General features: G+C 32.6%; 5 protein-coding genes across 6 annotated transcripts; 3 read left to right on the forward strand and 2 right to left on the reverse strand.

Annotated features, from left to right (window-relative positions):
• Positions 1-1,504: 1,504 nt before the first annotated feature.
• On the forward strand, positions 1,505-9,377 carry LOC148276827 (proton-coupled zinc antiporter SLC30A2-like). The gene is made up of 2 exons (XM_088233691.1): positions 1,505-1,613; positions 5,019-9,377. The coding sequence occupies exons 1-2, from the start codon at positions 1,562-1,564 to the stop codon at positions 5,162-5,164; spliced, it is 198 nt and encodes a 65-aa protein (XP_088089817.1). The 5' UTR covers positions 1,505-1,561; the 3' UTR covers positions 5,165-9,377.
• Positions 9,378-17,851: 8,474 nt separating this feature from the next.
• Positions 17,852-42,070, forward strand: LOC148276828 (myrosinase 1-like). The gene is made up of 8 exons (XM_088233684.1): positions 17,852-17,938; positions 19,790-19,899; positions 27,376-27,683; positions 28,620-28,887; positions 34,216-34,310; positions 36,127-36,435; positions 38,047-38,285; positions 40,969-42,070. The coding sequence occupies exons 1-8, from the start codon at positions 17,883-17,885 to the stop codon at positions 41,144-41,146; spliced, it is 1,563 nt and encodes a 520-aa protein (XP_088089810.1). The 5' UTR covers positions 17,852-17,882; the 3' UTR covers positions 41,147-42,070.
• A 2,760-nt stretch (positions 42,071-44,830) lies between these two features.
• On the forward strand, positions 44,831-65,626 carry LOC148276829 (myrosinase 1-like). 2 transcript variants are annotated; one of them, XM_088233685.1, is made up of 8 exons: positions 44,831-44,975; positions 50,473-50,585; positions 53,332-53,639; positions 57,871-58,138; positions 58,496-58,590; positions 61,377-61,679; positions 63,106-63,344; positions 65,341-65,626. In XM_088233685.1, exons 1-8 carry the CDS (start codon positions 44,923-44,925, stop codon positions 65,519-65,521), a joined length of 1,560 nt encoding a protein of 519 aa, XP_088089811.1. In that variant the 5' UTR covers positions 44,831-44,922; the 3' UTR covers positions 65,522-65,626. The 2 variants fall into 2 exon arrangements, with proteins under 2 accessions (XP_088089811.1, XP_088089812.1); XM_088233686.1 differs by lacking the exon at positions 44,831-44,975 and adding an exon at positions 45,608-46,692.
• Positions 65,627-71,554: 5,928 nt separating this feature from the next.
• LOC148276830 (myrosinase 1-like) lies at positions 71,555-89,790 on the reverse strand. Its single transcript, XM_088233695.1, has 7 exons — positions 89,634-89,790; positions 87,686-87,789; positions 86,743-87,321; positions 85,884-85,978; positions 84,173-84,481; positions 74,348-74,586; positions 71,555-72,824 (listed from the first exon to the last, which is right to left on the reverse strand). The coding sequence occupies exons 1-7, from the start codon at positions 89,675-89,677 to the stop codon at positions 72,608-72,610; spliced, it is 1,587 nt and encodes a 528-aa protein (XP_088089821.1). The 5' UTR covers positions 89,678-89,790; the 3' UTR covers positions 71,555-72,607.
• Positions 89,791-97,295: 7,505 nt separating this feature from the next.
• On the reverse strand, positions 97,296-109,017 carry LOC148276831 (myrosinase 1-like). The gene is made up of 6 exons (XM_088233694.1): positions 108,937-109,017; positions 107,213-107,316; positions 101,514-102,104; positions 99,885-100,138; positions 99,031-99,269; positions 97,296-97,682 (listed from the first exon to the last, which is right to left on the reverse strand). The coding sequence occupies exons 1-6, from the start codon at positions 108,981-108,983 to the stop codon at positions 97,379-97,381; spliced, it is 1,539 nt and encodes a 512-aa protein (XP_088089820.1). The 5' UTR covers positions 108,984-109,017; the 3' UTR covers positions 97,296-97,378.
• Between the last annotated feature and the right edge of the window lie 35,162 nt (positions 109,018-144,179).

The raw sequence follows: 144,179 nt of genomic DNA on the forward strand, positions 1-144,179 counted from the left end.
CCAACAGATGGAAGAGTTGAAGAAATTAGGATGTTCAAACATAGTCGAGAATGGTGAATGTTACACAGTGGTAAAGTGGCCACCTAAACAGCCAATGACAGGTCATTAGCTCTATAAATGCCTAGACTTCCATATCCTCTTCTCTAAAATGTTCTCTATCGCTGTTGTTATCAACTACGGTCCAATCGGAAGTGAAATATGTATTCAAAAAAAGAAGAAAGCCGTGATATGTCCTTATAAAGTCGATCCTATGAGAAAAAAAATGACAGCAAATGTGTTGTTGTTCTATGTTTAACTCTTTTGTGGCTATGATGTAACACGAGTCCACATAGAAAACCACATATTTATTGAAATGGTGAAGTTGTTTTTCTGGTAACTTCAAATGAACATTTTCACCTCAGATTTGTAAAATAAAATTTGTATAAATATGCTGGATTTTAATACAAAAAATATTTGTCCTTACTATGCAAATAATAATTATTATACGAGTGAAAGTGATGCCAATACCAAAACAAATCTGTTTTAATGTATAAGAAAGTAAGAAAAAGCGCAGAATAAAAGACAGAGATGATGTTCTGTGGCCGGTGTTATTGTGAAAGAGAAAAAAACAAAAGAAGAAATTAAGAAAAATCACTCGGTTATTGGCAGTAAGCGGAAGTGCACGCTAGTTATATGACCGACGTATTTATTATTTTGATATAGGAGGCATAAATTACACTATAGTTTTCATAAATTATGGAAAAGGAACTATTAAACAGTATGTCTCTGTGATTTTTTTTTCAAATGTCTGATCTTCAAAATATTCTGTCTTTTACTTGAGGTAACATGATGTTACATCACCGTTTATAAAATAATTTTGTAGCACAGCCTTTTAAGAGTTCAGGCAAACAATTATTTTTATTTATTTATTTACACCTTTTATCAAAATACAATTTTACGTTCACTATGCCCAGCTAACAAGGGTACATACCCCGTTCCAAGCTAGGCAATTACATTCTAATAAATGATAATAGTTATCAAATTAATAGAGAACACAGACAAATAAAATATAAACTTATTTGCATACACATTTTGATACATATTCATACACACATACACATATATGCACATATATACACACACACATATTACACCCCATGCGCATACACATACATACATTCATAAAAACATAGAAAATTTATTTATGCGAAACTTATTAACTTAACTTAACTTAACTTATTATGTATATTTTTTCATTATTCCTTATTTTTATATTTTATTTTCGACATCCAGTAAGAATCTCCAATCCGTGGCATACATTAACTTTTCTGACTCCCTACGACCAATGTCATGAAAGAGCGATTTTAATAAATTTTAGTCAGTGAAAATAATTTTATCACACTTTTACTTATTGTGATTATAATACCGTCTTTGTTACTATTTTACTGGTATTCAAAGCATATATGTATATCTTTTACAGTTCTGTCGCCGTTGTTTCATATTATTTTTCCAACGTACCTTTCAGGAAGTGTGCAACACGTTCCTCAGCCTACCGGGGGTGGTCCGCGTGCATAACTTGAGAATGTGGGCACTCTCCCTCGACAAGACTGCTCTAGCGGCTCATTTGGCCATCAGTAAGTTACTATTTAAGTATCAATGATGTGTATAAACTTAAACTTAATATATATGTATAAAATATAATGTAAATATGTATGTGCGAATATATATGTATATATGTGTGTGAATGTATGGTTATGAATGTATTACAAGGGCCCCGACTCAACACGGATTTTCTAGGGAGTCAGAGTAAGTTCACAGACATGGGTCGTTCCTGATTGTGTCGCTATAAACTGTGTCTCTGTCCTTAACAAATGTATGTATAATGTAATAAATAAATAAATAAATAAAAAATAAAATTTTCAATATTTTGAGGGTGTCCAAATGTTTCAAGACTGATACAGGGTTTCAGTTGATGAACCAATATCTCAACGGAGACGTAGAAAATAACTTTTTGGTAGATGTCTCAACCTTTACATTAGGCAGAATGATGAATGCTACGCAGTGCCATGACAGGTTATAAGTAGGGCTTCCAGTCTCGACACAAATTTGAGTCTCGAGACTAAGATGAGACTCGGGGACCGAGTCTCGAAATTTCGAGACTTTTCGAGACATCGAGACTGTTCGATACTAACGGTAATTCATATATAAAAATAGTGCATATAGTAAATAATCACATAGCATATTTTTGATGAAACTTTTTATTTTAATGAATACAAACATACCAAACAGCTATCTCTATATCACCAAACATAGATCACAATAAACTACCTAAAATAACATTACAGTCAAATTAAAAATGGCAGTTTTGATCTGGCAAGTGTGCTTTTTGCTTTGGATTCTCATTGTTGCCTTCGCTACCACTGAGATTGTGAAATTCTACCTTAATTTTTATTATTACATAATATAATTTTATATTTTCATCGTTATGTTTTAATTAGTACGTAAATTACGTGCTAGCAACGCATTCTCTACCCACTAAAGACTGTTTAAAATCTCGATATTGAAAATGTCTCGAGACTCTGGAATTTTGAAGATTCTCAAGTCTCGAATGAAAGCCCAAGTCATAAGCCCTGTAAATGACTAAATTTCCACATTTCCCAATAATAATTCCTTCATTCGGTTGAGATATTTATCAAAACTGGTCACTGGTTCAAATACGAAGGACCAAATTGTAATTAAAGGTGTTGCTTCTCTGTAGAGATTTATTATTGAAAGATTAAAGTTAAATCAGGAGGGCTCTGGTACTGCAGGGACCCACAAAATGGGAACCATTGAACACGACTATTGTTTTGGGAGCTTGGCAAGCAAGGCAGTATTAGTTCAACATTTATTTAATGAAAATAAAATACGATAAAAAGTTTGTTTATCACTAGGTGGTACATAATATATCTGAGTTTTCCACCGACAGATTACTCTGGGTGATTACACAAACATTACCAAAACGTACCTATTTTTATTTTTAAAACCGTGTACACGTACAGAATTATTAAAAAAAATATCCTTACAACATTTAGAAAAGAAAACTCGCAAAAATATATGTATAATAAGGAAAGTATATTTTAATTTTTACTATCAAAAGGCATTGGGAGCCGCACTCAACCCAACGAAGTGGCTCTTAGAAGTCTAGGCATCTACAGGGCTTATGACCTGTCAATGGCTGGTTTAAGTGGCCACTTTACACACTGTGTAACATTCACCATTCTGCCTATATTTGAACATCTATATTCCTTCAATTCTTTCATCTGTTGATGTTTGTGAAGTTAAAGAGCTGAAACCTTTATTTATGCGGGTGAGATTACCTGTAAGATGCCTAGACTTCTATATTACCTTTTCTTAAATGTTCTTCATCTCTGTTGTAATATGTTAATATAAACAGCTCCCCAGGGATTGAATCCAGTCCTTGTCTAAAAAATTTGGACAAACTCAAAACATTGTGGCTCTTAGAGTCGCTTGTGTGTTAAACACCTTACCTAGTGAGGCAGGTAATTGGAAAATAAAATATTTTGAGTAACTAGAATGTAACAAATAAAAAATAAATAATAGGCTTTTATTTCAATCTTTCTTATTGTCGCCGTTCAGGCAAAAGTCACTTACCCAAAAAAACACCATTTTGAGAAATCGCAATTGGAAAGTGTGAAGGACTAAGAAATATTGGATGTTTGTGTTTTTGAAGTTTTATGTATACAACACAATTTCTTCAAGTCTTTTTTATAAATTCTATTGGTAACTTTTTCTTTCAGATATATTGTCATATATCTGGAAGTTGGCTAAAATTTGGTTTAGTGACTTTTGCTTGTTAATAATTTGAACAATGCAACCTTAAAGAGTTAGTGACAGGAAGGAAATATTACAAATAATTATTAAATGTTGTGGTTAAAAATATGTCTTACATAAAAAAAATATTTTTAAATGTTTATTGTTTTATTATGTAAATACTGAAACAAAAACAAAATTTAAAAAAAAAATTCATACTTAAAAAATGATAAAAATCTGCCTAAACTGTCAATAAATTCTATCTGCCTTTAGTAATTTATGATCGTTGAGATTTTATTGAAAGTAACACCACTCTTTTTTACAAATAATTTCAATTTACGTAACTTTTCCCTTTTAAAGAACATAATTTTACGCTTTAAATGGCATATCATTATTATTATATTATTCATTACATATGATTCATCGAATCTCTTATAACGTCAATGAAATTATAAATATAAAATATAAATCAATAATTGGTAAATTAAAGCTATCAAACCAATAATTTTGAATCAAGATCACAATTTCCACAAAAAAACTAAAATCAATAATCACGAATGTAATGCTAAGCTGTCTTGTCCTGGAAATAATCTTCAACTCTATAGTAGCTCTTTCCAAATAGCCTGCGCTTGACAAAATTTTTAAACCTTATTGTAAAATCGTATGCTGTTTGAGGCAAAAAAATTTAAAACTTTTTGCAGTCTAGTATATCTTTATTTCTAGTGTTGAACCTATGGAAATCACTGTTTCTCCTAAAATCAACAATATTTTTATGTACATACATCAAGTTTTCATAAATATATTGACATGTGACTGTCAATATATTGTTTTTTTAAAACTTATCTTTAAGCAATTTTCGGGGACTCGTATTGTAAATTGCTCGAACAACTCTCTTATGCAGCTTAAAAACTAAATCAATATCTACACCACTTCCCCCACAGCAGTAAACCTTAAGACATAATGCTGTAGAAGTAACTGAAATATACCAATCTAGCTGTTTCTACATTAGCAACTCAAAAGCAATCTTTGGTTAGTGACTTTTGCCTGTATGGCAACGATAGTGTTTATTTTTAAGCCTTGCTAAAGAAACAGTCAAGTTCCGAAGCCGGCCGGCATATTAAAATTGTTTTAGTGATTTTACACCAAATACCTAATAAGTATGTAGTTCAATCATTTAAAGATGTTTCCTCTTACTAAAATGCAGATATTTATTTTTTTCATATTAGGAAGCGGTACTGAGCCGCAATTAGTTCTACAAGATGCTACAAGACTGGTGCATGAGAAGTACAACTTCTTCGAGATGACGCTGCAAATTGAAGAGTTCAAAGAGGATATGGAGGAATGTAATCAGTGTCAAATGCCCGATACATAAATCCACAGCTTTAACATGCAGCGGTTTGTCTTCGGGCAGTGCATAATGTTTTCAAAATAATAACTTAATCGATAACCCAAATATTTTTAGCATTAAAATGTATTGATAATATTTATTGTTTTATTAGAGTCAAAATTTATTTTACATACAGAATGGCAAAATGAATCAGAGGTTTAATAGTAATGCTGTCTATGGTGGAACTTGAAACAATATCCCAATCTTTTTCAGCTTGATTCTCAATTGTATTTAATATTTTCCAATCTTGTAAATCATATTTTTTAAATATACAATTGCCAAAAAGTATGCCGCTGCAATTAGTTCAATAAACATATTAAATTCACAAAATCCTCTGGGTGTCTTTCAGTGAGTTTTTCTAATATAAACATGATCAGTTTTATTGAAAAAACCAGTTGAAATCAGTTTCAATATTATTGTTTACATATGTTGTAAAGGAAAAATCTTACTTATATTTTGTTTGTGTTTTAATTTCCTACTATTGCTGTAAAAAGTAAACCAATTCAAATGAATGCTATTTATCTTACAACAGCAGTGTTTTACCAGTATTCAGTGCCCTGTCACTTACTGAAAAGGGACGCGAATGTACACGTCTGTAAATGAATGCGAGCATATTATTCTCCCCTTCCTTGTAAGCAAGTGTTTGGTTCTTTGCGCCAACTGAACCTATGCTAGGTCCGGCTCTGATAGTGTTTTGATATATTGTATATATATATACTATGCATAAATGTCTTTACTGGCATTGATTTAAAACAGGGTATTTTACCGCTAACATGTGATCTTGTTATACAATTTTAACCACTCGAAGAAACTTTTTATTAATTATTTTAATTTAAATGAATTTTTGAAAAAGACTGGCAACTAATTGAAGAATTAACTCTTCTTTTTGGAATTTAACAAGTTTACTATATAAGGCAAGACCATCAAATTAAGCTCGCTTGCAAATACATTTTTGAATGATATATTAAAATGTATAAAATAACATTACGATTGACTATTTTAATTATTTTGAACAAAGATCATACATACATATTAACATTATTTAATACTTTTCCTTTCCTGCAAAATAATTATGTTTTATAATACATAATATTCTCTCCAAAGAACATACAAACTGTTACCTCAATTTGCTCAAATAATTTTGGTATTTATATATAAAATGTTTCTTAATTTACATGTTAGTGTTTTAGTTGTAGTGATAAAAAAGCTTTTAGATTTTATTTAAATTTGCACAGATAATATTTAAATGCACAAATACAGAACACATTCATTCAATACAATAAGCATTGATTATAATTCGTCCAAAATAAGACTGCCTTTTGTGATTTCTTGGCAGCTCAGATTTTAAATTAGAAGTGTAAGGTAATTCAACAAACGCCTATCTTGGTCTTAATTCGAATACGACGTAATCATTTTGCTGTACAATATAGCACACACCTATCAGAATTTAAACAAAGAAATTGTTAAAGATGAAGACTTATATATAGAAGACGGTCAGTACTACACTACCCTCATAATCAAAATGGCAGTTATTTTCAAAAGTCATATTTTGAGGTATGAGACTTAAATATTTATCAACTTTATGCGAATAAAAAAAAACTGTAAATAATCCTAAGTAAAAACAGAGTATGTCAATTGTTTCTATGCGTAAAACCTGTATGTGTCATATCTACACTGTGTTTTTGCTTACGAATCTCTAGATACTGTGTTATTGCTTAAAAAAAACATCATATCAGTTATCATACTGAAATGTTTTTGTTACTGCTTTTTGCTTTATATTAAATGGTTCGTAATTTCTTATAGAACATTACATCATATCGAGGCTTTACTGACAGAATGCATTTAGTCATTAAAACAAGTTCCGAGATAATCGCATTTAAAGCTTTTTTATTCTTTCATTGCATTATTTCTCCCACAATTTTCTTCTATTTTAATTTTTTTTAAAGCTTTGAAAGAGTAATCTTTGTTATAGGCATAGCATAAAATCTGAAATAAACATCTTGCACTTACATTAAAAAATATTTTAAATACACGAAGACTGTTGACTTGATGCATTCTGTCAGTATAGCCTCAATATTTAATTCATTTTGTGATTTTTGTCAAAAACCCGCCTTTATGCTTATGAGAGCAGTACAGTAGTTTGGATAAAACAGTTAAAAATCATGCATAAATGACAAACAAAATATTTGGTAAAAAAAACACTAATGTTTTGTACAAAATCACGGATTTATAAAGTTTTTATTGTCTCCTGTAAAGTTATCATTAATTTAATGACTTATATTGTATTCAAATTAAGGCGACGATATGTTGGAATAGTGCCTTTATATTCATTGTTTTATTATACATATTATAATAATGTGAATATTTATTAAGTTTTCATTATTTGGTATAGGTGTTTTCTCATATTTATTTCATTTCATAAACATATAAAAATTATAACATTAGTACTTAATGGTAATGTAAATAATAAACTGAATATTTGTTTTTTTGTAAATAAAAATCTTCCAAACCTAATTCATAATTCAAATAGTCACATGAAATATAAATACATAATTGAAATTATACATAATTTATACATACATTATTAATAATTTATATAAATTATTTTGCAAACATATGATTATAACCTAAAAACGAATTGAAGCATTTCTTTTAAAGCAAGTACATAGTATCTACCTGCCTACTCAATATTTTATAATTTTTACATTATACTATTTTATTATACTTTTCTAACGAAACACGGCAATACTTATTTAAACTTTTGAACATGGTATTGATGAGTAGATACAGATTTTGTCATTATGTATTTTTATTTATTACACAAGATGTTTGATAAGATTAAAGAAATGAAATTAAATGTCGTAATTTCCTTTTTGCTCAAATGTACCACCTAGTATTGTTAGAAATTATTTTGATTAGTTAATAACAGTATTAAAATTATTAGTGGTCTATAAAAATAAATCTTACATGCACATTTTTTTGTTTGTTTAATCAGTGACTGTTTAGATAATATTTAATGAAGAGATTTTATAAACTCTCAATACTAAAAGACAATACACATAGCATTTGCTTAAAATATTGATTTATGAAATTATGTACATATATAGTTTCTTGTAATTTGTGGTGTTGATACTTATACATTTATTTAGTTGCTCAAATGTCTGTGAATATCATTTTTTGAATGTATAGTATCATAGTGAACAAATCATAAAAAGAAAATAAAGACAAGTTTATCAGTAACGCTTTTTAATTTTACTCGCTGCCAATACCAGCTCCGAAAATTCAACCAGTAATAATAAGTTAAAACTGCCCCTGAGCTGTAGTGGCTAAAAAACTTGCCTCACGTATAAGGGTATCTGGGTTTGATTCCCGATAATATCATAATAATTCACCATCATAACTATTGTCATATCCCTTTGTCCACATCCAAGACAGGACCGTCACTGTGATTGAAGTAAAGTTAACATCGAATTAAGTGGTGTTAATTGGCATGATTATGGAATCAATCTTTTGGTGACTCGTATGAAAGATGCCAGAGTTAAGTAATTTTTCATAATGATAATAATCTAAATTGATATTACTTACTTTATAAAATAATAAAAAGTACCACAGTGGAAATAAAACTTGTAATGGAATTTATTGCAAGTAAACACAATTTTTGCCATCATTCGTGTTTGCAATATGGTCATGAGGAAAAATGACCTAAGCCCTCCATAAACTCTATATAGTTTGCCAAACTCAGAGTCAAAGTAGTAGAGTAAATTAAATTAAAAATAGAGTTGAATTTAATTGAATTTGCCGCTTATGAAATTGAAAATTTTAAAGAATAGCTCATTTATTGTCAAAAACCCATTGATAATGAGCGAAACTGACAGGAAGACCCACGGTCTTTGAAACGGTTTTCAGGTATGCGAAGGGAGTGCTTTCACTGTCTACGCCCACGAAAAGGGTAGTTTTATATTGCTGAAAAGCGGTAGATTATAACTATAACATGTGTATTATATGACTGGATGCGGTTATTAGTGGCAGATTATATATAATTATGATGATGGTTTAGTGCGGTAGCTATAAGATTTTGACAGAAAATAAATGTGCCTAAATAATAATAATTTTTCTGAATTTGCCAACCACCCGATAGAAAATAATCATAATTTTAATAAAGACACTGCATTAAAAGAACTTCATGTTGAAAATAAAATATTAAAATTAGACAACTTGGAAATCTTAGAAGTTAAAAAAGCGATTCATAATAAGAAAAAATAATTAATTACCAAATAAACAATATTTCTTTTTGTCCACTCCCGTCTAGTTTCAAAAATATGCATCTTAAATTACCACCCGTTTAGGAAAAAAAATACTAGATTTATTAGCTCCCCGTATAGTATTTAGTAAACAAGGATAAAAAAATATAGGAAATAATTCATTAGTTACGTAAACTTTGACGAAGAAGCTTGTTTGCTTTAAAACCGATCGGAAAAAAAAATTGGATAAAAACACAGTTGTTTTATTTACTTTATTATAATGAAAAACCATAAAGTTAGTGCTTAAAATATAAAATTTATAAGTAATTTGTGTTTGTTTGACTAGAAAATCAAAATAGCCACTTAGGGTACAGTAGATCAAATATCGTAGTACACAGTGAATCATGATCCACTGTATGCTTAAGCCATTAGAAGTATTTCTTATGCTATCCATATGTTTGCTAAGGTCAGAAGTACAATGTCATGTTTATGTCATGTTTATATACCGTGTAGCCGTGTACTAGAATGAGCCACTGTTGATTTATTGGTGATCCACTATACCCGACCGAAAGTATACAGTTGATCATTTCCTATTTTTTGATTAAAATTGTTTTTTTAAATTTTAATAGTATAATTATACATTTTTACAATTTAAAAAAAAATTCACTTGTTTTATTTTTACTAAAACTAAAATCCCACCAAGCCACTTTCTGTAGCTTGTTGGTGAAGATTATATTTATACCAACTTAATAATATTATTTACATTTATAAAAACAATGAATAACAGATAAAAATTAACAGCCGGAAAGATCAGAATAAACATGTTTATACAAATAAAAATATATAAATTTATATTTTAAATACAAGAAAATATATGAAAAATTAAAATATTTACACCTAAGCTACTATTCATATGTAATGTATGTAAACTCTTGATCGAGTAACCACTCTCTTATTTTGCTCTTGTTACAATGCGAGTTAAATTTAAGTTCTTTTGGTAATAAATTAAAAATTCTAGGTACTAAATATTTGAGAGTTCTATTTCCATACTTATTACATACTTTTGGTACTACCAAGCCATCATTAGACGTGTTCTTCTGTTAACCGCGGTTAGGTAAACTCTTGATATTGTTAGTCAATCTAAAAAATGCAATCCAGTCCAAAAATACGATAATTAAGCCAGAGATAATGTAGAACTATTACTAGTAATTAAGCTACAGTAATACCAAATTTTCGCTTTCGTTTTCAAACTATTACAAAATCACTATCCTCCAAATAAATGTGATTTACTATCGGCATCCTGACTGCATTTTTTTCAAATTAGAATTGCGGCGCCTACTGTCGTCTGGTGTCGGCTGAACCGGGGAATCCCACGCCGGCACCAACCGGCGTAATTTTAAATCGGCGTAAATCGAACCGGCGCAAAACGACGTTTACTTTGTACAAAAAAAAACCTTTTTATCAATCAAACAATGTGTTTAAAAAATCCATCTTCAAAAGGTACATTGTTTGAATTTTATCTCCTTAATTTAAAAAAAATGTTAGTTTCCGGCACAACGACGACGATATCTTTAATCTATGATGGGGATGAAGCTTCCCCCCTCTCTTCCCCTATCGACCATATTAAGTAAAAATAAATTATCATATCAATGTTCAATAAAATAATTAATTGTTAAATTGCTTTTATTTTGATACCGATAATTTACTCAATAGCTAACACCACTGTGGAAAATTTATATTGAGTGTTTTTTTTTCACAATTTTCGTTTATATATATTCTTATTTTCTGTATACATTTATAATCTACGGGATGTCGATTAATTTTTTTTATTTTTAATTTTAACCTAATGTTCCATCTTTATTTATTTATTTAAAAAAAAACAACAGTTGTTGTATAAGAATCTTATATCATTATTGTTTATCGATAATTGCGTATATATTTTTTCTGCAATTTAATTTGTTCTGTGCATTAAAATTACACTGTTTTCATTATTATTACTATAAATATTAAATAAAAAACAAACTTGCCTAAATACAATATATGTAAAAACTGTTGTTTTTTTTCCCAAATAAAAATAAATAAATAAACAAAACAATAAGTAATTGCCTGGATAATATTAAAGTGTGTAAAAAACAGGTGGTGGTTGGTTGCAGCCCCAACCCTAATTGGAAATTGATAGAAAACACGAGGTTGATGTTTTGTGCGTATTTATTGGGTGTTTTATACAAAGAATAAACTAATCAATTACATATGTTCGATTTTGTTCGATGACTTTTTGCCATTTTTCGTCCAACGTTATAATTTCGCGCTCATAGAACTCATAGTCCATATATTCCCCATTCAACCCTGACTTGACGCGCCCACCTGATTACCATTTATTCCATGGTTTGCATAACTTGCACCAATAATGATGATCTGAAATCGCACTAGGTTCAGTTTTTCGCTGATGACGACTCGAGTTCTATGTATGAGCGCGAAATTATGAAGTTTCAAGAAAATGTCATTAGGTCATTGAACAAAATGGAAAATATTTAATTACGAGTAATTAGCTTATTCTTTGTACAAAATAACACAGTTTTATTTCACACGATAAAAATGAAATTACTTTCTTGCCAACCTAATAATATTATAATCAACATTATTTTAACATACTTATTTCCATTTTTTTATAGACAAGGCTGGATTTTACTCCTCAGAGTACATAGGCAGAATGGTGAATGTTTTACTATGCGTTAAGTGGCCACACAAACCAGTCAATCACATGTCATAAGCCCTGTAAATGCCCATAATAACTTCCATATTTAAAATGTTTTCCATCTCTGTTGCAATAAATATCAATCTTGATAACTCCGTTTGGAGTAAAATCCAGCCTTGTTTACAAACTTTTTTACGTAAATATTGACAAAACAAATATTTATTGAAATGACATAACGGCATTGAAAACGATAACATTACGGAAACGGAGAAAAAAATATATAATCATGGACACTAAGTAGATCGGGTGCAATATATTAAATTTACATATTGAACTCTTAAAAGACTATGCTAAAAAATCCGAAAAAAATAGGAAACGCGCCTTACTTTTACAAACGTATTCCCAAATTTTCTCCCTGGATTATGGCACTATAGACTGTATGATTTAGTAAAAAAAAAAGGTAAAAATAATTATTTAACTTTTCATTGGTAAATAATTGTTCATGAGTGATTAACGAAGCTTAAAACAATTAATATTAAAATTTAAATATTATTTTTTATAAAAGTCAAACTATGCCTAGCGGCAAACATTTAAATACAAACACAAGGGAAAAAAATGTTGCCCAAAAAAAATCTTTGGTATTTTTTAAATATTTGAGCTAAAATAATTAGGTGAAAATGCTCGATGTATGCAAACGTAGGTACTTTTACCTAGGTTTCACTAATAATTATTACTCTCGGTCTCCAGGCGGATGAAGAATACAGTTCTGTTTGTGAAATAAAACCAGAACCCTGGACGAGTGCTTTTGGTTCGATGGCCGCTCTTGAAATAAATCTTAGACAAAGAAATCGAGTGGAGATAAGTCCACCTCGCTGTATAGTGCTTGACGTGTTCGCTTACCATTCTTGAGGTCCTGGGTTTGATTCCTGGCAGGGTGGACGTGAAATACTGATTTGGAAGACGTTTTAAACTGCTATATTTCATTGTTTCTGGACTGGCAGCTGAAGCGTAAGACTGATCACGTGATCACCTGTCCTTTATGTAACATCTCATTTTTCCCTTTCACCATCACTACACCAATAACGGTACACTAATCGCGGCGTTTCTTGATCATTTTAGACAAACACGCTGACCATTACACCCCGAAGCCGATAAAACAGATCATGTAACAGATGATCAAAATGTGCTGCAATTGGAGTACCAATTCAGTGCCCCATGGGTGCGGAAGGAGATGATGATTATTATGAAATCATTGTTACTTTATCGTCAACACGTAGGTATTATCATTCATAAGCATTTAGGGTGGCACGATCGGGTTGACGAAGTTAGTCGTAAACTTTATAGCAGTTTGCACTCACTTAAAAGGTTACAGAATATCTTGGCAATTGATGTTAAGCAAACATTAGTCCGGAGCTTACTTCTTCCACTTCTTGACCATGCGGATGTATGTTATCCAGATGCTAACTCTGAATTACTTGATAAGTTAGAACGATTGCAGAATGTTTGTATACGATTTGATGTTCGCTAATTCGATCACATAACCGAATATCGCACGCAACTACACTGGCTCAGTATCAGGCATAGAAGAAACATTCACATTCTAACACTTCTTCGCAATATTTAAAATAATCCCACTTCGCCTGTTTATCTGAGAGAGCTCTTCCAACCTCTATCACAACACGGACTATCTCTTCGTTCTAGTGACGAGAGAACCCCTTTAATACTCTTTCATCGCTTCAATTTTCTTGCCTCCTCTTTCACAGTAGTAGCTGCTCGATTGTGGAATAATCTACCTACTAATGTTAGAGACGCCCCTTCTTTATTTACATTTAAGTCAATATTGAAATGTCACTATCTAAATATTTGAATTGTTCCATATCCTTCTTCTTTCCTTCCCATCCCCTTTCCTCTCTTCATAGTATAGTGTTAATTTTTCATGTATTTTTATTTTCAGAATCTGTGTTTTAAATTTTTGCCTAAAATTGTAAAACTCAATACATCCATGTACTTGTAATTTTCTCAAACTAAACGGTTTGGGTAGGTAGGAAGAAATATCCTTAAGGCAATATGCCCGCTCTTGTATGTATATGTATATAAACTGTATATGTATATAAAGTGTTAAAATAAAATAAATAAACACGGGCTGAGTGACAAAAAAATCACTTATGCAGCCGTTTTTCGCATTATAGAAAACGAACAAGCAATTATTTGATCTTGATTATTTTTTTCGATGTAACTGGTCTTTTAAAATGCAAAATATAGTTTACAAATTTATTTTATGGCTCCGATCTTATTTTTTCCATCCGTGTCCAGACGGTAAAAAAGTTACCGTATGCATATTGCGAAACTGTATGATTGTATATTATATACCAGTGGCAAAGGGCGACTTTTTTATAGGTAAGCCATACATTTTTAAAGAATTTTTGCCTGCATGTTCATACATGCATATAAGTAATAAAGTATATCCACTGTTTCTTTTTCTAAGGTTTTGTGTAAATACATCTCTCCGCTTCACCTACTGACAACAGATGACGGGATACCTACTTATTTTTAATTTAAATAATTATTACCAATAATCCACCAAATAAACAAAAACAACAATTAATAACTTCGCCGTTTTAGTCGGCCTCGTGGTGTATTGGTCAGCGCGTTGTTTGCCTACCATGCAAGAAGTCTCAGATTCGATTCCCGACATGGTTGCTATGAAATACCTGTTTAAAAGAGTGTTTTTACACTAGAATATTTCACAAGTTGGTAAATAAATATTTAATATTAGTCAGCCTCGTGGTTTAATGGTCTCCGCGTTTGCCTACCAAGCAAGAGGTCTCAGATTCGATTCCTGACATGGTTGATATGAAATACCTATTTAAAAGAGTGTTTTTACACTATAATATTTCACAGTCCCTAGATTGGCACCTGAAGCGTGAGACTGATCATCTTACCTTCATGTAACAGAAGTGATCAAGATACGCTGCAATTGGTGTACTAATGCAGTGCCCTATGCATCATTAGGTGCGGAAAGGGAATAATGATGTTGAATATATTCGCGAAATATGTAGGTATATTGTCCATTATTTAAATGTATGTATTGTATCAAAATAAAAAAAATACACCTAAAAGTTAAAAAAATAAAATATTAAAAATAATAATTATAATAAAATAATTATTGATTGAGAAAACCGTATATTTTTTTGTAGTATATATTTCATACTGAAAATATTTACTAATTAAAAATAAAATAAACCCAATATTTTAAGACTTCACTTCCCATTATGTACATCAAAATTGTTTTTTCTTTTGGGTAATGGGAAACATTCATATATATATTTTCTGAAAAAAAAGATGACATTTCTTCACATATACGCAATAATATTGCAACAAAAATGTTGCACCGTCGCGTGACTGCCACCGTCCGCTTCATTTTCTTCTAAAAATGAATAGTGCCAAAAATTGACGCATGCACCGAGCGGAGCGCCAATAACATTTATTAACGGGCGGATGAAAGAACTGGTGGCATATTTCAACTGTATACCATAAAAAAAAATGGTCCTTAGGAAATAATGTTCGAAATGATATTTTCTAAATAGAGAAGCTTCAAATAATATCTGTAATCTGCGAGCTTACTCAAGGAGGAAAAAACGTAGTATGTGAGTACAGTGTGTATCTTTTTCTAAGCAAAATATATTTCATCACAGAGGTTCTTATACCCTGTGTTCTTTGTGTAGATATATTGTAGAACAACTCTGTCCTTTGTCAGTATACACTATACCAGGGGGCGTGCGGTGAGGTTTTCGATTAAGGAAAGAATTACTTGGTATAAGATTCAAAGGGAAAATAAGTACTTACTACCAACATAGTAATTCGAGTTAAGTGCTTTGAAATAAAATAAAAATCAATTTTATGACATAATTTCATTACAAAGGAGTCATATTTCATAATTTATACTTTACTAGCGGACCCGACAGACGTTGTCCTGCCTGAACGTTGGCAAAAGACCTTTCATTAATAAGTAGGTACCTACTTTAGGTAGGTACTTTTTTGTAATTAAATTCCAAAACTAAAAATTTACAATATTAAAAAAATATATAATTTATGTAGGTACTTGTTTATGGTTCAATTCCAAACCATTAAATAAATATTTTTTTCCAAATATGGCATTCTTTTTGCAAACGTCTAACTCCGGTCATCTCACGAACAAAGGATTGTACTTATATAAGAATACGATTTTTAAAAATGTATTGAATTTAATTTAATTTTAATGTTACCAAAAATCCAATTAAAAGAAATAAATGGGGAGAAATTATGAGGAATTCAAGGGAAGAATCTGATTGAGATCCACAAAAAACAAATTCTGTTTGTAAACATTCAAAACCAAACTTTGTTATACACAAAAACAACAACAACATCTTTCCATTTTTTTGTAAATGCATTCTCCTCGAATGCAACTCTGGTAGATCGATGAATAAAACATTTATGCTCCTTACTTCTTTTTTACACATTAGATTGAAAATGTTAATATCTACGAACACGCATAGCGCAAAGATCTATATTTCTTTGAAAACCGCACGTAAATCGGTTGAGCCGTTTAGGAGGAGTACGGTGACATCACACGTACAGAGGAATTATATATATAAAGATAATACCACCGTGTTAACCAATTTAAGTGCTTAATTTGTTTTAAAACACTCACAATACATGAACAATAAACATGGATTGGCTTTAATTCAATATTTTGAGTTTTTCTAAATGTTTGTAGATGAACTCAAAATATTGTAATAAAAACAAACGGGTCTAAGAAAAAGTTAAAAAATTTGTAAATTGGTTTTAGGCGTCGCCTTGTATGTAAAATAATTCGATTATATAAATCTCTTCACAACAATAAAGGTTTCAGCTTTTTATCTTCACTAAAATCAACAGATGGAATAATTGATGAAATATGGATGTTCAAACACAAACAAAAAATGGTGAATGTTACACAGTGTGTCAAGTGGCCACTTAAACCAGTCAATGACCGGTCCTGACTGTAAATGCCTAGACTTCTATATTTCCTTCTCTTAAATGATCTCCATCCCTGTTATAATTTGTTTATGGATTGGTTGTTAGAACTGCTTCCACAAAGCTTCTGATATTTACAAATTACAACAGAGGCGGAGAACATTTCAGAGAAGGAAATATGGAGATCGTTGGCTGGTTTTAGTGGCCACTTCAGATGGAAGACTTGAAAAAATATGGATGTTCAAACACAGACAAATAATGGTGAATGTTACACAGTATGTCAAGTGGCCACTTAAATCAGCCAATGACAGGTCATTAGCCCTGTAAATGCCTAGACTTCCATATTTCTTTCACTAAAATGTTTTCCATCTCTGTTGTAATTTGTAATTTGTTAATCTTAATGGACAAACTCAAAATATTGCTTGTAAGATATAATTGTTGTAGTTACTAAAAATATTATTTTAATGACAGTTGATTTTATCATGTAAAAAAAATTAGGTATGGATTGTTTAGAAATCATTGTTTTAGGAAAGAATTTTCATCCAATCTATGGACGGACCGCGCGTGCACTGTACCTATGCAGTTTGGCAATACGCTTACCGGACGAATGATAATAGCTCCAGTTTGCTCATGATATTACGAATTCTACGGAGAGGATCGGCCCTGATGTTGGAATTATCATAACATAACCAATAATAATTACTTACCTTGTATAACAATGCGATGCGCTGGTATTTTCCCGCCATTGCGCATCGGTCAGTTTGTGACCATCATGGCTGCCGGCCACACGTTGTTCATTGGATTGCTTCTGACATTCGCAGCACTAAGGTTACCTACTTATTTACATTTTTAAAAATAATAATAACAAGAGATAGTGAAAACAAAACATGTTCAATAAATAACACGCCAGTTTTAACAGTTATCACTCTCGCATTTCTCACAAGAGTGGTTTAATTTTGAGCATTTAAAAAATATATGGTGAAAATCACCCAAGGGGTAGAACTCAGTCCTTGTCCACAAACATTTGGACTACAACAACACAACAACAACAAACCATCACGTCGTTTCTCTGTAAGGGTAGGCAGAGAGAATAGAGCACCACACCACTCCATCTTTATTTTATTTTATTTTATTTGGGGAACCAACAGTTCTACATATGTATTTATAGTCAACAAACAGATAAAGTGTTTACACTCAGAACTAAAAACAGATTTCCATAAAGTATACAAAGTTTGTAAAGAAAATATATTACATCTTTATATATATAATGCTTCTGTACGTGTGATGTCACTGAACTCCTAAACAGCATAACCGATTTACGTACGGTTTTCAGCGAAATGTAGATCTTTGTTCTGCGGGTCTTTGTAAATATTAAAATCTTCAATCGTATCTTTAATAAAAAAGTTCCTTTATCTGCACCGAGCGGTGCACGGGGCACTCCTTTGGTACTCAAATAGCAGAAAATGTTCAAAAGGGCTATAAAAATGGATAGTGGAGCTAGGTAGAAGTAAAATAGATTGTCTCATTCGCCCAAACCAATATTGAATCAACTGCTCCACAAATGTATAGTTTATGTTCTTTTGCTGTATGTTTTATAATATAAATAATAAAAGTATACATAAATTAAATATAAACATAAATACGTAGTGTTTAAAACTGTCTGAACATTTTGTTGATTATCTCTGTATATTAATTTTTCTTTGTAGATTCTCACATGAAAAAAAAGAGTATATTGTTAAGTGTCCTCGGCACGGTAACCCCAATGAGGTTACATTATTTTTATTATTCATCATTGTTTATAGTGGAAAAAAATGAATAAACAAATGAATTATTTTTCGTCAACCTATGTGAGAATCGAACCCGATGCATTTCGTTTTTTTTGTTATATCGACTAATTATTGTAATTTTATTTCATTTTATCTTTTACAGCGTTACACGTTTCCTTCAACGCTGTTTACTTATTTTATTTATTTAAACATTTTATATATTATACATGTACAGTTTACGAGTGTATGCGGCATATTGTCTTAAGACAATTTCATCCTACCTACCCAAACCGTGTAATTTGAGAAAATCAGTGGTACTCAGATATGAACATATTGTAGGTATATTATAATGTTTTAATTATAAAACAAAACATTGATTTATACATATTTTAGAAATTGACTAAATATAGAAAAAGGGGATACGGTAAACAGGGAAGGAAAGAAAGAGGAAAAGGGAAAGATCAAAATCTTCAGGAAGTGTCATTTAAATCGTGATTTGAATGTGAATAAAGATGGGGGCGTCTCCGACATTAAAAAGTAGATCATTCTACAATCGAGCAGCTGTTACTGTGAAAAAATAGATCTGTGCATGGGTATTGAAAGGGTTCTCTCGTTACTAGACCGAAGAAATATATATAGTTGTTGTAATTTAGTTTTATCAATGTGTGAACTATTTGCGTGGACTTTAGCTTGTGTAAATACTTATATATAACTAGATATTCATTCATTCATAAGAGATAATAATTGATCACAGAACATAACCGGCGTTTACTTAAACCAGTCAATGACAGGTCATAATACTGTTAATGCCTAGACTTCCATATTTCCTTCTCCAAAATGCTCTGTATCTCTGTTGTTATTTGTTGATGTTTGAATTGATTTGAATTAATTAACGTTATAATTATTATTTAAGCGGAAGAACACGTGACGTTGATGGAGCTCGTGTAAGGAACTTTCCAAAAGAATTTTTCTTTGGTGTCTCAACATCATCATATCAAGTGGAAGGGGGTTGGAACGCCACAGGTAAAAAACGAATTTATTTTTGAACAATATTTTGATCAAAAAAAGAGTATTTTAACCAAAAATTGTCCATGTCCAGCATTGAGGTATGTAATTAGAGTAACCATTAGCGTTCAAAATAACATATGTTTCCTCAACCTGCGACCAATTGGCATATTATGTTTGATAAAACGGACTTTAGTCTGTTGCGAGCATTCCCCGGCTACTTTTCTCCTCGCAATTACTAAAATGCCTATATGTACGCTAAGATACTGCACAAATCGATCTAAAAAAGATAGAAAAGGCAATGGTATAACCTTTCCCCCGTAAGCAATTTCTTTTATCTAAATCAATACTTGTTTAAAATAGCTATTTTAATGTTAAAAAAACGATTTATTAATATTTTACCAGTCGTAAGCTATCTCCTGTCTCTATTAGTCTTGCGTATAGTGAAACGATAAACAAATGTGACGCGCATGCAGAAGGGAGCGACATACTAAATAGAACTTACAGTAGGCCGATGTAAACGGACTGTGCTTTTTACTGTACTACTTGTTTTTCTTGTCAAAGTCGGCATGATATGACGTGACAATACTTGCTCTCTCCGCTGGTAATTCCTTTCCTTTGGGGGCGACTTTTTAGCTCAGATTTGTATGGAGTGTTATTTCTATATATTATATCTCAATGGTGTCCAGGCGGATAGAGAATACAGTTATCTGTGTGAAATAGAACCAGAATCCTGGATAACTGCTTTAGAATCTATGGAAACTCAGATAAAAGTCCCTAAAAGGAAATCGAGAGCAGATAAATCCGCCTTTAGTGTATTGGTTGGCGCGCTCGCTACTATGCTTGAGGTCCCGGGTTTGATTTCTGGGAAGGTCGACATTAAATATTGATTAAATGTCGTTCGTGGACGATAATTATTAAATACGATAACAATACTTATTTTTTCTTCTATGCCGTTTTTAAAAACATTTGAAATGAATGTACCTGCTCGATTTCAATTACATTTAAGATCTGCTGGTAATTTCGAAGTTAATTGATTATTAGATCGGCGTTACTAGTTCGAAAAACAGTAAATGGCCAGTAACGTCTATTTTATTTAGTTGAGTAGGATAAATTGGCATATTAACACTAAAAAAGAAAGACGTTTACTAAATTACTAAATAAAAAGATCGGTACTAGCTAGAAAAATCTTTTTATATTTGAATACTCGTGTTCTAAGGCTTCTTTATAACTCATTGGTGCGAAGCAGACTTGAGTGTGGATCTCTGATCTGGGCGCCCCACGAATTGAAGTACTCTGTTATGCTGGAGATGGTTCAGAAGAAATTTCTGAGGTATCTTTACTTAAGGGAGTGCGGATATTATCCGTGGTTGTACCCGTCTGATTTCATACTGGTAATGCTTGGCTACAATAGTTTGGAAAAAAGAAGAAATGCATACTTGCTTATGTATTTTTTCCGATTGATCCGTGGTATTACGATCAACATACGAGAGTATTTTTCTTTATGTTCCTAATGACTACCTTAGACATAGACAGCTTAAGCTGTTTTATCTTCCTGCTTGCAGAACCAACCTGCCGATGGTAATGCCAGTAGGAAGAGCAATGTCTTTACTCAACCATATCTCTTCGGATATTGACATCTTTCATATTAGTGAAAAAAAGTTCAGAGAGGATTGCATTCTTACTCTATAATTGCTGGGTATTTTTTATTTTACCATTTTTGTATATTTAAATTTTAGTGTTCATTTTTTCGTTTAATGTATGCATTGAATTTTTTTGTTATGTACATAAACGTTTTTAAAATAAATAAATTGAAATTGAAATTTAAGTACAACATATTTTGTTGAATTTTTTTTACTAAAAACAAGATGAAAATGTAAATTTTTAATTATATAACGTAAAAATTATTTAAATAAATATATGTATTCCGGTATAAAAAACATAATACATACTGTCACATAATAATATATTTGATTTTTGTATTATTTTTCACACAGCGAATTTTTCAATCTCCGAGTTACAAAATATTTATTATCTCCGTTTTTTGTTTTAAGTAGAAACGTCCACCTTCTTATGACGTTAGTATTATTGAAATTCGGTCAAAATTCAAGAACATCTTGAGTTTTTGGTACTTACAGAAAACTTATTAAGCATTATTTTTATAAGCGTGATTTTATGCCATACTGATTTCAATTAGATATTTACGTGTGTATCTGCTATTATGCCTACGAAAAGAAAGTAGATGATTATTTTTTGATAATATTACTGATAATATTCACCGCACGCGCCTGCCTAATATGTGAAATAATTCGATCCGATGAATATATTCACAACAATAAAGGTTTCAGCTCTGTAACTCCACTAAAATCAACAGATGGAAGAATTGAAGAAATACGGATGTGCTCAAATAGGCAAAATATGGAATGTTTGACAGTGTAAAGTGGCCACTTAAACCAGCCAATGACAAGTTATAAACCCTGTAAATGCCTGGACTTCCATAATTCCTTGTCTTCCCTCTATGCGGCGATAAATTTCAATTTGAACAGAAGAGCCCATGTACATAAATTAAATTACTCTTAATTTCCCATTGTTTGCTTTCGTTATTTCCGATTCTATTACAAATTTTAAATTGAAATTGTCCACGAAATAGATTGCCTAATGATGCGTGGATAATTTTACATTAATCAACAGTTTTTGTGACATTTATTGTCCTTTAAAAGGCACAAAAGTCGACGGCGATGTCACAAGTCACCACGCACCTGACCTTACCTACACATTTTGTACCGTCCGATCACTTTTTCTATCAAATCAAATGATTCAATTATCATGCACAGAACATCTCGATCATATTGTGTATTGTGTTCAAAAACATTTTAGTTTGTAAGTGAAAATTCGATTTTGTTCAGATATAATGCAAAGTTGGTTTTACGAAATGATATTACATTTAAAATAAGTATGCATTGGGTACAGAATATTGTACATAATATGTCTGTATAAAGAACTATAAATTGATATCGTAATGAGTTACAAGGACGTTTTGTGTAACATCTTATTAATAATGTGAATGTGTCGTTTTCGAAATGATAATAAACTTTATCGCAAAAACACCACATTACAAGTCAACTAATTACCAATCAAGAGTTGAATAGTTAGTTCATTCAACTCCACATGTTTGAAATAAATAAGCATTGTTTCAGAAATAATTCGATTTAAATATGCTAAATATTTAGGTTACTGATAATTTGATAAACAAAGACAATAACGAACCATTAACAATCATCTATATTGTCAAATGTAAAATGACGAACTTTGGGGTAATCAAATGTCTAAATCACGAGTAAAAGTAGACGAGTAGGTTCTCTATTTAATCTTCATAAAATATTCATATATAGCTCCAAGAGTGTTTAACGTCTTGGATGAGCATATTAAGTTCTCCAAAACAACGTCTATATTTACCTTGTATAACCGCTGTATAAGATTGCTTCGGTAATAAATATACAATATTGATGCTGTCTTCATTATTATCCATATACGTATGTATTTTATCATTGAATAAACTTAACAGTGATGCATAATTATTTGTAAATATGTATTTTAACTTTATTATTATGTTTATTAAATTACATATTCTACCATATATGTAGTTGTGCTACTATTATTTCTTTATTGTATTATTTTGTATTTACTTTTACTATCAATTAATTGCCGAATTGAATTATAAAATTACTATAAATTATTAATAACATGGGCTATGTATAGCGTGTGAGCTCGCCAATATATGACAGTAAAAATTTTATTGTCTTTGAATTTCCTAGAGTTTTAACCATCGAAAAAAAAAAGAAGATTGCAAATAAAATCAACAGACAATGGAAATTTGATGTGTATTATTTTAATAGATTGTTTATAACAGAAAAATACATAGAGAAATATGCATTTTTTTTTTGTAATAAAAACAGTCTAGTAAATTCGAATAAATAAAAATACGCTTTATATTAACAATATTATATTAAAATGCAAAAATAACATTGAATACTTGAAAAATAAATATTACTGAGTGTTACAAACATAATTAAAAAAACGGATAGCGATTAAAAGTAAAAACTATCTTTAGTTTAATTATTATAGCGATAAATACATAAACATTATAAAACAGGAGTTATACAAATACAAAAATAATATTGTAACCAGGCGGCTACCTACACGGTTAAATTTCGAAACACCACGCAATTTTTTATCTCGGCTACGCTATGTAAAATGAAAAAAAATATTTAAATTAATAATTTCATCACGTCATGAAGTCGCCCCTGGGTAGCGCCTGCTAACGTCAATCAACAAAAACATCCTCGTTTTAATTACAATATTTCGGCTACGCCATAAATCTCTTTTTTTAAATAATTTCTCACGCCACAAAGTCGCCCCTGGGTAGCGCCTGCTAACGTCAATCAACAAAAACATCCTCGTTTTTATAACAGTATTTCGGCTACGCCATGAATTTCTTATAAAAAATGGCAAAACGTCACAAAGCCACTCTCTGAGTGTCGCTACTGACATCATTTACAAAAACATAATTGTTTGTGCTTTTTTCAGGTACGCAACATTTTTTTTAAATACACCTACCTAACCGATAAAATATTATTAGTAATTAAACCAAGGTGTGCTTTAAATGGCCAAATAATATTATTTATTATTAGAATATTATTGACATGTAGTTCAAGCATTGCTGCATTCACGTTGCTTTACTTCTGAGAGCTCAACTGCTATGTTTTTCTATGGTTATGTTAATGTCATCTGTCATGTATTGGCGAGCTCACAGGCTATACTTACGCCAATAACATATTGCCATATATCATCATATAACTTTTCTGCAATCCATTTTTCGACATGTATAAATTTTTATTATTTAAATTTTTATTGTTTAATTTTTTCTATTATTATTTGTATATTATTTTGATTATTTTGTATATTGTTTAATATGATAATAAATGTTTTTGATTTATATATGGAAGAGTCCCGACTCACCACGGAATTTTCTAACAAGTCGGGACATACAAATATAATTGTGCTCTATGATAAAATTGTGTATTTTGTGCATTAAATAAATAAAATAAATAAATAAAGTTTTTAAAAAATTAAGCAGTTGGGAACAAAGTTGACAATTAACATACATCGTGAAGTATTGGGAGCGTAGCCAATGCAATTATTCTTCATACAAAAGTATTCCCGTATTTTTACCTTGGATTATGACACTAGAGCTGTGATTTTTTTTCGCACTGCAGACATTTAATATTTACGTGTCTCTACAGTCTTGATCTTTCGATAAATTGTTTATTATGGGAAGTAAGACCACCCAAAAATCCTTGAAAGTTCCCAGTTTTTCTGCCTTCTTTGGGCGTTTCTCCCACTCCTTGATTATGCAGATGTCTGTTACCCAAATGCTAATTCTGAACTGTTTGATAAGTTGGAACGATTGCAGAATGTTTGTAAATTGTACATCTTTAATCTTCGCAAATTCGGCCACATCCCCGAACACCACACGCAACTACACTGGCTCAGTATCAAACATAGTAACATTTACATTTTATCACTTCTTCACAATATTTTGAATAATTCCACTTCGCCTGTTAATCTGAGAGAGCTCTTCCAACCGCTATTACAACATGGACTACCTCTTCGCTCTAGTAACGAGAGAACACTTTTAATACCCCTTCACCGCTCTAACTTTCTTGCCTCCTCTTTTCCAGTAGTAGCTGCTCAATTGTGGAATAATCTACTAACTAATGTTAGAGACGTCCTTCTTTGTTTACATTTAAATCAAGATTAAAATGTTACTATCTGAATGTTTGAGTTGTTCCTTTCTCCTTCTTCTTTCCTTCCTATCACCTCTCCACCCCTCTCTTCATCGTATAGTGTAATTTTTTTTTATAGTTAATTTTTGTTTTAATTTTTTGTATAGAATTATAAGATTCTGCGAAATTATCTAGAATATGTCCATGCCCTTGTAATTTTCTCAAAATGAACGGTTTGTGTAGGTAGGTTGAAATTGTTTTAAGGCAATATGCCCGCCCTTATGTGTATATAAATTGTATATGTAAATAAAGTGTTAAATAAATGAATAAAATAAAATGTAATTGCTTAGCTTGGGAGGGGGTATGTAGTACCTTTGTTAGCCGGGATAAGTACAAATCTTGAACAACTTACGTCAGTCTGTTTTTAAATTCAATTCATTTGTTTAAAAACTAAAATTTACAATACAAACTTAAATTCAAGACGTACATATTATAAAAAATACAAAAGAGAGGTTTTTTACAAAGTAGTAGGAGAACGCTGCTCCGGAAAACCCTTTCGGATACATGGAACAGATCAACGTCCAGAGCGATGTTGGTCAGCATAGCGGTAGACCTTCCAATTGGCATAACCGTCGGCAGGCTGGTCCTGAATATTCAAATACGAAACAATATACGCTGACGCTGTTTTAGAAAATTATCAGAAACGTATAAACCAATGCTCATTTTAATCTCAGTATTACCAACTATACCACGCAACAATTGATAAAAATGTGTAGTCAAATACACAATCCATCTAGTCTCTAAACTGTTGTAGCCAAACATACCCTGGAGTAACTCCTGTTTGGTTGGTTGGAAGATATTGCTTGAAAAAATAAGCTTAATGTACAGTAGAGTGGGCCAATGATGTACGAATTTTTTTATTTTTTTAGACATCAAAGTCAAGAGGGTCTAAAAAGTTGCATTTTGGATCACATTGAACGTAAAAATTATTTAATAAAATATTCCATACTACTTTTGACCCTCAACCGAGGTTTAAAGTTTATAACTGTCTGAATATTTTGTTAATTATCTATATTATAAAATATTTTTTTTTATAGTAAAGATATAACTTAATCACATTACAAATTCGAACACGTTCTAAAACTACCAAAACGCGAAAAGTTTACACGCCGCCGAACTGATAACGTTGAGCGCCTGGCTAATATTGACGAAAAAAATGGCTCATTAAAACAATGCTACCCATTATTACAAAACAAAGTGCAACACACACCCTTAGATGCTTATTTAATAAAGTTTAATGCACATTATAAAATCTAATTTGACCGAATTTCTTTCTTAAATACGAAATGACAGCCGGTTTAGAGCAAAGAATGACTTTTTCGAAAACTTCAAGCTCTGGGCTGGTATTCCAAACGCTCTCGTGGCTTTATTATTGCGTTTATTTACATACAAAATACACAAGAAAAATTGTATTCTCGTGCAACGAGAGTGGTTCAGAATAGCACCCCTGGTTGAGGGCTAAAAGTAGCATCAAAATTTTTAAAATATTTTTTACATTTCGAGTAATCCAAAAGACAACTTTTTAGACAATTTTTTAGACAACTTTTTGAACAACTTTTTAAACCTTTTCATTTCGAAATTCGGAAAATTAAATTATCGGCCCACCCTAATTTACAATATGAAAAACAACTTACCTTTTTTATTACAGATAAGGGAGAAAATATCTGGGATAATCTTGTCCACACTCAGCCATGGTTGATCAAGGATGGCAGTAGTGGAGACGTATCCAGCGACTCGTACCATCACCATGAGAGAGATGTTGAGATGTTGCATGAACTGGGGGTGGACTTTTATCGCTTCTCTCTATCCTGGTCTAGGCTCTTCCCCTCGGGGTTCACTGCGGAGTACTCCAAAGATGGTCTGGACTATTACAACAACCTTATCAACTCCATGCTGGAGAAGAATATTGTTCCAATGATTGTTCTTCATCACTGGGATCTTCCGCAACCATTGCAGGTAGGACAATATATTGATTGAAATCAAAAAAACCCCTGCGCTAACTGGATAGAATTTTCGTCGTGCAGAAGACATTCTCCAGATACCAGAAAACAGTTTTAAAGACCGTGGGTTTTCCAATCAAAAACAATGATTTTTTGACAATAAATGAGTTACTCTTTTAAAATTTTCAAATTCATATACCAAGATTTTAATTGAATTTAGCTCTACTACTTTCACTGTTTCATTTATTGTATGTTTGACAAATTAAATGGAGGGTCTTTGTCGGATATTGTTGTTCATCTTCATGACTAAATTAGAAACATGAATGGTACCAAAAACTGTATTTACTTCTAACACAATAGCCCATGCCCACTATAGTAATTTTATAAATTTAATAACACCAAATAGAACTATTATTTTATTTTTTTTAACTCCGACACCCTTTATATAAGTCACCAAAATATGAATCATGCATGGTATTAACTGCATCAATTTAATCAAGTAACAGTGAAAGGATTGTTAGTATGTATGTAGGTACTCTCTCTTTAATCCGTGCCTCATGTCTGAGGATGGCGATTACGCCTGACTCCAGGCATGACTCGTCTGTGGACAGTCTCCCTCCACCTGGAACGGTCTTGTGCTCTTCTATAGGCATTCGTCAGTGATGATTCTGATAATTCAGTGACTATGCCGTTCCATCTTGTCGGTTGACGTCCACGCGACCTTGTCCCTTCGACACTTCCCAGGAGAATAGTTTTCTCCAAACTATCAGAGTTCCCTCTGGAAAAATGTCCAAAGAACTGCAGGATTCTTTTCTCGCACATGGATGTTAGTCTACGCAGTCTAGGTAGGTACTACGTTTGACAATTTATACACCAAGGGTTAGTAACTCTGCTTCCCTTTGATGGGAAAGGAATCAATATTTTTCACCGTGCTGATTTCATTACCTTTTAGGCTTTGGGGGGTTGGCCCAACGTTCTCCTCGCTGATTTCTTTGAGCACTATGCTCGAAGGGTATTTGAGATGTTCGGCGATCGTGTGAAGCTGTGGGCCACTTTCAATGAACCAAACATTATGTGCGTTGAAGGATACGGCAATGGACTGCTGGCTCCGATGCTCAACACCTCGGGAATAGCGGACTACATGTGTGGCCATACCGTACTCTTGGCCCATTCTAAAGTGTATCGGATGTATGATAGGGAGTTTCGGAAGAAGCAAAAAGGTAGGGTTAAAAATTTATTTACTTTTATGAGTTTTTTTTTTGGAAAGAATAACCCGCTAAGTCTTTATTTTAGAGGCTTGTCAGCAGGTGGGAAAGGGGAGATATGGAAGGAGGTAGTGAAAAATACACCACAACACCCAGGCCCATTGAGATTTTTTTTACTCAAACCCGCTACGCCAGTTTCACAGTCAGCCGTCTAACCAACTGCGCCATTTTTATTTATTTACTTATTATTACATACTTTTTTAATTAATTAGAAGAATTTTCAATCAATGTACATTAAAACTATACAGTCAATATTTTTTTGAAGCAAAACTGCGAATGAAATACTTAATAATTAACAAAAACGTTTTGTTGATATAAACGAGAATGATGTTTTCACATTAACCTGAAAATTAATAACATATAAAAAAACAAACCATCCTGTTATTTTGAGAAGGCAGAGAAGGTAGAATGCCACACGAGTCCGTCTTAGAATACATACATCGTTTCATTTATTATACATTCATACACCTTAAGCACGCGCGCCAATTTAGACTTTTGACATGTCCGCCTTCAAGTGTTTGTTTCATTTGCCATGTATTTCTCGGTCTTCTTCGTTTTATGCATCCATCAACATTCGCATCGTAAATATTTTAGCCGTTTATTCTATAGTTTCTGTTTTTATGTAGTTTGCTATAAATGGATTATTCTTTAGTTTGAGAGTTTAATGGAATATTCAAAGCACGGAAATCATATAAACGTTATAAAGCTAACCTAACCTTATTCTAACTTTAAATAAAGGTATGATATAACTCAATAATGAGAATCATTACTAGCCTTCGCATCTGTACCCAGAGGTCTCGTAACATGTTTGTAAATATTACGCAATTTGTTTAGGTTGTGAATGATAAGAGCCCTTCTAAAGTTTTTTGCATGTGTGTGTATTTCAAAATTATAAATTCCACACAAACTAAACATGCGTCAAATAATATGCCAACTGTTTAAAGATATTGATTGATTTGGTGTTTATTTTGTAGAACTCCATATTTAAACTTATAATTAGAAATCAAACAGTAATGTCAATAAATACTTACTTTGTTATATTTTCCCCGAAATTCAAATATAAATACCTAAATTCCCCATTACCTATTAAACACTTAGCCTCACCCTTAACCATCGGTTTTTCCCTCAATTATGATTAATGTACATGCTATAGTTCATAAGATTATTTTTATTTTCTACTTAAGTACCTTGAATTATATAACTATATAAGGACATTCAATCCAAATAATCTTCACATTCGTTTGAAAATGCCCTAATAAGGCGAAACAATTGTCACGAAGTTTTTATTTTTATATGTTTATATTTGTAAAAATAAAATAAAGTGTTCAGTAGACTCAAATCAGTGTTTGATTTCTAATTATAAGTTTGTTTAAAGATATGTGGCTAAAATTCGCGTTACTCGAAACATCTATACTTAAAACATTTCCTGGTTGTCATCATCGAGGCCAATATTTGGCCAAATGGCTTGATCTGATTATTTATTAATAATGATATACTATAATTAAATTACTGATATATTATGCATCCAGTCACGGCCATATATTGAAGATCTATTCAGGGCCGTATATCAAAGCCAAAATACATTTACAGAGCTAATATAGAAAACTTCAATTATTCGAATCAATTGGGACCGGACCCCTATCGGATTATCGAAAATTCGGGTAATTAGATATTTTCCTAAAAAAGGGTATGTTTTTTTTTTTTAAAAAAGGAAATATTTTTTTTCTTATGATTTACCCAAATATTTAATTTTGTGGGCCATTTTCAAAGAGTTGTAAATAACTCACTATTAGAAAATGGAACCAAGTTGGGGTAGAGTGGGATTCGAACCACGGACCTTTGGTCCGTGAGTCCGAAATACTAGCCACAGGACCACAACCCAATGATTAATTACTATATGTATGTTGAAAATGAAGATGAATGATTGAAAATAAAAAATAAGCTTACAATTAATTTAATGAAAAGGCAATACTTTTACGCGTTAAGCGTAGTTGCAAGCGCTGTAGATTGGTACAGTATATACGTACAGTACGGCAAATGAAAGTCATCGCTTGCTGAATACAAACAAACCATCCATCACGCCGTTTCTCCATAGGGGTAGGCAGAGAGGATAGAACGCCATATCACTCGGTCTTTGCATACAGACCTCGCTTCCTCTACATTCATACATCTTCTCATGCACGCACGCCGATTATTCCTACTTTTGACATGTCCATCTTCAAGTATTTGATGGAATTGATCGTGCCATGTCTTTCTCGGCCTTCTTCGTTTTCTGCATCCATAAACATTTGCATCGCAGATACTTTTAGCCGTTCTTTCGTTGTCCATTCGCTGTACATGTCCAAACCAACGCAGCACCCCTTTCTTGATTCTGTCAATAATGCATGTCTCAGCCTTACACAGCTCACGGATCTCGATATGTGTGCACCTATCATACATCGTTTTACCACAAATTCACCTGAAGGATCGCATTTCGACAGCATTGAACCTACTTTCATCATCATTTTTCCAATTCCGTAAATCGCTTCCATACATAAGAGTTGGCACTAGAACTCCATTGTGAACTGCTAGTTTAGCCATATTCATATCTCGGTCAAAATAAGCTTTTTGACTGTCATCATCCGTTTTCGGCCAAATCGTTATTTTGCGAATGCCAGTACGTTTCTCTCTTAATTTTTTTTTTCTGAAATTCTGCAAGCAATTGGGATAATCAGCGATTTAGATAGTCCGAATTTGGATAATTGTAGATCAACTGTAATCTGTCACTGACTAGTGAATGCAAAACTACGGTAGGTTTAGTTTAGTTTTCTCATCATCATTCTATTTCCGCACCTAATGGTGCATAGGGCTCTGCATTGGTACACGAATAGCAGCGTTTCTTGATCCTCTTTATTACATGTATGTAAGATGATCAGTCTTACTTACTTTATTCTAGTGTATAAACACCCTTTTGAATAAATATTTAATATTAACTATGTCGGGAATCGAACCTGAGACCTCTTGCATGGTAGGCAAATGCGCTGACCATTACACCACGAGGCCGACAATTTTAGTTTAGTGTGGTATATTTTTTACGCACGATTCATCAAATAAATTTATACGTCAGTAAATTACAACTAGATAATACGATTTAACAACTAGTAAATTAACTCGTGGTGTAATGGTCAGCGCGTTAGCCTGCCATGCAAGCGGTCTCGGGTTCGATTTCCGACATGGTTGATATAAAATAAATATTTAAAAAGGGTGTTTTCATACTAGAATATTTCATAGTTCCTGGACTGGTAACTGAAGCGTAAGACTGATCACCTGACCTTCTTGTAACAAAAATGATAAAGAAACGCTGCGATTGGTGTAACAATGCAGTGCCCTATGCACCATTAGGTGCGGAAAGGGAATGATGATGATGAAATTAACTTAACAAACGTATAAATTCAAACCAACGAACTAAATTCAATAAACACGAATTTAATGCCAAGCTGTCTTGTCCTGTAAATATTCTTCGACTTTGTAAATGCTCTTTCGTAACAACCTGTGCTTGACAAAATCTTTCATTTTTTTTGTTTGCAAAGCCTGAATTTGAAGAGGAACCTTGTTGTAGAATCGTTTGTAGTTTAAGGCAAAAGAATTATTCTTTTTTTGCAGTCTAGTAGCGGGCACAACTAGCACATTATACAGCCATCGCTTTCCTATGGAATAATTGGATGGGGGGAGCTTTTAACAACCATATCTAACAGTTAAAAACTGTTGAAAAACTTATCTTAAAAATGATGCTTCACAAAAATCGCATTTTTCCCCTTTCCAATTGTTCCAAGAAGCTAAACCTTTAAAATAAGACAAATATATTGTTTTCAATATTTAGAATAGATATTTAAGAATCAAAATGTATTTACAAGTAATTTAAATAGATTAAGTCTAAGAAGGAATCGTGTGCTAGAAATAACACATTGTAAAACGAGGCTAGCACAGAGACATGCATATTCTATAGGCCCAAAATTTTTTTATTATTTTTTTACTGATAATATTTCATTTATTTAAATTTAATTATTCATATTTTACTTTTACAAACTATGAACAATAAAAAAATAATGTGACCTCACTGGGGTTACCCGTGCCGAAGACACTTAACAATATACTTTTTTGAAATGTTTTTACCTTTGAGAATAAACAAAGAAGACTAACTTAATAAACAGAGATAATCAACAAAATATTCAGACTGTTTTAAAAATTAGGTATATATGTTCATCTATATTATTTATATTACAAAACGCATAATGAAAATAACAAAAACATAACATAAGCTATACTCTTGTGGAGCAGTAGATTCAATATTGGTTCAATATTAATCCCAAACATTCAAAAATTTCCTTCTTTCAAAAAACACGCACTATCCTGGATTCAAACTAAAGATACTAACTCTTTTTCTATGATATATTTTGTTGCCCTTTAATAATAAGTTTATTTCCTTTTTCAATTACTATAAAATAGAAAAGTACCTTCTTATCTTATATTTGTTTTTTTTTTCACTTTCTTATATTACACCAAGATATTAAACCGGTCTATTTATTATGGGAGCAAAACATTCATAAACATTTCTTGTATACCCACGAACAGGCCATGCCTTTGTGGGATTTAAAAAAAACTGTGGATAAAAAATTAAAAAACTATTATAATAATAAACTAAAATTAAAAAAAATATATCTTTATTTCTCGTGTTAAAACTATGGAAATATTTGTCCCTTTTAAAATCTTCAATATTTTACAGTAGGAACCTGAATATGAATTTTTCAAATATTAGAGAAAGAAGCCTGAAAATCTTTAAAGGGTAATCAATAAAAGCAGGTTTGTAAATGTAACACAGTGTACAAAATATGATGAAGTTACTGAAAATATCGTTAAGGCTTAGTTTTTATTCTATAGCCCTACGGGAAATTGGATACAAAAAATGCTTTCTTACGCGTGGTAAAAATTGGAGCATTAAATTATTTATTATTAATATTTCTTGAAAATGAACAAAAAAAAAACAAACTACTTTGAACGATGTCATTAGTTTAACAAATCAACCAACGATAAGAGAATTAACTAACGGGCCAATCGGAAGAACCAACCGAGAAGAAGCGGAAGTCAACTCGAAACAAAACTTTATAAAATCATAGCGCTGATAATACGATACATAAAAAAAGGCTTAGTTTAATAGTCTAATAACGAATAAAATAATTTTATAATCCACCGAACTTCGTCATTATATTTATTCTGTTGGCCAAAAATAATTGTGAATTTTTTCAGGTATGATTGGAATAATCCTTCACGCTTACTGGTCTGAACCTGTTTCTCAATCCTATGAAGATGTTTCAGCTGCTGAACAGTCGTTTGCATTTAATGTAAGTTTTAAAAATGAGAGATATTTAATAGTTTGGTAATTTGCATGTTCTATTTGGTTACATGCTTTGAAACGTAATACTTAATTATGTGGTTTCAATTCTTCGATGTTTCGGCGGTCGTTGGCCTTTGGTCATCTTATAAAGTGCATACTTTGTGTTTTCTTATCTCGTAGTGACAAAGTGGCATTTTACGAAATGTTTTTATTAGTTTTTGTTAGTTTTAAGCCTTTAGTGGTTGCATATTAGTCACAGTTGTATAGAAAGTAGTATTAGTTAGATTTTTTGGGAACCAGCAGTGGTAATTTGTCACGATTTTGATAAAATGTTTTGAGTAAAGTAGGCAGTACGTGTATTTATTTATTTATTAAGGAAATCAAACAGTCTTTATATAAATACAAGGTACAAAAGAACAATTAAAAAAGTAAGACCAACTACAGATTTCACACTAATTTATTATGAATGCAGGAGGAAAGGGGAAAAATAATTGAATGCTAAAAAAGTAAAAACATGAATATTAAATTAAAAGTAGATAAAAGGGAGAAGACATTGTATAGCTCCAACTCTACTTTCCTCCCTCTCTCTCTGCTTCCATGGACATTTATATTTCTTTGTAAAAATTTACAACCAACAATAATCAATTATATGCAGGTAGTAGATGTACATATGAATAAGTATAAATTAAGAGTTGAAATAAAAAATGAAAATCAAAAGTAAAAGTCAACATAAAAAATAAAAATTTGAAATAAAATTAAAGTTAAAAGTGTAAATTAAAAGTTGAAATTAAAAGTTAAAATTGAAAGTTAAATTAAAAGTCAATGTATACTGGTAAGTATACCGCAAACTAATAAATTATGTTACTCTTTCAATCAGTAGCTGCTGAACGGGGGGAGGGGGGGTAATTTTTTTACTAAATTGGTACATGTGTATTCATAATAATTTTCACACATTTTTTTTTTGTAAAAATACATATGAATATATCTATGTCAAAATAAATTTTTCCAATATGATACACAAATTTTCAAAATAATTATCATAGTGAGTGCACTTTACCTTGGCGCATAAAGTTTCTTAAAAAGGTCTTAATTCGCTTTAGCTTCGAAAAACATATTTCACTCTCAAATGTCGTCATCGTAATTTCACAAATGAAAATAGGCTGAAACTTTTATTGATACGAAGAGATTCATCTGATCAAGGAATTGAAGAAATATGGATGCTCAAACATAGGTAGACTGGTGAATGTTACACAGTGTGTAAAGTGGCCACTTAAACCAGCCAATGACAGGTCATAAGCCTTGTAAATGACTAGACTTCCATATTACCTTCTCTAAAATGTTCTCCATCTCTGTTGTTATTTGTTACACATTATTTTTATTTGTGCTTCATTAAATTAGGTAATAACATCTTAAGAATTTATATAAAAAACTTTTTATAATAGTACATTTTATATCGAAAATTATCAAGAACATTATTAAAAACAAAACAAAAAATATATTTAAAATATTTCAAGGCTTCCATTTCTTTTTATTTCTTCAAGTAACTCATTGTACAGTTTCAACCCTTGTACGAGCATTGTACAGCGAATTTTGAGACCCTGTTTTTCTCCTCATTAGTAAGCTTATGTTTTTTTTTATCTTTGGCTTCTTATGTATGGCATTGTTAATTAAATTTTATTTTATTTTTCATTTGATTTAACACCACAATTATTTTTTTAATAAAAAAATATGTTTTAATTGTTGCTTAACTGCGAGAAAGTCATTTTATTTACGCTGTCTTTCTACATATTGATTTACGTATATATATTTTTTTATGTATCTAGTTCGGGTGGATGACACACCCCATTCTCTCCACCCAGGGCGACTACCCTGCCGTGATGCGAAAGAGGATCGCGTCCCGCAGCTCGCGGCAGAAGTTCTCCAGGAGCCGGCTGCCGGTCTTCGCCCCCCGAGAGGCGCGCGAGCTGGCGGGCAGCGCCGACTTCCTGGGACTCGCGCATTCAGCCAGCCGCCTGGTGCGCGCCCCCCTATCGGCCTTTGTAGTCCCGGAGACACCCTCGTTCTCCGACGACAGAGGAGTGATGGAGTACTTGTATAATAGAAAGAAGTGGCCCTCGACAAAGTGGCTACGGGTAAGTGGAACAATTTTCATTATATTGTTTTACAACAGAGATGGATTTTTTTTTGATAAGTGAGAATAGAAATATTATTCATCCACCTGGGCCTCGATTACGATGAGAAGATAAAGACGTCATACCTTCACCTTGCTGGTATAGTTGAAGATAAATTCTGTCCAGCGATTGCAAGATGCACTACCGACCCCCCTCCCCTTCTAGTTTTGGGTAGGTACATCGATATGAAACAAGGGGAAGCGTATGTCACGGTACACATGTCTACGCACTTAAATGTCATAGCTTCAGTATGCCGTCATTGTTGAAGATAAAATTTTCCCGACCGACGACAAAAATACACTACCGATCCCCCCACTATCAAGTTTTGATGTAAGTACATTGGTTTGTATAGACGAGTCTAGCACCCCTCGATACGTTTATCTACGCATTAAAAGTGACAAAAAATTTGTTCCACCGATCAATTTTTCCTTTAATTACGATTTACTTAAATTTTTTATCGTTTTGAGGTTGGCACCTTTTTTTAAAGCCTATTAAAAATATGAAAGAGAGGTAAGTACATTTTGAAGTCATATTAAATTCTGACAAAACTGTTAGTTTAGGAAACGAGTGGCTAGATGTAAAAAAATATGTCGCTAAATTCTGCCCTATTAACATATAAGAGTATCTAGGCGTAAGAATGTTGCCGCTATGAAAAAACAATTAGTTATTTTATTTTTTTTGTCTTTTTTACTATCTTACGGTATGTACGTATCGAAATGTTAAAAGAACCGGCTTTGTAATCGCCCGGTAGATAAAGACATACGATCGTTAAGCATACTGTAAATGTAATTGTCAAAAGTTATATGAAAATCATGTTCAAGCGAGCATTTCTTACTCGAATTGTGACTTATTGGAGTTTATAATCGCTTTGAAGTGAGCACTTTTTATCACAGAAGCTTATTTAAAATATAAATGCGAACTTTTTTTAATGTTAATGACTTAAGAAACGCCGACTAAATTGTTGCGGTCATTCATTGGTTTGTTCAGATCATATGATGTCGATATGACAAGTAGGTAGAACATACTGAGGAAGATACAGATAGTAAAGAAGTTAAGTATACCGTCTCGATATATACAGATGAAGATAGCGTTCGTAATTGAGGCCCTGGACACAGATGAAGAAGGATCAAAAATACAGTTCTGTGTGTGAAATAAAACCAGAAACCTGGACGAGTATTTTTGAGATCTCAGGTAAAAATTTTGATTAAGGAAATTGATTGGAGATAAGGCTGCCTTTTTGTGTAGGGTCAGCGCGTTTGCCTACTAATCTTGAGGTCCTGGGTTCGATGCCTGGCAGGGAGGACATAAAACATTGATTTTAAAGGTTGTTTAAACTACAATATTTCATTGTTTTTGGACTGGCACCTGAAACGTAGAACTAATTAATCATTTTTGTCTTTTTCTTTCAATAAAAGTAATGCTGTGCCTTTTTTTATATTCATAAGTAGTTATTTTTAGTGTGACAACTTCGATACAAATTTGAAGGAGCAATTCTAATATTGTCTTGGTAAAAAAAATAACCAGTCTTCCTCATTATTATGACTGATAACGAGTTATTTTTTCCTTTTCTAGACGATATCGTCGGGATTTCGGAAGGTCCTGAACTGGATACGCAAAGAGTACAGAGATCCTGAGGTGATTGTCATGGGACCTGGATTCCCTACTGCAGGTGGCCTCAGGGACAAGGACAGGATGTCCCATATGAACCTGTTCCTGAATGCCATAGTGGACGCCATAGAAGATGGTTGTAATGTGAAGGCTTTCTCCACGTGGACTTTGATGGATGGTTTCACGTGGACAACCGGTTACACGTAAGAAAAATTACGTACAATAGATAAAAACTACGTTTATTTATGTAGGACTAATTTTAAATGTTTAAATTTATTTCAACAGAGAGGGAAAGCATTTTTGAGAAGGGAAATAAATTTAAATAAATTTAAATATGAATAACTCCCTAGGGCAAAAATCCAGCCAGTCTGCAAGCATTTGGACATAATCAAACATTGTTATAATTTTAAATAGATCAACAAATCCAAAGGGCTAGGGGAAATTAAAATTGGCCAGACTAGATTAACTTTTAATTGATTTAACCATTATACCCAATAACAAATGCTCACTGGTACAAGCATTACTAATACCCATTCTAGATAAAGCTGATTTTTCCATTACTGCGAGCTGTGAGCAACTCGATAAACTTGAATGACTTTAGAATACATGAATTAGGTATATTTTTAGCCTTAGGAAATATGACCATATTTCTGATTAACCTAGGCCAGTGGTCGGCAAACTCATTAATCAAAAAAACCAAATATCTGCGGTAAAAGAATGAAGATTTGTTTTTGCGAGCCAAATTTATTTTCGCATAAAAAGGTTTCTTCAAAGCCAACGGGCCTTATTATGTGGTAGAAGATTTGTGTATTCTCTTTCTATTTTAACTAAAGTTGACCAATTGTGTTGTCAATTTTGATATCCAATTCCAAAATATTTAATTTCTTCTGGAGATGTCTTCGCACAAAGCTCTTCTTGGAGAATGATGCAACGATAAACAAGTATCTTGTGATGATATAAACAAAACCTTTTATTTTTCCGGTCACACTTATTGTCCCATCTGTTGAAATCGAAACAATTTTATTGAGTGTAAGATGATGTTTCTCTGTCCGTTTAATGAAAGCATTTGCAATATCCTCGCCACTTTTTTGACTTTTCAGTGACAATAATTCTAAAAGGTTGTGTGAGCCGTACTCAAGTGGCTCAAGAGCTAAATGCGGCTCGCGAGCCGCGGTTTGCCAACCACTGACCTAGGCAACTGAAATGGCTCCAAATTAGACAGCGGAGACTATCACTCCCTTTCACTTTTATTATACCTCCGTAAAAATGTCAACGCTTCTTAGTTCATGGTTTCCCTTTTCGTTCTAATTCTCAAAGCAGCCTCTTAATACCCATACACAATTACTCTTTCTTCTCTAACTCATGAAGTGTCCATGCAGCTCGACTATGGAATGATCTCCCACCCACTATCAAAGATGTTTCTACAGTATCTAAGTTGAAATCACGTCTGAAGAAACATCTCCTTTTCCTTCCTTAATATATCCTTCGTTCCTTTTTATTACTTTTTTTCGTTTAGTAATAGTATGGATATCAGATTATTTATACACAAATTCAGTTATTTCTATTTTTTTATATCTTAAGCTTCTTATATTATTTTCTATTCAATACGTTTTGTAACTTAAATGACGAATTTGCCATTTGGCAATAAGCTTAAACACAATTGGCATTATGAACAAAAAGTTCATATAAAGTATAAACATATTTTTTTAAATTGCATAATTATTTATTTAGTAGCAGGCAAACGTACTAACGAGTACATCACGAAGCTGACTAATCTCCACCCGATTTCTATTAGTAGAATTTTTACCTGAGATTAGCAGCTATAAAATTTTGCCTTAAGCTCATTTCATCCTATTGTGAAATTGCACACGGCACTATATAATTTAAATAAAAATAAAGCAAATATAATTTCGATTTTTTTTTTCGTAATTTCTAAAATCACTTTTTGAAAAAAAGGAAGTTTCGTATTTTTTGTTGTTGTTATGATGTTACTTGTTTATTCCTTTAATATTTTATTTCCGACAAAGGCGATTTTATTTACATTTTTTAACATTAATTATGTTAACAAATTACAATAGGGACATAGAACATTTTAGAGCAGGAAATATGGAAGTCTAGGCATTTACAGGGCTTATGATCTGTCGTTGGCTGGTTTAATTGGCCACTTTACACATTGTGTTCACCATTTTGCCTATGTTTAAACATCGATATTTCTCCAATTCTTCAATCTGTTGATTTTAGTGAAGTTTAAGAGCCCTTGAACCCGTATTGTTGCGGAGAGATTAATTTGATTGAATTATTTCACATACTAGGCAACGCCTGAAAACAATTTTCGAACTTCTTCTTAGACCAGTTGGTTTTATTTCAATATTTTGAGATTGTTCAAATGTTTGTAGACAAAAGTTTGTTAATGTTACACTGTGTGTAAAGTGGCTGTTTAAACCAGCCGACGATAGGTCATAAGCCCGGTCCATAAATCCAGTCTTTTGTCTACAAACTTTTGGACAATCTTAAAATGTAATTAATTTTATTGTTAATATTTTTGGGCCATCTGTGTTACTGAAAATTCAAAGAGAGTAATGTCTACCGAGTTGAAATTAAATTACCCATGTACTTTTGAATCCAGATTCATAAAATTGTAAATCTGATATTAAAAAAAAATATATTTTATTGTATTATTTATTTATTCATGAGGGGCAAACGAACATGTGGCCGACATCATCTTCACTTGATTTCTTTTAGCAGAATTTTATCCGAGTGGCTACTAAATAAATAAAAAAAATAATAATAAAAATCAGTACACCCTATTTTTTTCATGCCAGATTTTCACATAATATATGTATACTATTTTGCTATTGCGATTCTGAAATGTTTTTTGGTTTCCAGGAAAAAGTACGGACTGTATGAAGTAGATTTTTCCAGTCCAAATAGAACAAGGACGATTCGCGATTCTGGAAAAATGTATGCGGACATTATCCAAACTAGGTCCCTATTTTACGAGGAGATGCGCTGCTCTGACTGTGACGTGGAACTGACAGATGACTATAACGACGTAGAAACATAGATATAATTTATTAGTATTTATCCAAATAAGCGCCAGATACTGACACCTTCAATAGGGTGGCGAACGTGGAAAAGTGACTCATTAAAAAAAAAAAATTGACGAAGAATAATAAATAGCTTTGAAACTAAATGTAACGTTGGTACAAACGATTAAATAATATCTAAATTGATGTAATTAAATTGAAATAAAATTCTATAGTGGTAATAGATTTTTTAACTGAATTTAACTAAAGAAGTTTTTGCTAATATTCGTGTAATTACAATACGGTCATTTCAAGGGGAAGAATAACAATATCCGACACAGGTGAGACCCTTCACACAATTTCCCAAAACTCACAGTGAAGGGGGCAATGGAAGCAGAAAATTTATATTAAATTTTAATTGTGGTTTGCGAAACAGATATTTTAAAAAAGAAACAGGTTACAAAAAAAGTTGATTTGGTTTGAACGAAATCAAGAGGAACCCGGTTTTTAAGTATACGAAGAGAGTGTTTTCACTGGTTGAATAAAACTAATATCATGTTTATTTAATATATAATTTATAACATGTAGAAGTGACTTATTAAAAATTACATTAAAACCGTAGCCAGCATTGAAAATTGACGGCAAAAGTTTTTGCAAAAATATAATGAAGTAAAACATACACATGGATTTTTACACATGGCGTATTTCATTTTGTGTCACTTTTCAATAAATTCTGCAAAAAATAATCTGTGAGAGCCACCAGGGTACTAAAAAAACGCACTAAAAAAACGACCGCCATTTATTTTATCAACCCTTTTAGTCCTGAATTATTTCCTGTGATAAAAATTCTGTATTTATTACAATCGGCTTTGATTTATTGATAAAAAAATAATTTTGGAAAGATTCGCAATTAAAAAATGTGCGTTTATTAATACAAGCGCTTTTAAATCGAGCAATATGTTTTTCTTTGTTTTAATAAAAAAAATCCCGTCCAGATATTCCTATCTGAGTTCATTCATAAATGTCGTAAATACCTTGTGCTGGAAAAAAATGGTAATCGAGTTGTGGTAGAGTAGGATTTGAACCTCGGACCTTTGATCCGTGAGTCCACAATACTATTACGGGACCGCTGAAATCCGGTTCAAACAAAATTATTTTATGATTAATATAATAACAGAATTCATTTCCGAACATTGGACGAAATGTTCAGAAAACAAGATTTCGTAATTCTGCGATTTCCTAAACATAAGTTTTTAATCAAATGATATAATTTAGAGACTTTGTAATACTCATATTAAAAAAGTCTGTGATCTTTTATATTAAATGTGTAGTTGTTATTGATAGGTTTTAATTTTTTTTTAATAAATTATTTTATACCCATGTAAAAACTTTTTTTTTTCTTTTATTCAGGAAACACACAGTACAATACCAGAGTTTTATAGTTTACAAAATTAGACTTAACTCTAATGGACCAGTAAAGTTTCCACATATAGTAGGATCATTTATAAAGCGCCATTTTCATGAAAGTCACCTCAAGGGCGCTGTCCAATAAATAAGTATCCCTGCACGTCTTGCAGCTACTAAGCGCATGGACGAGTGGAATTCTAGCAACTTAAAATTATATCAATAAATATACAAAAAATAAACATTAAGAAGAGTAGATAATTTGTGTTATAAGTGTTCATGCAAAAAAGAAAATAATAAATTAATTAAAGAAAGTTATATCCGAAGGGTAGCTATTGTAGACTGTAGGTATCGTGGGAGGACATGTGGCCAATATTATATTATATGCCAAGGTTATCAATTGACTATTTTTATTTAATTTATAGTATTGACCTCGTGGTGTAATCATCAGCGCGTTTGTCTACCATGCTAGAGGTCTCGGGTTCGATCCCCGACATGGTTGATATGAAATATTTATTTACAAGGGTGATTTTACACTAGAATATATCATAGCCCCTGGACTGGTACCTGAAGCGTTAGACTGATCATCTTACCTTTTAGTAACGAAAATGATCAAGATACGCGGCGATTGATGTACCAATGTAGTGCCCTATGCACCATTAGGTGCAGAAAGGGAATGATGATAATTTTTATTTTTTCGAGTCTAGGCATCTACGGGGCTTATTAACTGTCATTGGCTGGTTTAATTGGCCACTTAACACACTATGTAACATTCACCATTCTACCCATATTTGAACATCTATATTCCTTCAATTCTTTCATCTGTTGATGTTTGTTGAAGAGCTGAAACCTTTATTTACGCGGGTGAGATTCCTCCGGCTAAACCAATTCACCTACTAGGCTACGCCTGAATTTTTTATATTTTTATATTTCAAATTTCTATACTTCTTCATGGACCAGGTGAATTTATCAACTAAACTTCTATATTAGCTTTTCTAAAATGTTCTTTATCTCTGTTGTAATATGTTAATATTAACTGCTACCCAAAGAGTTAAATCCAGTTTTTGTTTACAAAAATTTGGACAAACTCAAAATATTGTTGATAACTGAAAGTAGTTTAAAATTAAAATTAAATCAACTTTTTTTTAATGTTTAAAGTGTCTAGTCAGTATTTACATTAAGTGGAAATTGTATTAAAAATGAAAAAACTTACTTAAAGTAATTTAAATGTAAGAACCTAAAAAAAAAGAAAAACTTGCTCAAATGCAAAAAAAAACATTTTTAATAAGAAAAAATATGTAATATGTAGTTTCACGAATTTAATTTTAAAGAACATATGAAAAGCAACAGTAAAATAATTTAAAGACAATCAATTAAAGTTAACTAAAAAATATATTTAATTTTCAAACGCCTCAATTAAATAACTGCACATATAAGTGTAGCGAGAGATTTTTTTGAAAATATATGTAAAAAACGTAGTACTTTATATAATTGGTACACATATTATTTATATTTTGATGTGTTTCATTGCTTTACATTTGTTTTTTATTATATATTATTATTTATGTTTAAGTAACATGTATTCTTGGCACATATATATATACTTTATATTTGTAAAATAACGATTTTTAATTTCTTACATTTGATTAGCTAGGCATTTATAATTAAGAAGTTTTACTTTTTCTTTTTTATGTTATTGTTTTATTAGTACAGGACTACTTATGCTCTAAAGATAAAAAAATCTCCATTTTAGAACAGGCTGAGCCATGTAAGATGGAGACTTTCATAAACAGAGAATTCGCCATTTTCATTTTACATTAATTAGTTTTATACAGGTGTTCTTTAAACCATGTCACATCCGAAACCACGATGATCAGTATGGGCAAGAAGACATATTGGCATATTTAAACAAATATTTAGAACGAAGAAAATTTGTAAAAATAAAATATTAAAAAGAACAAATGGTTGCTTACTTCTTTAGGGGAGAAGCGAGGGGTGCGCGGCCGCGTGGTTAACGATGTGTCAGACTCCCCTCTCCCCCCAACCCTGTTTAGGTTCACTGTTATTAAGTATGTTTACTATTTTTTGCAAAAAAATTATTAAAAAAAAAAAAAAACATTTTGCATGAATTTTTATTCAACCAAATTTATCAATATGACATTGTGTTTCTACGCAACAATAGTTGATTAATATTTGTCCCATACTCTTTTACGAGATATAAATTATCGTAATTAGATTGAATACGAGTTCATTGTATCTCAGCTGACGGGCTGTCGTAACCGGCTCATACATTCTATATAGCGAATAAACGTTCTACAGAACATAATCTGAATGCTAACCTTATGATATTACATTGATATAAAATATATCGCAATATTTTGCGTCAGTGCGTGGAGCGGACTCGGCCAATATGAACATGGGAAACTTGCGGGCTATATATTTTGCAATTGTACTGATCGTAAGGTGAAATAAATCCCCCTTAAATGATATTAAATAACGTGAAATGTCATTCGTTTTGATGTGCGATTGTTAAATAATGTGTTGAAGAATAACTTTATTTTTAAATAATTTAATAACAATTATTCTGGAGTGTTTTATGGATAAGTGTAGTGTAGTGAGTGTTATCATAAATAAGAAATAATAAATCTGTGTGGGATGAAACGCATCTCTACAAAATATGCTTAGCGTTGTATGTAAAAACGTAAATCAAATAAATATGTGTTTAATTCTCAGAATAATTCGCCAGAGAAGCCATTTACTTCTTTTACATTGAACAAAAGCGTTCCAAATTTTTGGTTTAGTTGTTAGTTTAACAACAACATTGAAAAGACGGTTTCGGTTTGCGCTTATTTCGCAATCTGAGTATCTACAGTCCGTTGTAACGCTGTAAACTGTATTTAACTTCGTGGTTTATAATCATAGAATGGTTTTTGTCCGTATGGGGGACTCTATTGGCCAGTGGCGTATTACTCTAAGGTTAAATGCTAGTTAAAAAAAATGTTAAGCGGTATCTGGCAATTTTGATAAATATGTGTTTAAACACTGTTTTTCTATCACTCTCTCGTAAATCACCTCCCTGGTGTTGTGCAAAAAAGACAACTACTCGTCATACTGATTTTGCCTGGCTAAAACACAGGAAATGGACGTTTCGCTGTCCCGTTTTCCTTACCCCAAATCTGAACCGATTTGGTAGTTTTTTTTTAAAAAAGAGTATTGAAATGAAATTTTATGTGTTTGCACCTTTTTTGTTTTGAAACATTATTTACCATATTTGTATATCGTGCGTCCGAAGATGGCAGATGAAACTGGGCTCTTTCAAGGGTTTTTGGATGGTCCTAGATTCCATTATAAACAATTTTTCAAAAAAGCAAAACGAAAGTGACACACCAATGGTAAATATCTATAGTATTCAATAATATCATTGATAAAGTGCCATAATCCAGAGAGAAAATACTGAAATATGTTCGTATAAAGAAAACTCAGGCCGCCTTTCCTCTTAAGTAGACAGTTACCATTTTTTAATGAACTAAATACGTATTTTTTGGTAAACTAAAAATATTGTCTGTGCCCGAGGGGATGAAGACCAGAGGTCTAGTATGAGTATGAAAAAAAATTGGAACCCTGGACGAGTGTTTTTGACTCGATAACTGTTCTCAGGTAAAAATCCTGAATAAGGAAATCTAGCGAAAATAAGCCCGCCTCGTTGTGTAGTGGTTGGCGCGTTCGCCTTCCGTGCTTGAGGTCCTAGGCTCGATTTCCGTAGTATTGAAATATTTGTAGACAACTTTGGATTTCAACAGAAAGGGCAAATATTTTGGAGAAGGGAATGTGGACGCTTAGGCGTTTACGGGGTTTATGATCTGTCATCGGCGGGCTTAAGTGGTCACATGACACAGTGTAACATTCAGAGTTCTGCCTATGTTTGAACATCTACATTTCTTCGACTCTATCTGTTAACTTTTGTGAAGAGTTAATATGACGAGGGAGGAAGTACTAGAAGATGTAGGCTATTGTGATACAAGTACATACAGTTTTTGCTACCATTCGTGTTTGCAATATGGTCTTGAGGATGAATGACAATAATTTGCCAAACTCACAGTGAAAGGGGCAGTAAAAGTTAAATTCTAATAAAATCGGTATATATGAAATTGAAAATTTCCATGGTCTTAAACAGTTTCAGGTATGTAGAAAAATGTGTTTTTTATTTAAGAAAATTTCATAGTCCCATTTCATTTTTTTTTTTTTTTGTTTTTTTACAATAAACATAAGAGGTAAAAGAGAGTATTAAAAAAATAAAGCATAGTTACATAACAATGAAATACATATTAATAGTAAAAATAGTAAACAAAAAATCCCACAAAGGCATGGCTTGTTCGTGGGTATACAAGAAAATGTTAATGAATTTTTGCTCCCATAATAAATAATGGACAGTTATTATATTTTTGTGTAACATAAGAAAGAGAAAATAAAATATTCTGTAAAAGATAATTTGGTATTTTTTTTTATACTAATTAAAAAATATTTAAAAGAACATAAAAATATTCCTTATTTTTAAAGGGCAACAAAATATATCATAGAAAAAAAGAGTTCATATCTTTAGTTTGAATCCAGGATAGTAGGTGTTTTTTTAAAGAAGGAAAATTTTGAAAGTTTGGAATCAATGAAATATTATCAGTAAAAAAAGAATTTAAAAATTTTAGGTCTACAAAATATGCATGTCTCTATGCAAGCCTCGTTTTAAAATGTGGTATTTTGAACACACGATTCCTTCTTTGACTTACTTAACATTACTTAAATTAACATTTAAATTACTTAGATTTAACATCCAAAGCGTAAGACTGATCATCTTGCCTTCACTTAACAAAAATGAACAAGATACGCTGTGATTAGTGTACCAATGCAGTGCCCTATGCACCATTAGGTGCAGAAAGATAATTATGATGATGATGACGACAGAAATGTGCGTTCACTTGATTTTTGTAAAGTAAACTTGTCTACAGATAATTGGATACTTACTAGTAGGCGAAATAATTCAGTCAGACATATCTCTTCAACATCAATAAAGGTGTCAGCTCTTTTACAGTAAATGGAGATGTTCATTCATGGGGCAGAGTGATGAAAATTACACATTTTTAAATAAAAAAAAAAACTGCAATAGGTATGATCTTAGCATGATCTAGGCAGACATGGCAAGAATGTTATCTTAAGTCAGGAGTGATAACACCACTTGCTCCTTGAATGCTTGCCTCTGCTGTCGAACACATCGAAAGTATCGTTCAGTGAGGTTTGTCAACTGATCTGAGGATCCTTGGCAGAGGTGGAAAGCATCCGAAGTTGCTTCTAAAAGCAAAGACAACATTGGTACGCAAATTGCGGTCAGGTATATTGAGGTTAATCTGAGCGAGGATATCATTGGCATCTACACAGTTAAATATTATTTTGAGCAAGAATATTAAATATGTGTAAAGTGGTCACTTATATTTGCCAAAAACAAGTTATAAGCCACAGACTTCCATATTTCCCTTTCAATAATGTTTTCCCTCTCAGTTGCAATGAATTTTCATTCAAATTTAAATAAAATATTTAATAAACTAAAAGAGGGCGTAACTTAAAACATAAAAAAATAAGAATTTCATACTATCATTGTATGTAATCTTGGTAAAAATAACCTGATAATTTAATTATATGTTTATATTTTTTTTTGAAAATTTATTTATAAACCCTTACAGATTATTACATTCATTTTACAAAAATAATATGAACATTTTTTATTCATACTCTGTTGCTCAAAATAATATTTTTTAGTTTATTGTATAATTTCAGCCCCAGGTTTATTAGTCTCGATTGTCCTTGTCTTGTTTAATTAAAATTATCAGTATGTAAATAACATGCAGTAATTTTATAACAATTTTCAAGAACCTTGTTTACGACTGATAAATTCAGAGGTATTATTATTCATATAAATATAAAAATTGTTGCTGTTTATTTTATCAAGTTCTTACATTTCCCATTCCAGTGAAATGAACGAAAAAAAATATAAGGTTGAGTCCGTTTTATTTTAATTAAAAAATAAGCCCTAAAAGTAATCCGAGCGGAAAAGCTTTTACGTCATTCGAAATAATTTTCTGCCTTTCAAGTTATTGTGTTTGCTTTTACGGTTTTTCATTCAAGTCAAAAAGACGAAAGTGAGCATTTTCGATACCTCTTTTTGTTCGTGTTCAATCGCGGGAATAAACCCGACAAAGCTTCTCGCGATATTTGCGCAGTGTGCGGTGAAGATTTTATGAGTTATTGACTAATTTGCTGTAGAGTAATGATGGAATATACTTATACATTAATACATTACTTTTATTAATATGTTTTTTCATACAAAGTTTATTTAGCAGTCTTATAACTAGGTAAAGCTGTTTGGAAAACTGTACATTGGTGAAATTTAATTTTACATGTCACTTAAATCCTTTAAAAAAATTCCTTTTAAGTAATTTCGCTTGTATCCTTGTGAAGTAATGAATGATAATGCATTGCTGACTAATTTTCATGCTCTGGTTCAATTCATTTGGAAAAAAAACTGACACAACTTCGTTTCAGTTCGTTTTTATCCAACATACCAAAACACAAATTTGCAAAAATAGAGTTTTAAAGTATTTTCCCAAAATAGACATAAATAATGACCATAACTTAAGACAAAATTCGTTTAATAAAACCCCTTAAACATTTTTTAAAAATAATTTTCCCTGGAATTTTAAACATAAAACCTTTCTCAGAACTTAACTTACTTACACTGTAACATTATGTAAAAAGGCCCTTCAGCAAAAAAAATAAAAAATGATTATTGTGTCATTTTAAATTCTTTAACCTTCCTATTTTTGTCGCGAAAGGCTTAAAATCGGTCACTGGCTATTACAAATTAATTTGTGTATTAATAAAGTACTTTTGTGGATTTATTGCTAAAAGCAGTATCTTCCAGCCAACCAAAAAACAGATTGGTCAAAATAAGAATTGGCCAAAAATTTGTAACAAAAAACAAAATATGTATCAATGATACGTACATGAAAAAAACTGATTAATTTAAAAAAACATATATTTTTTAATGGGGAGATAAGACTTGCACATATTAACTTAAATAATAGTACATTAAGAAATGTGGAATCGGGTAATGAGTTTGGGAGGAGAGAGAAAGAGGAAGCAAGGAAATAAAAGGAATAAAAATACACAATAAAAAACAGATACACGAGGGTAAAGTCGATGGTAAACGAAATGAAATTATTAACATTTAAACAAAGAATATTTTACAATACAATGATATTTGTTCATAAAATTATAAACTCTAATAAAAAACAGAATTTTGGAAAAAAAATGATCGGAACCAGCATGAACACGATCACAATACTAGAGAAAAGAACAAAATTAGACTTCCATTTAGGAAAAAGGCAAAGTCACAAAATTCTATTCTATTTAAAGCAATTAAAAAGTATTACGAAATGGAAAAAAATATTTATGAAGAAAAAAACATCAAAATTTAAAATAATGGTCAAGACATATGTGATAAACAATTTATAAATTAAATATATTTGCAATGTTATTATTAGAACACACATAACAATATGTATGATATGTGTACCCTACTTTAAGATTTAATTAAAAATATAAAAATAATAAAATGAAGGGAGGTTAGAGTAAGGGTACTCTTCAGACATAGACCTGTCATATGTAATCCGTTGGAAGATTATTCCTTTTCGATAACAGTTATTTAGAATTATGGGGTTCATGATTAGTCAATGATACGCGTGGAAAAGATAAATATCTGTCTCAGGTTCATTGTTTTATAGAATTTTGACAGCGCCCTTTGTTGTCCAGTCTTCCATTTCGTGTGATATGCAGGAACAAAACTGTATTATTCATTCACCTGGACATAGAAAATGTATTATGTATATTTAATGTTATTATTTTTTTCTTTCAGCACTGTTGTTTCAACATCTAAGGAATTAGTCGAGACCAGAAAGTTCCCTAAGAACTTTTTATTTGGAGTTTCTACTGCGGCTTACCAAATAGAAGGCGCTTGGAATGTGTCAGGTCAGAAAACATGTCTATTTTATTTTATTTTCTTATTTAACTCTATGTATTAATTATTAAGAGAACTTTTATAGAATAACTCGAGGTTATTTTTATAAATCTGGAGTAACGTTTAATTAATATTAAATGTTTAAAACGGAGATTTTCGGTTCTGATGATATAACTATCAATGTATAAAAAAAACAAGGTTTCGCTAAAAATTTTCGGGATAAATAACGAGCCCACATAAAACCGATCGCAGCGATCCGATTGGCGTCACATCACTTTGAAGTCACACGTCATGCTCGCCAAGCGCGCTTCTGACCAAAATTGCGTACAAGAATGCTACGGTAACGAATAGTGCCGTTTATCTCATATGACGTGAAACGTCTGGTTTTAAAGTTTTTAGGTAATTCAAAAAGTGTGTATGTTAAACGATAATTGCAAAAAATTATGCGATGTCGCAAGGAAAAAAAAACATTCGTATTTCTTTCCATATTTAAAAATAACGATTTTACTTAAAAGTGAAAACACCCTATTGCTAAATGCAATATTTATTTCAACCAACAAGCAAATTCTTCGACCAAATAACTCCACTACTATGTATATTAGAGATAAAGAACAGAAAGAAAACATTCATCACAAAGAAAAAGAAGAAAAAAATACAAATAATTTGTTTTACATAAAAAAAAACAGTATTGCTTATAAATGCCTACTAACTTTAAAAAAAAATATAATCAGAAAATAGAGTTTGCTATTTCCTAAATAAAAATACTTTACTGTTGGTTAATCACAAATCTAAACGAATTTTGTTTGTTTAATTACTCTTATTTTAATACGACCTATTAAAACTTTATTTTTTAAAAACATAAATCTTTTCAAATATAAAGAAAACATTTTTATGATTACTAAATAACAGTTATTAAGTGTTTTTTTGTTATATCCTGAATAAGAAATCCTTTGGATTTTCTGTTGTTTTTTCCCATACAACATTTGATGTTGTACCATAGAGCGATTTAGGGGTAAAAAAAATCAATCAAGTCCAAAAACAAAGATAAGGCATTATCGTATTAGGAACACTTGAAAATTAATTGATTTTAGTAAACAAGTTTACTTTAAAGCCCCTCAATAAAAAATACAAGATGTTTAAAAGTATAAAAAAATCACTGATTCGTCTCCCCTGAAAAGTTGTGTTTTTGGAGATACTGTAGTTTACCTCTCGCATACAGATTAAGTTAGAGAAAGGATATTATTTTTCGACTAATTTAGTATTTTTTATTACTTAATTTTTAATATATTTCAACAGAAATGGAGAACATTTTAGAGACAGGAATATAGAAGTCTAGGTATCTACAGGGCTACATCTACATCTGTTTGAATTATTTTACTCACAGTATTTCACACGCGTTGCCTAGAAATAATTAAATCAGATGAATCTCAAACACACCAATAAAGTTTTCAGCTCTTCAACTTCACAAATATCAACAGATGGAAGAATTGAAGGGATATAGGATGTTTAAATATAGGCAGAATGATGAATGTTACACAGTGTGTAAAGTGGCCACTCAAACCAACCAATGACAGGTCATAAGCCCAGTAGATGCCTAGAATTATATTTTCCCTAATTTAAAATGTTCTCCATCTCTGTTGTAATATTTTAATATCAACAGCTCCCCAGGGAGTTAAATCCAGTCCTTGTATCCAAAAATTTGAACAAACTCAAAATATTACTGATTAGATTTTTAGTTGATTCAAGAATAAAAAGTGTTTTTCTGTCAAGACAATCTAAAGTTAATTTTTATATCTTACTTTTTCAGTGTATGTTAATATAATATATTAATACATACATGTATCCGGATTGACATTTATTTAGAAATGTCAAGAGTTTTTTACACTATATTCAGTTGAACAGACTTTCGAAGAAAAATAATCTTGTCGTGTTTGATTATCTATCTATTTATTCAAACATTTATAATAATATAACAAATTATACGGCCCATTACGTTAAATTTTTTTCATATTGCAATCCTTGTGATTTGATCCTCGTATGCTAAAAGTGTAAGAACGAATAGTCAAATAAATGTATAAATCGGCACTGTACACTATTAAAATAAAATGGATGTTTTAATAAAAAACCAGTGTTATTTTATTTTATTCAAATTACGGCATTTCTTTTACATATAAGTTTTTTAGTAAGTAAATTAGAAACTATAATAATTTTGAATTATACTAAACGATGAGAAAAAAATATTATTATCTTGAACCACTAAATATTAGTCTCTCTCACCCATGAAATACAAGAGAAGGGCCGCCCTGTAGGGACTAAATTTTACATAGAATGAATCACCGATATTGAAATATTTAATAAGTGTAAAAAACATTTCTTACTATAATTCAGTGTAGGAATTAAACTGAAAACTACAATATATTAATAAAAAAAACGGTTTAATAAAAAGTAGTCCACTCCTGTTAAGTTTTAAATGTCGTATCCATTTCCTTTTACATTTCGTATCTTTACAAGAACAACATCACAAAAATATTTGACGTTTCAGCTCCATTTGTTTCGCTCTAATATTTAGCTATCACTGTTAAAATAAAATAGAATTGAATTCATTACTTAATTGTACCACGGTAAAGAACTTTGTATAGCTTTGAAACCGGTCGGCAGAAAAAAAGTGATTAAAAAAGTTGTTTTTTACTTATTTTATTTCAGATATTAAAAGGTTTATGTACTTACATAATTAAAATTATATTTGGATATTTTCAGGTAAAGGAGAAAACATATGGGACCGCCTAGTTCACACAAACCCTGATGCCATCGTTGACAAAACTGATGCAGACGTTACCTGTGACTCCTACAACCAATATAGAAGAGATGTTGAGATGCTGCAAGAATTAGGAGTAGACTTCTACAGATTCTCCATATCTTGGTCCAGGCTTCTGCCCACTGGCTTTACCGATAACATCTCCAAAGATGGAGTAGAATATTACAATAATTTGATTAACACCCTCATTGCAAAAGATATCATGCCCATGGTGACTTTGTACCACTGGGATCTTCCTCAGTCATTGCAGGTGATAATTTTTTATGCACTTAGATAATTTTCCAACCTTGTTTTTTTTCAAGCTGTCAAAAATTTGGAAGTTCAGACATTTCATAATAACTGTCATTCTCCATTTCGCAACTAGTTGTGTATAGGACACTGGATTAGTGCACCGATCGCAGTTAATCTTGATAATTTGAATGCAATGACGAACAAGGGCAATAAATTGAAAGTACACAATATATTCATAAACACGATAAACATACAAGACTTCGAGCTAAACCATGCTACACTGTTTTAGTATCGAAGAGATCTACAAAAAGCCGGAAGATCTTTCCCAAAGAATTCCAAGTTATGTGACAAACTGACTAATCTATTATATCATTCTAGTTTGCCCAACACAAACAAAATTTGTATATTTACTTGGCTTAACGAAAGGCACTAACACATTATCATTAAACATTCGAACGCACTGTAATTGACTTCCAATTCACGTATGGCATTTTTGGATTCTGTATATGCTCGGTTTGGCTTGACGGATGTGATGAGGCCGATGTGGAATCCAAGCTTATTGGCTAATCCAACAAACTTCCAAGCGTTTTTCCATTTTATGAGTGAATGGGCGGAAAAGTACGTAAAAGCCTACCGTGAGAACTAAATCTGTTTTAGATAAATAAATACATAGTTGGGTACTAACATTGGTTGTCTGAATTGAACTCTTGTCCGTCTGTGTTGTTTTTGTCCTAAAGAACGGAAGTGGTATATTACAAATCTAAATAGAAAACTAACTCAAGAGAACCGCGCGCTGACCATGCTCTAGGATCTATTTCGTCTGCTCCAAGGTCTGAGAGCTTGTTAAGACGATTATGGTCTTTGCACGGGATTGTTCCTACTGTTAGTATTAGGACAATCAGGGTTTTTGCGAGGAATCAGTGTTATAACGATAGGTAATTTCGCATGAGTTCAATAGGGATCATGTTAGAATCTGTGTTAGGACTTTGCCAATAGAGTCTTGATAATTTGATTTACTTATGTGCTTTGGTATACGTATTGTTTTTTTTCTATTGTTTCAGTGCATGTTCTATAGGATTTTTTATGAATGTTTCATATATGCATTTGAGTTTTGTGTCGTTTGTATTACTACGTTCTTTTTCCTTTCCGAAACGGGATCTGGAGCATGCAGCCGCGGTCTCAATTTGGAACTAACACTGTATTCCTTCACTGTCATACTGGGAAATTATAAAAAGGTGATTGTACTTATCATGTGTATTTGAGAAAGGAATATTAAATTTTCGCTTAATTAAACTAATTTGTTTAAAAAAATGATTATGAATATGCAAAACTGAAGAAAAACACAAGTCTTTCAACAGTTTCGGGAAAGGGGTGGGTGCTCTAATTGTATATGTTAGTTTGGATATTACATTCCCATGCGTGTTGGTTCATAGTAGAGAGTAGAAAAAAAAACTAGCAGCATCTATTGTTAAAAGTTAAAAGGGATTAGTTTCGAAAGACCCGGCCGATCATAAGCTCTGTAAATGTCTAGATCTCCATTTTTTACACAGATTTATATCTGTAAAAATATATTATTTAATATTGACAACAACCCCGTTAGGAAAAAAAATGTACGCATATTTGTACACCGTATGGAATGATGATGATATTATTTTGGAAAAAAAATATTTGAAAAACAATATTTGAAAAAAAATATTCAAAGCGCATTGCGATAATTAAAAAAAAAGTATTATTGAACAATAAGTGTACTTAGTAGAAATCTGTTAAGATACTACTGTCGAAAGTGCCCATGAATACAAATTAATCAAGTTCAATGTCAATTTATTTATATTTAACATGTTATATGGACCGGCATAAAAAACATTAGTCTCAGTTCGACAGCCATAATGTATTACTTCCGGCTATTAAAGTAGTCTTGCTAACTGATATAGTGGTCTTGAAATAATAACAGTAATTAATAGATCAGAAACAAAAACTCTTAGGACATATTATTTATTTGATTATACGTATAAAAGCGACCGCTGCATTCGTTTAACCCTACAGTGGTCGCGCCTCAATATGTGACACGAGTGATACAATGTACAAAATGTTAACATTATTTAACGTCAAACGATGAATATTGGGAATATTAAATTTAAAATACATTTCGGATTTATAGTCTATTGATCGTTGACAATCTCACTATTCTATTGAACTATATATAGTTCATTCAGTATATTCACTCCATGGAGACATGAAGAACAAAGGAACGTAGCCTATAGTTGTATTATTTATTATAATGTGCAACTGTGTGACCAATATTCAATAGTAGATATATTTTTAATAATATGTTTTACATTAACATTTACATTTCTAGTAATATTATAAGTTTTGTATGCTTAGTTAGTATTTATGTTATGTATAATTTTTATGTGACAACATTTACAATAACAATATTTTGTGGAAGCCTCTAATTGGACTTTATGATATGTATTTATAGTATAATTGTATCTTATAAATTTATGAATGTCTGTTGGCTTTCGAATGAAATAAAATAAATAAATACAATAAATTAATAAAGACCACAGGGCGTGATAATACCCGGTCAGCCCAACAAGTCAGCTTAACAAGTCAGTCTAACAAATCAGCCCAACAAGTCAGCCCAACAAGTCAGATCAAACAGTCGGCCCAAGCAAGTCAACCCAGTCGTGCAGCAAATCAGTTTGAGCATGTAGTTCAAGTCTTCATCACCGTAACACTCGTGCGACATAATTCAATTCATTATTAATTCGCCATGTAATAAATACACGCATCAAATATATTTGTTAATCTCTAACTGGGGTTGTAACTCAACTTTCAACATCAACTTAAATACTGCAAGCACAAAAAAGGGTGAAAAAATGCTTACATAACAGGTCGCGCGGGTTACATAATATGTAAAATGTCCTGATGTGAAAAAAAAGCTCAAAAAATAATGGTCCTTTGATCAATAATCAAACAACCTTTCAATATAGCCCGTTATACGATGTTTCATTGTATTGGTCACCCTAAACTTATTGAACTCACATCCCTCCCTCCATCCCCTCCCCCTATTTTAAAAACTTTTTCTCATAATCTAAGCAGTGCATGTGCTTATTAAAATGCATGTCGTGATATAAAGTTGGATGTATATTTATAAAGCGCCATTTTTGTGAAAATCACCTCAAGGGCGCTGTTCAATAAACAAATATCCCAGCACGTTTTGTAGCTACAGAGCGCATGGACGGTTGGGATTCTAGTTCTTCGTTTTCAATTAAAAATTATAACAGATAGGAGTTAGATTACAGGACGTCTTGCAGCTACAGAGCGCATAGACAGCTAGAAATTTAGCCCCCATTTACACATTTTAAACATTGACAAATAAATTGAGTGTATTAATGATATTTAAAAAATAATAATAAGAATAATAAAAAAGAGTAAGATTACAACACGTCTTGAAGCTACTAAGCGCATAGACGATTGGAATTCTAGACCCCATTTACAAAATTTAGGTATTTTAAAGTTGATGTATAAAATCTAGATAACCAATCATCGTGCAGCTACAAAGCGCACGAACGAGTGGAATTCTAGCAAAGTTAAAATGATATCAATAAATTTACAAAAAATAGAGCACAGTAGTAAATTTGTCGAGTGTTCATGCCAAGAGTGAGCAATAAAAAACAAAATAAATAAAGCACTGTTTTAACTCCATGGTTAACAAAGGGAGATATATGCCCGAAGAGGAGCTTAGTGAGTTTTGCATGTTGGTTTAATTAGTGTCCTGATAAAGAGACGGGTACGTCTCGAAACCGGTAGACATAGGCAAATTGGTAAGTGGTTATTTACAAATATTTCACAACATTTGGTAGTCGGTTTGGCGATCATTATGTCTAAAACCGCTAAGTTTAAAACGCGTCGGTTTTTATTTATATATGTGTACATATAATATCTCATGTTTTTATGAACACACTTTTAATTATAATATGTAATGTAAATGGGAGAAATCCCGTGTATAAATAAATAGAATTTCAAGTCAAACCCAAACATTTAAATGGAGATAGTCTATTTTTTATTACAGTGGGTGACATATGCATCCCTCGCGACCACCTCAGGGTTAACACGCGCAGGCGGGTCAATCACTACCATATCGGCCATGACAACTTTTACTGGAACTTTGGATTAAAGAATGTCTCTGTACCCCGTACCTACAGGTCTACGCGTCCTTGTATATTTAAGTGACTGACCTTTTGCAGGACTTAGGAGGTTGGCCTAATCCTCTACTGGCCGATTATTACGAGGATTATGCGCGGGTTGTCTTCAGGACCTTCGGCGATAGGGTGAAGCTGTGGATAACGTTCAATGAACCAAAGGAATTCTGTTTGGAAGGATATGGCGAAAAAAGTAACGCTCCCTTGCTGAACTCTTCAGGGATTGGCGACTACATGTGCAGTCACACCGTTCTCTTGGCTCATGCCAGAGCGTATCGTCTCTATGATAAAGAGTTTAGAAAAAATCAAAACGGTAATTATGTTTTTGTTAAAATAATGATGAAATTCGAAGAAAATACAAACCTTAAACAATAAATCATAATTCAAAACATTAAGAAAGGTTCGCCAAGATGTGGAATGAATGAAAGCATAGTTAAAAATAAGTGTTTATGAAAATGAAGGACGAGGGCAGCGATTATGAACGGCTATCCTTATCGGTACATACTGAGACGGTATGAACTAATATCGATATTTATGTACAAATATTTTGCGTTAGCTTCTTTTTAAACCTTGAAAAAGTCATTTTCTGAAACCGGTCGGCACATTGAATTTAATTTGAGTACTCAAAGTAAAGACATAATTGTTATATTAAATAAAATTTCACTTTTAGGGCACGTTGGGATAACTCTTAATGCTTATTGGAACGAACCAGCGACCTTATCCACGGACGACATCCATGCTGCTGAAAGGGCAATCCAGTTCAACGTAAGTTATTTAATTTAATTTGGAATTACTCAATATATATTTAACGAGACTGTAAAACATCAAAGTACCAAATAGGTGTACAAGATTGCAGTCTACGTTTGTCGTTGCGTCTGGTAGACAGCATTATTTTGTAAATTCTCCAATTGTCAGACTACACCGGCCCAGGAACTAGCATGGAGAAATTGATATGTTTCGTTCTCCATTGTCAGTCATTTGATTTGAAATTCTTTCAGCAATAAAATCATTCTTAATTATTTGAATGCTGTAAAAAATCACTTTAACTTTTTGAATTTGACTTAAAATACTTACTAGCTATAATATTTTTTCTAAACATTTAATCGTGTACCTACCTACTTTTATGTAGTATTTTATCTTTATTTATTTATGCATACACATATATCGAGGCTTTACTGAAATAATGTATTCCCGAGATAATCGCATTTAAGGCTTTTTTATTCTTTCAACGCATTATTTCTCCCACAATTTTCTTTTATTTCAAGACTTTGAAATGGCAATCCTTATTTGTTTTACTTATTTATTTTATTTTTATTTTTGCACCACATCAGGCCAGGAGGTCCAATTACAGTGGTGAATTACATCACAGAACACCCAAGCTTGAGAAAAATCACATTTTAATTTTTGTGTACTCACCGGAAATCGAACCCGGAACCTTCCGCCTGTGAGTCAAGCGTCTTGACCACTACACCACGGAGGCCGCGTTATTCTAAGCATAACATGAAATTTAAAATCAACATCTTGCACCCATATTTAAAAATATTTGAAATATATAAAAACTGAATGCATTCTGTCAGTTTATCCCCTATATCTATAAAGCATAATGTAATTCGATATTAAAAGAAAACAAAAACTGTTTATTAGATGGGTACCATAAAACGCTTGAACTTTAATTTTGTACCTAGTATATACTTTTATATAAAAGCCCTTTGGGCGTGTATAATAATTGTAATAATCTCAGTTTTGGTAATTTGGTGTAAAATGGCGAACGATTTAATCTGAACCCTAAGACATTATAAAAGGCAGGCACGTGTTTTGTTTTACTTTTTGGATTATGCAATCAAGACTTGTTATAACATTTATTAGTACATTGTGAAGCTTGTTCTTGCGGCGAACTCCATCAAACAGCGTCCTATATTCTGTGGGACTGCCCACTCCTGGACACGGAGAGGGACATGGTGGTTTGTATTCTGAGCAATGTGCCGAGACCTGTTTGGTGTACCGAGCTAGTGGCAAATAGAAGCAACTTGAGGACATTTTCTACGTTTGTGGAGGGTTTAAATCAAAAGGGGCCCCCTGGCCTACTGCACCTGTAGATAACAGATATACGGGAGAAATGGATCCATGTTAGTCGAGGTGCAGAACTCATATCTGCGCCATTTTTGTCCCTATCTAAAGGATGGTGGGGGTAATTGATCCTTAACTAAATAGGAGTCGCCGGACGTGTCTGGGGCCTGAGGTTTTTGATTGCGGGTGCCCCTATCAGTGGATGTTTTTTGCCCCTCACAATAAGTGGTGGAGAACTCACACGAGAGGTAGTATCATACATGATCAATATAGTGCTGGCAATTGGTAAAATAAACCAAAGTGGGGAACAAAATGCCGAACATTTCTCTAGTGGAACGGAAGGCCTGTTGACTACTGCCAACGGGCCGGCTTCTTCTGAAGAGTTTTAAGTGGTTTCCTCTCCACATGAGCAAATGCTGAGAAGTTCCTGATTGGCCCACATTAGTATATCGCTCCTGATCCCAACAGTTTCGATAAATTTAAAGAAATTTAATTGCAGAAAAATCCACTTTTGAAATATAAACCTCGTACATTATAAGCAAGATAAATAATAAACTAACTCCCATATAAAAAAATATATAAAAAAATGAGTGGTGAAAAAAGCGTGTTTGCAACCAGTAGTCTTTGGGTATGTCTATTGCTTTTGGGTGCGCCGTCGGTGACTGGACTTGAGTGATTCATTATTTATATTATTATTATATTTGTATAATTTATATAGCGTCATTTTTGTGAAAATCACCTCCAGGGCGCTGTATAGTAATTTATATATATCCCAGCACGTCTTACAGCTACAGAGCACATGGACGGTTAGGATTCTAGTTATGTGTCTCCAAATGTGATATACATATTATTATTATAACAGATGGGAACTAGATTACAGTACGTCTTGCAGCTACAGAGTGCATGAACAGTAAGAAACCAAGGCCCCATTAACATTTTTTTTATTTGACAATGAAGTTTAGTATTTTAATGATATTTAAGAAAATAATTTTATTAAAATAGGAGTTAGATTATAAGTCTTGCAACTACTGAGCGCTGGAATGGAATGGAATGGATGGTTGGAATTCTAGAATCCTTTTACAAAATTGAGAAATTTGATAGTTCATAACATCAACCTATTAAAACTAGATTACCAATCAACTTGAAGCTACAAAAGCGCATGGGCTAATGGAATTTTAGCAACTTACAAACATTGAGTTGAATTATAAATTTGTCAAGTGTTCATGCTAAAAACGAATCAAATAAAGCATCGTTTCAACACTATGGTTAACAAAATAAAGATAAACATGTAAAAGATGGCCTGCCGCATATGTGGCTAACACGCTGCTTGCTAATTCCTGGATGATAGCAAATGCCCACGTGTAGTGACCAAGAGGAGAGATGATGCATATTGTTTCAATATTATAATATTACTCACTGTTATTATTGGGGCATTTGGCTGTTTGTAGTTCTAAAAAATACAAGAATAATTATTCGTCTTTCAGTTTGGCTGGTTCGCTCACCCAATATTCTCCCGCTCCGGAGACTATCCCTACATAATGCGCAAGCGTATCGAGGTCCGCAGCGCCCATCAGAAATTTCTTCGCAGCCGCCTTCCTGCCTTCACCAAGGCCGAGGTCGTGCTGATCTCCGGCAGTGCGGACTTCCTGGGGCTCAACCACTACTCCACCAGAATGTCTAGCCTGGTGGAGCAGAAAATACCGGAGACGCCGTCATTCAGGGACGACTGCGGAGTCCAGGAGTTCTTCGATAGTAGCTGGCCGGGCTCCGCTTCAAGCTGGCTAAAGGTTCATGGAACTTAAAATATAAATAAATGGATAAATCTGCTATTCAGTATGACGCTCAACGGAGCGAATAGAACTCGCGAAAGGACGCATAACTCCCTAGGGATGGAATCCAGCCAGACTGCAAGCATTTGGAGATACTCAAAACATTGTTAAAATATAATTAGTTTTCGACTGGCAGATTACGCCATTAAAAATTTAGACCAAACTTGGGTACATCGATTCTCATATAAAGACTAAGTATTGAACAATTTTTTTTTTTATTATTTAAAGATAATAGATGAATGCATTAATGCTGCATTTGGCTGGCGAAAGGTTTTTTTTAGATACAGGCGTAATTAAACTGACAACATAACTTCTTGTTGGTTCAAGGATTGTTGAATTCAATGACGTTCCATTGAAAAGGTTGAGTACGTGTAATTAAACTAATAACCGCTTCTAGCTAATAAATGGTTCATTAAAATTATCAATTCTGTTTAGGTATGCAAAAGGATAGTTAAATTTTACCGCAACAATACTATAAAATCTGCTTCGATTTAGTTTTAGGTTGTCAAACTATACTAATTATAGATTTTTTGACAACGTAATATTATATGCATAAATAAAGTCTGCCTCGTGGTGTAACAGTCAGCGTGTTTGCCTGCCGTGCAAGAGGTCTCAGGTTTGATTCCCGAGATGGTTGACATGAAATTTTAATTTAAAAAGGTGTTCTCAAAGAACTGGTACTTGAAGCGTAAGACTTATGCTCTTACCTTCATGTCACAACAATGATCAAGATACGCTTCAATTAGTGTACCAATGCACTGCCCTATACACTATTAGGTGCGGAAAGGGAATGATGATGATAAATAAATAAATAATTTATTTATCTTTCTAAAAGCAGAATCGTGTTTAAGTACATAACATGAATTCGCAATTTATAAAATTGCGTAAATTTATACAATTGTCTATTAATTAAAATAATTCAGTTTAACATTTTTTTACAAATAATTTAATATTAGAAGTGTTTTTCGATGATTGTCATTACACAAAAAAATCAAACATGCACCTCTAAGATTATGGGTTGGTTAGACCTGTCCTATTAGTAAATTATCGAAACATATATTATACAAGGAATTGAAAGATAAAATACACCGGAAATAAAATAACGTCACAAATGTCATTTTTTGGGCCGCAACACATGCATATTTAATATCAAAAGTAAAAAAAAGAAATCCTGCACAACATTTTATCTCGGTATCGCAAATGAAAGCAACCCTTGCTCTTTGTTGAAGTTCCAGTACTTAGCTAATATATACCGGGGGTCCTAAGATTTTTTCTCAGCGGGTCTGGAACACAACTATTATTTGTAATTCTTCTAACTTACATACATTAAAATATTCTCGAACAATGAATACTGTATTTATATTATTTTGTTTGTATATCCAAGGTGGTTCCATGGGGTTTCAGAAAGGTCCTCAACTGGATAAAAGAAGAGTACAGGAACATTACAGTTATCGTAACAGAGAATGGATTCTCCACCAAAGGAGGGCTGAAAGACACAGACAGAGTTTCTTATATGAGACAATACCTTAATGCTCTCTTGGACGCCATAGAAGACGGCTGTAATATTAAGGGCTATACAGCCTGGAGCCTCATGGACAACTTCGAGTGGCTTAGAGGATACTCGTAAGTATTAATTTTAACATATTTGATGTATATTTCAACAAAGATAGAGAATGCGGAAGTCTGGCAGAGGCGAAAGGTTTTCAAGGGCACATACGAGATTTGATCGAAAAAAATCCACGGAATATTTTAATTTCAAATTTGATTTTGTAATTGTAATACCCTAATTTTTTCCTAGATTGGTACACATGTTTATAATTAATCTGTACATTTTTAGCCGTTTAGGAACGGTAATTGGTTTTTGACTTATAAATTAGTAAGACGCGTTTCGGTGTGATCAGCGAATCTTCAAGATTATTCTAGAGCGAAAATGCCGGAGGCCCTCTAACGCCTGGCGGCTTTTTCACGACTTTTTGACCAAAAAAATGACCAGACTATTAGGATTCATTTTCTGGCGACTTAAAAAAAGGGCGCCGGAGTTAAGAAATAAAAAAACAATGATAATAATAATCTAATATGACGTTTCTAAATTTATAAAATTACTATAATGGACATAGGCTAAATGCTGATGCGACAAAAAACAGTTTTTGCTTCCATTCGTGTTTGAAATATGGTCATAAGTGTAAATGATAATATTCGTAAAAGACCCATCATATAATTTTTATTTATATCACTACAGAGATGGGTAGAATTTTTGTTTCAAGATTATGGATATTCGAGCGTTTACAGGGCTTATGACCTGTCATAGGTTGGGTTCAAGTGGCCACTTTTATGTAGATACTACAACATTCCCCATTCCGCTTATTAGCGAATATCCATATCGGTGACATTTTTGGTTTTTGTATATATGTCATGAAACAAGGAAAGCTTTCGCTAGCGCGTTTGGAGCGCCATCTATGTATTTGATATTGAGGTTAAGTATTAAAGCAAATTACTTTATTTATGTAGCTAAGACTCTATCCGAGTTAAATTAATTACTAGTAATCGCCTGCAGATGAATTTATTTTTACTTAATCATCATATAATTTGCCAAATTCTTTTCATAAAATGATTTCTTTTTTTTAAAAGCAACTCGTTATTAACAATGAAAAATCCTTTTTTGTATGAATAAAACCAACAGGAAGACCCACGGTCTTTAAAACGGTTTCGGGTATGCGAATGAAGTACTTTCACAGTCTTATTGTTGCTCCCAGCCACCGTACTCACCGGACTTAGCCCACTATGACTTTTTCCTATTCCCAAAGCTGAAGAGGACAATGAAAATACGACATTTCAAGACCATGGAGGAGATAAAGACCTAATCCCAGAACGAACTGAAGGTTATACCTAAAAGTGCATTCCAGAAATGTTTTGAGGATTATAAAAAATGTGGACATACGTATGTGTATAATGTATTATGGTGATTACTTTGAAGGGGACTGTTTGATGCTCGATACCTTCGACCTCGGGACTGTAAACAAGGCCTGCCCTCTCGCGATACGCGTGTTCGAAGAAAACAGGGAACGTTTGATTTTAGGTAAACTAATTAACGTTATGGTTTTCAGTGTCAATCCTGGAATTAATGAAAGGAGTAAGGACTTACGGTTTCCTCCCTTTGGCACTGGTCCAGAAAGACACCGATATCGTTTGAACTGGCCACTTTGCACGTTTTCTTATATGTTGGTGATTCGAAATCACTGTTACGCTCGCGGTACGGTTTTCGCTGTTGTTCGCGGTACGGTTTTTTTTTGTGTGTTGTCCCGCGTTGCTTTCTTGACTCGCCGTCAGGGAGAAGTAGGTACATTGGGATTCAAAACAAGGACCACCGGAATCAAAGGAAGGAATGGCTTGACACTTGAATAAAAGAAAATGAATCCGAAACAGGGACAATACTGACAAATTAAAATTCCCTGTATTTTTTTTATCAAACTCTGTCGGTACGTTTCGGTTCTACGCGGCTTATTCCAACCGACCATATTCAAGCTCATAAATACATTTTTATTTAATATTGTACTCTCAGCAGGACACTTTCTATTATTTATAATTATTACATAAAATGAATTTGGTGTTTATTTTTCAGAGAAAGATTTGGACTTTACGAAGTGGATTTTTCGAGTCCAGATAGAACTAGGAAGATACGCGATTCGGGAAAAATGTTTGCGGAAGTCATCAAGTCTAAATCTATTAGATCTGTCACCAAGTGCCCCAGTTGTGACGAAATAGTTCCACCCTTGTACAATATAAACGCTATCATAGTCTGAGGAAAAGAAAAAATGAATTCAAATTAATTTATTGTGAACAAAAAAACTATCTTTAATATACAGTACCATTAATTGATAATTAAAGGAGGTAAAAGTTTTAGAAAATATGTATTTATTTTTAATTAGTACTATATACCTACTACAAACTGATACAATGAACCATTTTATTTATATTTATTTATTCACACTCTTTATCAAAATACAATTCCATATTCACTTTGCCCAGCTAACAAGGGTACATACCCCGTTCCAAGCTAGGCAATTACATTTTTATATATTATAATAGTTAACAAATTAATATAGAGCACAGACAAACAAAATATAAACTTATTCGGATACACATTTTGATTCATATACATACAGACATACACATATATACACACATGTATATATAAATATACACATATATACACATGTACATACACACACACGTACATACACCCATGCGCATACACATACATACATTCATAAAAAACATAGACAATTTATTTATGCGAAACTTCATGGTTGTCATCTATAAATATATATTTTTTTAATTATTCCTTATTTTTTATATTTTATTTTTGACATCCAGTAAGGTTCTCCAATCCGTGGCATGCATCAAATTTTCTGACTCCCTACGACCAATGTCATGAAAGAGCGAGGTCAACACCTTCCGTAACTTGACAACACTCCCGTCTTTCCACGATTCTGGCAAAAGGTTATGGACCTTTTTGCCGACGTTATAGTGTTTTCTCGATGCCAGAACAGTGTTGACCCCTTCACTTAGTATCAGATCCCTATTAGAGTATCTTGTATTATGGTTGTGGTTGACGCTTGGGTAAATGTCTCTCTTTATGTGTGTAACCACTACCGTTCTCAATATATACTGTTGAATAATATTCAGTACTCTTAATAATATTTTACTCTTTTAGTTATCGATTCGATGAGGTTTTGGCAAGTAGATATCATTTGTTCACCCCGAAACCTGTATAATGGATGAAATGAGCTTTTCCACCGTAGTGCATTAAAAAAAGTTTTTTTTAAATAAATATTTGCGTTCTTATGATATACCCAAATATTTCGTTTTGAGGGCTATTATCAACGATTTATAAATAACTCGCTATTAGAAAATGAGAATCTAATTGGGTTAGAGTGGGATTCGAACCACGGATCTTTAATTCGTAAGTCCGAGACACTAGCCACGGTACCACATCCATTGACCGTCCTTTTCATGTAATCCATTTTTTTTATTTATAAATCGTAAAACACAAAGTATTTTACAAGCATAATACGTTAAATTACTTTCCCAGGAGTTACAAAAACTCAATTTGGGACATAAATGATATTAACATTAAAAAAATAACACATATTGAGAGCAACAAAGAAACAAAGCAAGTTTAGCACCTTTATAACTAAATATGGCACAACAATATATACGCCTAAAACCTTTTCTTACACAAGCAAAATAAATATATATAAAAAACGCTTTTAAGAATTAAAAAAGTAGTTGGTCTACTAAGGGAGATAAGGTCATTAATTCACTTTGGAGAGACTATTCGTTCATATTTCCCATAGATTTTCAATTGGATTTGTGCTGTTTTAGTACGATTGCTGGCCTAGTCATAGGTATATCTTCGAAGGCACCGTTGAAATATCAGAACTGATTAACTTTAATAAAAACAATTTAAAAAACGTGTAAAATACCTTAAACAATCTCAAAAACGTGTGCACGTAATCTGCAATACATGATGATATTCATTAAACAACAAAATGGTGTTTGCGCTGGCAAAAAAACATTGTCGCTGAAGTTGAAAATACAAAAAAAGGGTTGTTTCAATCAATATATCAGGTACTATAGAACTACATTATGAAATTATTGACATATGGCTATACTATTGACAACATTACTGCGAAGGTTTCGGAGTATTAAATGGCAGTATCTCATACATTTTCGACTTAACATATATTTAGTTCCGCAACAACAACAGCGGTCTTATTTACATTACAGAACAAAAAACAAACCAAAGACCTCTATTAATTTAAAATAAGTCACTAATAGGCAATAAAATATAAATGCATTCATATGACGAAAGTGGACTTTAATGTTTTTAACATATAAAATAGCTCATTGCGATAATTTATGCATTTTGAAAATAAGTCAATAATTTACCGACTAATCACAATAAACTATAAGCAGAGAGTAACTTCTGGCAACAATTATAAACTTGCCTTAAAGGAAACCATTTTGAAATTGAGCGATTTTCGAAACATCATAACTTTTGATCCAAATGAGATAATTACAATCTATAAAGAACTTTGAATGTAAAATAATGTTGTTAATTTACCTATTAAATGATGATGACTTTTGCATTGAAACTAAGTGACCTCTCGAATTTTATTTCAACTTCGAAAGTGGACTTTGGTATTTTATTAACGTATAAAATAGCTTATTGCGATGATTTCTGTTTTTTTTATTTCAAAACGGCAAAAAGTGGGCTCCCATGTTTTATCCTCTAAGGTACAAACATATTAATTATAATGCAGTCTAGGAAAAGTACCAACAAAATATTTGAGGGTTTTAGAAGCAAACTCCGAAATCTCCACCAAAAATGGAAAATTAGTTATTAATGCCAAAATAAACTATATATAAAAACCTACCTACCTAAATAATAGCGTAATTTAAAACCATCTCTAAATCTTGCAAAAATAGATTTCAATTATCCTACTTGACACCGCAAACTTAGAGTTCTTCATTGGGTTGGTGAAGCATAATTAGAAATCTTACAATTCTTTTTTCAAAGTTTTTCGCAAATATTTCAGTAATTTCTTCAATGGAGATTTCCAAGTTTGCTTCTTATACTCTCATTTATTGTATAATATATCATTTTAAACGAAAAAAGTGAAGAATGTTGTCTACCAGTTTATCTGGCTGTTTTTTGTAAAACATATTATTTTTAAAAAAAGACACAAAAATGAACAAACAGAAGAATTTATAAAATGCGTATGTTTAAAATAACATTTATTATAAAACATCTAACTTTCCAAAATCACGTATTACTCCCGCTATTTTTTCACAGTACGCCAATTTTGTTTAAGCACTGAATCAACCGAAGAAAAACAATACGTTTACCAAAGCACATGAGTACATCAAATATCAACACACTACTGGCAAAGTCCTAGCACAAATCCAAACATGATCTCCTTCGAACTCAGGCGAAATAACCTCTCGTTACTAATCCTTCACAAAAACCCTAATTGTCCTAATACCAACAGTAGGAACAATCCTATACAAAGACCCTAATCGTCCTAACAATCTCTCAGACCTTAGAGCAGACGAGACGGGTTCTAGAGCATGGTTGGCGCGCGGTTCTCTTGAGTTAGTCTACCATTTAGATTTGTAATTTACCACTTCCCTTCTATGAGACAAGAATAACACAGACAAACAAGAGTTCAGTTCAGACAACCTACAGCCTACAATCAGATTCGAATACAAATTTGGTAGTACAAAATTACATATTATCGCACACAACAAGTAGTATATAAGAGTCAGTGCACTGTATCTTTCAATTATCACTCAATTGCAGCGTATACCTACTTTCGGGCGTTGATAATACTACAAACTGAACGAGATAAAATAATATTTGATTATTGTTACCGTTGATTGTGTAATATTGATCAATGTAAAGTTGATGATATGATCTGTATATTGCAAAAATGTCTTATCTTATTCTCCACCATTTTTTGTGTGTTACCATTTTTTTCGTTTTTAATAATTATTTGTTTATTTGGAAAAAACAACACATTTACGTTTATTGCATACAGAAAATAAGAATAAAATAGAAACTAAAATTGTAAAAACAGTCAACATAAATTTTCCACAGTGATGTGAGTTATTGATTAAGTACATTATAGGTTTAAAAATAAAAGCATTTTAATAATTGAGAAATGGTAGGAATTTAGAAGTTGCAAATAATAAATTAAATTAAAATACATACATTAATAAATATAGTTATAAAAATAAAGTAAATAAAAATAAAAAAAAACAAAATAAAATACATTTAAAAAATAAAATAAAAACACAGAAAAAACACATTTACCATATTTATATACCGTACGTCCGAAGACCTATATAAAACTGGGTTGTTGGTCCTAGCTCCCAAAAGTAACAATTTATCAAAAAGAAGTTAGAATATCGAGACCCTAGCCACATATTTGTATCGGATTGCGGGGAATCAGACCCTGTCCAATCCCATTAAAACTTATGTCACCCTTTTTATCAGTATGTAGGACCTTTCCCTGTATCATTTGTACATTGATTAAGATACGGGGAAGAGGCCTACATACTCGTTTCATATGCAAGACTTATCCCGAGGGAATTATTAGACCTCATAAGTATGAGAGTAAAAACAATATGTGAAATTGTCCAGCCAATGGGAGAGCGTGCTACGACGTAAGCCGGGAAAGTCCGACCCCTTCTCGCTCTCCCTTGCGGCCTAGTATGCTGTCTCGTACCGTGCCCGACCGTGACACGGTACAAATTTGTTGATAAAACCTCGGCTTTTTTTTATGAATAAATGTTATGTATAAATCAAGACTGCATTTTTATTGAATCTACGCCCTCTCCGCTTTCGATGTCGCCGCCTGCCCCTTTGAAGAAGATCGCCGAAGACTCTGCCTGAAGAAAGTTATCTCACCCGAGATAGCCGGTCAAATAGCAGCTGCAGAATCACCCCTATCTACAGTTCAACTGTAATAAATTAAAAATGAGAATGTTTTGAATCAAATATATCAAGGGAGGAACAAATTTTGTTGTATTTTGTGCCGATACGGTTAATGAAGGAATTTTGAGCGAAATCATTGGATGGTTTAGGATTTCAAAAAAATCGGACTTGTCTGGTAAATCTGGTAGGGCAGATTAGATTGATGTTTTCCGAGAGACAAATACTTTCAGTTATATTATTCAAAATCTTGAATAGGAAACACATGTCAGAAACAGTTCAAGAAAGAAATAAATAAAACTAAAAGTTGTCTTATAAATATGTTTATCTATGTGAGGTGTAATCTATTGTGAATTATTGAGGTACACATATTATAAATAATTATTATACGAGATTATTAATAAAATCATAGCTTCTCATATGCAGTACCAGCTTATTTGTCATTGAATCGATTTTAAAAACGATAACTAAAAAACTATTTTTCTTGAAAAAAATACGAGGTACGAATACTTCCTATTCTTATTAGAAAAGGGTAATTTTTACTGTATTTTTATATCAATAGATGTCGCTACAACAATCAAATGGAATTAGATGAATTAATTTATAGTACCAAATAATGGGTTGTTAATATATATGTTAAACAAAAAAATCTTTTTATAATTTGCGTATTATTTGTAATGTAAATGCCATATTTAAACTATCATTTAAAAAAATAATAAACAAAATGTTTTGCAACTGGTACCTTTTTCACTAGACTTGGGGACCAGTATTAAATTAAAAAGAGGCAAGAGTGATAAGAGCGGAAGACTTTAAAACGTAATTTATGTTATATATAAAATTATGTTCAGCCCATGTTACTTACACTTTGTAAAAAGGTTCTTCAGCGGAAATAAGTAAATTGAATTAAAATCATAATTCTAGTATCTATTACACTTGGTTGTTTTACATAAATACATTTCATTTTATTGAAATATATCAGTCATATGTTGCAAAAGTGATAAAACCTTCATATTATTTCTACAATTTCTTTATGAGCTTCCACATATAATGTTTACTTACACACTTAAATGATTTTTTAAAATAAAGAGATATATGAATATAAAGAAAACATGACACTGGGAATTCAAATTTCGTTGACTATCTAACCCTTGTTTTTGACTAACTTTTGGTATCTGAATCCAAGATTGGCACAGTTTTTGTCTATCACGTTATTTTTTTAAGCTCAGGATACCCTCTTTTTGTCCCAAAAGTCATTCAAAATATGCATACAAAGGAAAATAATTTAAAAAAATACCAAACATACTGTACAAAGACTTTGTATGAAAGTTTAAAATATTTATTTATTTTATTTATTTAAATGTGCTATACAGCACTACTGCCAATTAATATATACAATGCGTATTTTATATTATTGGATAATTACAAAAACCGGTTTAAAAAAGCACACTAGATTATTAAGGTCCAATATTAAATAAAACAATAAGTCACTAATACACATTATAAAACATTGTTAAAGAGGAAGAGTCTAAAGCTGGTAATCCTAGCATAGAAAAGATCCACCTCTTTTGGTAGGTTGTTCAACAGACCAATCATAATCCTTACAGACGTCATCAACGGTAAATTTGTCCGGTATTCAGGAAGAACAAATGGTATGTGTTGCTTAGATCTTAAATAGTTGCTTGGCAAAAATAATTTTATGCGCTCCAAATGTTGGGGCTGTACACCCATTAGAAGTTTAAAGGCCATCAAAAGCGCGGCAATGCTCTTTCCACCCCCTAAACTCGTGATACCAAGCATATCTAAAAGGAACAATGCTGGGAACTGCAATGCGTAGTATCCATACTCTCTCTTGTACTGGTAACAAATAAACTTCTTCTGTGTTCAGGATGTTTAGTTACTTTAAGTCAATTGTGTTTTGTTTTTAAAAGGAATAACCCGCTAAGCCTCTATTTTAGAGACTTGTCAGCAGGTGGGAAAGAGGGGATATGGAAGGAGGTAATGAAAAACTCACCACAACACCCAGACTAATTGAGAAAAAAATCTATTATGCATTTTTTTCTTGCAACTGGCGGGAATCTAACCCGCGACGCCAGTTTCACAGTCAGTCTGACCAACTGCGTCACGACGCCTGTTCATGCAAGTGTGAAGTTCTTTTACCATACGGCAAATATCCATATGAATTTAAAAGTGTCACTTTAAGATAAGCTGTAGAGAAAAACGTAACGTGATAGAAAGAAAACTAATCATAGTTTTAAATTAGAATGCCTATTTCACTCTAAGACGGAACTCAACAGAAATGTGTTTAAAATTGTTCCCCAATGCATTTGTGGACGTTATATTTTTCATTGCCTATCTTTACATAGACACGGAGAGATGATTATTTCATTTAAATGAAGAGCAACGTAAAAATAATAGTAGAAGCTAACACAGCTGAAGGTTTGAAATTGGTAAAAGCAGATGAGCGTAGAACTGACTGTACAGGCGAATAGAATGGATTCACTGATTTAGTTTCAATTATATTCTTGTAAATGAGTCCTGATACTCGTATGGTTCGGGTCTTCTTGCTACTCTTGAAATCAACCTCGTACAAGCCAAAACGTTCCCTGGAAGAACAATATATTTAATTTAAATTGAAACAGAGATTTAATTAAGAGTTTTGTTTGTCAATTACGCGGCGTTATATTACGAGACACATTCGGAAAGTAAGTGTATTAGATTATTTTATATTTTAGAAATCGATTAAAAATTACAGAATATTGTCCGAAATCCGTTTTGTGGTTTAGCGGTTAAGATGCTTGAATCACGCACTAAAGGTTCCGGGTTCAAAAAAATGTTTTTTTTCTGTAATTGACCACAGTAATTGTAATTGGGCCTCCTGGCATGTTAAGGTGAAAAAAAATCAGGAATAAAGAAACTAATAATAGTATTAAGTTCCTCGATTGATCCGAATATGATATCACATTACTAAGTAAGGGCTTAGATGAGATAATCTTTTCCGTAAATATAATTTAAAAATACTATAAACTTAATTATAGTACTATTGTGTAGCATCCATTAGCATTTGGTTAAAAAATATGACTAAAATATAATGTAACGTGAGTTACCAAAACCATATAACGCGAGTTACTTTTTTTTCTGTATGGATAGTATTTTTTTTTTTATCATTATTGAAGTAAACAAGAATCCTTGAAAGTTTCCGTTACTTTTATTTTTTCTTACATGTTTGGTTAGAACTGAGTTTTATTATTATTATATATGTCTGTGCATAGAACTTCATGCCGAGCTGTGTAAAATTCGTTACGAAAGCGAACTTAATATTTGAAAAATATTGGTTTCCCTAAATTAAATTATTGATTTTCTAAAAATGTATTCTTAATCGATGTTCAATGTACAGTATATATAATTCAACTCTTTTTATTTATTTCAAAGATGGTGAACTGTAACTTATATTGGACAAGCTATAGTTATGTACCTATATTATATTTTTAAAATTTTAATTGCTTTCTCTTTACTTTTTTTTTCTAGTTTATGTATATTTTTGTGAACATATATTATATGCTTTTTGGATTCACATTTTTAACTTAAAATAAACGTTTTTTTCTCTTAAACTTAGATTGTGTAATTTTGTATTTTTTTGTTCAATGTAATTATGAAAAAAGATAAACCTACCTGTCTTTTTAAAAAAAATAACTTTAAAAAAAATCGTTTAAAAAACATTTATCGTACTTTTTACTTTTTATATTCTTTCTAATGATTATTTTATTCCTTTTAATGACTTTTTATTTTTTACACAATATGTTGGCGTGTTCATTGAATGAAACCATTGTGATATAATATGTACATATAAATTTTTTATGCTTTTTTTACTTCGTTTATCTACTGTATATTATTTGAAGTGTTTATTTCTACACAATATGTATTTTTTGCCGTGTATATTGATAAATATACAGAATCAATATTTTTTACACAATATAGATAAAACAAATAAAAACCGACTCAATTATGGAGTAGAATTTAACGTGAGTTACCTTGGAATTACGTTTATTAATTAAAGTATTGTTACAAAGCACAAATATAAAATAAAACTGTTGTCTGAATCTTTCACGAATAAAAAAGTTAAACTTACGTGTATCCACTTGTCCATTGGAAATTATCCATGAGAGACCAGATTGTCGCAGCCGTTACATTACATCCTTCTTGAACTGCCCTGGCAACATGTCCAAGGGTTTGTTGGAGAAAAACCACCCTTCCTATATCCACCAGCCCAATTCCAGTGGATAGACCAGACTCTGTCACTATTACCTCTGGATTACCATAGTGTTGAGAGATCCACATTAACACGTTATAGATGCCTGGTGGGTTCACCTATAAAAAAATGTGTTTTTACATTAGAATAAAGTTTACGATTCCATTTAAAACGTTCGTTTATTTTGAAAATTTAAAAAATGGTTTTTCTTAAGGATCTTATTTATTTATTTATTTATTTATTGATTTACACGCCCAATGGGCTTTTACATATTTTAGAAATTACATTTAAGTGCAGCAGTGAAACATAAGTATGTAAGTTTGGTAAAAATAAAAGATAACATAAGAAAAGCTAAAAGATACAATAATAGGTAAAAATCAGGAAATGTACTAACATAGGTATATGGTACATAGAAAAATATTTTTAAAATTTACATATGAAAACATACACGCATACATATACATACATATAAGTTTATACATTATTAAAGAGATACATGAGAAAAAGAAATAGTAAATAAAGAAAAATATTAAGAAATTTTACATAAATTAATTTATAACCTTTTGAATACTTAACCTATATTTATATAAAGACAGACAAAATATATCAACACCATACTCGTTACCTAACCGGTGTAGTCTAGGTATTGGTGAATTGTAATAATAATTGTGACTGCCAGGAGATTCAAAAAATAACGTTAGCTGCCGAGTATTTCGAAGAGGTACTTTCAAGCTGATAACACTAGTTAATTCCGGGACGTCCAATACGCCATTCGCTATTTTATATAAATTTAATAAGTCATTTATAATTCTTCTTTTACATAGAGTTGACATATTTAGTGTACATAATAAATTATCATAATCAATATTTTCAGCGGGTATATTAAGTTTGTAATTGATGAATCTAAGGAATTTACGTTGTACTCTTTCTAACTTTAAAATATGAACATTGTAATAAGGTGACCAAATTGTTGAATTGAATTCTAAATTACTTCTAACCAAGGCAGTAAATAGCACTTTGAGGGTAGTGATGGAATTAAAATCCTTTACAGTTCGCTGCAAATATCCGAGACATTTCATTGCCTTATTAGTGATGGTATCAATGTGAGGAATAAATGTCAATTTTTCGTCAAAAACTATCCCCAAATCCTTTATTTGTGTAACTCTTCCCAGATTGATATTATTAATGTTGTAATCGAATATTATGGGTTTTTTACTTCTTGTAAATGATATTACACAACACTTGTCGACATTTAAATAAAGTTCATTTTTCTGGCACCAGTTGTACAGCCTTACCAAATTAGACTGAAGAACTCCACAATCGGTATCAGAGGTAACAGTTTTTGAAATTTTAAGATCGTCGGCAAAGAGAAGAATGTCTACTTTCTCAAATATCGACACAATGTCATTAACAAACAAAGAAAACAGTACTGGTCCCAGGTGGGAGCCTTGGGGTACCCCACTAGATGCCTCAAACTGATACGAGTTATAACCGAATACTTTTACTAAGATTTTCCTTGATGACAGGTAGCTTTTAAACCATTCCAAGATATTACCAGTAATTCCCAGTGAACTAAGTTTGTGTATTAAAATTGTATGAGAAACCTTGTCGAACGCTTTACTAAAGTCAGTATAAATTGTATCAGTCTGATGACGTCTCTCCATTGATGTGATCAACCGATTCTGATGCAACATAAGGTTTGTAAGAGTTGATCTACCAGTTATGAAACCATGTTGTAACGGAGTGATAACTTTACTAATTTCATTGGTGAACTTAGTTAGCAAAACAGATTCCAGTAACTTTGGAATGGCTGACTGAATACAAATGGGTCGGTAATTGGAGACGTCAGTTTTATCTCCTTTTTTATAAATGGGGGTTAAGTATGAGATCTTCCATTTCTTGGGAAAGTTTCCAGTTTTCAAGGACAAGTTAAAAATTTTTGTAAGTGGACCAGTTAAAGAGGGACAACATTGTATAAGAAGAAGTGTAGGGATATTGTCTGGCCCAGCGCTTTTTTTTGGATCTAAGGCACAAATCCCCTTTTTTACATCAGAATCAGTAAATACACAGTCGTTAAAATCAATTAAATCTGTATTATCAATACTGTGTAACCTAGAATTAGAAGTAGAACTATAAACACTGCTAAAGTAATCAGCAAATAAATTGGCAACTTCCTGTGGTGTGTCTGCCATTTTGCGTTTGTAATACACTGTGGACGGAATTCCAGATTCCCTACTGTTAAGAATCTTGGAAAATTTAAAAATATGTTGCGGCTTAGATGCAGCCTCGACTTCAAATTTACTTACACAGTCTTGATAACAGGTTTTAGAAAGCTGCTTAGACAAAATTCTCAATTTCGAAAATTCTTCATAATCTTTAATGTCTCGAGACCTTTTAAAATTACTATGAGCAATCTTTTTATGTAGTATAACTTCAATAAGTTTTTTACTAAACCATTTAGGAAAATGACTTGCTATGAATGTAGTTTTAGGCACAGATGACTCAATGGCAGTATCAAGGATATGATAAAATTGGGCAATTATATCGTCTACATTTAAATTTTGATTTAAAAAGTTCCAATCACTGCTAAGGATAAATGAGTTAATGGCAGGAAAATCTGCTTTAAAAAAATTTAATCTAACATCAGAGGTTTTGTACTTTGCTAAAATAAGGGTTCCCAAATTAATGCATAAAGGTGGATGGTATCTATCAATTGGTAAAATATTTTCATTTGCAAGTTGCACTGAAATGTTATCTGAATTAGAAAAAACAAGATCCAAGAGACGAGTAAGACAATTATAAACATAATTTGCTTGACGGAGATTTAAAAACATTGACATTTCAATTATCTCACTTGACCCATGGTCTATGCCATCACTAGATTTAGTGTTGATACCATCTGGATCCCACTGTATATTGGGTAAGTTGTAGTCACCCGTCAAAACTATAGCGGCCTCAGGATACCGCCTTCGTAGACATTCCACTTCCAAATAATGATCTTTGTAGGTTTGCGTATCAGACGAAGGGGGAATATACACACAGCCTATTATTATTTTTTCTCGTTTTGATGAAATCATTACAAAAATTTGTTCAAAATTTTGTTTTTTACATTTGAGCATTCGTGATGAGAACTTAGTCGATACTGCAATCAAAACTCCTCCTCCACGAGATCTGTTAGAAGCAAGTTTATCCCGATCATTTCTATATATTAGGTGGTTGCTAAAACCAAGTTCGGTATTGTCGATGTTGTTGTTCAACCATGTTTCTGTAAATGAGTAAATGTCGAAATCCGTAGTTGGTAATGCAGTTTTAAGTGTCTGTAGTTTTGTTCTCACCCCCCTTACATTTTGATAGTAGAGGTTGATGGATTGTCGTTTTTTGTAAACATTTTTACTATTTTAGGATTGTTATTTATGTACTTTATTGTGATATCAGTCTCGCCGCTTGCTTTCCTACTATCAAGTTCATTACGAAGTTCGATAAGCTGTTTCCTTTGTAATGAAGACTGATCCTGGTACATGCGAATATTATTTTTTAAAAGGTGCTTCCTACTCAGTAGTAGTCGTGACCATTTGACCTCCAAAAATTCAACTTTAATTGCTCGAGGCCTCTCTCCAGTATTTCTTCCAAGTCGGTATATTTTTATTTCTTGACTTTGAACAGAGGAATCAAGCTCAGACAGTATTTTCTTGACAGCAGAATCATCTTCCTTAATAGCTGTGGCTCGGGTCGTAGATTGACTCTCAGGTAAGTTACATAAAACAATATTTTTCTCCCTGTAACTTCTATCTTGGACTTCGGATACTAGATCACAGATATTAAAGACGTCGATATTAGTTGAAGAGGAATACTTCTTAATCGTAGCAACCTCAGTCTCTAATGCGCTCATCTTTACTGCCATTTGTCCTATTGTGCACAAAATTTCGTTGGTTTTTGGGACTACTTTCCCGAGTTGTTCTTTTGTAAATTTATTATTAGGATCCATTAGCAGTGTAGTCAATGCATTTATAGCACGCTTAGCATATTCAACGAAAGATTGAGCTTCCATATTTACTTTTAGTTTTTTTTTTTTTTTTTTTAAGTATAAAATACTTTTTCGTTTTTTTTTAATTGAAAAATGGCACTGCTGTGTTCGCCTGAGTTTGTAGCGGACTTAGCTAGCAAGTACCTACTCAATGCGGCGCTGTCAAGTAGACCTCAGCCGGGACAATATGATTTATTCTAATGTAGGTAGACTCAACACAGATTTTTTTCGCATAAAATTTCAAATCCTTCGAGATTACAAGTAAACTAGTTGTAAAATATCTCACCAGGCAAAGATCGATTCCTTATAAATACGTATGTTTAAAAACAATCGTAAATATGCACCTTTAAGCTTTACTAACTGAATTTAAAGCGAGAGCAAAAATATTAGTACTTGCACTCTACACGGTTTACACGGTTCAAATCTTAAGCATCGGTTTTATCTTAAGCATAATGTAGTTATGTGTTTCATCTTTATAACATAGTAGATTAACATATTACAACAGAGATGAAGAACATTTAAGAGAAGGTAATATAGAAGTCTAGGCATCTACAGGGCTTATGACCTGTCAATGGCTGGTTTAAGTTGCCACTTTACACACTGTGTAACATTCACCATTCTGCCATATTTGAACATCTATATTCCTTCGATTCTCGCATATGTTGATGTTTGTGAAGTTAAAGAGCTGAAACCTTTATTTATGCGGGTGAGATTCATCTAATTGAATTGTTTCACCTGCATACTAGGCAACGCATGAAAATGTTATTTTTTCAATTTCTATACTTCTTCATGGACCAGGTGGATTTATCAACAATATTTTGAGTTTGTCTTAATATTTGTAGACAAGGACTGGATTCGACTCCCTGGGGAGCTGTTTATATTAACATATTACAACAGAGATAAAGAATTTAAGTTAATTTAAGAGAAGGTAATATAGAAGTCTAGATAGTAGATAGCAGTAGCGAATGGTGATTTTATTTACAGGTAAGCTATAAAAAGTATAATATATATTTGTACCTACATAGGAGGTATATAATATAATGTAAGTTATATATACCATAAATTGATATTTTTCTGTGATTCTGTGTGATACAACAACTCTCATCCATGAAATCAACTCAAACGATGTAACTTCGTGATATATTATATTTTTTAGATATATTATCCATTACTTTAATATATAATTCATTACAAAAAAAAAACAAAAAATACCACTATGAATTCAGTCGATATTAGGTATTCAATTGAAATGTCAACTGGCCGCACTGTTCTAGTAATTACTAGTTCTAAAAACGATCGCGTGGAGTGCTATATGTCCTACACTATGACGCATAAAAGTTATGGTCTTATGTCATAAGTACCATCTCAAAGAAAAATAGTCTTTAAGAAACAATGTTTGAAATACTGTTTTCCAAATCAAGAATCTTCAAATAATTTGTGTAATCTGCAAGTTTAATCAAGGAGAAAAAACCCGCACTGGGGTTAGTACATTCAAAATATAGTATACTTATTTGTATGAAAAAATAAGCTGGAATAATCGGCTAGTTTCTTGGCTCACCGTAGGCGCTGGGCGCGCTTTATTTATATTAATATTTATATTAGGATAAAAATACAAACGATGGAAATGATTTAAAATAAATGGTAATTATTTATTTGTTTGTCTGTAAATAAAGTTACAATAAAACATTATTATGGTTAGTCAAATGTAATGGTAAGCTGTGCATAATCGCTTCTTTACACGGCTCGCCCCTGGTAGATAGTATGTATAATAATGAGGCAGCGGGTTGAAAACACACTACAATATTTACGAGCTGACATTTCAATTGAAAATTTTGGTTAGTGACTTGGATTTTTTGAAAAATTTTAAACTCTAAAGGTCCACAGCAGATATTATTTTTATTCCTAACGTTACTCGGATAAAGATGGCCAGGAAACAAGATTTGCTTGTGAAATATATACCTTGTTAATAATAATCAATGTCAATAATAATATTGCAACTCCCATAGAAAAAAAATATATTTATAGTTTTCGTTCAAAAGTCACTTTACACAAATAACGCAAAAAGTTCATTTTATCTATGATTTCTTCCAGTATCTCCCAGTTCATTGACTTATTTAGGGCCTGTTGCTATATTCATAATCAAACATCGTTAAGCGAGACGGTCACAACACAACGAGTCGAAAAGTTCGAAAGTAGTATTATTTTTCTCGTAATATTTCACGTATTGGAATTTAGGAGACAAATTTAGACTTGATGTATCTTTATAATATAATTAATCGTAATTTTTATCGCACATTTTGTTAAGAGAATGTACCCCTGAATGTCCCCAGTCGGCGATTGAGATCGTACACTACATTTTATCTTCCAACCTTCGATAATAATATGGCGCACTTTAATGCATTATCACGTATGTTAAGATTATACAATTATGCTGAAAGTAAAGCTGATATTAATATTTTTAACGATACATTAAATAATTATAGGGGAACTGCAATGCAATTCATAAAAACAAATAGTCCGTTATGTTCGTTAGGTAAAATAATTTGTAATAACCTGTTAGTGTTTACTGTAATAACTTTCATAACATTAATAGAATTTAATTAGGCTAGTCAATAGGAACAAAAAATAATATGTAGGTACATAAACTTTTTTTAAACTTATTTGCGCATGTTGTGTTCACATATAATAAACAATATCTAAACATAACAAATTGTGATTATTTTACCAATGTCGTATGTATTGTTTATTGTTTGTCAAACATAATATTTTTAAGAAAACGTGTTGACCCTTTTTACTCTTTGCTCACGCACGTGTTCATTTTTTAGTGCTTAGAATGTATACCTACACAGATGTGTAAACTCTAACGCCCGTAGCACACCTCCGCTGCGAAACTATAAAAGCGGAACCGCAGTAATTTCGCCATGTCTTGTCCGTATGTAAGAGACGCGGAACACTAGCGAAACTGCCTGTTCTAACGCATGAATCTGACTATAATTCTATCTCTTTCCCGGCGCGGTTTCGTCGATCCGATCCGACGCCAGTTACACTCCGCGCTCCGGCTGCCACTTTGTTGCGGTGCCGCGTTGTTTTCGCACGTGTTTGTGGAAGTCGACAAAAATAAAAAGCGAAACTATATTTTTTCATAAATTAGACGTTGATTTTACAGAAAAATTCATTCAAGAGGTCAGAAATAGACCTATTTTCTATTTATTAAATCATCCAGACTTTAAAAATATTATGAAAAAATTGCAGGCATGTAGAGAAATCCAGAGGGAATTAAATAAGGTAAGTATGAATTCTTATTATAATAATTATATAATGTATTACATGTATTTGTATATTTATTTATTTGTTCATGAGATAACATTATGTATTAAGTACATGTATTATGTTTAATAATTTATTTGTACTTAATTAAGAGAACATTATCGTCGAAATGGTGGCACATATTATTGAATCCTACCACTTGCACTGCTACTTTACTCTTACAAAACTCTCTGGGCTCATTCTAAAATATGGATAGAAACGATCCTCATGTGACTAGTTCTTTACATAATCGGTTTTCTCCTAATTTCTTTATTTTTTCATTAATGTCGTGCACCTAAATTCTACAAACTTTACGCCTTTTCAAAGTTAAAGTCCAGAATAATATTGTTTCCTTTTCTGACTGATAACGACGACATTTCGCTCCGATTGCCCCAACTCAACTGACTCGCGTGACCAGTGTTGCCAATCTCATTTTTCTGAATTCCCCAAAAATCTAAATCAAATTACCCAAATGGGGAGAAAACAAAGTCCCGATTCTCCACAAATTCCCCACATAATTATCTCAAGAAAGAAAACCGTTTTGAAAAAAATATGTACATAATAACATGAAATACAAACTGGCTTGAATTGTGAGTGTAGACAGGGTCCACCACCGGTAACTTTGCCATTTATGCACATATAATATTACAATATTTTTTGGTTCAAACAAAATAGACTAAAGGCCCAATCATCCTCGATATTTCAAGGGGTCGTTTGTGGGCTCTTCAGAAGAATTTAAACATATTTAGTTAATAACCTACCTTAAGATTATCTTGCGTTTTTTTATCAACAACTTTTAACAACCATTTATCAACTTTAGGACAAAACCGTTATTATTTTGAAAGAGAATAAAACAAAACGCAAGCAGTCGTTTGTACTAGTACCTAATGTGCTCATCCGACTGTCATTGTTTTCATTTTCCGGTAAAAGGGGGAACCCCGAATTATTAATTAAAATAGATGTTGGGTTGCGATTAAAAAATATCGATTTCATACATCATAATTGATGTTTTAATCACTTACCATCAAACTATCGATGTGTTTGCAAAAGAAAATTAATAAATGGTAAAATGTTAAAATCCCCGCATTTTCCCCGGATAATACCAATCCACACAAAATCCCCAATCAAGTTGAGATTCTCCGCATCTTGGGGAATTTCCCACAAATTGGCAACCCTGCGCGTGACGTTCCGACGCCCAGTTCCGCTACTCAAACTACACTTGATCGCAGCGGAATTCATACAGCGGTTTCGCTACTCGTATTTCGCAGCGAAGGTGTGCTACGGGCGTAAGATTGAATGCCGGAATAATAATATTCTCTCAGCGAGATAATAATTATTCACTATTTTCTGACAAAATTTAAAAACAAGTCAAGAAAATATTTTTTAATCCCTTAAATTTATATTCACATTAATTTATCAATTTGTATACAATTATTTATTTTTGCTGTACTTTTTTTACATTACGAAAAAGAGTGTCCATAATAATACAATATGCGCCATTTTCGTGATATAATACCGAGTATATTTTTTAATTCCCTTAATTCAATATTTTTTTAACTTATGCGTCGTTTATTATTATAATGGATAATGTATACGGTGCCGTTTTGGTAATATAATTCTTCAGGGGCGCTTTACAAAGCTATTCGTGAATACTGATTTTAATTTGTATTATGGATAACTTATATCGCACATCCGAGATCCTAATTAACCGAAGTCCGAAGAACCGATCAACCGAGGCCCGTAAGGCCGATACAATGAGGCCAAGAGGACAGGCCTAACAGCTGACTGCTATTATTTTTAATGACATATTCGTCACTATTCGATTTTAATCGCTTACTAACCGAACTACTTTCGTAGATATTTTTATATATTTTTAGATAAATATTTACCTTCTTATGATTTACCAAAACGTTTTAATTTTAGGTCCATTTTTCGGAATCAGAGTCATGATAGAATTGGAGTTATGGTAGAGCGGGGTGGGGGTTCGAACCTCGGACTTTTAATCCGTTAATCCGCGATATTAGCCACGGGACCACAGGTTTTAACATTTCGGATTTAAAATATCTGTTTATTTTGTGTGGTTTTGGCAGCTTTTTTAGAGAGATCTTCGTATAGATTGCTGTTAACAACAAAAAGTAAATTGTGAGGCCCAATGGGTCCGATAGTTGCAGGTGCCCGAGATTCTAATCAACCGTGGCCGTAAGGGCCGATCAACTGAGACCCGTAAGGCCGATGAAACAAGGCTCAAATGGCCGGTTACATAAAACCCAAAGGGCCGACTTTTCCATTACGTAATCTCAATGTAAAACCGACGCGACGTGGAACGTTTGTAGATATTTAATAATCAATGGAAACTATTTTAGTTTTTTATTTACCCTCAGCCATTTTGATTCAGAATGCTCCCAGGAATCCAGCTGCAGTGATTCAAAGCCAAGATCGTCCGCAATCGAAGGTTCAGGGAAATGCGGCTTTTGTCCTTGATACTCTCGGTAAACCATGGAAGTGTAGTAGTTGAGCCCCAGGAAGTCTGCTGATCCCTTCAGCAGTTGAATTTCCCGAAGAGAAAACTGTGGCAGGCGGGAGTTCGGATAGCCTTGCTGCACACTACGAATGGCTACAGCTGTTTTCATGGCTTCAGGATAGTCGCCATCTTTGGAAAATATCGGATGAGCCTGCCAACCAAGCTGCAAAAATAATTATTTCATCATTGATTTCATGATTATTAGATGTGTGTGCACACGATTTAGACGAGCTTCGCCACCACTGCCAGTCAAGACAACGACGCGAGATTGGAGCGATGTAAAGAAGACTACGTTTTTGTGCAAATTACAACCTATATCGAGGTACTGTCAATATCAGGGGTGTAAAGTGAGGTTTTTGATTTCAAGAGTAGTTACTTAGTACTCGGTACATAAGTAAAATATACACTTACTACTAATACGGTTAATTCGAGTCAATTACTTTGAAATAAACTAAAAAGCGATTTTATAGCATACTTTCAGCAAAACAGAGTTATCTTCCAAAGTTTAATATTATAATATCAAATTTGTTATATAAGTCTCAATATATGAAAAATAAACATGGATTGGTACGGTAAAACTACTTCCACAGAGCCTCTAAAGATTTTGATTTGAACGTAGTTATGCAGAAAGCAGCCAGCCATTGAAAAGCGAAACAGAGATAATAGCACAATAGTGAATAATATAATCTACACAACAGTTGGAATGTTTTTGACTTTGACAAATCATAAGCAATAAAATCATTAGTTTTTTTTACATACTACAAACAAGAATCTAATTTTAATAAAATAAATAAAACATCTTTGTTTTTAACCACTAATTTTTATTTTCCACTGACCGGTTTCAAAGCAAACAAGCTTCTTCGTCAAAGTTAGTGCTTCAAATATAAACTTTATAAGAATCTTATTATTTATTTGACCAGTTTTATAATGGTTTTTAAAGAAACGTAAGATTTTTCTCGTGCTGTGGGTGTTTTCAGCAAATTGAGAAATGCCGTTTTTATGATCGAAACTCTTTTAATTAATTATTACAACAAGGATGAAGAATACCTTAAAGAAGAGAATATGAAATATCTTGAGGTGATTTTCACAAAAATGGCGCTATATAAATTATCCAAACATTGCTAATATTATTATATTACTAATATTATTAATGACTCCCGAGGGGGTGAAATCCAGTCTTTTGTCGACAAACATTTGGACAAACTTAAATATTGTGATTATTACATTTTTTTGTGTGAAAGCGGTTTGGCTATTTTTAGCAGAACATTGAATTGACCATACTGCACCCGATAACACCAATGTCTCATTTTGTCGTATTTTTTATAAGTTATTTATGTATAAATATCGAACCCATATTAGATCGCCATGATTAACAACAAAGTTATTTTAAATATTTGTTGTACTTGTTAAATAAATAAGTTAGCTTACAACTGATTTTAGAATAATATTTAAAAAATAGGTTCTCATTGTTTCGAAGTCAAACTTTTAGGAAAGCATTAGTTCCATCCAATCTATGGACAGACAGCGCATGGTCGGTATCATTTTTTTTATATAAAATAACTCACTGCAAACTGCATCCCAATCTCAGCTATCTCGCGATCCCTTGTTGAGTTAGAAAATGGTTCAATCCACGGTGAATACAATGCAATTCCTACTCGCCCTGAAAATATTATAACTTTTTTTATAATAAACATACTCATTGAAGTTAATGATCAAAATTTTATTTAAAAGCTAGTCGAAATCATATAAACTTGAAGTTTTTCGGGTGAAAAGGATCTTAATATGCATTATTTATTAATTCATTTAAAACTACATTCGTGTAAATAATCGTGAAATAATTCAGGCTGTGCCAGTGTCAAGCCATAATAATAAACAATAAAAAATACATGGAAAAATGAATTAGATTAAATTATGACATGTGATACAATAGAATAACAATCCAGAAAAACAAGGTATAAATAATAAAATTCCAAAGAATACAATATGAAAATAATATATATATACAAAAAAATAATTAAAATGATAATTGAGATATGGTTTCTAGAAACTCACTTCATACTTCAGTAAGAAAAAGGAGTGAGTACTAAATTAAAAAATACAAAAATACATAATGAAAAAACATATAAATATCTAATAACAATGTCAATTTTTGCCAATTGCTAATTTGCAATTATTGGACATCTTATTAAAATAATAACAATTTACTATAGTATGATACTGTAGTAGCGTAGGTACAAATGGAGATTCATCGTTTTGTCCAAAGCCAATAAGTTGAAACATCATAGCAGACTTCCTTTACCTTATACTTTATTGACCATATTTTATGCTAATTAGTAAAGTGTGTTAAATTTTAACCGCTTCACTATTAATTTTCTTTGTCTCTAAGTTTTTACTTATCTCTATTAAGATATATTTGTATCACACCTTTTTGGGATGCTTTGTATTCATTCTTGTACAAATGATATGCCCCAGAATGTGCCAGAAGAACACTATGCTCACACATGTACTCAATTATCCCTGGATAACTCACGGGGGGCGCATATTTCCTGTCCGTTCCGTAGCCATTAGTGCAGATCAAAGAAGGTCCATTGAAAGTGATCCAAGTTTTAACTCTGTTCCCGAAACTCTCGAAGGCAACACGCGCAAAGTCCACGAAATAGTTGGCCATCAGAGGGTTACTCCATCCCCCGAGATCTTGAAGCTTTTGAGGCAGATCCCAGTGATAAAGTGTCACGTGAGGAGTTATGTTCTTCGCCAGAAGCCCGTCAATAAGACTGTTGTAGTACCGAAGACCATCACGGCTAATCTTGTCGTTGAAGCCAGATGGAAGCAAGCGGGTCCAGGAAATGGAGAAGCTGTAGAAGTCAACTCCAAGCTCTTCCAGCATTTCTATATCCCGTTTATAGAAATGGTAGGAGTCACATGCGACGTCTCCAGTACTTCCATCATCTATGGGAGATGACTTTTGATGGGTAAACTCATCCCAAATACTCTCTCCTTTATCTAAAAAGGAAAAAACTGTTGTAATTCATAATATATGAATACTGATTCAACATTTAGCCTTAAAACCTAGTAGCAAAAAGCCAAAAGCCAACTTTTTAGACCCCTTTTTTCTAAATTCGAAAAAAAAATATCGGCCCTTCCTAATGTACAATATAATAATACAATACAAAATACAATACATTAGAATAATAAACAAGGATGTAATAATATGTACGAAAACAGTAAATTGTATGTGTGCGACGTTTGTGTTTATGTGTATGCGAATGTGAATCAATTCCAGATTATGAAAGTGATGCAAATATATTCAATGATTAGTTTTTGAAATCAATGTTTATTTTCAGGTGTAACAATTGCAAATGTAAACCTGATGTTTTCCAAGCTCCTTCTACTTGGTACGCCGATGTTGCCACGCCAAACTTGAATTTATTTGGAAATGTTTGTCTGCCATTTGCTTGTGATATCAAAAAGCTGAAATAAGTATTAAAGAAATTTATTTATTTAAACACTCAAAATACAAAAATATTCCGTTTACATACATATGCATATTGCCTGAAGGCAATTTCTTCCTAACCCAAACCGTTCGGTTTGAGAAAATCAATGGTATATGAAGAATTTGTAAATAAAATAGAGCGGTGAATGGGTATTAAAAGGGTTCATTTGATACTAGAGCGAATAGATAGCCCATGCTGTGAGAGAGGTTCTCTCAGATAAACAGGTGAAGTGGAATTATTTAAAATATTGTGAAGAACTGATAGAATATGAAAAAAAAACTTGTATTTTATTAAAAAAATAATATCGCAATAGGAACATTTTATTCAATTTATTATTAACATATTACAACAGAGATGTATAACATTTTATACAAGGGAATATGGAAGTCAGATGAATCTCACACGCATCAATATTGTTTTAGCACTTGGAAGCATATGGAAGAATTGAAGGAAGATATGGATGTTCAAATACAGGCAGAATCGTAAATGTTATACAGTGTGTAAAGTGGCCAATTTAACTTTAGAGAAAAAAGATGCCTAGACTTTATATTCCCTTCTCTAAAATGTTAGTTATCTCTGTTGTAATATGTTAATATTAGCAGTTTCCTAAGGGGTTGAATCTAGTCCTTGTCAACAAAAAATTTACAAACTTAAAACATTGTCAATTTATTATTATTATTAAAATTATTTTTGGATTTTCCGATTACTAAAATTTCGAAATCATTTGATTTCTTACATTTATTAACCTGTAATACAATAAAAAAATAACCATTTGCATTTATATGATTTACCTAAATATTTCAATTTTAAGGGGTATTTTCAAACAGTTGTCTTAAATTTACAACTATTGGAAAATGTGAATCAAGTTGTCGTCGAGCGGGGTTCAAACCTCGGACCTCTGATCCATGTGTCCATCAAATACTTAATTAAAATTTCATCATTATCACTCCTTTTGAATCATTTTGGTAACATGAAGGTCTAGTCTTACGTTTCAGGTGCCAGTCCGGAGACTACTCATTAGCGGCCTCCGTATTGTAATGGATACACAGAAGGTTTCGGGTTCGATGCCCGGTTAAAAAAAAACGTTTTAAAAATTCATACTTTTTTCAAGCCTGGGTGTTCTGCGCTACAATTCAATTGGATCTCCTGGCCCATTGTGATAAAAAAAGGTTTTTTCAAATAACTTTTTCCGAATTCGAGAATTGAACCCAAAACCACGTGCACGGTGGACAAACAGGATAACCATTTGACAACAAAAAAACATGCTTATTTTAATATATATATTTTTTTTTAAGTAGGTACCTATAACTTTTCCCATGAAACTTTGTGTTCTATTTTTTTTTTAATATGCATCTTATTTTTTATTACATTATTTATTTAGTATCAAGTTGGGGAAGAGTGGGGGCTCGAACCTCAGACCTCTGATCCGTGAGTTCACAACACTAGTCACGGGAGTACAACCCGATTTACTACAAAATTTTATTATACACTCATGATTTTTCAATGCTAACTAAATAATTACGAATAAATCAAAAGGGTTTTAGTCCCATGGCTGGTGTCGCGAACTCTGGATCAGGAGGTCCGAGGTTCGAACCCTGCCCTAACACAACTTGTTTCCCATTTTATACCACGGTTATTTACAGCTAAAAAAAAAATGGGCACAAAATTGAAATATTAAAGAATCGAAAGAACATAAATATTAGTTTTATTTTTGAAAAAGGTTTCACTTTAAATAATTTAGGAATTAAAATAACGTGTTCCTTCTAAAATTTATAACTATCTTTAAACTTTTGTATCACTATCACAAAATATTTTCCCTACCTTCCCGTGACTAGAAAAATATAAAAAGCACTTTTGATAACCATAATTTTGAAAATAAACACATATGAATATTTAACGGAACGTGTAAAATTACTTCACAACGAACAAGACAAAATATAAATTTAAATTACACTCGCAAACACACATTTTAAAATATGCAATTAAATTTTTAAACTGTACGCAAAGGAATTATTTAACATTATCTTAATTGTTACAGCTACAGTATCACTATAAAGAAATAATCACTTTTAATATTGTTTCGCATTTCTTACCCAATGTTCTGTTTTTTCTAAAATATTTTTGAATGCCATCCAATAAATTTAATATACAAGTATCAATGAGACATTAATAAGTTTGAGCGGAATTACGACAGTTGTATTTTAGGTAGTTTTATATTGACTTAAGAAGAAACGTGGAATGACTTTTCTTCATACAGACGTATTACCGTATGTTCTTCCTAGATTATGGCGCTACAGCAATGATTTTTTTACACAACATAGATATTTATCATAAGCCCGTTTTTGTTGATTTGTTTTTATGATAAATTGTTTTTTTATGGGAGTTGGGACCATCTTAAAACCCATTAAAGCGTCTAGTTTTATCTGCCGTCTTCGGACGCATGGTATACAAACTAACGAATATTTTTTTTAAACAAAAAAGAGATTTTAAAAAATCATTGTGTTATTCTTTCCATTTTTTATTTTTACTGACATCGCATTTACTCTTAAAATTTTTCATGCAAATTGAAACGATTAATATTAAACGCAAAATTCAAAATAAGAAGATATAAAAAAGGCAACGACAAACGAACAAAATATCAGCCAACAACAGAACCACCACTTGACAAATTTAATATTAACATTTAAATGCACATGATGCACCTAAATTAACCAGACGACACATAACTTGTCTTTTTTGTTTCTGTTTAATATATATTTTTTTAAGTATTTATTTTTTCATGTTATTGAATCGCTTGCCAAATACAAGAGCCCCACTCTTTTTGGCACTTACAACATGGTCTTATAGTCTAAACGCTCTCTAAGAATTCTTGGACTGAAATGGGATTCCCATGTCAATGATATTTACCGACCAACAAAATACTTCGTTTCTGACACTCCATGACATCACCAACACTATTTTGAATATCATAAACTTTTCTGCTCGCACAAATTTAAAATACACATTTCATCATTATATTCACAACCAGAATACACAAAACTCAAAAAATCTTCTTGTATCTGAATTTCACTCAACAAAGTTTGGCCAACTGCCCGATGAACTAAACAACGAAAAGTCGAATAGCAAAGTGTAGCAATTAAAAAATATTACTTGAATCTTTTTTATAGTGATAGTTATTGATATAATTTATATAAAGAGTGTTTGATATTGTCTTATGTTTCTAATGTGATGTTTTCTTACTATTTTGGATTGTATTAACTGATATGATGTATTGCCACAAAAGTGTTTTCTTTTTATGTACCGTCTCAAATAAGTTTTTTTTTGTACAACTATTTAAAGTATAATATCTTGTTCATGCATTGTATGTTTTATTAATAATAATGTATGGATGGGTGCGCGTGAATTAAATTGAGGTAAAGTGAGAATTATGGATTACAATTGAAGTTATTTATTGAGTAGATATACACTAGTTATATCCTTACAATTTTTGAAAAGAAGGAATTTACAAAAGCAAACCCCTGTGCAAGGAGCTGGTCGACGGACGACACGAAATACCAAGATGAAATGTGAATGTTCTTCCGATGCACGACGTTTAATAACTTGTCTGAGTTGACGTTGCATCGGATTACGCGTTGCGAGCCAAAACGGTGTTCGGTTCTGCTAACCTTATGGTTGTTGGTGTGGTGCCCCTCGTTTTTCGTGCTAGCAACGCGTTTTCAACCTCTTAAAGAGCGTTCAAAATCGCACGGCCAGACTGTACGTATTTTGGTTAAATAGGTTTTCCCGGTCAATGTTATCAATAAAAAAAAGTTGGGTGATCCCGTGTAGGTTGGATTCGTTCCGAGGTTTCGGCTACCATTTCAGGAGCCATCTCCAGGGTAGAATGTGTTTGGAAAAAAAAATCAATAGCTTACACTTTACAGACACAGCACGTCTTTTTGCATTTGAACCAAAGATTCTGCATAAACCTAGAAATTACAGTGCACGAATAATAAAGGGGTAGTTGAAATACACAAACACCCTAATAACATAAATAAAGATGACCGAAGAGCTGAAATTAAACTCGACATGGTTCCCGATACTACACACCACAAAAATGACACAGAATGTACGTGCTGCCGACTGCAACACGGTACAAATTACTAGTACATAAACACATTTTTTTCTACAAAACACACAGTTTGCCATAAAAATGGCTCCTGCAATGGTAGCTCAAACATCGAAACCAATCCAACTTACATGGGATCACCTAAAAAGTATACGTATTGGTATTTTGGTTTGTATATATTTTGTAATTTTACATATGCACTTAAAAATAACATATATTTTTTTAAGTGTTTTTCCTCTATGGGTATCACAACAACACTGTAGGTATTACGTTTGTTTTGCACCTGTGTAAATATTTTAAATTGATTTCATTTTATTCAAATGAATATTTTTACACCCAGGTAATGTTGATGAGTGGCCCGGAAGAGGAAAATTTAGCAAGTGGGCTGTATGGTTCTAAAAAAGGTTCAACTCCACTGACCCGCTGTTGTGTTGAGGCGCGACGCGGTGCTGGAACCTTCTAGTGGAGCTGGCGGTCGTTGGATGCTGGCACAGCTTGTGTATGGAGCTGGCGATCTGGGCCAACTTGTTGTAAGTTTGTGTTGGGAGCACTTCCCAGTTTGATGTAAGTTTGGTACTGAATTCAAATTTGTTTTTGACAGGCACTACACGCGTTATTATTGTTGCGTGGAGATGCGTTAGGAAAATGGGAAGTGGGGCGGGTATGGATAGGTAGATATTGTTTATTGTTAGGAGTTGTTTCATACAGGTAGATAGCAAATAATGCTATAGTACTCCTGTTGAATTCAGCATTTTTGTCAACAAAGATTTGGAAATACTCTAAACATAAATATATTAAGTATTTAAAATTATAACTCTTTTTATTCTTAATTATAATATATAACTCACTTCCTCATATTTGTTCTTCTCGGATTTGGTAATAACATGTCATTCTCGATTTCTTCGATCATTTATTTAATATTTGATACACTGCATTTTAAATACTAACCCTAATACAAAAAAAAATTTATCTTAGATTAAATTTTGCGTTTTTTTTCAAAACATACCCTTAATTTAACAATTAATCCTACTATCTGGATTTTTGCATATCCGGATAACTGACACGTAATTGGAGTTTTACTATAACTTTTTACATTCCCAAATTTTGTTGTTTCTAGGTAATAAAATAATCTAGTAACGTGAAAATTACACAGTGTGTAAAGTGGCCACTTATATCGACACGGGTAACCCCAGTGAGGACACATTTTTTTATTATTAATTATAGTTTGTAAGAGAAAAATATGAATAAATAAAAATAAATAAATACCAGCCAATGGAAGGTCATAAGCCTTCCATATTGCTTTTTCTAAAATGTTCTCCATCCCTGTTTTAAATGGTCAATCTTAATGACTCCCTAGAGGAATAAAACCAGTCTTTTATCTACAAACATTTGGACAAACTCAAAATATTGTAATACAACCAACTGGTCCAAGAAAAAGTTTAAAATTTGGAAAATCGTTTTCAGGCGTTGCATAATATGTGAAACAATTTGATCAGATGAATCTCTTCACAGCAATAAAGGTTTCAGCTCTTAAATTCACTAAAATCAACAGACGGAAAAATTGAAGAAATACGGATGTTCAAACATGGAAGAAATGGTGAATGTTACACAGTGTGTAATGTTGCCATTTAAACCAGCCATTGAAAGGTCATAAGCCTTTTAGATGCCTAGATTTCCATATTCCCTTCTCTAATATGTTTTCCGTCCCTGTTGTAGTTTGATAATCTTATGGACTTCCTAGGGGGTGAAATCCAGTCTTTTGTCTACAAACATTTAGACAAACTCGTAAAATATTTTTTTTTTGTTTTTGTAAAAATAATAATGCATTTTGTGATAACGCTATAGAAACTTTATTCATGTAAACTCTAAACTAATATTTGTAAATGGTTTATATCAAGTTCTCTAATCTAACTGGAGCTCTTGGGTGACAACATGTAATAATTGGTGTCTTTTATTTGCATAATTTTATAATGGCATTAACCGACAAATTACCAACCCATAAACAATCCATTTTCGTTTTTTTTCCATAAACTTCTTATTTATTTATTTATTTTAAAGAAACAAACAGTCGACAATGATATGGTAACATTAAAAAAATACAGTTTAAAGACAGACCAGCAAAGTTTCTAAATAAGAATTATACATATTATTAAATTGTGTTACAACAAAAGGGTGTGTTTATGTGTATTTGTATGAAAGTAAGTGTAGATGTGTGTTTATATGTATTAGTGTAGGAGTAAGTGTTCAGGTGTGTGTAAGTGTGAGCATCATTAAATAGTAAGTGGAATCGTACCCCAGCCAGAAATAAGGAGTCTTTATTTATTTTTAAATAAATTAAGGGGCATGTAAAATATATTTTCAATAAAGGATATCAAGTAAACTATTCAATCTTTGACTAGATTTATTAAAACTTTTAAAAAACCAAACACTAGCCATTTTTTTGTGTTTATTTTTATTTAAGAAGGTAAAAATGAACAGAAAGTATAAAAGGAAAAAGTTAGAGAAATTATAACAATTATGTGTTGTGATAGATTTCCGATTTTCGGGAAGCCATGTTTAGCGTGTTTTAATACGGACGGGGTCCTCCTTTTAAATGTCAGCTCAACTCACCGACGACAACTTGTGATGTCACGGGTGGAGTAATTTCTAAATTAAAAAACTTTAAATAAAGAAGAAAGAAAAATAATACAACATACAAAAATAAAATAATATTTTTCGGCTTACTTTGATTGTATATTAAATAAATAAATAAAAAAAACACTGAACTTCATCATTGCTTAAAAAATACATGTTTTTTGTTTGGTTCTAGAATAAAGTTCGTAAAACATTAAAAAACTCTATTTAAAAATATTAAAAAATGCTAATGAATGTTTTGAAATTCTTGAAACCTATTTAATACTGACGATGCCACGAGAGCTGTGAAGCCGGTATTTGGTAAAAATAGGTGGTTTAAGCATCAACCAGTCATTAATTACAGTTATTTTGAAAACATATATAAATATTTTGACTTGTGGGTTGGATTTTGGTTGTTAATCAAGGTGCTCCAAGTTGTTAAGCAAGGTGATATTTAAGGTCTTTATAAGTTTACTTACTCAAAAATATTGTCTCACATTTGAACCGGTGCTTTGTAAATTATGTTTAAATACCTATATAATATAAAGTTTACAATACATGAGTATGCATGTAGGTCAATATTATATTTTTAGTTTTTTATAGGATACTAAGATTTTTTTAGATAAATTTTATATTTGAAGTACTAACTTTGTGGTAATTCATTATAATAGAATAAATAAAACAATTTTGTTTTTCACCACTTATTTTTTATTTTTTTCTACTGACCGGTTTCAAAATTTTACAAGCTTTTTTATCAAGGTATACTTAACTAACTACTTTTATCCTATTTTATTTTATCAGTATCTGTGTTTCTGAAATCAAACGTCTTATCTTTATTTTTGTGTTTTTAAATTAATTTTAGTGTCTTTTATTACTTATTAGACTTATTATTTCCTCTTTTTTTTCTTTAAAGACAATTAGTCTTATCTTGGAGCTCAATTTTTATTATTGATAAAATTTATTTATTTAGCAACACATTTATTTTATATAATTTATGGAAGATGGTGGAGTTCTAAAATTGAGGATGTATATTATATGAATAATGATACCAATGTTGTATCGGGCATAGAAGAAACCATAGAATTAAGAAAAGTCTAGAAACCGCATACGAGCATCAAATAAAAGGCAACTAAACTACTCATAAATGAGTAGTTTTACGTTTTGACCCATTAGTTTCTTTGTAGACGTCGCGTCGCTCTATACGCAACTCCTGATTTGAATTCAACTATGCCGTGTTGTGTCCTTTTAAAGTTTAGAAATACTGCTAGGATCTTAAAGAAACAGTATGGGATCACATTTTATGTGTAATTATCAAATGAATGTGTAAGTAGCAAATACATTACTAAAAAAATTATTATTTTTCCATCTGTCAGATTATTGAAGAAATCAAAATGGAAATTTCGTTAGTGTTGCAAGGGTAGTATTTTTTTTACCCTACTTTGCTCATCTAATGAGAGAACTAATGAAAATTAGACCTCGGAATTAACAACTCTGTGGTGAACATTTGACTGACATTATCTTTAAAACATCAAATATTATTTAACATGATATAAAAATATCCATTTTATGGAAAATAATATTTATTTTATATTTTAATTTCAAAGTTCATTAATTCAATTACTGTGATTAAATGACCCTTTACTTATCTACTCTGTTATGTCAATCAATAATTCCGCGTGCACAATAAAATTTTAGAGAAATTAACCGATTGCTTTTTTTTTTACCTTACATTTGTGTAATGATTAAATTTTTTCCCATCGTGCAACATTACGCGGTGACATCACGAATGCGCACGGCGAAAGTTGAGCATAGTGGAGGAATTTTCAAACACAGTCCGATGTATTTAAATATGATTCGACGCTCTTTCTGAACTATTAATTCTGTAGAAGAAACCTTCACATTTTATCACTTTTGCACAATATTTTAAATCATCCCACTTCGCCTGTTTATCTGAGCAAGCTCTGCCAACCTCACTCACAGCATGGGCTAACTCTTCGTAAAAGTAACGAGAGAACTTTTTTAATACCTCTTTCACAATACTTGTTGCTCGGTTATGGAATAATCTACTTACAAATGTCAGAGACGCTCCTTTTTTATTTACATTCAAATCTCGTATGAAAAGACACTTCCTGAATATTCGAGTTTTTCCTTTCTCCTCGCTAATTCCTTCCCTCTTTACCCCCTCCTCTCTTCATAGTATAGTGTAGATATTTAGTCAATTTTTAATTCTTAAAAATGTATATGTTTATCAATATATATATTTATCAATATGTTCTTAAACAAAATTATTAATATTCCAACAATATGTTCATATACCACTGATTTTCTCAAATTAAACGGTTTGGGTAAATGGGAAGAAATTACTTTAAGGCAATATGCCCACCCTTATGCGTTTGTATGTAAACTGTATATGTATATAAAGTGTTTAAATAAATAAAATAACCAATAAATTCCTAAACAAAACAAAGCTTATTTACAAATTGTATGGATTTTATGTATTCTTCCTAAACCTCAAAAAAATGCTTCAGTTAACAAAACTGAAGTAAAAAACATTTTGTTTTAATAAAATACTAATTTTATGTTTGAAGTTTTCATTAGTTGCTGTTATTAAAATAACTTTAAATTAAATAAGTGTAGGTAATATTATATTTCCATGTTTTCAATATAAACATGTTAAAATTTTTGGCTTTAAATGACTACCATCGGTTAAAGTAAACCACCACTAAAAAAAAGCAGGTCGCCCGTAATGATTAAAACTTTAGCCACCTATTTTAGATATGCACAAATAGTTAAATAAATAAACATATTTAAATGTGCGTCTGGGTTGAAAAAGTCAATACTGTTTTTAGGTCATGGGATGAAACAAGTGAACATTATAATAGTTCTTTCTTGGTTTTGGCCAAACCCATTTTCCTAATATGCCAATACCTAGAATCAACACTACTACAACAACCAGGACCACAGTTGGTATAAATAATGGACTGTTTTCCTTTTCTTGGACCCGGGTTGGAGAATCCACAACTGGTGGCAAGAATTCCGGGTTCACTAGTCGTGTTCTGATTATTTCTCTGTATACCCGACCCGATAGTCTGGATTCCCTTGTCTTCTCGGGAGAGGAGAAATCTACTTGATAAAGGCCACATCTCTCTCTAAAAAAATGTTTAACGCATAAATCATTTTAATAAGGAACCAAATGATATGCACAGATTCCATAACACCCTACGGCACCTAGTGGTAGATAGCGCACTTCACTGGTACTAAAATTGCACCGTTTTGGTACATGAAGCGTAAGAATGATCACCTTGTAACAAATGATCAAGATACGTTGCATTTGTTGTATTCATGCAGTGCCCTATGCACCATTGGTTTTGGAGAGGTGTGGTGACAATATTTTTGCAGATTTATCTTAAAACTTTTAACAGATGTTATAATGTACACCTTTACTCATATTCGTATAATTTATTTCAGCAGCTATACCAGTTTCCAAACTTCTAAATCTAGAGTTAGTAGTCAAGAAGAAAAATATTACGTAGGGGGTGGTTCGATTTGATAATTAACATTGAAGTCCAAGAACCAATGCCGTAGCCTTCTATAAAGACCGTTTTGAGGGAGTGGCATTGGACCTGGCTTAGGCACGTGCTGCTGTTGCTTCAGCAGAGCTTTAATCCTTAAGTAGCCTTTTTTTTACGTCTGTGGGCTCCCACCGTCCAGGGAGGCCTTTGATGATGATCTTTGAGCTTTATTTGGTGGAACTAAGGGACGCGGGATTAATGTAGGAGAAGTCGAGTGCTGGATGACGATAGGATCTCCTGGGTGCGTTTTGTGATGCCCACATGCTCCACTAAGGAGCTGATGTGGGAAAAGAAGATGAATAATATCTACCAAGATAGATATTTATGCTGAAAGAAGATAATCCAGAAGTACATAATATGTACATTATTCGATTGAGGAAAAGAGGGAAGTGTATTCTTTCCTGCATGGTATTAAATTGATTGGATATGACGAATTTACCAAAATTATTACAAAACGTTTTAACAGCCTTTAAATTATTTTTGAAAACCTCCTGATCTGTATACTTGACAGGACCTATAAAAGGACCACAGATAGTAAGCGGGAAGCTCCATTTACATAGAGAGAGAGAAAACGAGACAAGACCACATGGTGTGTTCAAAAGATTGATTAGGATATCCCCAGCAGCACGAAGAAATTGACAACATTTAACAAGACAAATAATTGTCCACAATCCTTAATAGCAAAGCATCTTGGTATGCTCCATGTTAGAGCAGTAAGACAATGTGAGATCACACAAAGCACGCAAAACCAAGGAAATTTGAAGTAATTTGCGTTGTGCATCACTGCCACACTACCTTATATATCTGTACCATTTTCAAAATACAATAAACCTCTTCGTGGGCATTAAATCGAAAATTACCATTAATTTGGAAACATCCCTCGTGGTATAAAAGAGAGATAAGAAAAATATATCTGGTTACTTACGTATAGCCCTTCAGCCACTCAAATCCATCCATAAAACCCTGCAATGCTAATGATTTGATATTGTATCCATCTATTAAAGCATTGTAAATGGAAGATATGTGCTTTTTTATTAGATTTGTACGATTGTCATCATATAGTCCAGGAGGACTACAAATTTTTGGGACAGTGACGGATATTTCGATGTTGCCATACGTTTTATTCACCCATTGAATAACTTTTTGAAGACCGTCTGGGAAAAACTGCAAATATTTTCCGGTTATTTTTAAAAAAATTGTAAATGTATTACACAAAAGCATGATATATATTTTGAATAACCAGATAATTACGATCAGCTGTTTGCATTTCTGGAAAACGTGAAAGTGATAATCAAACATCAAAATGAAAACATGAACCTATTAAACATATTATGCCATACAGCATTCCGCTATTTTTTAACTCACCAATAAGACGGAACACAAGAATTTTATAATTCTTCATTTGATAGAAATTCTGAATCTGGTACTAAAAATGAAGACGGGATACTGTAATTTTGATCAGTATGTCAGTCAATCAGTATTTAAACATGGGTTGAGTAAGATAATTAATTAAATTAAAAGCTGAATAATGTTTTGTTACGTTGAAAAGTAACACAGCCGAAGAGACCAATCTCTTTGTATGCAATCTATAGCAACTAAAATGGGTAATTTTGAAAATACTATCACTGGCTCATGATCCATTTTTCTATGGTTCTAAAATGTAAATACTTCGAGGTTTTTATTCATCATAACTACATGATTTATCAATTGCAAAGTTTTCCCGATTAGGCACAATGTTTATCTTCATTATTTAGTGTTTATTTGTCATTCAATAGCTACCTTAACTCCGGTGGAATCAGTTTCGTTTCCATTGATATCTTGTATAATTTTATATCCCATGTCAACATTGTGGTAAGTATTTGAATTCTCGTTATTATTCCTCTCTTTTTCACAAATAAATGCAGTGAAGTAATTGATGCCAAGAAAGTCAGCAGATCGTTTTAAGCCATCTCGCTCTTCTGAAGTAAATTTTGGTAGTCTGGAGTACTGAAAACCTTGCATTTTACTCAAACTGTCTATCTTTTTTATCATTTCTACAGGATAATCACCACCAGCTGATAAAATTGGATTGAGGATCCATCCAGACTATTTGAAAACAAAAAATGTGTTAAAATAGTATTCTTAGTGATTTAAGTTCAATTTTCTAAATAAAATAAACGTACAGTAAATTGCATACCCAAATCTGAATCTTCGATTGAATTAGAATCATTGAACATAGAAGTAATCCAACTCATAGTAATTGAAATACCAATCGTACCTAAAATAAAATAATTCGATGAATGAAAATTAGACAAATTTATTTTACCTGCCTAGTCAAAAAAGTTTACATTATGTATACCTGTAATCTATGGTCAAACCCAATGAACATGAACAAAATGTAGTATGTTTTGATATTAGTACAATTTTCTTAGAATCAAATCCAATGACTTACGACAAAGTGGACCATGGACTTAAAAATATTTTTTTATTTCATCTAAAAGATATGAATTTGTTGCAACAGAGAAGGAAAACATTTTTGTGAAGGGAATATGGAAGTCTAGGTATTAAAAGAGCTTATATCGTGTCATTGGCTAGTTTAGGTGGCCACTTTACAGACTTTACACTGGCAAGGAAATCCAGCCGGTCAACAAACATTTGAACATACTTAGAACATTGTAGATTATCTAAAAGAGTTCATTGTGAATTTTTTTTTAACAAAAAAAACAATGCCGTCTCATCTATTCTCTTCCGAGGAAGCGAATTGTGGCACCTCACTAGGGCCCAAAGCAGCAAAATAATACATTTTAAGAATAGGTGTCTAATAAGAATTTTGGGTGTGCTGTGGTTTGTTTTTTTTAAGAAATGAGGTAATAAGCATAATTAGACACGGCAGCTTCCGGTGACAACTGTCATCAAGCACAGGCGATTCAGTTGGCTTGGCCATAAACTGCGGATGCCTCATGAGAGATTACACCACGCCTGCCTGCTTTACAAGGTATTAGGTTTTTAACATCCTAGACGACCATTGCTGTTCGTCGGCAATTCATGTCAGAAACCTTACTCATTAGAATACACAGGAGCTGGCAGCCGACAAAGAGGCCCGGAGGCTGTTTGTGGACTCCAAAAATTGGCTTCAATGAGTGGACATGAAATAATAATAATGGCGCTTAAATAATTATTTTTATTTCGATTTAACTGATCGTAAATGTCAAATATATATTCAAAAAATATTTTCAAATATGCAAACAATAATACATTTAAAAAAAAAACAACGGTGTCATCAATGCACTAATATTTAACACATGAAAAGAAAAAAATAAGCAAAAAGGTAAAATAAAAATACTACTCAACGCCAAATTGTAATTTCCAATTTTCATGGTATAATTGATTGATGAGAATTAAAATAATTGATATTAATTAGTCCCTTACCATTCTGCGTTGTTTTGAAAGTGCTATTATACAAATGATACACTGAAGCATGAGCCTTTAGAACGTTGTGAACGCAAACGTACTCTGCAATACCATGAAAAGCTACGCTTGGGAATAGTCCAATGTTCTTATCGCTTTTCATACCATATTCATACATGCACATGTTATAAGGATCATCGAATGTGATCCATTGTTCCACTCGATCGCCAAAATGTTTAAAAGCAACAGTCGCAAAGTCAAGGAAGAATTCAATCATCAAAGAATTAGTCCAGCCGCCGACACTCATCAACACTTGAGGAATATCCCAATGGAACAAAGTGATCACTGGAGTGATCCCATTTTGAATCAATTCATCGATCAAATTGTTGTAGTATCTTAATCCATCTTTGCTAAAGTTTTTTCCATGGCCGTTTGGTTGTAAACGGCTCCACGATAAGGAGAATTTATAAAAGTCAACTCCTAGTTCTGTTAGAATCTGGGCATCGGTTTTGTACAAATGATAAGAATCGCACGTCACATCCCCGTTGTTTTTTTCCTTAATTTTATGACTCTGATGGTGTGTTAGACAATCCCACGCACTTTCAGATTTATCTGAAAATAAAACCGTTTCAAATTGATACAAATAATATTATTATTAGAAAGAAAGATAATTAAGGATATATAAAGTTTTCCGAGGGAAGAACATTTGGCATTTGGTTGTTCATTTATCATCGATTCCTGCCAATGACATTGTTTCCTGACAATGGATATTGAGGGCACATGTTTGCATACATATTTTGTATAAATCTTTCTGGGATTCGGGCCCGGGAGCTCATCCAGGTATACAAGAATACTTTCATTTTTTAGTTTATAATTCAGAAAGGTTTTGGCTGGTTTAATATTCTTTCCCAAAATAATATCTAACTACTTGAATGCCTATGATATCCTTGCTCAAATTAACATTAATGTACCTCACCGTAATTTGCGTACCAATGCTACCTTTGCTGTAGAATTTTAGAACCGACGTCAGGTTCTTTTGATCTCCACCAAGGATCCTTAGAGCTGCTAAAAAAATCTCACTAAACAGTTCTGTCGATGTATTTCTACAGCAAAGGTATGGATTCTAGAAGCAAGCGATCTTATCACTCCAATCTTAAAGATGGCACACTTTCTATGTCTGCTTAGATCTTGCCATGGCGATGCCTACTGTACTTTCAAATGGTTTTTTGATAGTTTCTAAGATTCTAAAATTTAGATTGATTGATTACATTGTACAGGATAAGTTTAATTCAATATGTTTTTCTTCAATAATGTCAATCAGTTAGGGCTTCCTTAAGCCTGTTGATTGGCTCAAATTTTTTTAGACAAACGGGTTAACCACTACATCACATCATCGATCCTTATTTCCTTTTTCTACTACTAACTAAATACCTAGATCATTGTTGTAAAAAAAGGAATCTAAGGTGATCAATCTTAAGCTTTAGGTCCAACGATTTCTTACGCTTTGGGTCGAAAGTTTCAGTAAGTGCATTTTAGTATTTGTATGTAGGTGTAGTGAGTGTTCTGATGAAGAGACGGGTACGTCTCGAAACCGGTAGACAAAAAAAGTCGGTAAATAGTTACATACAAATATTTAACAACATTAATTTTAATTTTCATTTAAAAGTAACGTTTTATGTCCACCTTGCCAGGAATCCACAGGACCTTAAAAATAGTAGGCAAATGCACCAACCGGCGCGGCGGACTTATCTTCAATCGATTTCCTATTTCAGAATTTTTACCGGAGAGTTGCCGTCGAGTGGAAAACACTCGTACCTATTAAGATAATGTATGGATTAGGTATCGCTATTACTACTACTACCATCACGCTATTTCTTCTTAGGGGTAGGCAGAGAATGGACCGCCACACACATCTATCCTGGTTTCGTTCACATTCATACATCTTGTCATACATGCCCTTTGGTTCTGTCTGCTTTTGACATGACAATGTACTATTTTTTTTCACATGTAGTACTGTTAATATCCCTAATAAATAAAATAAAGCTTGTTTTAAATTGAAGTATTTCATTGTTCCTTTACTGGTGTTCAAAAGGTAAGACTGATCACTTTACATTTCTGTAACAAATTGTCGAGATACGCTGCATTTAATTTTATAATGCAGTGCCCTATGCGCCACCGGGGGCGGATAAGGTTTTGGTTGTTTGATGACGTAAAAATCCGTCTCAAAGTTTAATGGTCGGCACATTTTTCAATCGTGAAAGAGGTCTCGGGGGCGATTCTCGACATGATTGACATGATTTTTTTATTTTCAAAAACATGTTTTTACACTGGAATATTATAAAGTCCCGGGAATGGCACCTCAACCGAAAGAACTGACTATCATGCAAGAAAATGGTCAAGATACTATTATTATTATTTTATCATTATTTTTTATTTTTTAAATTATTTTTTTTCCCTTTTTTTTGCATCATAACAGGCCAAAAAGGAATAAAAAAGTTCTGCCTTTTTTTTATTTGTCAATAGACTATTACACTAAGCCAAAAATATTTTTTTAAATTATTTTGATATGGCGCTATGATTTTTTAAAGTTTTGTATTTCTAAAATAACTCCGCGTGTGACGTCAGAGGTTCTTCTCTATCAGTTCTTCCGATTGGTTCGTTTACGGTAAGCAAGCCGGATATCCTTCATAGCTCTCATATTATTGTTTGGTTCATATAAACCAGTGATGTCGCTTTAAGTAATGCGTTTTTATTAAAAAATACATATATATTTTTTTACATTTTCGAGAATATTTACAGAACAGTTTAATGCACAATTTTTTACCACACGCAATAATTTTTTTTTGAATCCAGTTTCCCGTAGAGCTGAAGTTTTTTATTACAGTGGTGAATTACGACACAGAACGCACATGCTTCAGAAAAATCACATTACAATTTTTTGTGTTCTCACCGGGAATCGAATCCGGAACCCTCCGTGCGTCAGTCGAGTGTCTTGACCACTACATCACGGAGGTCGTGATTGGTGTAAATAGCAATGCAGTGTGAAAGTTTCTCTAAATAGAATTCTTGAAAAACCCTTCGGTTCGCCGAACATTACGTAAATTAGAGTATTTTTCTTGATCAAAGTACGACAAATTACCATTTTACGAGCACTTTATTTGATGAGTAACAGTAATTAATTTGATTTGTGGATTTGCTCTATCCATGAAAACCAATTTCAAACAGCTGACTTTTAGTTACTATAATGTATGTACGTTTTAATTACATGAAGCGATATTGAAAATAAAAACATTATTGGTCAATTTTATTGACAATTTTTCAACAAAAATTCATTTTTACGGCAAATTCAATCGAACAGAGTGATTTATTTTTTAAAAAAACTGGATTTTAGGAATTTTAGGATCATCTATGAACGCAGATTAACTTTTCATGCTCCCGTCGAGAGATCTTGTGACTTTACACTGAAGATAATGGGTTTTTTATTTTCCGAACTGGGGGGTTTTCAAGATTTTTAGTACGCTCAGAATCCTGTACAACTCGATGGTTCGGACCAGGGTTAAGAGTGCCTCGATAATATGAAGTCCGCACAAGGCGAGATATTACCTCATATTGGAGAGGGTTCGGAAAAAAAATTGGATGCATCATAGAGAGTATGGTAGTTATCTTTAGCTTTATCCTATTGCATTCTTCTTGGGCACCCTCGGGACTTACATTTTGCAATTTATAAGGGATGTATTCACACTGACACATTTTTTCAGACTAATAAGAGGTTTGAACGAGAACTCGGCCATTTTTGAAAGCATTCATTTTTATATTCCTGATGGTTATATCCGAGTGTCAGCACTGACTGTTTTACCTCCCCGCTTCCAGAACCAACCTGCCTCGGGTTGTGCCTATAAGAAGAGCATGCAAGCAGCTTAACATTGTCACTTTGGAGATCGACATCTTTCACATCAGTGAAACTATGTGTAAGAAGCCAATACACTTGCTATTAGAAAGTATTATATCTTAATAAATCGTTAAATAAATTAATTTGAATAACAAACCAATAACAATCCCTACATCCCGACAAATACAAAATAAAATTCGGATGGGGCAGTTATCCTTAATGGTGCCCTGTTGCAGAAACTACACTAGCCCGAATATTGCGTGTCGGTAACTTATATCAATTTAATCATCAATGCAAGCGTAATGCACAAATACTAGATCTATTTTTTTAGAGAAAAATAATTCCGAAATCAAAGCAATTGCTCAGTATCACCCTGCAAAACTCTGCCAAAAAATTGACATCGACGGCCTTTAGGACATCGAGGAGTAGACAAGAAGCGACCTGCGTGAAGGGGCTCTCCTGAGGCATCGCACACATCCAAACCAGATCTACCACCGCATCTGCCTTGGTGCGAAGTAGACTCGAGAGTGGCTCGATGATTTGGGGGCCACATGAACTGAAGTACTCTCTTATGATAGAGAAAATCCAAAAGAAGTTTCTGAGATATCTCTACATGAGAGAGTGCGGGTATTATCCTTGGCTCTACCCGACCGAGTTTCTCCAGGGTATGCTTGGCTACAACAGTTTAGAGACTAGAAGGAATGTGTATTTGACCACACATTTTTATCGATTGTTGCACGGTATGATCGATAATTCTGAAATCATGATAAGCATTGGTTTGTATGTTCCTGATAATTACCTAAGACAGCGTCAGCATAGATTGTTTCATATTCCAATATTCAGGACCAACCTGCCAATGGTTATGCCTGTTGGAAGGGCTACCGCTATGCTGAACAACATCGCTCTGGATATTGATCTGTTCCATGTATCCGAAGGGGTTTTCCGGAGCAGGATTCTTCGACTACTTTGACATGAGTCTCTTTCGTGTATTTTTTTTTCTTTTTTATAATATGTACGTATTGAATATATTTTTGTAATGTATATGTTATATTTAAAATAAATAAATTGAATTGAATTGAATAAATTGAAAATCTTCAAGACACTCGTTATAGGCTGCTGCGTCGGTTCTCGGTCTTAAATTTTGGTTATAAAATCAAACCAGTTTATACCTAATATTCTCCTCAAGCACTTAGAAGTATAGTGTTTTGAATTTTAAGGTAATAGGATTAAAATTATAATGGACTTCATTTGAATAAACTAAAGATTGTCTTTATTGTTTTACATTCGTTAGTTCTTTATTAGTCAGTACTAGAATTGAAATTTAATCATATATAAAATAAATAATGTGATCCCATGGTAATATTGCATACACACGTATCAGAGGTCCGAGGTTTAAACCTTGCTTTTCCACAACTTGATTCCCGCTATCGAATACATACAATTATTTTTGACTGTTGGAAAATGTCTCGAAAATTCATAATCGGATACTTAAATATATATATTTCTTATATTTTTAAATCCGGACCTAATATTATAAAATATAAACACACCATAATTCAGAATTTAATGCTACCTTCTTCAATACTATATTATTTTTTACACCGATAGCTATATTTTTTATTTTAACAGAATTTTCTGTATATCCCGAACGCCTTTATTTTGCAGAATTATATCCTTCACATATTCATAAAATAGTGTTGTTACTAAATTATTATAATCCAACATAGTTAACCCTGGAATTTCTATTAAAGATAACTTTCTCCCTAAACATTAACTAATTTAGCAATATCTTGACATTTTAATATCTCATTATTTAAATGTTTTGAATTACCACTTGAATTCCAGCCTCCTTCAATTTGGTACGCGAATGAGGAGACACCAAATCTGATCACATCTGAAAATCTTTTGATCTTTTGCCTGCAAGGAACTGCATTGCTGAAATAAATATAATGTAATAATTGATTATCAAACTGTTTTTTCATAATAAGTATCTTAATTATTCCTCAACTGATTTTCCTGGTTATATTTTTGTTGACTAAACTAATAGAGATGATTCTTTACGGTGATACGATATTTTTCCAGAACCAGAATTGTTCACAAATAATTGAGATACATATTACAAATTTTGGAAATGAGTGCTTAATGTTTTTAAAGGCTAATTAAAATGAAAAATTATGTTTTTTTATTTTTTATGACAAAGTTGTAATGGCAGTATAGCATACAGTACTGGCGTTTATCGTCATAAATTGTGAGATGACATATTTACTCGCCGCACGTCTTATTGACTATTTGAAAAAAAAAAGATTGAGTGTCGTATATCTTTGGTTGAAACATTACATTTTTGTTGGCAGCTTGAGGACTCAAGTCTTTTTGCCGGTATCCACATACAAGACAAAAATGCTCATTGATAGCCACCCAAAAAATCTCTTTGTAATCTGATAGTCTTGGCATCTTTTATTCTTTATGCATTATCGGATAGTCTGTACTTACCATGTACTATTTGGATGAAGGAAAAGAGTGGAGTGAATTTTTCGCTGACTGGGATTAAATTGATTGGACATGATGAATTCGCCGAAATAATTACAAAACTTTTTAAAGGTCTTAAAATTATTTTTGGAAGCCACTTGGTCTGAATATCCGAATGGACCTGTACAAGGGCTACGGATAGTAGTGAGAAGCTCCATTTGGTATTAAAAGAGAAGGAAACGGACTAGACCACGGGATGTGTTCAGAAGATTGATTAGGATATCCGCAGCAGATATTGTTTTCAAAAATATTTAAAAACATGAAAACTACATAATCACAAAAACTTTTCATAAATCTTAAAATAAAGATACAAGAGACGTGATTTTTCATTATCTCAGCCCGCTGCTACTAGGAAACTGCGCGATGATTTGTTTTTGTTTTGTTTATTTAAACAAAATGAAAAAAAATGTATCTGGTATTCGCAAAATTAAATAAACTTCTGTTTTATAATGCAGTCATGAATTTTAAAAATGTAAATTACTGTTTACTAAGTGTTTTTGAATATTTTTATATAACCACTTACTGACTTTTCTATGTCTCACCAATTAGACCAACATGCAAAACCCACTATAAAAAAGTCGGAAAATGATTATATACAAATATTTCATCACATTTAGAAAAATGTTTAACCACTAAGTTAATGCTTTAAATATAAATAATAAATTGCTGTTAAATAGGTGCGAAGGTTTTCACGGTCACTTTTATCAATATGTTTCTTTTTTGGGTGATACCGTGTCTGTTGGATTTGTTCTGACGTTTCGGCTACCATTGTATTGTACATACCACAAACATGAATAGCAATGATACGGTACAAATTACTAGTATTTAAACGCACATTTTTTTCTACTAAACACTCAGTTTCCCCTAAAAATGGCTCTTGCAATGGTAGCCGAAACGTTAGAACAAATCCAACACACACGGTATCACCCAAAAAAGACACATATTAATAAATTACTGAATTTATACAATTTATTTCTAGGGTACGATAAACTTTTTAATTATTAAAATTACTAAAAAATGTTCTCTTACCAGTTGATTGCAGACAAAACACAAATTATAATACATCCAAGATACATTTCAAACGTGTGGATTCGCAAAATAACTGTATAAGTTCCTTGTTTTATTGCCAATAACATCACGACGCACAGTAAATAAAATTAACATTAAAATAAATACTAGTATAAAAATTGTGATAAAATGCACAGTGGTACTAAACGAAAAATTTGACGGTATCATTACAGGCATAAAATCATCCAGAGCAGGCTACGGCCCTGGGTGAAAATTATTTAAAAGGTGAAATTCTTCCACTTTTTTTTCTTTTTTTTAAATAAAACTTTTAAACACTGTTCTATATTTTATTTATTTGTATTATATTTTTTAAAATTTATGTTGTTTATTCACTCATCCTTTTATTTTTATACAAACTGTGCGTCTAAACAATGTTTCTCTCTTTTATTTCTTTATAGAGTATTTTTTTATTTATGTTGTTTATATACTCATCTTCTTTTTTTATACAAACTTTAATTCTGAACAGTGTTCTATCTTTTATTGCTTTATATTGTATTTTTAAAATTTTATGTTGTTTAAATACTCATGTTTTATATAACTTCTATGAATGTAAAAGCCTTGTGAGCGTGAAAAGTTAATAAAATAAAATTTTAGTTTATAAAAAAAATTAAGGCGATTATTTAAAACACGTTTTTGAGTGACACATCAATGATGATGATGGATTAATACATTTATTTTATTTATACTTCCCTTTGTCGCTACCTTGTAGACAACAAGGGGAGGGGTTTAGTAATTTAGTTAGTAGGGGAAGAAATATAATCAATTCGTAATAAATAAAAATAATTGCTTGCTAGTATGAGTGAATTCGAAGAAATATATAGGCCGGTTTTATAAACATCTATTAAACTTCCGTAAGTGTAACGAACCGTTGGCCGTTCGTTACGATATCCGACGGTTTTGTGTTCCATAAACCATTTTTGTTAACGGACGGTCGCCGGTAAGCATTTTCATAGAAATTCATATTTCAGTCGCAGCTTTTATATTTTTTGTCAATTGTCTATGAAAAAACTTTTCATCTAAGCTCTTTCTGTCAAATGCGAACGGTGCGCATTAGTATTCACTGAATTTAAACATACATCAAATACAAATACTTGACAATTTTGAACGAAGTTTTTACACAAAAAAGAACTATGAATTGAGAGTACTATGAATTAAAGTTTTAATTATTAAAAGCAAGCAGGAAAACAGCAGATAACGATGGGTAGTGTTTATTATTTTCTGTTATTTTTGTATAGATTTATGTACATGAACCATGTTTTAAATAAGTTTTTTTTAACTGCTGAATATATTATGCATCAGACTAAAGTTGATGTTATACCACCACGCAGAGTAAAAAAACATATAAAACTGGTAATTCAACTAATCTGCATGTTGATTGGACGGAGATTTGATTAAATAACAATGTAATACAACAACTGTCATGTCAAATGCGGCAGCGGCGTCGAAGATAACGGATCGTAATGCATTTAACCAGCCAAAATCGGCCAATAACCATTAAACCATAGATTTAACGACTGTAACACTACGAACGTTTATAAAACGCAATTATCGGCTGGTATACCAAATATTAGTTAAAAATGGTATCAAGTTAACGAACGGATGTTTATAAAACTGGCCCTTAGTCTTTAAATCGGATTCGGGTATGTGGTAAATGCTTTCAATGTCATTTGAAAATATGCCTAGTTATATTGGGTAAAATAATAATATTCAATAGATTCGTGGTATGATTTACTAATACATATTTACTTTTATTTAAAATTGGTGAAAATAAGGAAAATCGAGGAAATGATAAAAGAACCAGAGAATTGGACATTATCTGTTTATGGACAACTGATGCAAAACATTAATATAATAAAGTAATTATTCAATTACAATGTTAGTTTGAGCGTGAAATTCGAAGTAAATTATCATATAAACAATATCACGCATTAACTGATTTTTTCTTGATTATGTTTACCTCGATTATTTTACTAATCTTGCACATTTTAAATGAATTCTGATGTGGAAAAGGAACAGGACTATATTACTACAATTCGTCGCTTTTATTTATTTGTTTGTTTGACAAATTGTCGTCTATATTACTTTACGGGCTGTTTAACCCATCACATAATGCAGACGAAAAGTTAATGAATAGAAAGCCGATAGCTGCTAATCTGCTGGTATGTACAGAAAAATAAACCCATATTATCCGCAGAAGCCGTTTTCAGAAACCGAATTGCCCTATTAATGGGAGAATTTTGACTTGCTTTAGTGTGCGTGCTTCTGGGTGTGTAATGAGATCTCGCTCTAGTAAAATTATTGGGAACATACAAACTGATCTCTTTCAGTATATTTAAATGATAAATACTTTCAGAAATCATCGTACAGAAATCAGCTTATAGTTCAAAGATAAAGTATATTCTTTATCGTATTTGTCTCAACAGTAAAAACAAAATTGTCAAGGTAAGTCAGTTCAAATTATTATAAAAAATATGTATTTACCGGCAACAGTCATACTAGTTGTATAATATTACGTGTTTATGTACGAGTATGTTCTATGGCTTCAATTTTATTAACATAAATACTGATAGAATAATGTTTTGTAATATAAATTTCTTTTGAGTTTTGAGAGTAAGTGCTTGAGGAGAATATTAGGCATGGGGCGGTTCGATTTCATAACTAACGTTGAAGTCGGAGAACGGACACAGCAGCCGGCGGTGAACCGGGCTTTGACACGTGCTGCGCATGCCTCGGGAGAACCGAAACCCATGTTGCCTCTTCTTTACATCTGCGAGCTCCCGCCGCGCCATCGTAGGCTGGTATTCTGAACGAAATAGCGCGATTTGTGATAGGTAGCGAGTAATTTTTTTATTTATTTTTGTTTTTCGGTTGTTCGTTGATTTTTCACTTTTTAAAAAATAATTATATCGTATTGAAAAATAAAAAGTTGTATTACAATTCCCCGACGGTGCAAAAAAAACTATGTACATGGAGGTTTCAGAAAAGCAAGAAAACTACATATTTGTTTTTTTTATTTATTGCTAAAAATTGTTTTACAAAATAAGGAAAAAAAAGGTATGCATTATAGATAAATAATTATAAAAAACGTTTCTACCTCTCTAATAGAGTAAAAACTTACGTTTAGAGTGGGAGTTCGTTTTACATTCATTTTTATTTTTTTAAACGAGTTCCTTAAAATTAGATGTTATTTAATTGAAAAAAAAACTAATTTTCTACTGTATTGCCGTCATTTAATCAAAAATTATTTGTTTTTAATATTGTTGACTCCCCTTCGTGCTGCTGCGGATATCCTAACCAATCTTCTGAACACATCCTGTGGTCTTGTCCCTTTCCCCTTCTCTATGATTACCGAATGGAGCTTCTCGCTACTATCCGTGGCCCTGTTATAGGTCCTGTCGGATATACAGATCTGGTGGCTTCTAAAAAGAATTTCAAGGCTTTTAAAAAGTTTTGTATTCATTTCGGCGAATTGATCATGTCCAATCAATTTAGTCCCAGTCAGTGAAGAATTCACTTCCCTCTCTTCTCAATCCAATGAAGTACATATTATGTACTTCTGGATTACTTTCTTTCAGCACAAAGATGCTAAGGCTACCAGATTTCAGAGAGCTCCTTCGGGCAGCTTTTCTCGTTTGACAACGAGCAAATTTTCCGTGTATGTGGGCACCGCCAAGGAGACTTATGTCCTTAGATGCGGTGTGCGGTATGTGGTGGGTAAGCTGTATTGCCGTCATTGGAAAAAATAACGTTTCTACATAAAGCAAAAAAACGTAGAAAATAAATATTTTGTAACTCGGAAATTGAAAAATTCGCTGTGTGAAAAATACTATAAAAAATAAGTATATTACGACAGTATGTAATATGGTTTGCCCTAACGGAATAAATGTATTCATTTTAATAAATTTTACGTTATATATTTAAAAGTGAACATTTTCATTTTCTTTTCAATAAAAAAAATACAAGAAAATACGTTAATACGTTATTACGTTTCTGGCCAACGCCCATTTTATTTAGTAATTAAGTAAATGTCTTTCTTTTAATGTGTTAATATGCCAATAGATTCTACTCAACTAAATAAAATAGACGTTACTGGCCATTTACTGCTTTTCAAACTGGTAACAGCGACCTAGTAATCAATTAACTTCGAAATTATCAGCAAATCTCAAATTTAATTGAATACGAGTAGGTACATTCTTTTAAAATGTATTTAAAAAGGGAATTTTTAAAAAACATTTTAAAAGAATGTACCTACTCGACACAAAACAACGGATTTTTTTTTCTTCAAATAGGTACCTATAATGGTTTTTAAGCTATAAATAACATTATTCAAAATTAAAAATTAACCTTTGTTCAAGAATTAAAGGGTTATAGATGTGCTTTTTTTATTCAGTGTAAGCATGTATTTACCAGTCTGAAACAAAATTTGGATCAATGTGCAACGCGCCCAACGAATAATAAAAATAGATTTTAAAACATAGCATAGATTATTTTTACGACGTTTAGCCCAGAAGAAATGGGTAATAAACATAGGTATTAAATATATATATATATATATTTATATATATAATATTGCTTGAAAATATGTTCACTAAAGGAAGGCAGAGAGAAAATAACAAAATATTTCATTCGAACTCGGATGTTTATTTGTATTTGAACTGTATTTGTAAACCAAATTAAGGTAGGGGTGATCAGTTCTACGCTTAAGGTGCCAGTTCAAGAATAATTAAATATTGCGGTTTGAAATACTATTAAAATCGAAATTGAACGTCCACTCTGCCAGGAATCAAACCCAGAACCTCAAGAATGGAAGACGAACGCAATGCACTACCGCATCTAGATTATTGTGAAAATAAAATCCAAAAAGCAGTCAATCCTCCTATGATTAAAATAATTTACCTTTACTGAGAATATTTAATGATTAAAACTATCATTCAAATCGACATCCTACTCCTTATTCCTTTTCTAAAAATATTCAAGTAATTAGATTATTATTATATAAGGTATTTACTTGATATTTTGAATGTTTAAAATATTAAGTGTTCGTTTATTTTAAGCCTTGATAAAGGGAAAGTCGTGTTCTGAAACCGGTCGGTACATTAAATTTACTTTGGTGATTAAAACTTAAAATTGAAAAAAATAAAATGTTTTGTTTTCTTATTCCTATTAAAAATTACTCATTATTTTAACAAAATTCGTTTGATTTTGTTATTTTAGATGATGCAGTCTAGAGATATATTATTTGAGTGTCTAAACATAAACAAAGACGACGGGCTGAAATTAAACTAAACATGGTTCCCAGCACTACATACTACAAAAATGAATAGAAATGTGCCTACTGCCGACTGCGACACGGTACAAATTACTAGTACATACTTTTTTCGTCGGAACAAATCGAACACACGGTGTCACCCAAAAAAGAAGAAACAAATCGAACACAAAATATTATTATAAATAAAAAATGTGTAAAAATAAAAATATTGCGTTTTCTTAACCCATTTTTAAAAATATATTCACACCCCTGTAATTCAATACGAATTAAAAAGAAAAGATGGATAATTTCGTTAAATTAAATATAACCTTTTGAAAATCAACATCTTGTACATTTTAAGTGCGTTTGTGTAAGTTTTGCGAACGCGCCAGCTCTGGTTAATCGACCAGTATCGCACGTGCTCCGAATATCAATGTTTCTCCTGCGGTTTTGCGGCGTGTTTCCGGTTATGGATCGGAGATAATTGATAATACGTAAACATAATAGTATTGTTATGTAATGTATTTATTTAGATAATTGGTAAAAAAACAACTAGTTATAACAATACTTGAGTTTGTCCAAATGTTTGTAGACAAAATACTGGATTTCACCCCCTCGGGAATCATTAAGATTGACAAATTACAACAGGGATGGAGAATACCTTAAAGAAGGGAATATGGAAGTCTAGGCATTTACAGGGCTTATGACCTGTCATTGGCTGGTTTATGTGGCCACTTTACACACTGTGTAATATTTACTATTTTGCCTATGTTTGAACATCCATTGTCAAATATCGTCTCTCATTTTCTGAAGTTCCCGCAAGGGTTGTTGTCTACTATTATTGGTTGGTTTTCTTAAATTTATGTTTTTAATTTGACATGATATTATTGTGGCGGGTCGACAACGACGGCACGAGCCGAACATTGCCGAACGCCGACGTAGAGCGTACGAACGGGCCAAACCGAAGGAGAGAAAACTACCGGATTCCGACCTCACCGCACGCGTCTTCGAGGCACAAAATTACCGCCAATTTAGATTTACCAACTTCATTTTATTTTGCCTAATATAGTTATTAGAATCCTTCTTTCAATGTGTTAGCTTCAGTAGTTTAGTTTCGTGAATAAATCTTTGTGTAAAACGTAAGTACCCTGTTTTACTTGCTCTCATTCTGTGCACCCACATAACTTTGTACATCACAAAATTAGGCCACCAACTAGGTGCCTACATAAAAGTACCCATACTAAAGTGGTATACCCCGACGTTCGAACACGAAAACACAACATTAAACAATCAATCACGGTGACCCCATTCAAATTCCATAAAAATTGCGCAAAATTTCAGACAGAAATATCTTCGCTTGACAAAATTGTACAACAATTATTTTTTTTTCGGTCGGTACATGAAAAATTTAAAATTTCATTTTTAATTTGATTGCACTTTTAATTTATTTGTAATTAATCAAGGTTAATCTATTTCAAGGTTAACTTATTGTAAGGTTAATTAATTTAGTATAATAGAATTATATTATAATAATTATAATATATAATAGAATTAGATTTTTCAAAGACCGAGCGAATCGAGTGAATTTTTCTGTCGGTAACAATCTTCAATGTAAATGTAACTAATGTAAATGTAATTAATGTAACTAGTGAATTGATTAAACTGTGATTAATTTCTTAACAATATTACTCGGCCGGGATTAATTCAAACAGGTGATTCATAATTTAACTAAAATTATTATAAACAAACATAATATAATACGTTCGAGCGACTCGCTCACCAAAAATCGCACGCCGAGTAATACATTCCTACAACACATATAAATTTTATTTTTTTTTATTTTTCTTGAGTCGAACACACAAACAATTCACACGAACATTTACATAGGGTGCCAGATTGAGTAGAGGTACTTACAGGGTACCGGAACATAATTATTTTTGACAAATATTATATGGCGAGACAAGCGTGACGTAGGCATCCGAAAGTTTTCTCCTTGTGAACGCACTGCGGGAGTAAGTTTTTTTTTTTTACCAGCGAAATCTATCGGAAATATTTTTCAGCTGGCGCAGTCGTGCACAATACTTGCAATTTGTAAAATTTTATTTTTGTAAACAACTTGAAACTATCAAACAAACAGATATTCGGGCGGCTAAGCCGACGAATGTTTAACTTAATTTGAAGTTTTACCATAAACATTTTTAAACTTGATATATTGTACAACGGACAATCAAAAGGAATATTAATATTGAGGGGACCACTCAGGCTTGGAGAATACAAATACCTAATAGTTGGAAAATGTGTTCCGCCGTATGGTAAAATAATTATTTAAATTTTCTGTTTTTAATTTTCTTTTCTATAACTTGCACAGTACATACATAACAAATAGTGACTCTGACATTTAAAAAATAAATATTTTTGTTTGAAATTTAAATTTAAATTTAAATTTAAATCTAATAATTTAAACTTAACTTTTTAATACAACTACACTCATTATTGAATACTTTTATTTCAATATTTTAACTTATACTGTAATCATTATTACATACATTTTTCTGAATTTTTTTTTTTTAAAAACGAATATTTTTAAACTGTAAACAATGGCTAACAAGGACAACACTGACTTGACAAATATCAACACAGCAAACAACATGTTCCACACGGATAGGATTAGCGTTAAACTACCACAGCTATGGGTGAACAACATCGAACTTTGGTTTAAACAGATAGAAGCACAATTCGAGTTGGCAAACATAGTTTCAGAAGACGCACGTTATAGTCACTTAGTGTCAAAACTTGAACAAGCGCACATAGAACAAGTTTCAGATATTTTACTCATGGAACCGAACCGAGCAAAATATACGAGGCTGAAGGAAGCTATAATCCAACGCATGGGCTGTCCACAGGACAGAAGGAGAGAAAAACTGTTTTCTTCCTTACAGCTTGGGGATCGAAACCCATCCAGCCTACTTAGAGAGATGCGGACGCTAGCAATAGGTTTACAAATAGACGAAACGACGTTGCAATACTTGTGGATACAACAACTGCCCAAGACGATCCAAGCGCATTTAGCCATAAGCGAAGATGACTGGGATAGGCAAGCGACGATAGCAGATCGCCTAATACAGGTGTACACACAGGATAATGTAGCGGTAGTAGGTACCAACAATAAAAATAACATTTGTAGTTTAGAACAGTCCGTACAAGCTCTAACCCATAAGGTAGAGAGTTTATTTCACACAATCAACAAACAGCATAGTCACAACAACAATAACAATAGATTCAAACACACAACAAGTAACAGCAGTAACAATTTCAATAACAACAAATACAACAACAATTTCAACAAAACAAGCTATAGGGCCAACGGAAATAACAAGAAAACTATTCTTTGTTACTTCCACACAAAATTTGGCGATCAAGCTAAGAAATGCGTCACACCATGTGAATTTAAACCGCAGCTAGCTTCAAAAAACTAGATGGTCGAATCATAGCGGAGGCGGCTGATTCAACCAACACAACACGTCTCTTTGTTAAAGATCGTGATACCGGTGTGTCATACCTCGTTGACTCCGGATCGGAAATATCATTAATTCCTAGATCTTTACACAAACGCCATGGAGAAAAGTCTAAGCTAATTCTCTATGCAGCGAACGGGACTACGATCCAGAATTTCGGAGTTACCACGGTAACACTGAATCTGGGATGTAAACAAATGTTTACATGGAAGTTTATAATAGCGGATACGACACGCCCTATTATAGGAGCAGATTTTCTCCACAACTTCCACCTGTTAGTAGATGTTAGGAACAAACGGTTAGTAGACAATACAAACGGTAAGATAATCAGAGCATTTGACATCTCCACAAACAACAACATAACATGTTCCATATCATTAACAGACAAAACCAACATTTACCACTCACTCATATTGAAGTATCCACAACTAGTAGATATCAATAAACCATACGCAGGGCTGGATAAACACAACACAATCCACCATATAGATACCCGTGGCAAACACGTTATGTGTAAGACTCGTCGGCTGTCCCCAGAACTACTGAGGCAGGCGAAGCAAGAGTTCGATCACATGGTGGCTCAAGGTATTTGTAGACCCTCCAAGAGTGAGTGGGCCTCTCCATTGCATATGGTGAAGAAGAGCGATGGTACTTATCGCCCTTGTGGCGATTACCGTAGCTTAAACGCACAGACGGTACCTGATCGTTATTCCTTGCCACATATCCACGATATATGCAATGACTTATTTAACTGTAAAATTTTTTCCAAAATTGACTTACAACGAGCATATCACCAAATTCCAATTAATGAAACTGACATTAAAAAGACAGCTATAACCACACCATTCGGGTTATTTGAATTTGTAAGAATGCCATTCGGACTATCATGCGCTGCACAAACATTCCAACGTCACATCAACGAAGTCACAAGAGGTCTAGAAGGAGTACACGCATATATCGACGATATATTGATCGCTTCACCAGACGAAGAAACACATGTGGAACACTTAAAAGCTTTGTTCCAGCGACTTCAAGATCATGGAATGGTGGTAAACCCATCTAAATGCGAGTTTGCCAAGAAAACACTGTTATTTCTTGGTTATGAAATTTCGGCTGAAGGCATCGGACCCTCGCCAACAAAAGTGGAAGCCATCACGAACCTCAACAAGCCAGAAACCATTAAGCAGTTGAGAAGATTCTTGGCCATGGGAAACTTCTACCGAAGATTCATACCACGAGCAGCACACAAATTGATACGACTACACGATTACCTCAAGGGAGCAAAAAAGAATGACAACAGAAAAGTAGAGTGGAACGAAGTCACTACACACGATTTCGAAGAGGTCAAGAACTCGCTGATCAACGCCACTAAGCTTAGCTACCCAGAGGAAAGCAGCAAGATGTCAGTGTGGACAGACGCCTCAGATTACGCAATCGGAGGCGTGCTACAACAAACCACAGACGGCATCAACTACAAACCGATAAGTTTCTTCTCAAAAAAGTTGAACAAGGCTCAGTGTTCATATAGTACGTACGACAGGGAACTACTAGCCATTTTTGAGACTGTAAGGTACTTTCAACATTATCTGGAGGGCAGAGAATTCTGTATATACACGGACCATAAACCACTACAATTCGTGTTTAGAAGGAAAAGTCACGACAAAGAAAGCCCCAGACAACTCAGATATCTAGACTACATCTCACAGTTCAGCACGGACATCAAATACATAAAAGGAGAAGACAACGTCGTCGCCGATACCTTATCAAGAATCGACATGATCGAACAAGAGGCAAACATATCGTTCGAAAAGATCCATAAAGAACAAAGGCAGGACAACGAACTACTCGCACTCTTGGACGACAAGAACACTGCTCTGAACCTGATCAAAACCAACATGCAGGGACAAGAAATCGTCTTCGATCTCAACAAAGGCAACATGCGACCGTACATCCCAAAAACGCTACAGAGATCTTTCTTCAACCAAGTGCATAACCTCAACCATGCAGGAGCCGACGCCACGACCAAGACCATCAGTCAAAGAGGCGTCTGGAAAAATATGAAAGCAGACTGCGCAGCTTGGACGAAGGCCTGCATACCCTGTCAGAAGAGCAAAGTCAACAAACACACGAGGACACCGATCATCAAGATCGACATGCCGAGACAGAAATTCTGCGTGGTCCATGTCGACCTCATCGGACCTTTTCCACCATCAGAGGGACTGAGGTACTGCCTCACATGTATCGACCGATACACTCGATGGGCGGAAGTAATCCCTATCGCAGATATCCAGACCCACACAATCATCAGAGCCATCTGGGACAACTGGATTGCGAGATACGGCGTACCGGAGAAAATTATAACTGATCAGGGTAGGCAATTCATGTCTACGGACTTTAACTTGTTTTGTTCCAGATCAGGCATAGCACACTCCAACACGACGCCTTACCATCCACAAAGTAATGGCATGATCGAGCGATTTCATAGAACGCTGAAGACGGCCATTAAAGCTCACCACCCTGTTCCGTGGACAAAATCGATCAGCACCATACTACTCGGACTGAGGGCCACACTGCGCACGAATGCAGAGCACTCAGTAGCAGAGATGCTGTATGGGTGCAAACTAAAGTTACCAGCAGACATCCTGGAGCAGACGAACGACTACATTGACCCGGACTCCTACACTAGGCAACTGGTAAATTTCATGCAAAACGTCAAACCAAGGCCAGTCGAGCACCACAATAAAGGTAACGTTTTCATCCACCCGGAACTAAAGAGAGCCACACACTTGTTTCTGAGGGACGACAGAGTGTACAAACCCCTGATGCCGAACTACAAGGGGCCCTACAAGGTCATCACCAGGGCGGAAAAGACGGTAACACTGGACGTGGATGGCGAACATAAAAAGGTTTCGCTGGACAGGTGCAAGCCGGCGTTCCAGACAGCGGAAGAACGAGCCAGTCCAGCAGAAACGGAAACACCAACAGAACAACCGGCATACACAACGCGTAGCGGCAGGAGGGTGATACAGCGTCAGTTTTGAAAAACAGATTTCAAAACTTGGAAGGGGGCTGTGTGGCGGGTCGACAACGACGGCACGAGCCGAACATTGCCGAACGCCGACGTAGAGCGTACGAACGGGCCAAACCGAAGGAGAGAAAACTACCGGATTCCGACCTCACCGCACGCGTCTTCGAGGCACAAAATTACCGCCAATTTAGATTTACCAACTTCATTTTATTTTGCCTAATATAGTTATTAGAATCCTTCTTTCAATGTGTTAGCTTCAGTAGTTTAGTTTCGTGAATAAATCTTTGTGTAAAACGTAAGTACCCTGTTTTACTTGCTCTCATTCTGTGCACCCACATAACTTTGTACATCACAAAATTAGGCCACCAACTAGGTGCCTACATAAAGGTGGTAACAACACCACTAAATTATCAATGACTTTCATCACAAAACGATATTCTCTATCATTTACTTCACATAGAACTTTGTAATATAATAATCTTTTTGATGATCCATATTTTTTTTTCTTTACAGTAATTTGGTTTTTGGCTATTTTACATCATGTTTTTTGACACCAATCTGCGAAAATATCCAATAAAAAATACGGTCTTGATTTTGAGAATGACACTCCACTGAATATTTATTTATTTAAATGCTTTGTAGGCTTTAAGAAAAAGAAAAATAAAAAATACTGAAAACCTTCTTTACATATTAGAAAAATATATAAATGTATTCATAACACGTATAATGAGCATTACCATGCAAAGGAACTTATAAAAAGGGTACTCGCAAAGGTTTGCTTTTGACCTAATAAAGCTCAGTCGAAATCGAAAGTGAGGATTATCACTAGAGCCCTTCAGGGCACTGCAGATTGAACAAACACTGCGCTAGAATGAACCTTTCCGAAACTACTAGATGTAGGTTCTGCGGTGCAGATGAGGAAACACCTATACACATTCTATGTGAATGTGATGCTTTACATCATAAAAGGAGCCGCATCCTCGGGAGACCACTGGTTAAACCTGAGGATGTTAAAGAGCTCGCCCCTTACCTAATAGCCCAATACTTTACAGATCTGGGCTTGAAGGGGGGTGATTTAGCTAAATGTAAACTCTCGCTTTCCAGACAGTGGCCAGGCTCTTTATAGACCTGGGCTTGGAGGGGGAGATTTAGCGAAATATAAACTCTCGCCTTCCACACAGTAGCCAGGCTCTTTATAGACCTGAGCCCCGATTACAATGGGAAGTTAACAGAGTTATCTTCGACTGTCTATAAGGAAAAACCGATATTTGTGTACGAAAATGAGTATACTTGCGTGAACATTTAAAGTTTCTTCGTTGGTCACCTATAATTGAACATGTTTCGAAGAAAAAATCGTAGGCATATTCTGCTTTTCATACAGAAAACGTAATTTTACTTTGTACATAAAATTGAAGATAAATGTTAACTTCTCATTGTAATCGGAGCCCTGGGCTTGGAGAGCGAGAGCTATTCACTGGGACCCGTCACAATAGATCTTCGCAGGTCGCAGTGACGTCAAGAGCTTCAATAGCACTGACCCCCACCTCTAAGAATAAGAATAACAAGCGTCGTATTATTATATATACCAATAAGTAAAACATCTTTATATGCCAAAAATGCTTTTTTCTGTAGATCTTTTTAGTGTACAATACCTGCTTTTGATTTTACAAAAAAATATTTAAAGATGTAGACTTAAATATGGACAAATATCACACTGTTAGCTCTGAAATTAACACTAACAATTCATTACGCAGCTTGACGAGTACTATAATGCTAAATAATTATGTATATTAACAAATTACAGCAGGGATGCAGAATACCTTAAATAAGGGAAAATGGAGAAGGGAACACTACAAACTACAAACTTTAAAATATATTTTTTTCACTTAAATTTTAATTTTTAAACAACTTTCATTTATGTTTTTCTTTTTTCTTCTCTTTTTTTATACTTTCATAATTAATCTTACTTATAATTGCTTTATAATATGGAAACTTCACTGATCCATTAGAATTAAGTCTAATTGTGTAAAATATTAAACTTTGTAACTGTTCTGTATGTTTCCTAAATAAAATTAAAAAAAAAAAAATGGAAGTCTAGGCATTTACAGGGCTTATGACCTGTCATTGGCTGGTTTCAAACTCAAATATTGTAATGAAACCAACTGGTCCAAGAAGAAGTTTAAAAATGGTTTTCAGGCGTTGCCTAGTATGTAAAATAATTCAGTCAGACGAATCTCTTTACAACAATAAAGGTTTCAGCTCTTTAACTTCACTAAAATCAACAAATGGAAGAATTGAAGAAATATGGATGTTCAAACATAGGCAAAATGGTAAATGTTACACAGTGTGTAAAGTGGCCACTTAAACTAGCCAATGACAGGTCATAAGCCCTGTAAATGTCTAGACTTCCATATTACCTTATTTAAGGTATTCTCCATCCCTGTTGTGATTTGTTAAGCTTAATGACTCCCGAGGGGGTGAAATCCAGTCTTTTGTCTACGAACATTTGGACAAACTCAAATATTGTAATTATGTATTATGTGTATTTTTTACTCTCCCTTCGCCTCTCATTTCTCAGAAAGGTTTACTGTGTAATAACAAGTTACCTAGAATGGGTCATAAAATGGAGGATGGGAAACGATCTTGTAATAGAAAGTCAATAAATTAATTAGGCACTCAATTATAAACAATGAAGTAATCTATTTTGATGCTTTTAGTTTGCAATTAATTCATTTCTGACGCAATTATGTAAATTGTACTCTTTGTTAACGGAATATTACGCTAAGAGAAAATTATAGTAGAAAATAAATTAAGATCACAGTTTATTATGAAATGTATTCCTCGGCAGGGGGTTTCCCAGTGAGGAATATATAGTAATAAAATTATAAATAAATACACACACATGTTCCTCGGCGGCCTCCGTGGTGTAGTGGTCAAGACGCTTGACTCACACACGAAAGGTTCCGGGTACGATTCCCGGTGAGAACACAAAAATTAAAGTGTGTATTTTTTCAAGCCTGGGTGTTCTGTGATGTAATTCACCACTGTAATTGGGCCTCCTGGCCTGTTGTGGTGCAAAAAAAAAAAAAATAATAAAAGTTCATATTTAAATAAACATACAGATATGCCAGATATTCCTACATATAAACATGCAGACATAACAATATTTGAGTTTGTCCAAATGTTCATAGACAAAAGACTGGATTTCACCCCCTCGGGGGTCATTAAGATTAACAAATTACAACAGGGATGGAGAATACCTTAAATAAGGGAATATGGAAGTCAAGGCATTTACAGGGCTTATGACCTGTCATCGGCTGGTTTGAGTGGCCACTTTACACACTGTGTAACATTCACCATTTTGCTTATGTTTGAACATCTATAATTCTTCAATTCTTCCATTTGTTGATTTTAGTGAAATTAAAGAGCTGAAACCTTTATTGTTGTGAAGAGATTTATCTGACTGAATTATTTCACATACTAGGCAACGCCTGAAAACAATTTTTCAATTTTTAAACTTCTTCTTGGACCATTTGGTTTCATTACAATATTTGAGTTTGTCCAAATGTTCATAGACAAAAGACTGGATTTCACCCCCTCGGGGGTTATTAAGATTAACAAATTACAACAGGGATGGAGAATACCTTAAATAAGGGAATGTGGAAGTCAAGGCATTTACAGGGCTTATGATCTGTCATTGGCTGGTTTAAATGGCCACTTTACACACTGTGTAACATTCACCATTTTGCCTATGTTTGAACATCCATATTTCTTCAATTCTTCCATCTGTTGATTTTAGTGAAGTTAAAGAGCTGAAAACTTTATTGTTGTGAAGAGATTCATCTGACTGAATTATTTCACATACTAGGCAACGCATGAAAACAATTTTTCTTGGATTTGATTTGATTGAATTTTTTATGGATGTTCAAACATAGGCAAAATGGTGAATGTTACACAGTGTGTAAAGTGGCCACTAAAACCAGCCAATGACAGGTCATAAGCCCTGTAAATGCCTTGACTTCCATATACCCTTATTTAAGGTATTATCCATCCCTGTTGTAATTTGTTAATGCAGACATAATTTAGTCGCTGTTAAGGCAAAAGTCGCTTACCTTAAAAATGACCGTTTTAAGTTAATTATGTCATTCGAAGAATCCACTACCAAGAAAACATATGTAGTTAGAAAAAAGTTTCGTAAATCTTAATTATTGATTTTTACTATGTAACTTTATTTATTATTTATTTATTAATAAAACATATAAGACATGAATATCATGATATTATATTCCCAGGAGTTGTACGAGAAAACTCATTTGGGACGGTACATAAAAAAAATAGTACATTTCTTGTAACAATACATAGTATACATTTAAACAATAAAAATTTTAACAAATTTTAACAATCTATGAACTTAATATTAAAAAAGGAAAGAAAACATTTAAACAATCTGTGAACTTAATATTAAAGAAGAAAATAAAAACATTCAAACAATCTGTGAACTTAATATTAAAAAAGAAAAGAAAAACATTTAAACATTCTGTGAAATTAATATTAAAAAAGAAAATAAAAACATTTAAACATTCTGTGAACTTAATATTAAAAAAAGAAAAGAAAAACATTTAAACCTAAAACACAATATATAGACTATTCACAGAAACTGAGCTAAAAACTATCACTTTCAAAAAGATTCAAGAAATAGGTCTTCATTTCTGGTCTTTGAGATTTACCACTCGACATTTCATTTTTAAGGTCATCAGGCAGTTTATTAAATTGTATACGACCAATGTATTCCAGAGACCTTTTGCCGAACTTCGTGGAACAAAATTTAGAAATGTGAAGATTTTTTGCATGTCGTGTATTATAGTTGTGAATTTCATGATTAAATGTAAGTTTTAAATTTGTGTGAGCAGAAAAGTTTATGATGTTTGAAATAGTGTTAGTGATGTCATACAGTGCCATTACCTTGAAAGGAAGTATTTTTGTGTTACGATAAATATCCTTGACATGGGAATCCCATTTCAAACCAAGAAACATTGTTATTTATTCATTATACGGCACAAGTGACTTTTACAATATAAAATATAACATTATTACGAGAAAATTAAAAAAAATTAAAGCATGGATATATAAGAAGAAAATATATACTGTACATATATGTATGTCAGCAATGTCAGCATACAAAAGAAAATTTTAAAAGTCGTTATCTTATGAACTTACAATGAGTTAACAGCAGATCAAACAGTAGTCAAACCTCTATGGAAGACCCTTTTGGAGTGCTGAGAGCCGTCTCCCGGTACCAGAACTGTTCCAAATAAGAAAGCTGTCTGATAGCTGAGGAGATGAACTTTCGGTTTGAAATCATATATTTTGTACCATGAATGTTCCAGGGCCGCGATTATGAACGGCTATCTTCATCCGTATATACTGAGACGGTATAAACTAATATTGATATTAATGTAAAAAAGTGTGTATATTTGTTTGAAAATTCAAAGTATCGTCGTCGGTAACCGGTAATTGAACATGTTTGGAAATGTATTTATTAAACATTTTCTATTTTTCATACGGAAAACTTCATTTTACTTTGAAGGTAAAATTGAAGATTAATTTTATCTTCCCATCATAATCTCGGCACAGGCTGTGGTGGGAGCACAACCTTTTATAGGTAAACTTTGATATTGTAGTGGGGATTATTTCCTTTAGGCCTCCGCCGGGGATGAAGCGCGCGGGGGTAGCGGAGACAGCGATGGATTGGCAAATAAATTGTAGGTACCCTTTTCAGGTTTAGTGGGTTTCATTATTTTTCCTTTTACATTTTCTGTTCATATTTGCCTTCTTAAATAAAAATAAATACAAAAAAGTCCAAAATTTCGTTTTGACCGAGAATAGACTGAGGTACATACAGCACGCGTCATGATTAAAATTGGTCCAGCAATTCCTAGGCACGTTGCGCGCTCTTTGTGCATGCCACCATCAGTCCAGTCCGCCCGTTTCCGGGCTTCAATGTAAAGACAGCTCTACACGTTGGCCAATACGTTCACCAGCGCGCTGGCAAATACGTATTGGCAAACGCGTAGAGGGGGGTATTTGTGGCTGGCAGAGCTGGTACACGCGCTTATAAATGCGCTCGCGTCCAACCGGAACGTTGTCGGTTTTTCAACACAGATCAAAGTGTTCACACACTGGTTCAGTTGTTAATACGCAACAAACTGCCGCATGCCGGAGAGAGTGCACGCGTTTTTTGTCATTTTTCGTTTATTTTTATCTGATATACGACAAGATGGCATTATTTTTTTATTTTATTTTATTTTATTTATTTATTCATAAAATGATACAACATATTACAAAAAACTTAGCTCAAACTCTATGAGGCCAAGAGCCTTAAATTGAGTTGAAATACAACAAAATAAAAAGTGGAAGCATGCATATTATTAAATAGTACTATTATTTCATATATCAATAAGTAAAAACATCATAAAATGAGAAGAAAAATTTTTTTTGCGTCTTATTCAGTATACAATACCTTCTTTTGATTAAAATTAATATATATTTGAAGATATAGATACAAATGTAGACAAATATCACACTGTTAGAACTAAAATGAACACTCATAATTCATTACGCAGCTTGTCAGGTACCTACTATAATGCTAAATAATTATGAATATCTGTATTTTTTACTCTCCTTTCCCCTCCTTATCTTTTAAATTTACCCCAGCCGTAATCACGACTTATTTACAACAAGAATATTTATATATTTTCTCATTTTTTTTTATTTTGGATGTAACCGGACCGTTTGTTAATTTGTTTATTTATTTTATTTGAAAAATCAACAGTTCTACATACAAATTTATAGTAAACAAACAGATATAGTGTATAAACTCAGAACTAGTAACAGATTTCCACAAAGTATACAAAGTTAGTAAAGAAAATAAATTACATATCAAATAAATACATATAAGTTAATACATATGAAATATTATTTTTATGTACTCGTAAACATTTTTCAATAATCAAAGATTTTTTAATATTTATTTTAAGAACATTAAGTTACTGTAAATTGGACGGGATTAGGACAAGAATGCTTGAAGAGAGGATAAGGAGGGGAAAGGAGATGTACATAATTATTATTATAATGTCTACTTAGTTACATAATGCATTTTAAGTGTAAATTTTAAATCTGACAGAGTGATGTTTGTGTAATCTATATTTTAAAATTTTGTATTGTACACTGAAAAAGTCCTACGAAAAAAAGCATTTTTAACACACGATGTTTTACTTATTGCTACATGAAACAGGTGGTACCGTTTACAAATCCTGGCTGGCACATGTATTGTTATTAAACTAAGTAGTTCTGTACAGTCAACTATTCTTAATGTTATCAGTTTTTTAACACAGGTCAAAATGTCCACGCGCTGGCCCAGTTATTAGTACGCAACAAACTTCCGTAGAGAGTGCACGCGTTTTTTGTCATTTTTTGCCTATCTTTCTCTGGTTTTAGAAGAAATGGCGGCCTGAATATGAACAACGATTTTTTTTTAAAATTTATCGAGTTATACCATTGAGAAACCTGTTTATAAAAATACATATGAAATATAAAAAAATAACCAAAACCCTTTTTTTCAATGTGTACTAAATAAATAATTTAATTTTGAAAATAGATTTTTTTTATGTATACATCTAAAACATTGGCTAGAAGATTTCTTTTAGCAGTAAGTCCTTCAGAGTCCCTTTTTTACAGTTTAAATAAATAACAGTTTCAATGTCCGTCTCGGCACATGAGCTACGTATTTTTTGTGCGCGTTTGACGTACGCACCAGAGACTAAACACGTTTACATATTACCCCCACCAAAGTCTTTGGTCTCGGTGTCTACCGAGCGACTCAGTAACGTGTGGGCAGTGTAGCAATTTTGTCACCAATACCAGCGTCTTGGTGAACGTATAGGCCAACGTGTAGAGCTGTCTTTAGAATTATACCTAAAATCGAACTAATTTAATCCTAGTATTCTCCTTAATAAAAACGCGGATGTTATTTTTCATATTTATTTTTCAATTTTAAAACGAATTAGTTTTTTACTTTATTACATCGATAAAAAAAAAACACAACAAACAAAAGTTAATTGACCACAATACCTATGTGCCTATGTGGTATGTGTAATATTAAAAAATACGATAAAATACTTGTACCTACATACTCGATGTAATTTTAACTATTGTATGTACATAATTATAAATTTATTATTGTGTGTAGTTGTTTTTTTTTTAATATATGTATTATATTATATTTAAAAAACAAACAACCAAAAAATAATATGTATCTATGACATTTGGAATGCGGTTGTCAAATGCTTCAGGATTCAGATAGTTTTTTTCATGTATTTGCAAATAGATTTATTACACAATTAGAATTCAATAAAGACTCTACATACAAAAAAGGGTTTTCGGAGATAATTAATAATACAGGCATTGTCAAAAATTATTATTAAAACAATCTACTTTGAAGCTTTTTGTAGCATTCAGCTAAACAGGACTAGACTGCTCTGTAAAGTAGGCAAGCGTGATTAAGGCTTTCGCAGTATGTACATTGTACATGGCCAAATCTGGATTGAAATGGCCAGAAACTCGTTCACAGGCAGTGCTAACAAATAGACAATTGGACATTGAAATTAGTTTTTAATTCCCACATTTATATTTGATCATTATTTTTATAGAGTTTGCTTGATTTATAAATACCATTAAAAATTTAAAAAATTTATTCATTTAAAATTAAAAAAAGTACGTATTAAATTACGAAAAAAATTAAAATTACGATGTAATAGATATAAAAATTAGGGGTTTTGTCTATAAAACAATCATATGTTCACAAATGGATAACTGTTTTTAGATTTTTTTATGTAATAAAGGGGAAATTGAAAATATAACAATTCTTCAAAATAAGGCGATGAGGATTATACTCAAAAGAAAGATGTATTTTAATGTAGAACGAATGCACAAAAAAATTGGCTTGCTCATAGTTAAGCAGTAAATAAAATATAATGTATCAATTTTAGTGCATAAAATAATTAAGGGGATGAATAAAAATATAAATAAAAAAAACTTTTAACCAACAATGTCATACATATGAAACAAGGGATAAGAAAAATATAAGATTAACAACAAGGAGAATAACATAATCTCAAAACTCATTGTATAAAGGATTGAAGCTGTACAAGGAGTTACCTCAAGAGATAAAAGAAATAGAAGGAACTGAATTATTTAATATTGATTTGAAAAAATATATTCGTGGGAAATTTTAGAAAAAATAGTAATGTCAATAAAAGTTTATATTTGTTCTTAAGATGTTATAAACTTCCTTAATAAAGCAAAAATAAATAAATAAATATATACGGGTGTGAAACGGGGCTACAAAAAGTTATTAATGTTAAAGTTAACAAGAAAAAGAGTTTCAAAGATAGTTGGTAAAAGACGCCACTTGTTAAGCGGCGCAATCTGGCTGGCCTCGGTCAGATTATGCGAGTAAATAAGTTAATATAAATTCAATCGCTTGGTAATGTTAGGGAAATTGAAGGTAAAAGGAGTATCAGCTTAAAATAGCCTTCGTGGTGTAGAAATATCACCCCGTGGACACTACAGCAGAATGCTGAAAATCTGCTGCGCAGCCCTCAGGACCGGGACTGGTGGTGGTACTAGAAGCTGGTTGGAGGGATGGCCGTTGACGACTGATGAAGTAAAAGGCCGAGCTTACTGAATCGTCTCCGATTGATGACTTTATTTTGAGTAAGTAATTTTTTTAGTGTCATTTAGTTTTTACCAGAGGTTGCTTGATTTTTTAATTCCATTGAAAAATTTTGGACCACTGCATACCTACCTAGATATTTTTGAAGATATTTGAATTTCATAAACACAAGACAATGGATATATTTTACGCAAGACCGTATTAAAACTTCAACTATAAAGAAAATGATAAAACCTTAATTGCAAATGACGATTATAATTGAATAAAACTATACCTATTGAATAAGGTTTTTACATGCTTTATTTTTTTGTATGCTTTCATATTATATTATATTTTGATTATTTTCTCTTGTTTAAAAGAATAAAGGAGGGAAGGCTGATCTGGAGTTACTCCGTATGGATCCGCTGACGAAAGGATTTTTTAAGACAGTCAAGAAAAAAAAAACTTCACTATAATTGTTATATTTTATTTTTTTACACGTGGAAATATATGGAGTGGCTTTTCATGGGTATGTTTTTTTATATTTTTTTTGCATTGTACTCGTTTTTATTAATTAAAGAAAACAGTAATTTTTGGATTATTTGTAAATATTGTATTTTTTTGTTACAGTGACTGTTGTTTTCTTTTAATAAATAAAATATTAGTATAATTTAAAAAATAATAATAGTGGATAGTTGTAAAATAAAGTAAATTTTATTTCGCATCTTGTAAGAGATCCTAAGATCCGTGTTACTGAAAACTAGTTGTTCTCTTGAGATGATAAGGCCCAACTGTTCCTCTATCTTTTGGGTGGTCCTCTATGCGAACGTTGCAAATCCGTCCATGTTCCGAGGTTGTGTTTTCTGGACTATGAGCGCATGTTTATTTTACCCCTGGCAGGTGCTAGCCTAAATCAGTGACCCTCCTTTCTCATCCGAGCTTGGGACCGGCTACGGCGGAGTTAATTTTCATTATTGTTTATCATATCATGGGTAATATGCACTTAGGCTCAACTTCTGAGGTGCGCTACCCGGGTATTGTTTTTGATAAAAAAATATCCTTTATTTGGCACATAAATAATATAACTAGTAAATCTCTAAAAATGTTAGGCTTCATGTTACGTGTGACTACGGAATTCAAAAACAGGCACTTTGAAGTTGATGTATACCCCATTAGAGAGAAGCCAGTTAGAGTATAACTCTACAATGTGGACTCCTTACTACAACTTTCACCAAAATTCTCTTGAAAGAGTCCAAAAATAAAATATACATTTCAAACTTAGAATCAGTCATGAATTTTTGAATTACGATTTTTAACTAAAAACATTAAATTTGTAAAACTTAACGATAGAAGAAAAATTAAAGACCTTTTAAATTTATTCCAAATTGTAAATTCAGTATTGAATTGCCATGAACTATTATCTCTCGTCAACTTCAGGGTGCCTGGAAGAATGACTAGACAGGTGCCACCGTTTTGTAGCAACAATTCACGGATAGTGTATACTTGTAATGCCGTATTAAATAGACTTTATGAACCCGGCAATAGTTATTCCCAAGTATCTGATATATTTAGTGTAGGGTATTGTTCCTGTAGAACAAACCTTTTGAACTTTTTCAAAGATTGTGAATGGTAATTATATTTATTTATTCATGCATTTCATAATATATATAGTTTTTTGTTCACTTTGCCTAGCTGTGTGAAACAGTACTTATGATTTTCTTGTTATATTACTGTAGAATGTTTTATTATTTAAACTTTCTACTGAATATGCTGTATAATTTTTAGGTTAATTTTTTTGATATCTTGTATAATTTTAAGGTTTATTTTTTTTTATAAATCTTGGGTATAAGGAAATTTATGTTTTAAAAAAAATATACATATATTAAGCTAAATATGTTGGTTTTATAAATATTTGTAAAAGGCAGATTTGCCGCTTATGTTAATAAAATAAAATATCTATTTTTTTTAATACCTAAAAAAATGATAACAAAGAAGACTAACCATCAGACAGTAGACGTATTCGTTTAAGCATGTTTGGTACAACCAGGTTTTTCCAGAGAGCCTCCTACATTTCATCCACCTTTTTACGCCTGCTGGGTGATAAATACATGCTTGGGGTGTAGAAAAGTCTAAAAACGAATTTATACTATTACTGTTACGCATTTTAAAATTAATACTTTTTACATCGTGTAATTTGTAATTTTTTTGAAACGGGAGTCCGGTGTATGATAAATGATTAAATAAAAAATCCTTTCAAACTAAAATCGTTATACTATGTGAAACCCTTCACACACAGTTTTATCGTTTCCGTTCTACCAGGATTTGAGAGTTTCTTACACTATTTTTTCTGGTAACACCTGCTCTTATTCCAATAGTTTTTGCTTTAACGATACTTATCATCCTTATTGTTAAGTCATATCTGATCCTGATTCGATCACAAGTCGAAGTAATAGAAGTTCCTTAATGATATTGAACTTAAAGCTGCAAAGCAATCAAGATTCAATACGTTTTTTGCTCAAAGCCACTACATATGTTAAACATAAAACAAAAACCGCAGTGTTATTCATGCATAGATAATAATATATCAGAACTTATTCTAAGGTCATACAAAACTGAACACAATGTAAATCAATAATGTTAAAAAATCTGTTCTTTAATTGTAACCGTCACAAAAAGTTCGATATTCAAATTCAACGCTACATAAATTAGCTGCTTACATAATTGAAAACACGTGCTTGATAAAAATAAAATAACAGTGTACCGATCCCAAGTTACGACGCGCATATTTTTGAAACCCAATATGCCAAGCAGTAGGCGACTGATTTGTCCACTATGTAAACTCCCGTTGTAATATTTTTTTTTTATATTCTCGTATTCTGAAAAAAAACATCATGATACTTTTCTAGAATGATGGAATTTTATACGTGTACACTTAATTTTTATTCACATTGTTCAAAAATCAAGAGTTATGATTATTACTGCATTTTACGAAATGAAAAACAATTCAAGAGTGTCTGAAAAAAAATCAAGATCAGTGAAATAAAAGATACAATATATATTAGAAATAAAATAATATGATTATTTGAATAAATCGGACTGTGTCCAAAAAGCTGTCGATCGCCTCCACTTTGTTCCACATTCACCGCGCGCATGCGCGAAGTCGCCGCGTAATGTTACCAGATCGCGAACAATATTATCATAACACATAAGTAAGATAATATTTTTTTTAAAAGCAATTTGTTAATTTCTCTAAAATTTATGTAAAAAAGGTGCTTGAGAAGAATATTAGGTACAAGATGGTTCGATTTTAGAAACGTAATAGTAATTTTAGTAGTACTAATGCATCTATGATCCAGGAACTGGACATAGGAGAAATACTAACATCTATGTGCGAGAAAAGAATCCTGCAGTTCTTTAGACATATTTCCAGGGGGAACTCTGATAGTTGGGAAAAGACTGTTCTCCGGGGAAGTGTCAAAGGGACAAAGTCGCGTGGACGTCAACCGACAAGATGGATCGCCATAGTCACTAAATTATCAGAATCATTACTGACGAATGCCTATAGAAGAGCACAAGACCGTTCCAGGTGGAGGGAGACGAGCCATGCCTGGAGTCAGGCGTAATCACCATCCTCAGGCACGAGGCACAAATTGAAGAGAGGTTCGATTTAATAACTAACATTTAAGTCCTAGAACGGACGCAGCAGCCTCCTATAACGAACGTCTTCGGGATGCGGCGGTAGACCTGGCTTGGACACGTGCTGCGCATGCCTCAGGAGAACCTAAGCCCAAGTGGCCTCTTGTTTAAACCTGCGGGCTCACGCCATCCTGGAAGGCCGACGATGACGATCTTTCGACTCTATTCGGCGTAACTAAGGGGCGCTGGATTGACGTGGGAGGAGGCGAAAATGATGGCTGGTGATAGGGTCTCCTAGAGGTAACTGGTGATATCCACATGCTCCGCTTAGGAGCGGATGTGGAAAAGAAGAAGAAAAATGGATATAAACAATCTCTCGGGACATTTTATTTATCATATTATGGTGTAAGAGGGGAATGTCGTAAATTGGAATAACGTAGAGCGGGGTGTCACTAATTTGTGCATTTATTATTTATCAATTATTGAACTACAATACTATTGATAAATACCTTAGTGGCAAAAAGATGATATAGCTATATATATGATATCAGTTTTGCATATAAAGCGCAATCAACGAGTGTAAGTAGATTAAATAAATTAATTAACGCCTATCATTACCCCTTATCTCGTTTTTTGTGTTAATTGGCGGTATTATTTTCTCGTTAGCCTCATGAGAAGTATAATATAATTGATTATAAATAACACTTCCATAAAAAAAATTATAAATGAAAACCATGTACCGTAATCTGGGGTGAATAGGGACAGGTTTAAATGTGTTTTCGGTATCAAAAATCAACCCATTTAAGGAATACAAATATTTTTTCAATACTCTTTATAGTCTTTAATTCCTATATACATCTCGATTTACCAAAACTAGAATCAATAATTATGCACAGAGAAAAGTTTGCTTACCGTAAACGAACCAATCGGAAGAACTAACACAGAACAACCTCTGACTTCACACGCGGAGTTATTTCATTAATACAAAACTTTAAAAAATCATAGCGCCGACAATACGATATATAAAAAAAATTAAAAAATAGGCTAAGTTTTATAGTCTATTAACAAATAAAAAAAGACACTGAATTTCCTCTTTAAGTGCCGTTTTAATACATGCATAAAATATGTTAGAATATAAAATAATAGAAATAGTAAGCATTAACAATTTAAAAAAACATAAAGCTCATATGTATGTTACAAGAGCGATGAAGAACATGAAATGTCACTTTACACACTGTGCAACATTCACTATTCTACCTATGTTAAGATATCTACATTCGATCGATTCTTCCATAAGTTGATTTTTTAAGTTAAAGAGCTGAGACCTGGACGTTCACAGCTGACTGTTTGTCGAGAGTTCAGAGAGGGAGGATGCACAGGAGCTGGCAGCCGACAAAGATGCCTGGAGGATCTTCGTGGACACCATATACTCCAACTTGGAAGTGGACATCATGATGATGATGAAAAGCTGAAACCTTTATTGATGCGGGTAAGGTTATGACCGATTTATTTCACTTCATACTAGGTAATGCCTAAAAATACTTTTAATTTTTTTACTTCTTGGACCAGCTGGTTTTAACAACAATATTTTGAGTTAGTCCAAATTTTTCTGAACGTGGACGAGAGTTCTGGCTGGCGATAGTGTCTCTTGAAGGTTGGTGATGTTCACATGCTCCACCTGAGCTGAGTAGCTAACCAGCTGAGTGGATGTAAAAAATTAGGAATTCATTGATTTTTCTGAACAAAAAAACCTATCTCTCTGTGGGTACTTAATACCGACCTGCTGAACTATTTTGAACCGCTCTTATGGCCGTAGAAAACATTTATTTACCTACAAAAGTGTTTTCTACGGCTACGAGAGCGTTTAAACTATCACCCCTGGGCTGGTATTCCAAACGCAAAAGGGAAATACCACATACTACAAATAACGATAAAAATATATAAAATAAATTAAAAATAATTCATTGTATTTTCAAAATCAATGCGGATATTCTGAAGAAATGTTTTCATACTGAAATGTAAAAAATACATTGCTAGAAAATCACGACGTGTTTGGCCTTGGTTGTTGTGACGTCAAGATTCATGGTATTATTCTACACACAATTCAATGGCAAAGAACAAATAAACATGAATCGTGACGTATTGGGGACGTGGCCAATAGAATTACCGTTTTTGCGGGAATTCAAAATTACAAATTTATAAATATTTTTAATGCCACTTATAATTGTCATTTTTTTTACTGGACAGTATTTTATTGACCTTTATTACTTTAAAAATGCGAAAAAAAATTTGTGATAATTTACTATAATAGCAGGGTGTAGCGCGTTTTTGCGTACTAATTTACGCGTTATAGCGCACTGTAAATGCGTTCGGAATACCAGCCCAGGAGCTCAATCACAGATGGCTATCGACATGCTAAAAAACGTGCTAAGTATTTGAGCGATCACCACGAACAATCATGAACACGCTGAAGTTAAAGCGGTCGCGTTGCAAAACGAAATTCAACTTCGGTCAGTTCAAGAGGATTGGTTGAATCTCGCACAGGAACTTATCTATGGCGTTTTGCAACGCGACCGTTTTAACTTCAGCGTGTTCATGATTGTTCGTGGTGATCGCTCAAATACTTAGCACGTTTTTTAGCATGTCGATAGCCATCTGTGATTGAGCTCCTGGTGCTGCTTAATCTAAGGAACGGACATTGCGTGATTTATTTAAAAAAACGTTGGTTCTATATTTATGTTTAATTTATAACGAAATAATAGTGTATTGTTCCTTGATCAGCACAGCACAAACTATGACTTGCATGCACCAATGTCCCGATTGTAAACTCCAGATTTAAAGCATTAAAAATATAGACCAGATCTTGGCTTTAGCTAGTAATTATAATTATTTTTTTTGTCCTAGTTTTAATTTTATTTATTTGTGTTTATTTCAATTGTATTAAAAGGATTTGTGTTTGACATTTTTTGAATGGACAGTCCGTTAATAAATAAATAAATAATATTTACGCCATTAATCTTCTGTATGTATATCCCCTGGTTTTACTATGACTAAGTTAATGATTCTAACCGCATAAATAATTGACTTGGTTACCTGTGGAAAATACAATATACCAGCGGTATCCAGGGTTTCCAAAACACCTGTCGCATTTTTTTATTTGTCCATCGCACAGAGTTGGCAACTGAAATAGTAATTCAATGAGAAACGATTTTTAAAAAAAAGTTTTTGTCAATAATCTATCAAACTAATCCATAAAAATGTTTTTTTTGTTTCGCACTTAGATGTTTTGTAATTTTGAAATAACACCGCCTGTGACGTCGCGTCGCGAGTTCAAGTTTACGAGTTTTCCTCACATTTAAATGGAGAAACCCGCACCTGCCAAAACACATTAAACGTTGAAGATCATGGCTACTCGGAAACCAGAAATCTATCACAATATTTCTCAATATTATTTTTTAAAACTATCTTATCTTTCTCTATCTATATCTTTCTTTATTTCGCTAACCATAATGTTAGAACTATGTTTAATTTTTTTATTGTTCACTTTTTGCATGAACACTTAACAATTTATTTACACTTCTTAATGTTTATTTTTTGTAAATTTATTGATACAATTTAAAGTTGCTAGAATTTGCGCTCTGTAGCTGCAGAACGATTGGTAAACTTGCATCAATATGCAAATATTATCAACCATAAATTTTGTAAATGGGATCTAGAATTTCAACAGTCCATGCGCTCAGTAGCTGCAAGACTTTTTATTATCTAACTCCTATTTAAAAAAAAAAGTTTTTTTTGTTTTTACTTAAATATCATTGTCAAATGAAAACAAAATGTAAATGAGGGCTAAATTATTTACCATCCATGCGCTCTGTAGCTGCAAGACGTGCTGTAACCTAGCTCCTATATGTTAAAATTGAAATATATCATAATTGGGAAGGAAGAACTAGAATTCCAATCGTCAATGCACTCTGTAACTCTAATTAATTGGTTATTGTCCGCGTGAACCTGAGACGTTTCAAAATATTTTTTTTTCGTTAAAAAAACTTTTTTTTTCATTCAATTTCAAGATATTAAAACTCTCTAATTTGGCCGCGTGTAACATTTTTTTAATATTCAATATCCCGTAACGCCGTATTTCTTCACTGCAGTGGATCCGGATCAATTTAATTAAATGGAGGATAAGGACGTGACCGTTAGACTTACGCTTTAGATATCATTTAAGGATAGTGAAATAGTTGAACAAAACCACCGTTAACTATGCTGACTAAATAGAAAAACACAAACTTACTTACACTTAATGAATAAAAATGCAATATTATCCATTTTGAATCTAGAAAAAAATATAAAGTTTATATTTGAAGCACTAACTTTGTGGTTATTCATTATAATAAAATAAATAAAACAACTTTATTTTTAACCACAAATTTTTATTTTTCACCGACCGGTTTCAAAGTAAACAAGCTTCTTCGTCAAGGTTTACGTAACTAATGAATTCATTCACAAAAATGTTTTATTTATTTTATTGCTAGAATTGTTTTTAAAAAATAGATGCTTACATAAATGATGAACGACTAACTGAAATTAAGCATGTTTAATACTTAGGACTAACAATAGACAGCCATTTGACATGGAAAATTCATTAACAATTTAACTAGCGACGTGGCGACATTATTGAGTTTTTTTTAATTTTGTAACAAAAACGGTAAAAATTCTAATGTATGAAGCCTATGTCAAAACTAAAATATGTTATATGCAACTACTATTGGGAACAGGAAATCAAAATGACGTAAAAAGACTACAAAGACAGCAAAATAAAATATTAAAGTTAGTACATGACCTACCCTATCTGACAGCAACTAGAGAACCCTTTAAACAAACTAAACAATTAAACGTAACCGAGCTCATAAATTAACCACTGATGTAATTGTAGACGCAGAACTTAAAACTAGAAAAAAAAAAATGTGAACATGGAAACAATACGAGAATATCAGAAAAATATCATAAACAACCTTCTAAAACGAGACAAAAACAGTCAAAATTAACAAACCAGTGACTGATATTACACAATCAACTACCAGACAAAACTTAAAATAAACAAAAGACTCAGACAAACTTTTCAAATGACGTAAAAAATATTTTTATCAACAAGAGAGTATGAATAAGAAATTATATATTATTAGTGTATAATGAATGTAGGTAATAAATCCGTAAAGGTTAATAATTTTTTTAAAGAATAAAATTTAAAAAAAAAAACAATATTTCACACCTTTTCTGCCAGGAATCGAGCTCAGGACCTAAAACATGGTGGTCGAACGCGCCGACCACTACACTACGAGGCAGGCTTATCTTTTCTATATTTCTTTTTCTAGAATTTTAACCGGAGAGAAGTCGCCGAGTCAAAAACACTCGTCCAGGATTCTGGTTCTAATTTATACACAGTAATAGTCACATAATAAAATAAAACTAGTTATACTTTTATGAGTTCTGCTGATCGGTCAGATTACTTACCGTAAACCGGAAATCCGAAATCGTCACTCAAGAACTATTGACGTCAGACAAAGTAGTTACCAAGAAAACATTTTTTACATCAAATTTCTCGTAGGGCTGAACTTTCTTATTGATTGACGTATGCCGGAGATTTTATAATGAATGCAATGTGCAAAAGAAATTGGAAATCACTGTCTATAAAATTTCAATTTATTTTGTAGAATTCTAAAACAGCTGATATCCATTTGGGAAACACTGTAGTAGACACAACAAGTAATAAGGAAGTGCCTCCCGGAAGTGGAAAAAGAGTGCGTAAGTGTCCATAAAACAATTGCCATTTTATAAAACACAAACTAGCATAAATTTACATTAATGCGATATATAATCAATTATTTTTGTAAATATTTTTTTGTCAAATGATATTAGTTCCATTTATAATTATTATTCTATAAAGGTATGATTATTTCACGGTTTTATCAACAAACAAACAGACAAACCAATACGCCGTTTCCCCGTAGAGGTAGGCAGAGAGGATAGAACGCCATATCACTCTATATTGACATACATACCTAGCTTCCTCTACATTCATACATCTTCTCATGCACGCACGCCGATTATTCCTACTTTTGACATGTCCATCTTCTTGTATTTGATGGACTTGCTTGTGCCATGTACTTTTCGGCCTTCCTCGTTTTCCGCATCCATCAACATTCGCATCGTAGAATTTACAGATTTTTTTGTTTCAGGTCCCGAGTTCCGACTAGCTAGGAATTCCTTGTCTTTGGGGAAGGCCGTTTTGTAACATGAGTTTTTTCGTTGGATGATGCTAAAACAATTAAATCTAGCTCGTTTTGTCAACTGAGAAACTGCCAGCTATTTATTGATTGATTTGACGAATTGTAGTCTGCATTACTTTACTGGCTGTTCAATACATTACGTGATGCAAACTGTAAATCGGCAGTCAGATGTCAGAAGGGATCATCTGTATTGTTGTCTATGTTTAAGTTTTCAAAAGTTTAAAATTATATTTCAGTAAATACACGCAGAAAAAAATCGAAAATTCAGCGTCATTTAGAATGGTAATTAATTATTGAAAAGCAACACTAAAATATTTTAGTTTGTGGAATAAAGTCTTGAAATCGAGACGTATTTCAGCTCTCCTGAACATTTTAAAATTACAGATCTGCCACCTCTACTGGATCTACTGGATTCTGCCATCTGACTACCGAAATATAAGTAAGAAATTAATGAATAGAAAGAAGATAGCTGCTAAACCAATACGTACAGAAAAACAGGTCTATACTATCCGCAGAAGCCGTATTCAGCAAGCGAATTTCCCCATTAATGGGTTAATTCTGACTTGCATTTGTACGGCTTCTGGGTGTGTAAAACAGTGCATGAGATCTAGCTCTAATATAATTATTAGGAACATACAAATTGATTTCTTGCAGTATTATATAATACTTCCAGAAATCAGCATATAGAAACGTTTCCCAAGAAAAGTTTGACGTTGCGATTCGAGGGTGTTGTAATCCAGCTCCCCTGCTATTAATAATGCTGGACACAAAAATGAGTTAGTATCATAAAAATCGCTTTTGAACCATCTCTATTTCAAGGATGTGGTGTGATTCAGAAGAGTCGCAATTTCGGAATAGTATACTAGTATTCTGCGAACTAGTGCATCATGTAAAGGTGGTATCCACCATGTTCGCGCACCTACTGCGCCCCGCGGTCCTGCAACTGCTCCCGGTAGTGGGTACACTCCGATTCGTGTCGGTTTTTAGCGCGAACACAAAGGGGAGCAGGATTGTTGCATGTAAAAGTGTTCATAGCGTCTCCATTAGAGCAGTTAGAGGAGCGCGGAGCGCAGTAGGTGCGCAAACATAATGGATACCCGGCTTAATGTGCGAATTTATTGAAGTAGTATTATGAAAATATCTAGAGTTTCGAAGTACAAATCTAAGCATATAACTAGATTTATTTACACCACTATGGGATAATATGGGACTTAAACGTGAAATTCGCTTCAAAAATAATAATTTATGTTAGGAATAGCTTAATTTTAAGATGTATTTTTCTAAAGTGTATTTTTGTAATTATATTTCTATGTAAATAATATATATATGAAAAAATAAACAAAAAAAATAAAACAAAAAATAAAACAAAAAATAAAACAAAAAAATAAAAAAATACCAAGATCATTATCTGTCATTGCTCCAAAAACATCTAGGGGCTGCGCTTGTTTACGCTCAATTTTCAATCCCAGAAACCCCATGTAAAACAGAAAATAAAATGTCACTGACTGGGCCCAAGAATTATTGTATAAGAAACTGTACAATATCTCTCGCTCAAGATATCACAACATTTTTTAACCCATGTAACCAAGCTTTATTTTGAAATTAAAAACATATGACATATCAATTATTATTGTAAGAGATCGAACTAAGCAGTACAACACAAGATGGACTAATCGCCACTCGATTTTCGTTTCCAGATTTTTACCTGAGAGTCGCCATCGAGTGTGAAACACTCGCCCTGGGTTCTAATTCTACACATTTCCCACACAGCACCTCCTGCATTTTTTATTTTGCTTAATCAATTAATAAGCTAAAAAATTAACTATAAGTGTATTTAACACCGATGTTAACGTTTGTAATTAATGTGTTCAGAGCATGTCATATTTTGCCACTATTACGTAGATTGATTGCAATGACGCATACTCGGCAAACATAATACATACAACAACGGTCAAAGAAATTGCACCATATTTGGAGGTTTATCCAAAATTTCTTCAGGTGTAAATTTTAAGAATAAAAAAATGAATTGATGATTAAAATCGGTCGTGGCATGTTTTAATAAGAATACATTACATTTTCTGGCCTGTTATCTCGTGGCGTAGTGATCAGCGCGTTTGCCTACTATGCAAGAGGTCTTGGGTTCGATTTCCGACATGGCTTAGATGAAAAATTTATTTAAAAAGTTTTTTGCACTAGAATATTTTATAGTCCCTGTACTAGCGCCTGAAGCCTAAAACTGTTCTTCTTACCTTCGTGTAGTAAAAATAATCAAGATGCGCTGCGACTGGTGTACCAATGCAGTGCCCTATCCACCACTAGGTGCGGAAAAGGAATGATGATGATGTTCTTTCGTGTTTGGAATTTTCATTAAAAAAGAATTATTATTTTGAATATTGAATAATTTATGTATAAAAAACGGATTTGGACGCGTTTTAGAACGAATCCAGATTTAAACAAAATTGTACATTTATGGGCAGTATTACACGAGACTACACACATACAATTATTAAAACCTCAAACCTTTAATTTTATATTGGCGGGCTTGTTGCCAGAGCTGAAATATCTTAAGAAAATAGCTGAAGAAAGCACTAGAAAATACATGTGATGAATAGATCTTGAAACACAGATTAAAAAAATAATTAAATCAATGCCGCGTCGTCTCATTACACCAACGAATGGTCAAATGTTATATATGGTCTGTTTTGCTGTACGGTAGAGGCGTGGACTCTTAAAGTTAATATTATAAACCGCCTGAAGCATTTGAAATGTGGATCCACCTTAGAATGTGAAGAATATCTCGGACCGATATGATAACCAACAATGAAGTATTACGTAGAGCCAATACGAATAGAAATCTATTCACCACCGTTAAGCTCCGTAGATTTCATGTTTTCAGCACAAGTTGAGAGGTGATAAATATGCCATACTTCAGCTTGTCACGAAGGAGAAGATTGAGGAACGTAGAAGGGTCGGAAGAAAGTCGCTTTCCTGGCTTTGAAACATCCGAGCACGGACCAGGATTAGAACTATGGAGGAGCTGTTTCGCGCTGCTCAGGATAGGGAAGCTCTTTAGTAGTCACAAACGTTGGTGGGATCCAACATGACATGTGAAGAAGAAAAAAAATGCCGCCTCGAATTACTGTCGTCATTAAGTTCTTTAAAATGAGGGGACTGGAAAATTTTCATATTGAAAATTATGTATTTTGATATTTTATAATGATGGTTATTGACATTTTACAAAAAATGATGTGTAACCGGTTGTTTATTTATTTTCAAACCTTTTGTTCTGTTTTTCAAATATAAATTTCTTACACGAGAAAAAGCAAGCCAATTTCATCTTTTCGTATTAAATTTGTCAGGACCAATCTAAATTTTATTTTTACAAAAGTTAAAATATTTTAATAAAATGTACATTTGACAAGATTTCCGAAAAACCTCAAAACATGAACATATTACAACAGAGATGAAGAACATTTTAGAAAAAGGAATATGGACGTCTAGGCATGTACGAAGCTTATGACCTGTAATAGGCTGATTTAAATGGCCACTTAACACACCGTGTAACATTTACCATTCTGCCTATATTTGAACATATATATTCCTTAAACTCTTACCTTCAACCTGTTGATGTTTGTGAAGTTAAAGTGCTGACACCTTTATCGATGCGGGTGAGATTCATTTGATTAAATTATTTCCCCTACATACTTAGCAAAGCCAGAAAATATTTTCCATTTTTATTCTTCTCCTTAAACCAGGAGGATTTATCAGCAAAAGTTTTGAG

The sequence above is a fragment of the Micrasema longulum genome, unplaced genomic scaffold (assembly GCF_059751315.1).
Source record: "Micrasema longulum isolate JH-2025_06_02 unplaced genomic scaffold, ASM5975131v1 h1tg001139l, whole genome shotgun sequence".
Taxonomy (NCBI): Eukaryota; Metazoa; Arthropoda; class Insecta; order Trichoptera; family Brachycentridae; genus Micrasema; species Micrasema longulum.

What these genes read in the sequence shown, in the direction of transcription:
- LOC148276827 (XM_088233691.1), top strand. Translation starts at nt 1,562, where the DNA reads ATGTGGGCACTCTCCCTCGACAAGACTGCTCTAGCGGCTCATTTGGCC. An exon ending in AGCGGCTCATTTGGCCATCA is followed by an intron (nt 1,614 to 5,018) that starts GTAAGTTACTAT and finishes TTTTCATATTAG; the next exon opens with GAAGCGGTACTGAGCCGCAA.
- LOC148276830 (XM_088233695.1), bottom strand. Translation starts at nt 89,677, where the DNA reads ATGGTTATCAAAAGTGCTTTTTATATTTTTCTAGTCACGGGAAG. An exon ending in ATTTTTCTAGTCACGGGAAG is followed by an intron (nt 87,790 to 89,633) that starts GTAGGGAAAATA and finishes TACTTATTTCAG; the next exon opens with CTTTTTGATATCACAAGCAA. An exon ending in AGATTGGGATGCAGTTTGCA is followed by an intron (nt 84,482 to 85,883) that starts GTGAGTTATTTT and finishes TTATTTTTGCAG; the next exon opens with CTTGGTTGGCAGGCTCATCC.
- LOC148276831 (XM_088233694.1), bottom strand. Translation starts at nt 108,983, where the DNA reads ATGTATCTTGGATGTATTATAATTTGTGTTTTGTCTGCAATCAACTG. An exon ending in CTGATTCCACCGGAGTTAAG is followed by an intron (nt 99,270 to 99,884) that starts GTAGCTATTGAA and finishes AAATATTTGCAG; the next exon opens with TTTTTCCCAGACGGTCTTCA. An exon ending in GAGTGGCTGAAGGGCTATAC is followed by an intron (nt 97,683 to 99,030) that starts GTAAGTAACCAG and finishes ACATTTTTTTAG; the next exon opens with AGAGAGATGTGGCCTTTATC.
- LOC148276828 (XM_088233684.1), top strand. Translation starts at nt 17,883, where the DNA reads ATGGCTGCCGGCCACACGTTGTTCATTGGATTGCTTCTGACATTCGCA. An exon ending in CTGACATTCGCAGCACTAAG is followed by an intron (nt 17,939 to 19,789) that starts GTTACCTACTTA and finishes TTATTATTTAAG; the next exon opens with CGGAAGAACACGTGACGTTG. An exon ending in GTTTCGGAAGAAGCAAAAAG is followed by an intron (nt 28,888 to 34,215) that starts GTAGGGTTAAAA and finishes GAATTTTTTCAG; the next exon opens with GTATGATTGGAATAATCCTT.
- LOC148276829 (XM_088233685.1), top strand. Translation starts at nt 44,923, where the DNA reads ATGAACATGGGAAACTTGCGGGCTATATATTTTGCAATTGTACTGATC. An exon ending in AGGCGCTTGGAATGTGTCAG is followed by an intron (nt 50,586 to 53,331) that starts GTCAGAAAACAT and finishes GGATATTTTCAG; the next exon opens with GTAAAGGAGAAAACATATGG. An exon ending in GTTTAGAAAAAATCAAAACG is followed by an intron (nt 58,139 to 58,495) that starts GTAATTATGTTT and finishes TTTCACTTTTAG; the next exon opens with GGCACGTTGGGATAACTCTT.